This window comes from Aquarana catesbeiana, linkage group LG01 (assembly GCF_042186555.1).
Source record: "Aquarana catesbeiana isolate 2022-GZ linkage group LG01, ASM4218655v1, whole genome shotgun sequence".
Taxonomy (NCBI): Eukaryota; Metazoa; Chordata; class Amphibia; order Anura; family Ranidae; genus Aquarana; species Aquarana catesbeiana.
The window spans coordinates 336,747,698-336,891,876 of record NC_133324.1 but is presented as its reverse complement, the minus strand read 5'-3'; the positions used below and the strand labels follow the sequence as shown (position 1 = coordinate 336,891,876).

At 42.8% G+C, this 144,179-nt stretch overlaps 2 protein-coding genes across 3 annotated transcripts; both read right to left on the bottom strand.

Moving 5' to 3' along the window:
* Nucleotides 1-36,580: 36,580 nt before the first annotated feature.
* On the bottom strand, nucleotides 36,581-98,750 carry LOC141145249 (leukotriene B4 receptor 1-like). Of its 2 annotated transcripts, none has more exons than XM_073631786.1 (3): nucleotides 97,255-98,750; nucleotides 64,987-65,031; nucleotides 36,581-40,042 (listed from the first exon to the last, which is right to left on the bottom strand). In XM_073631786.1, the coding sequence occupies exons 2-3, from the start codon at nucleotides 64,993-64,995 to the stop codon at nucleotides 38,996-38,998; spliced, it is 1,056 nt and encodes a 351-aa protein (XP_073487887.1). In that variant the 5' UTR covers nucleotides 64,996-65,031; nucleotides 97,255-98,750; the 3' UTR covers nucleotides 36,581-38,995. The 2 variants fall into 2 exon arrangements, with proteins under 2 accessions (XP_073487887.1, XP_073487879.1); XM_073631778.1 differs by having other exon boundaries at nucleotides 64,987-65,028.
* Nucleotides 98,751-102,696: 3,946 nt separating this feature from the next.
* On the bottom strand, nucleotides 102,697-135,806 carry LOC141145243 (leukotriene B4 receptor 2-like). The gene is made up of 3 exons (XM_073631764.1): nucleotides 135,503-135,806; nucleotides 135,349-135,421; nucleotides 102,697-109,488 (listed from the first exon to the last, which is right to left on the bottom strand). Exon 3 carries the CDS (start codon nucleotides 109,469-109,471, stop codon nucleotides 108,386-108,388), a length of 1,086 nt encoding a protein of 361 aa, XP_073487865.1. The 5' UTR covers nucleotides 109,472-109,488; nucleotides 135,349-135,421; nucleotides 135,503-135,806; the 3' UTR covers nucleotides 102,697-108,385.
* Between the last annotated feature and the right edge of the window lie 8,373 nt (nucleotides 135,807-144,179).

Sequence of the window (144,179 nt, the reverse complement as noted above, 5' to 3'; positions counted from 1 at the left end):
CGCGCTACTGACTCCTTGTTAGTTCAGGAGTATGTTAATTAAGATGAGCGAGCAAGCATCTCAGTAGTGGAGGGAGTGTCACACATATCGTGTATCTTTGCATTTCTGTCTTCCCACATGTAGATCTCTCTGGCTGCTGTCTGAGCGTTTGTGGTGCATCTTTCAAAATTATCCAGACTGCTTGTATTATTCCTGTGGAATTCTGATTGGACATTTTTGCGCTGCACTTTTTACATTTTTTTATATTTTATTAAATCCCTAAGGAGATATTGGACTCTCTCCCTATGAGATTTGGTTTGGAAGTGTGTTGCTTACTTGCTTATATTGTTTTCTCAGCAGCTGAAGTCCTCCACTCGGATCTCACAAAGAATGTTGCTGATCTCTTAAAGAGGAACTGCAGTCTGCTCACATAATTTGTAATAAAAACATCTTTGCCATTTTGAGGCCTTCCTCCAACCACTTTGCATAGTATTTCATATATACTGTGGTTCTGTACTTGCAGCAGAAATCTCGCTCCACTGAGACTGGCTGCAACCATTTTAACTGTGGATAGCTGAAGCTGCTGCCTGTTCACTTCCTAGATTTACACAGACACACAGAGGCACAGCTCCAGCTCTTCGGCTGTCATTGGCCCTCTTATGACTCATCCCCCCTCCCTTCCTGGCAAACTCTCACGAGAGTGAGAGAGAGAGCTGTGCATGATGTCATAAGCCTAGGGTAATGACCAGACAAGAAACAGGGAGTGGGCTGTATAAGGTATTTACTGGGAGAAAAAAAATGGTTTACTATCCAAAGTTAAAACAACAAGGGCAGAAGATTTAATAGATGGAAAGGCTAAAAAATGACTTAACGTCCGCTTTAAGGTTTTCGACAAACTCATTTATATGTTTTCTCCCCAATTCCAGATCCTAATGCCCCGTACACATGATTGGACATTGATCGGACATTCCGACAACAAAATCAATGGATTTTTTCCAACGGATGTTGGCTCAAACTTGTTTTGCATACACACGGTCGCACAAAGTTGGCGGAATTTCCGATCGCCAAAAACGCGGTCACGTAAAACACGTGCGATGAGACTATAAAAGGGCAGTTCAGAACCAAGCGCAGCACCCTTTGCGCTCCTTTTGCTAATCTTGTGTTAGTAAAAGTTTGGTGTGAGACGATATGCGCTTTTTAAGACTCGTGGTTTTCAGATCATTTTCTGCTGTTCAATTTGTGCTTGTGGGTTTGTATCTGGTCTTCAGTGCGTGCAGCCAGTTACCCTTGACTCTGTCATTGTGTTCTTGTTCGTTCGTTACTGTTTTTCAGGTTGCTCTTCACAGGCCTTGCTGTTCTTCAGTGCGTTCTGTTACTTCTTTCTGAGCAGCCGACCATTTTCTAGCCATGTTACGTATACGTACTCCTCGTAGAGTTTATGCTGTGTGGGGGCTTGGTGTTGGGGTCCTTACCTTGACACAAACCCAGTCCATGAACAGGGTGGGGAGGAGTTCATGGACCAAGAATTGGTTGCTCCAGCGTGACCAGTTCTGTCACATGCCTTTGCTCCGTGAGACCTGTAAGAATAATCCTGATGATTTCAGGAACTTTCTCCGGATGACGGACCCCGTATTTTATCGTTTGTTGGCTTTGCTGACCCCTTATATTAGCAGGCAGGATACCTGCATGAAGCAAGCCCTCACTCCGGAGCAGAGGCTCGTCGCTACCCTGCGGTACTTGGCGACGGGGAGAAGCCTGCAGGACCTTAAGTTCTCGACAGGCATCTCCCCCCAGGCTCTGGGGATCATTATCCAGGAGACCTGTTCTGCCATCATCCAGGTCCTGCAGAAGGAGTATATTAAGGTAAGATTTTTATCCTTTAATATCAAATTTTATTGTATTTAATGTTTGATAATATATTGTATTTCTTTCCTCATTCCCTAATTACCATGATTGTAATATGCTGTGAATGTCCCCTTTGTCCTCATGCATGCTGGTTTTTTAGGTAATTTTTTTTGTCCTTCATACATATTTGCCTTCACTTACAGTACCTCCCCAGCATGCTCTCCTGGCCCTATATTCACCTCATGTAGTCACTTAACAATGTATTTTGTCAGCTCCATAGTAGTGCTTTACCCTAAATACCCCCTAAAATGTGGTAAATTGTGATTTGTGCTTTAAATTCAAGCAGAGTGCCAGAGGCTTTTTTTTGTGTCCCAAAATCATTTGGAACCCTCACTCCCCCCAACTGCTAACTCAGCTGATACCAATCCTCTATCTACTGACTTTGCCAAACCCATACACAGTTTACCCACCTGTTTTGTGGTCAGATTTTTGTATGAATTCCCCAAAGCATGTAGTGCAAGGTCCTGCCTGAATACTTTCAAACGGTACTGTTTAAAGTTTTGGTATCCTATTATTATCTTGATAGGTAATAGCAGAATGTCAAAATGTGCTTAAATGTGTACAGTGTGTATTTATCTCTTTGTATTATGACACTTCTTACCTGTCCAGTGGGCTGCCAATAGTGTATGTAAGGAGGGGCTGGCCAAATTAATACACATTATTTAGGCATTCATCTCTCAATGAAGTGGAGAGGGTTACCTGTCCAAAACATACCCCCCCCCCCTAAAATTTTAGAAATGGCCCATGAGAGGGGGGGGGTGGACCTTATACCTTTGTCTTTAAATACTCCCTAAAATAAATGTGATACTGATGTTGGCCAAGAATGTTTGTGTCTAATCTGCTTTCCATGTTTATGTGCAAAATTATTAATTTATTTTTCTTGTTTGACTCCACAGTTTCCTTCCATGCCACAGGAATGGCAGACTGTGGCCTCCCACTTTGCCCAGCGGTGGGACTTTCCTAACTGCGGAGGGGCAATTGATGGGAAACACGTCCACATCGTCCCACCACCCAACTCGGGGTCATACTATTACAACTATAAGTGGTTCTATAGTATTGTGATGTTGGCAGTGGTGTCGGCTACTTATGAGTTCCTGTATGTGGACGTGGGCAAGAATAGCCGGATGTCAGATGGTGGAGTCATCGCCCAGACGGAGTTCTACAGGCATCTCTAGAATGGCAGCTTGGACTTGCCACCTCCAGAAGACAATGTGGAAGGACTCCCATTTGTCTTCGTTGCGGATGAAGCCTTTGTGCTGGGGGACCATCTTATGCAGCTATTCCCGATGAGGACCCTCACTCTGGACTAGAGGGTTTTTAATTACTGGCTGGCCAGAGCCAGAAGAGTGGTGGAGAACATGTTTGGAATCATGGCCAGCCGCTTCCGCCTATTTCTTACACCCATACACATGGCGGAGTATAAACTGAATCATATCATCCTGGCGTGCTGTGTTCTCCACAACTTTTTAAGGCAAAATTCTGCCAACTATGCTGCCTCAGTGGGGCCTGAGGCCGGAATTCATGGAAATTAACCAAACCCGACGGCGCTTGAGGCTGGCCGTCCTGGCTTGCCCCCCCTGAGTGCCCGCGAGGTCCGCCTAAGATACCTTGAATACTTTGTGGGTAGGGGGGCCATCAATATGCCAGACAATGTCTGAGCCTTTTTTTAAATAAAAAAATGAGTTACCTACTAAAATATTTGCTGACATTTATTACTGCTTGTGTTTCTTTTAGCTGACCCTGACTAAAATGTGTGTAGTCCTGAAAATGGCTTGATTGTGTAACATTAGAAAGCACTGTTGTGTGTTATTTACTAAAGGCAAATACACTTTGCACTACAAGTGCACTTGAGACTGCACTGAAACTGCACTTGTAGTGCAAAGTGGATTTGCCCTTAGGAAATAACCCCCATTATCACAGAAAACACCAATTTTACCACAACCAAATGGATGGCTTCAATGACCACAATTTCCTCCCCCTGTTCATAGACAAATACAGGGAACTGCCCTGTCTGTGGCAGGTGAAACACCCCCAATACAACAATAAACAAAAGAGGCAGGCAGCGCTGGAGAAACTGCTGGAGTTGGTGAATCCGGTGGTCCCCACGGCAACCATCCCCTATTTAAAAGCCAAAATTGGTGGCCTGAGGAGCACTTATCTTAGGGAGCGCAACAAGGTCACGGATTCCCAGAGATCAGGAGCTGAAGCAGATGACATTTATATCCCCAGGCTGTGGTACTATGAGAGACTGCGATTTCTGTCAGACCAGACTGAAGTCAGGGAATCCCTCTCAACTCTTCCTTCCACTCTTCCTTCCACCCTATCTTCCACCCCAGCTGAGGCTTCCGATGTCCAACCTGGGACTTCCAGCCAGGAAGAAGTGGAGGAGCCCAGCTGGAGTCATGTATAGCATTCTTCTACAGATTTCGGGTCAATAAATAAATTATGTTTACTAGATATTATTATTGATCACTAATTGCTGATTTCATAAAGTGTTTTACATATCAATAGACAGTAGTGGGCACAAAAAATTTGGACAAGAATGAAAAATGCTGGGCTCAGAATGATAGTCTGTTATATTTGTTAACATTCAATTTTCAACAGTCGTGAGATGAAAATTATGTGTGATTGATGAAAAAAAAACTAAAACTATGTCCCTTTTTCATACACAGGAAGACCTCAGCCAGAAGGAGGCTGTGGAATGTGGCACACAGGAGAAGGCTGTGGAATGTGGCAGCCAGGAGGAGGCGGGGGTTAGTGGTAGCCAGGAGGAGGCGGGGGCTAGCTGCAGCCAGGAGGAGGCGGGGGTAAGTGGCAGCCAGGAGAAGGCCGGGCCCAGTAGGAGCCTGACAGAATCGCAGGTCCCTCCCCTCCGCCTTCCAAACAAAAGACCCAGGAAGGGGAGTAACGTGCAGGATTCAGCACTCAGGCTGATTCAGGAGGCTTCTGCGTCCCTCAGAGCCTTCCCCACTCCTGAAGAGGCCTTTGCCTGCATGGCTGCCACAAAACTGCAGGGCATGCAGGAGGGTCAGCGCCTCATGTGTGAGGACCTTCTTTACAAAACACTAAGGGGGTGAGGGGCGAAATCACACCCAGTACCCACCTGTGTGAGTTGGACCATCCTTCTCCTCCTCCTCCTCCTGCCACAACTCCACCACCACAGACACAGCGTGGAAGGAAGCGTGGAAGGAAGACCAGAGAGTGATGACCTGGGTTCAGTCTGGTCTGACAAAAGATGCAGGCTCTTGTATGACCACAGCCTGGGGACATACATGTCATCTGCAGCTGTTCATGGTCTCCTGGACTTCTGGACCAGACTGCACTCCCTTATATATGGACTCCTCAGGCCACCAATTTTGCCTAGAAATAATTGATGTCTGCCCTGGAGGCCAAAGGCTTCACCAATTTCTGCTGTTTCTCCAGCGTTGCCTCCCTTTTTTTTGGTTATGAGCCCTTAATAAAGGTTTTTTTGGTTTCAATTATACTCGCCTATGTGCTTTTTTTTCCTTCAAAAAGGACAGTTTGTTTGTGAGGAGACAGGTACATTTCAAAAATACAATGTGAAATTAACAAGAGACACCAACACCAAACAATCTCCTTGAGATTAAATAATACAAGATAATAATGGTGTTGTGGTAACTTAACGCACAAAACACACCCAAAACTATTCTGGAGTTTAAAAAAAAAAAAAAAAAAAGGCTTGAAAAAAATAATAACCAAAAAAATAAAAAAATAAATTACATTTTGAATCAGATGTGACAAATACAAATATTATTTTTAATGATTGATGAAATCACGATAAATAATAAAGAAAGAAGTTTGTGAGAAGTCTGTGTGAATATGAGCAGCAAAACAACTTCATTCTTCTAGCATTATAAAGAAGAAGAGAGTGCGCTGCATTAAACTATTTAAACTATTTAAAACATTGCAGCCTGACGAAAGTGCTATATCCATTCCCAAAGGCTAATTTTACCAGATCGAGCTGTTCCATTTCGAATTTATTCTGAGCATGCGTGGCACTTTGAGCGTCGGAATTGTCCATACACGGTCGGAATTGACGCGATTGGATTTTGTTGTCAGAAAATTTTATAGCCTGCTCTCAAACTTCGTGTGTCGTAAAATCCGATGGAAAAGTCCGATGGAGCCCACACACGGTCGGAATTTCCGACAACAAGCTCCGATCGCACATTTTCCGTCGGAAAGTCCGACCGTGTGTACAGGGCATAACAGTTTGGAAGGATCTCATAAATTAAAGCCAAGTGACTTGTTGTTTGTTAAGAGACAGTTATATATAAGGAAATGTTTAGAGACACAATACAGCATCTATTTCATGTACAGTTTACAAAACTTGAAGGAAAAAGTCACTTGGATCCACACCAGACACTGCAAAAAATGACTAAATGAAAGTATCTCTGTGTTTGATTTGTTTTCCTCTTGGAATCACAACCTGGGGTACTATTTGTTCACATGCCTAAATTGTAAGAGAAATAGATATAGATAGATAGATAGATAGATAGATAGATAGATAGATAGATAGATAGATAGATAGATAGATAGATAGATAGATAGATTTTTTTTATGTGATTTGAAAAGTAGCTCAGCCATGTTGAAATAATATTTGTCTTTTATATGTCTTCCATTTAATATAGAATTGTCTGTGTTTAACTATGCTGATAAGTCAGCTTGTCCACAATCAACCACTACAGCTCCGAAAGGTTTTACCCCCTTCATGACCAGGCCATTTGTTGAGATACAGCACTGCATTACTTTAACTAACAATTGACACAGGTACGTGATTTTGTGCAATAGAGCTGCCCTGCCACAGTAAATATGCGGTAGGCGGTCAGCAACTGGTTAAACAAGGCCATTCTGACCACAGGAGTGTACAGCCAATTACTCTGTAAATATTTTTTTTATCAATCATATCAATCATTTGTTTTTCACAATGAAAAATCATTTTGTAATGAAAAAGCTGCTCTCAGCTATTATATTCTCCACAATGGAGTTTGCCTTTTTAACCAGGACTACCTCCTCCTAAGCGTGTGGAGGTTCCAGGTTAAAGGTGATAGCAGGTATGGTTAATGATCAAAATATTGATCAAAATAGGGGATATTGTAAAGGAAATTTGTAAATTCTGTATATTGTATTCTATTTTGTAATATGTTTGTTTATGTTTTCAGTACGTTTGCATTCTTTCGAGTTCTGATTAGAATTTAGCCTGCCTATGTTACGCCCCTTTTTACCTTAAAAGTACAATTGTAATATTAATGTGATACCTACGTAATCATGTATATAAAAAACTTCAATTGCATTGAATAAACAGAACAGTTATTTGGAAAGATGCTGAGTGTATCTTTGTGTCTGTTCCCTACTGCAATAGTTATTATTAATTTGGAACCATTGATCAATATGAGGATAGGAGTTGCCTATCTATAAAATTTCCAGAACACAACCATACAGAGCGAACCTGGAAGGAAGACTAGAAGAAGATGAAAGTGTGTCATCATTTCTCAGGAGTATAGGCGAGGGAGGAAGTCAGGAGGAGCTCCGCAGAGCAGGGAGTGGCAGATTACGAGGACTACATAGCAACAGGGCCTTTCTGGTAAGTATAAAAAAAATGTCCTCCAAATGTTTTTTTCTAGGTTAAAAGGAATCTTTTCATGCAATTTTTTTTTTTTTTTTTAGGGTGGAACTCGGCTTTAATGTTTTTTTTAAATACATAACTCTATTTATTAGCGTTTTTTTGTTCAGCATCAAAAGAGATGTATGTTTTTTTTTTTTTTAAAGAATTATACTTACCTAGGTGGATGCAGCATCAGTCCAATGCTGCATCTGTATCAAGGCGCCTCTAACACTGAGAAACGAGTGATCGAACATCGCCGATCACTCGGTTCTCACAGCTCCCTGAACAGAGAGCTGCCAGTGCTGACTGTGAGTCAGCAGCTCTCTGTTCCCTCCTGCCCGCTCACTGGAGCGCTGGGCTATGGAAAGGGGCAGGAGCGGCTGGCTCAGGCTCTCAGCGGCTTGCTGAGAGGCTAGGCCAGGTGCCAGTCCAGGCATGTGGGCGGATCCAGACTTCATTGTTGCGATCTTGCCTGAGCCTGGACTTGTCACCAGTTCTGTGACTTTAGCCAACAGCAGACTTCAGCCAGCTGTCTGCTGAAAACAGGTCACAGGAGTTCAGAACGAACTGTGCTCCTGTGATCCACAAGCGAAGTACAGCAAAACGAGTTTTGGCTGTACGTCTCATTTAAATTATACAAAAATAATAACCTGCTATCAAAAACCTATTTAATTAAAAAAAAACTGTAAAAATGTTTATATAATAAATGGAAGATGTTTAATAAATATAGTTACAAATGTAAAGTTAAAATTTCAAGCACCGGTCCTTGACATGCCTCCCAATTTATTGCACAGATGTTGGAAATATTTGCAGAGCAGACATTGTTTTATTGGAGGTAGGCCCAGATTTGTAGAAAAGCATCATTACTTTTGAACCAAGGCTGTAAGATTTAACTGGAGGCAGCAAAATATCCATGATTTATTGGCTTGATTACATCTGTTCCCTATTTCCATTTTTAGAAGAACAAATATCTGTCTATTGATATTTTATCACACGCAGACTCACTCATTTACTAATTGTTAAATCAACCACCGAAAATGTCTTGTTATACATAGTTGGGGTACATCTGTGGAGTTTAGAACAAATGTGATGCTGCCGGGTATAATTTACCTTTTTAAGACCTCATGCACACTTTTGCCTCTGAACACAGCCCTGTTTTATCAAATAGGCCCATGCACATTGTGGTGCTTTGATTCGTATTTTAGAGCACTATTTAGGGGCATAAAAATGCTCCAAATCTGCTTTTGGAGAAGAACTTACTAATTTACACACATATGTGCGTAAACGCTTGTACACATACATAAGCACATGTAAACGTATGCACGTAAGTGCATTCTAGTGGCTTGAATAAATGAATATTCTTTTTATTCTAATCTTTTTTTTTTTTTTTGGCTAACAAAGTTTTTATAATATGCTTATTCCTAAGATAGCCATTGATGTTGACACCATAACATGGTAATCATAGGATTGAACCAAGCTCGTGCCTGCAGCAAATGCCAAATTTAAAAACATACCTCGGTTTGTTGGTTGGCCTCCACAATGCACCAGGCTAGATCACTGCTCCTTGCTGGCTTAAAACAATAAGGCTTCATGTACACGGACGTTTTAAAACCTCCCCTGAATGATTTAACTTGACAGATAGTAAATTACGTTTTAAAACGTCCGTTTTGCCACATGTACATGCTGCGTTTAGGCGCATTTGCATTTAGGAGTGTTTTGACAATAGTCTTTCAAATAGTCAAAAATGTATCTCCAAAACTGCCTGTAAACGAAACATGGCTAAATGCGAGTTACCGCATTTACACGCGTTTACAAGCTGTTACAGGCATTTGGCATTTCAAATGCCTCTAAACATCCATCCTGAACGCATTTTTTTGGGTTCCAAAAAATGCTTCTAAACGCAACTGTCTAGAAATGACTATAAATGACCCTGTGTACATGTACTGATAATATAACATAGAGGAGAGTTCAGGAGCAGCTGAAAAAAACTCCCAACTGATCCTAAACGTCCGTTTACCAGCAGCAGTGTACATGAGGCCTTAGAGGGTTTTTTTTTTAATATTTTAAAAGTCCATAGGTTCACTGAGTGCAGTCTAGAACAGAGGAAACATGATCTCCTTTTTTCAATAAATTAACCCAGAAGTTGTCAGTCCGCATTTAGGGATAGGTGATGTGTAAGGCCCCTTTCACACGATCAACCGTTCAGGTCCACCTGTCAGTTTTGACGGCGGACCTGAACGGGCGCTCCATGTTAGCCTATGGAGCGTCGGATGTCAGCAGAGACATGTCCGCTGACATCCGACCCAGTCCGATCCGCTAAAAGCAGACGGATGGCTCTACGTCCAGGTCCGTCGCTAGCGGATCGGATCGGGTGAGATCTGATGAAAACAGACATGCTGTCCGTTTTCATCCGATCCCTCCATAGGCGGCAGCGGCACCTGACAAGCCCCTCCCCACTCAGTGAGCAGAGAGGGACCTGTCATCCGCCGGTTCAGCGGAGATCAACGGACAGATCTCCCGCTGAGCCGGCAGACCGAGGCGGGCTCCGTAGAAACGGAGTCCGCCTCGTGTGAAAGGGGCCTACACCCAGAAAAATGTGGCTCACTGGACTTTAGCTGAACTCTTTAAAAATGTTGCAAAGCCAGAAAATAGTGTCACCAAGTTTGTGAGAGCTAAATCTTTAAATGTTTTTCTGGCTTTTTCAAGTTCAGTTTTTAAACTTTTGGTAAAAAAATAGCATGGGAAGTTGCATAGTGATATAAGGGGAATGTACCAATGCAAAAAAAGTTTTGTTTTTTTAATACCATTCTATGGGGACTGGGTCTTTTAACAAGGCTTAATGGTAGCAAAGAATACACAATCCCTTTAAAATACATGCTTGGGGGATCCCTTAAAGTGTATGTAAACCCTCATCTTCTAAAACAACCCATTCAAAAATAGAAATGAAAGCATTTGTGTATAGATATGAAAAAAACATTATATATACTTTTTTCACTTTTTATAAGCAATCATGTTCCCTTTTTTCTCATCTGCATATGAGCTGGGAGGAGGAGAAACAGCAGTACACTGAAGTTATAAGTGAAAGGGGGGGTGGTCCAATAGTCCGATGAGCAGGCCGTATGCCAACTGAAGAGGAGTTTGACTCTGTTTTGTATAACACAGATCTAGCTTGCTGTCATGGTTATGTAGTAATGTTTGTCTGTCAGCTTACCTCTCCATGTGTTCTGCTTAGAGGCCAGCCACTCTCACCTGGCTGCTTAAGTAATCTCTCCTCAAAGCATGGCTCCACCCTAGCCCCTATCAGGGAACACTATATTAACCTGTGCAGTGCAAGCCAGCTCTGCTGATCAATATTGTGTGTTTAGCTTTCGTGTGCAACTTGCTTTGTCTTCTACGTCTGATTCCAGTTACCGATCTTGGCTTGTTCTTGACTATCCTTACCTGCTTGTTACCCCGATCTTTGGCTTTCTCCTGACTAACCTTACCTGCTTGTTGCCCTGACCTTTTGGCTATCTCCTGACTATCCTTTGTTGTTGCTGTCTGCTGCTTCCACTCTACCTCCCTGTAGTCTACTGTGAGCATGAGCTGGGAGGCCCTAGGGGTCGCGACCTGGAGCCAGACTACAGCTATATCCATCCCCACCACTAGGGGCTTCTGGAGAACACCCACTGGCTCTTAGACTCCGCGCAATGGGAAATCTCATGCTCTAGCTCCCAGTGTCATCTGTGTAGGTACTACAGGGTACCTGCTCTCCTGTATATCCTAGAGCGCCATCCGCAGTAGTCAGACGTAGGGTCCACTACCTTGCGGTGCACTCCAGACCCCAACAGGGTGCATCTGTCACCTGGGCTCAGGTGACCTGACACTCGCTCTTTCAAACTACATGCCAATGCTAGCCAAGACAGACTAGGTGGGATGTTGTATCAAGAGTACAACAGGCATCTGAGACTTGTAGACTATGTAAGTCAGAGCCTTACCTCCACTGAAAAGAGATAACGCACACTTTTCCTTGCCTTAAAGTGGGCAGTGGTGGACAAGTTGAAGGATTGTCTGTTTGGTGCAGACTTTTAATCGAGATAGATAATAATCTGCTCACATAAATATTAATCATGGCCAAGCTAGACACCGCAGGACATAGGTGGTCCTATCTGGCTTCCATTACTGAAGTACCATCCAAGAGTTGGAAAAAGGGATGCTGATGCTCTATCAAGAAGACCCTATCGTCCTGAGACATCAGAAGAAGAATAGACCTGACTGATGTCAAAATGAGTCCAAGTCTTCTGTCAAGGGCATAATTTCTAATGAGTGCCAGGGGCTGAAGCCATTGGACTCACTGCTTGGCCATTGAACTCACTGATGCAAGTGTTCCTAAGCTCTACTGTGACTTCACAGACATTAAATGAAACTATGTGACAGGGACGAGGCCCTCACACAATCCTGAAGACAAGTGGCAATTGTTTCTCCTGGTAAAATATACAGAAACATTGTTAGCCACTTTGCATGATGACCATGGTTACTTTGGACATGGGAGGACTTTCAGGTTAGTGACATAATGCTCCTACTGGCCCCGTATGCAAGCAGAATTTGGGAGTTACTGCCATTGTTGCCTACACTGCTTCCAGAGGAAAACAGTGCCCTCTATAGCTGCCTCAATGGGCCACCTCCAAAGTCAAGTATCCATAGAGTTGGTATGCATTGAATAATTGTGTCTGGAACCCAATCTAAGTGGACAGGGAAATGCCCTCGTAGTGACAGGACATTTTATCCATTATACCCAGGCCTTTCCAATAAAAGACCAACAAGTATCAACAGTGGCCAAGGTGCTTCTGGTGAAGTTCATCATTCCTTAAGGGTTGGCCCAACAAATCCACTGTGATCAAGCAAAGATTTGGAGAGCTAACTCACCAGGCTACTGCTAGTGCTATTGGGTGTTCAAAAGTCCAGAACAACTTCCTACCATCCACAAGTAGACCCACATTGGAAAGATCCAACAGCACCTTTCTGGACATGTGTCAGGAAAGGGTCCATTAGCTGGTAAGATATATTGTTTGGCATGCAGTACTGTGGTCCACCAGCAGGTGTCTCCTGGCAGTGTTGAACTGTCAGGAGAATATTTCCCTGCTGGTGTCTTTTCATCTTTTGGCCGCAGTACTAACGTCCACCAGCGGATGGATCCTGGCAGTATGGAGCAGACAACACTCCCTGCGCTCAGGTGTTACTTGAAGTCAATTATAGTCAGTTCCATAAATACCCGGCAAGCCCTCACATGCTTGCCTTGGTATCTTTCTTCCTTGCGCCCTGACCTGTTACCCGGAACCTGTATCCTGTATGCTGTATCCTGTATCTTGTATCTGAACCTGAACCTGCTCCTGAGCCTGTATCCTATCCCATCCATTATCTCCCTCTCCTAACCTGCCCTTGTTCAGTTGCTTGTCTCCTGTGTATGACCTTGGCTTGGCTAAACGTTTATGTTTCTGGTATATCCCTTGTCCTGCTGACCTGCTGTGTATGACCCTGGCCTGGCTGACATCTGTGATTCTGGTACTGCCCCTTGCTGTATATATTGTTGTTTGTGGTGGGTTTGTTGTGTTGGTTTTGCACTGTTTGTATTTTCTGAATTATCACCTATTTTAATAAATATTATTATTATTCACTTACATGCGTTTTGGGTTATCTCTGTGCAGTCCACACAGTCTGGTCTACTAGTCTCCTGACAGTATACCAAGGCCATCCCTGACCAGACGTGGCTGCACTGGAAACCATCCTGGTACGGTGGGCGCTCAAAAGATGGACTTTGATGAAATTGTCTATTATTCTCTGCTGGCGGAGGAGGAAAATGAATATTGCCGCCAGACTCTTAAAAATTGGACCAGTGACCAACTGCTGGAAACGATCCAATCAGCCCATTTTCTAGTAGATCAGGGTCATGCGTTATTTGAGGATGTTCAGCCTTTGATCCAATTATGTACAAAGTCAGCCTTGTCATGCGTTCCTCCTTTCAGTTGTGACCAGGTTGAATCCCTGGTATGGTTGTTAGAGGATGATCTGGCTTTCTTTGATGAACATTATTCCGCTTGTTCCCAGCAGGTGTTATCCGATTGCATTTATTTAATACAATCTCTGATTAGACAGGCTGTATGTGAACCAACTTTTGTTCAACCTGTGTTGCAAGCATGGTCAGATCTCCTGCATTTAGCTAAGCCACAGCAACCCAGCATTAGTCACCTACCTTCCCAAGAATCTTTCGCCCAGTCGCCCATGGCAACCTCAGCTACAGTCCAGTATACACAGCTTCCCACTAAGTACTATTAACCAGTCTTTACTCACTGCACCTATCCTGCTTTCAATCCACCTGCCTCTTCTCTTCCACCTGTAACAATCCCACAAACCCCTCCTCCAGCCACTGTTCCCTGGTCTTCCTTTTGCCCAGTTACATCCCTTCCTTACAGCCCTGCAATTACCTACAAGGCTGCGCTGGCTAAACCAAAGAAGAAATGAAAGTTCTTTCCTACCCACACGATCCTGCCAGTAACCCAACCTGCTTCCACACCAACCAACCCACTCCAGTCTGCTTGAGGGCCAGCTAAACCTGATAACTCACCTGATTCTGCCAAACCTCTGCCTGCTATCCAGCCAGTGTCTCCGCCTAAAGTCCCTGTGCCCCAATCTGATGTTCTCGTTTTCCAGTCTGATGTGCCTACCTTCCACCCGGATGTCTCGGTGCCTGCCTTCCAGCTTGATGACCCAGTGCCTGCTACCCAGTCTGACGTCCCAGTGCCTGCTGCCCAGTCTGACGTCCCAGTGCCTGCTGCCCAGTCTGACATTCCAGTGCCTGCTGCCCAGTCTGACGTTCCAGTGCCTGCTGCCCAGTCTGACGTTCCAGTGCCTGCTGCCCAGTCTGACGTTCCAGTGCCTGCTGCCCAGTCTGACGATCCAGTGCCTGCTACCCAGTCTGACGATCCAGTGCCTGCTACCCAGTCTGACGATCCAGTGCCTGCTACCCAGTCTGACGATCCAGTGCCTGCTACAAAGTCTGATGTTCCAGTGCCTGCTACCCAGTCTGACGTCCCAGTGCCTGCTGACCGGTCTGATGACCTTGTGTGCATGTTCTAGCCTAAAGTTTTGCTACCAGTGTTCCAGTCTGATGTGCCCGCTTCCCAGTTTGACGATCTTCTGTCTGCTGCCCAGTCTGATGCGCCAGTGTCTTCTACTCAGCCTGTTGTGCCAATGCCTGTGCCCGCTGTCTAGTTTGAGGTCCCAGTGCCTGCTGCTCAGCCCGAAATCCCAGTGTCCATGTTCCAGTCTGACCCTCCAGTGACTACTGACCAGTCCGATGTACCTGTTGTTCTGCCTGATGTGCCAGCACCTGTCTCTGCTGTCCAGCCTGAAGTTCCAGCACCTGCTGCCCGGTCTGATGTCTCGGTACCCACTTTCCAGCCTGATGTGCCCACTTTCCAGCCCGATGTACCCACTTTCCAGCCTGATGTGCCCGCTGTTCAGCCTGATGAGCCTGCTTTCCGGTCTGATGTGCCCATCCTCCAGCCTGATATCCTGGTACCTGCCTTCCAGCCTGATGTCGTGATGTTGGTAACTCAGCCTGAGGTTTCGGTGCCCGTGTCTCAGCCTGAAGTTTCGGTGCCCGTGTCTCAGCCTGCTGAACCGGTGCCCGTTACCCAGTCTGTTGAATCGGTGCCCGTTACCCGGTCTGCGGAACCATTGCCCGTTACCCAGTCTGCTAAATCAAAGTCCGTCACTTTGCCTGTTAAGCCAGTACCCGTTATCCGGCTTGCCGAACCAGTGCCGGTGTCCAGCTCACTGAGTCGGGGCCTGTTACCCAGCCCACTGGGCTGGGGTCCGTTACCTAGCTTGCTGAGCCGTGCCTGTAATCCGGCCTGCCCTTACGGTGCTCGCTGTTCGGCCTAATGCTCCAGAGCCTGCTGTCCATCTCAATGACCCAGAGACTGCTGCCCAGCTCGATGACCCGGAGCCTGCTGCCCAGCTCGATGACCCGGAGCCTGCTGCCCAGCTCGGTTTGTTCCTGTTTGCTGCCCAGCTCGGTTTGTTCCTGTCTGCTGCCCAGCTCGGTTTGTTCCTGTCTGCTGCCCAGCTCGGTTTGTTCCTGTCTGCTGCCCAGCTCGGTTTGTTCCTGTCTGCTGCCCAGCTTGGTTTGTTCCTGTCTGCTGCCCAACTTGGTTTGTTCCTGTCTGCTGCCCAGCTCGGTTTGTTCCTGTCTGCTGCCTAGCTTGGTTTGTTCCTGTCTGCTGCCCAACTTGGTTTGTTCCTGTCTGCTGCCCAGCTTCTGCTGCTCCAGAGCCTGCTGTCCATCTCAATGACCCGGAGCCTGCTGACCAGCTCGATGACCCGGAGCCTGCTGCCCAGCTCGATGACCTGGAGCCTGCTGCCCAGCTCGGTTTGTTCCTGTCTGCTGCCCAGCTTGGTTTGTTCCTATCTGCTGCCCAGCTTGGTTTGTTCCTGTCTGCTGCCCAGCTTGGTTTGTTCCTGTCTGCTGCCCAGCTCAATGACCCTGATGTGCCAGCTGTCTGCCCGGATGTGCCTGACGACCAGCCTGAAATGCCTTCTTCCACCATTCTGCCTGATGCCATAGACTATGGACAATTAAGACTAGTTGGAGCGTCCGGAGGCCGCTCCTTTAGGGGGGTACTGTCAGGAAAGGGTCCATCCGCTGGTAAGATATATCGTTTGGCATGCAGTACTGGGGTCCACCAGCAGCTGTCTCCTGGCAGTGTTGAACTGTCAGGAGAATATTTCCCTGCTGGTGTCTTTTCATCTTTTGGCCACAGTACTGACGTCCACCAGCGGATGGATCCTGGCAGTATGGAGCAGACAACACTCCCTGCGCTCAGGTGTTACTTGAAGTCAATTATAGTCAGTTCCATAAATACCCGGCAAGCCCTCACATGCTTGCCTTGGTATCTTTCTTCCTTGCGCCCTGACCTGTTACCCGGAACCTGTATCCTATAACCTGTGTCTGAACCTGAACCTGAACCTGCTCCTGAGCCTGTATCCTATCCCATCCATTATCTCCCTCTCCTAACCTGCCCTTGTTCAGTTGCTTGTCTCCTGTGTATGACCTTGGCTTGGCTAAACGTTTATGTTTAACATTATGGGGCGTTCGCGGGAAATTAGAGCGCTGCGGAACTCCCCATAATGCACTGTGAGATTGCAGTGCATTGCTGTATGATGATTGGCCAAAGCATGCACCTGACCTGCATGCTTTGGCACAGCAGTCGCTGCTTGACCAGACATATGACGACCTGCCATGCAGTCCGTTGGCAACAGCACTTGAAAGACAAACATCATAGAAAAAGGCGGACTTCTCCTTGCTCCTCATCTGGGATCTCCAACCCTACTATACCTCCAGTCCTCTCAAAAACCTGCAATGAGAAGAATGAAGGTATAGCAATAGGTGTCCCAAGTACTTGCAGCCAATCTGCTAGCAGTACACCACCAATTGATTTTAGCAGGCACATTTCCCTACCACAGTTGTTGAACCGTAAAAAGAAGCCGAGCATCCACTGGGCTACTGGGTCTTGAGGATGGACCACTGGCCAGAACTTGCTCAATTTGCAATTGAGCTACTGGCCTGTCCTGCATCCAGCATGCTTTCTTAACGCACATTGAGTGCTGCTGGAGGGTTTGTAACAGATCAAGGAGTGCACCTGTCCACAGACTCCGTTGATAGGCTCACATTCATAAAAATGAATTAGTTTTGGATCAGCAGCTATCAAGAACCTGATGCTGATGTAACTGATTGAATTTGCTATGGATCTGGGATCCCTTGAAGACTGCCTATGCTGACTATCCTATTCCTCCTCAATCTTGATGATGCTAGCTTCCAACAATATTTTTGGTTTAGGGCACCACCACCACCACCTAAGGCCCAATTTTTCTGTCCCTGTTTAACAGGGGCATGTAATTACAATTTTTGATATAATATTTCACAACAGGGCCCATTCCTTGCCCCAAAAAGAGTATCTGTGAGGTGTTACAGTGTTGTGGCACCACCACCACCACCCAAGGCCCATTTTTTCTGCCCCTGTTTAACAGGGGCATGTAATTATGATTTGTGATATATTTCACAGAAGGGCCCGTTCCTGCACCCAACAAGAGTAACTGTGAGGGCTTACAGTGTTCTGGCACCACCAAAACCAAAGGCCCAATTTTTCTGCCCCTGTTTAACAGGGGCATGTAATTACTATTTTTGAAATAATATTTCACAGCAGGGCCTGTTCCTGCCCCCCCCCCCAACAAGAGTAACTGTGAGCGGTTACAGTGTTCTGGTACCACCAACACCTAAGGCCCAGTTATTCTGCAGAGTATATAGGGCAGCCTGTATAGTATACATACTGCTGTTCAGAGTATATAGTGCCTGGGGGCCTGGGGGACCCCCACACCATTTTTTAAAAAAGTTTTGGTGCGGGGTTCCCCTTAATATCCATACCAGACCTGAAGGGCCTGGTATGGATTTTGGGGGGGACATACACACAATTTTTTTGGTATTTTTATCTATATTTATCCGACAATGCATTACAGCCGCCAGCAGTTTTAAATGACATGTTTTCCTTTAGAAATGTCATTTTGCTGTGGTATTATTATAAACATAGGAAAATTGCGCCACTTTACAGGCATACTATAGACACCCCCCAGGCATGATATTTAAACGAATATTCATTTTTATTGTTTCAGTTTAAGCATTATTAATATCACTGCTCCCAAAAAAATGTCAGTTTTTAAAACTTTTTTTTTGCATTGATACATGTCCCCTGGGGCAAGACCCGGGTCCCCACACACTTTTTATGGCAATAACTTGCATATAAGCCTTTAAAATAGCACTTTGATTTTTCACGCCCGTGTCCCATAGACTTTAACGGTGTTTGCGTGATCGAACAAATTTTTTTGCCTGTTCGCATGTTCTGCTGCAAAAAGAACAGGGGGGGGGCTGGGGGGTTGACTCATCCCTACTCCCCATACATGCTCATGTTTGAGGGAGAGGCCTGACTGCCTGTGACTTAGCTTTTGGCACCTCTTTAGGTCAGACAGAAGGTATGTGGATTGTGTCAAAATTAACATAACATCAGCTTAAGAAAAGGCCAAGGCTGCATATAACAACCAAGAGCAAAGAAGAACTTTGACCTGAGAGTCTAAGATTTACAGCCGGGTGATTGGGTGCTTTTTGTAGCTATCCTTCACTAGCTGACCAGTGGAGATTTTAACCCCTTAAAATCTGCCTAGAAGGGAAGACAGGACCACTGAAAATCTGGTACCAGCATCACCTCCTACCCCTGAGCAAGACTGGATCTTCCAGCAGACTGAAACCATCCTCAATTATATTATCGTCTTTGAGCAAGGACTGGTAACCTGATCACAGACTTCTCCACCTGCCGTAGAAGAGGAGAAAGCTTTGCAACTGACTTCAGAGTGGTGAGAGGCCATCTTCACTTTACTCCTTCTTAAATAAACAGCACTATCCCTGTTTTGGGATCCCCAGGGATTTGTTCTAAGAATTATTCATCTTTTCCCCCTGGAAATACCAAAACTTTGCTTAACCAGTTCAGGTCTTTGAACAAACAGAGTACATCCAAAGAGTGAAGGGTTAAGCACAAGCTGATGGCTGCATAAGCTTGTTTTCCTCAGTTAGTTTTTGGCTGTAAAATAAAATTGATCCGGGCAGCTTTTACAGTGCGGGTGGCCCACGTTTCTTACCAAGGAACCTGCAACCACATCAATCGGCTTCAGGATGCTGAGTGGGAGGAGACCAAGAAACATCCATTCCTCGATCTCCCCTGCAATGAATTAAGATGGAAGCGTTGATGATTTTGTCACTTCTGTTTTCAAAGCTCTCATTCTCTGTGTGATACAGCATTTGAAGGGCAGGGTAGACATTGGGGGGTCTAATGATAGTGCTCCAGTATCTCCATAGAGAGTACCTATCACCTGCCCAATGCTATCACATGGGGGTTTGTTAACCTCTTGTGATAGCGATACTGTAAATATAAAATGTAAAATAATAAAACATAATCCTCTGCACATACAGTGGGGACGGAAAGTATTCAGACCCCCTTAAATTTTTCACTCTTTGTTATATTGCAGCCATTTTCTGAAATAATTTAAGTTCATTGTTTTTCCTCATTAATGTACACACAGCCCCCCTCATTTTGACAGAAAAACACAGAATTGTTGACATTTTTGCAGATTTATTAAAAAAGAAAAACTGAAATATCACATGGTCCTAAGTAATCAGACCCTTTGCTCAGTATTTAGTAGAAGCACCCTTTTGATCTAATACAGCCATGAGTCTTTTTGGGAAAGATGCAACAGGTTTTTCACACCTGGATTTGGGGATCCTCTGCCATTCCTCCTTGCAGATCCTCTCCAGTTCTGTCAGGTTGGATGGTAAACGTTGGTGGACAGCCATTTTTAGGTCTCTCCAGAGATGCTCAATTGGGTTTAAGTCAGGGCTCTGGCTGGGCCATTCAAGAACAGTCACAGAGTTGTTGTGAAGCCACTCCTTCGTTATTTTAGACGTGCCTAAACGCGTTTACACTCACTTACACATATCAAGCATCTTTACTGCCAAAACACTGCTGCCAGGGCAAAGACGACTATGAGAGATGACCAAATGCCTTGTGTGCATAAGGCCTAAAGCATTACCTTTGGAGATTTTTGGGTACCATTGTTGGATATCACAGGCATGCACAATTTTAATACTTGACATATATGATCTAGTAAAATTGAGAGCAAGATTAGTGCAGGTCGGTAATATTCTAAAGAATAGAATGTAGTCCTCAATATAATATTTAAATCTGTTGAATATGTTTGTAATCATACATTATTATGTGCAAATATTCAGATTAATATGTGTAATTATATACACTGTGCAAACATGCAGTGGAATTGATTTTATATGTGAATAAATCAATATTTGATGGATAAATACACACCATTTATATGATATTTATCTAACAAATATTGATTTTATTTACATATAAAATCAGTTCCACTGCATGTTTGCACAGTCTATATAATTACACATATTAATTTGCATATTTGCTCATAATAATTTATGATTACAAACATATTCAACAGATTTAAATTTAATTTATTATATTGAGGACTACATTCTATGCTTTAGAATATTGCGGACCTGCGCTAATCTTGCTCTCAAGAAAACTGCAGTCCATCGTTTGTTTATTTCTTGATTAATGTGACTTACCTGTGGCGCTGTTAAAACTGTATTATATTTGATATAGTTACTCAATACAAGCTCATCTTTTATATTTTACCAAAGAGATGGCAAAATATAAAATGTACACAGTATTATATAAAGTATATATTATATTGTATGTGTTTGTAATAAAATAAATGTTATTATATTTTTTCCTAAAAATATGCATTCAATGAACAGTTATGCAAATATTTAGCAACATAAAAAATTGCAACTACTATATTTTTATTCTACAGGGCCTCTGCTTTTAGAAAATATATAATGCTCTAGGGCAGGGATCCTCAAACTACGGCCCTCCAGCTGTTGCAGAACTACACATCCCATGAGGCATTGTAAAACTCTGACATTCACAGACATGACTAGGCATGATGGGAATTGTAGTTCCTGAACACCTGGAGGGCCGCAGTTTGAAGACCCCTATTCTAGGGTATGGGGGGTTAAGTAAGTTTATAGCCAAAAATGCTGATTTTAACATGTTTACAAAAAAATGTCTCTATTGCCGAAGTGTTTACTTACTGGCAAGTACACTTGCCAGTGGGAGGGTGCTAAGGAGGGACTGTGACTTATAGCCCCTGAGTATACTGTATATCTCCCATACTGAGGGCTCGCCTATAAGTCAAGGCCTAGAAGGTACAGATTTTGCCCCTTGAACCAGGTTTTGAGTACCTTGTGTAATCCGTTTTCATAATATATACAGTGGGGACCGAAAGTATTCAGACCCCCTTAAATTTTTCACTCTTTGTTATATTGCAGCCATTTGCTAAAATCATTTAAGTTCATTTTATTCCTCATTAATGTACACACAGCACCCCATATTGACAGAAAAACACAGAATTCTTGACATTTTTGCAGATTTATTAAAAAAGAAAAACTGAAATATCACATGGTCCTAAGTATTCAGACCCTTTGCTGTGACACTCATATATTTACCTCAGGTGCTGTCCATTTCTTCTGATCATCCTTGAGATGGTTCTACACCTTCATTTGAGTCTAGCTGTGTTTGATTATACTGATTGGACTTGATTAGGAAAGCCACACACCTGTCTATATAAGACCTCACAGCTCACAGTGCATGTCAGAGCAAATGAGAATCATGAGGTCAAAGGAACTGCCTGAAGAGCTCAGAGACAGAATTGTGGCAAGGCACAGATCTGGCCAAGGTTACAAAAAAAATTCTGCTGCACTTAAGGTTCCTAAGAGCACAGTGGCCTCCATAATCCTTGAATGGAAGACGTTTGGGATGACCAGAACCCTTCCTAGAGCTGGCCGTCCGGCCAAACTGAGCTATCGGGGGAGAAGAGCCTTGGTGAGAGAGGTAAAGAAGAACCCAAAAGATCACTGTGGCTGAGCTCCAGAGATGCAGTCGGGAGATGGGAGAAAGTTGTCGAAAGTCAACCATCACTGCAGCCCTCCACCAGTCGGCGGCTTTATGGCAGAGTGGCCTGACGGAAGCCTCTCCTCAGTGCAAGACACATGAAAGCCCGCATTGAGTTTGCTAAAAAACACCTGAAGGACTTCAAGATGGTGAGAAATAAGATTCTCTGGTCTGATGAGCCCAAGATAGAACTTTTTGGCCTTAATTCTAAGCGGTATGCGTGGAGAAAAACAGGCACTGCTCATCACCTGTCCAATACAGTCCCAACAGTGAAGCATTGTGGTGGCAGCATCATGCTGTGGGGGTGTTTTTCAGCTTCAGGGACAGGATGATCGGTTGCAATTGAGGGAAAGATGAATGCGGCCAAGTATGGGGATATCCTGGATGAAAATCTTCTCCAGAGTGCTCAGGACCTCAGACTGGGCCAAAGGTTTACCTTCCAACAAGACAATGACCCTAAGCACACAGCTAAAATAACGAAGGAGTGGCTTCACAACAACTCCGTGACTGTTCTTGAATGGCCCAGCCAGAGCCCTGACTTAAACCCAATTGAGAATCTCTGGAGAGACCTAAAAATGGCTGTCCACCAACGTTTACCATCCAACCTGACAGAACTGGAGAGGATCTGCAAGGAGGAATGGCAGAGAATCCCCAAATCCAGGTGTGAAAAACTTGTTGCATCTTTCCAAAAAAGACTCATGGCTGTATTAGATCAAAAGGGTGCTTCTACTAAATACCGAGCAACGGGTCTGAATACTTAGGACCATGTGATATTTCAGTTTTTCTTTTTTAATAAATCTGCAAAAATGTCAACAATTCTGTGTTTTTCTGTCAATATGGGGTGCTGTGTGTACATTAATGAGGAAAAAAATTAACTTAAATGATTTTAGCATATGGCTGCACTATAACAAAGAGTGAAAAATTTAAGGGGGTCTGAATACTTTCCGTCCCCACTGTAAACCGTGTCATTAGTGCACCTGTTTTTTTTCCCCAAAAATTCTTTCCTTAAGCCTTGGTGTGTCAGAGGGTGTGCGACTGCCTGAAGGGTCTTTATCACTAGGCCCCAGAGAACCCAAAAACAGCAGCTCCTCCAGGGGGGTAACATTACAGTAACATCACATATCCCAGGAGGCTTTACCTCTTTCATCAATAGAATTATATGTAAACAAAGGCAACACCAGATCTTGCACCTTGTCCTTATTGTTTTATGAATGGAGCAAAGTGGTGCCTCTTGGAATATGTAGTGTTGATATCCCAGAAGGCATGCTTTTTCTATTCATAGTACAATATGTCAAAAGACACTGTGCAAGATTTCTGTCTGTGCATGCACAAGATCTGGCCCTCTGCCATTGGGGGCCGGTTGCAGGAGCCAGGAAGAGACATCTAGCTCCCCATGACGTAAGAAGGAAGATGATGCAGGACATGTCCTGGAGTAGGAGAGCAGTGCCAGAGAAGAGGACAATACTGGATCTTCTAGCCTTGCATGTATATAATTGAACTTAACAAAAAAAATGTAATAATGGGAGAGGAGGAAGGGGAAAAGGGCAGGACAGTTTAAAGCATCCATTGTTCCACCATCATGAGGCGTGAGTCTGCATACCTAAATGCTACTTGTATGTCCAGATAAGAGGTATACATTTTATTGGACTTGTAAGTTAAATCGCATAACAATAATTATCAAAAACACTCCACCAAATACTGTTATAACAACATTGTTATATTAAAATAATTCTATACACAAGGGCCCAGACAGAGACAGACAACACAGTATGCAGTATGAGGCATAAACTAGTTTCTCAGTGAGCTCCTGGAATTTGTCCTCAAGAACAATTGCTTTCAGTTTCTTGTAACCTACTTTCAACAGATTAGGGGGACATCTATGGGTGTACCCTGGGAACTGGCATATGCCTGTTTACATCTGGGGCTCTGGGAGGAACAAATAGTGTATTCCTCATCAATGTACTGTGCCCCCGCGGCTGCTAGTGCCTGGGCAGGCTACATTAACGATGTGCTAATGGTCTGGATGGGGACAGTTGAGGGACTTTATGAGTTCATGATGGAGCTCAATGATAATGATAGGAATATCTGCCTGACATACAATTACCATCATTCGCAGATCTCATTTCTTGACCTGTCCATCTTAATTGATCAGTGACGACTAAGCACGTGTACCTTTAGAAAGGAAATGACAGCTAATAATCTTTACATGCCACAAGCCACCATCCCGAGCCCCTTGTTTGAGGGATAGCTACTGGTCAATTTCTCAAAATAAGGAGGAACTGTTCAGATGTTGACCAGTTTAGGAAGGAGTATGGCTCTGTCTACAAGCATTTTAGAGAGAGGATACCCCCATAAGGTGCTGAGGAAGGCCAAAAAAGAGCTTTAACAACAGAAAGGGAGGAGCTACTCACAACGGTTAACTCTGGAGGCATTAGGGAGGAGGGGAGTGGCCCCATTAGGTAAAATATTTGGAATTAATTGGGAGAGAGTTAGGACAGTCCTAATCGATTGGCATATTCTCACCTCTAATCCCCAGCTGGCGCAGATAGAAGAACCATATCCCCAGATGGTGGCCAGACAAGTTGATAATTTAAAGGACTATTGGTCCATTCAGAGTTTACCAGAGCCCTCCTTGCAGAATCAGCTACTATAAACAGTGTGGGCACTGCAACATATGCCCTTTCATGGAAAAAACAAAAGTGTTTACCAATGCGAAGAGAACTAAGATATATAAAATAAAAAACTTATTTAACTGTTCCACAGGGTCATATGCTGGAGTGCCCATGTCAAAGGTTTTACATCGGTAAAACTAAGAGACCCCTTTGAGTAAGGACTGGGGAACATTCATGGATGTTTAAAAAGAAAAAGCTCACATCAGAGAATGAGGAGGAGAAATTGAACCCTATGGTACAGCACTTTAGGAAAGCACACAGTGGTAGAGTGGAGGGGCTACTTGTAAAGGGTATATTAGCCCTCAAGTTACCACAAAGAAGGGGTGACTTTGACAAGGTGCTGCAACAGGTAGAGAGGAGGTGGATTTTTGACCTGAGTACACTTTTTCCAGCCAGCATAAATCATTAAATGAATTTGGGAGTCTTTCTGCAGAAATGATAAACAGTGCCCAGGCTGAACAACAATTTACCTCTTCTTACCTCTCCTCTCATCCCTCTTTGTTTTTTTGTTTTGTTTTTTGGGGTACCTCAATTCTTTCTTGTTGAACTTAACAAAGCACCAAAGGTAAGTGGTGGAAAGGACTGAAATTTGGAAGGATGAAGTTCCTCTTAAACCTTACTTTCTGTTCCAATGACAATAGACAATAAAGGAAATCACCCCTACAGGGACACAGAAAACAAAATAAAATCTGATAGTGTTTATAAATTGGAATCAGATTTTGGGCCAGTTCACACCAGTTATCAGACAGGAATGTGCAGTGCGATTCACAAGTGGTGCAGTGCGGTGCAATTTTGAGTCCATTCATTTTGAATGGGCTGAATCGCACTGGACAGCAGCAAAAAGTAGTGCATGCACTACTTTAAAAAGCGCACTGCAACCGGATCACATGGCACTTCTGTACCATGTGATCTGGTGCAGGCAAATGCATTGTGTTTGCGACCTGAGTTTGGGTTGTCATTAACTTAACATTGACACCTGTTACATATCGCAACTGCAGTGTGTTAGGTAAAAACCCAGAAAGCAGGTTTCCTGTACTGCGTTCTGGTGTGAACGGGCCCTTAATCTGTTACTCTCATCATAACATAAAAAAAACACGGTTGTGCTTTCATGGCTGCTTCAATAATGTGAGAACCATAGAGATTAATGAGATGTGGTTAATTTAGTAACACTCTTGCTGCATTCATGTTTACTCATTGCATTAATGGTGAGACACAGCTGAAGCCATCTGTGTAAACATCGAATACAAATTGTAAATTCAATTTAAAGTAGTATTAACCCCTTCCCGCCGAGCATACGCAGATGTGCGTACTCGGCTTTCGGGGGTTATACCGGGATGCAGGCATCATCCCGGTACTGTTTTTTAGAGCTGGTGATCGACTTTCCACATGTTGATTGAAGAACACATGGCAGAACTGTCTCTTGCGTTGCTGCCCATACCAACCACATATCATTTATCTTAAATGCAATAATTGAAATGAAAATAGAATTAAGAATACGATTGGTTGCTTAAAAACATAACTTTATTAAGTAAACACACAGTTACTTTCATGTTTTCTAACAAAATAATAACTAACTCACAGCATATTATACTTATTTACACTTTGTACCCCTGCCAGCTACTGGTGGCTTAATCTTGATCCACCAGCGTTCCTCCACTGGGACATCTGAAGATTACTTAGTGGCAATTTACCAACCACCTGGGCATAGGGAAACATTGGCGCTGTTTGGCTTCCCTTATATCGGAGTGAAGACAGTAGCTGTAACTTTCTATGATTAGGAAACCAGTAGTGGAACACAAATATTCCCAGAGTGATAAAAGAAACTTTATGAGTTTGTAATGAAAAAACTTTATCTTCATCAGAGCTAAAAATATATTTCCTTCCTTTCCGTTATAAAGATAAGATTCTGAAATCCTCAGTAATTTGCCTTGTTGAACAATGCATTGTACCCTGGAGGCAATTTAGGGCAGCAAGTTTTAGGATATGGCAGAATGAATACAATTTATTACAAAATACCTCTATTCTAGTATCTAAATATAAAAAAAAAAAAAAAAAAAAAAAAAAAAATGTACACAAATTTCAGTATTTCACCATTTGGGGACATGGACTTCAGGGGAATTAGTATTTACTTTCTTCTTTACAGGGACAGCTTTGATTGAGACTTTCACTTTGGATTTTTTCCCCTATATACAGTGCCTTGAAAAAGTATTCATACCCCTTGAAATTTTCCACATTTTGTCATGTTACAAACAAAAATGTAAATGTATTTTATTGGGATTTTATGTGATAGACCAACACATAGTGGCACATAATTGTGAAGTGGAAGGAAAATGATGAATGTTTTTCAAAATTTTTTACAAATAAATATCTGAAAAGTGTGGCGTGCATTTGTATTCAGCCCCCCTGAATCAATACTTTGTAGAACCATCGTTTGCTTCAATTATAGCTGCAAGTTTTTTTGGGGATGTCTCTACCAGCTTTGCACATCTAGAGAGTGAAATGTTTGCCCATTCTTTATTGCAAAATAGCTCAAGCTCTGTCAGATTGGATGGAGAGTGTCTGTGAACAGCAAGTCTTGCCATAGATCCTAATTTGATTTAGGTCTGGACTTTGACTGGGCCATTCTAACACATGAATATGCTTTGATAAAAAAACATTCCATTGTAGCTCTGGCTGTATGTATACGGTCGCTGTCCTATTGGAAGGTAAACCTCCGCCCCAGTCTCAAGTCTTTTGCAGACTCTAACAGGTTTTTGTCTAAGATTGCCCTGTATTTGACTCCATCCATCTTCCCACCAACTCTGACCAGCTTCCCTGTCCCTGATGAAGAAAAGCATGCCCACAACATGATGCTGCCACCACCATGTTTCACGGTAGGGATGGTGTGTTCAGGGTGATGTGCAGTGTTAGTTTTCTACCACACATAGCATTTTGCTTTTAGGCCAAAAAGTTAAATTTTGGTCTCATCTGACCAGAGCACCTTCCACATGTTTGCTGTGTCTCCCACATGGCTTCCCACAAACTGCAAATGGTACTTCTTATGGCTTTCTTTCAACAATGGCTGTCTTCTTGACACTCTTCCAAAAAAGCCATATTTGTGCAGTGCACAACTTATAGTTGTCCTGTGGACAGATTCTCCCATGTGAGCTGTGGATCTCTGCAGCTCCTCCAGAGTTACCATGGGCTTCTAGACTGATTCTCTGATTAATACTCTCCTTGCCTGTCCTGCCAGTTTAGGTGGACAGACATGTCTTGGTAGGTTTGCAGTTGTGCCATACTCTTTCCATTTTCGGATGATGGATTGAACAGTGCTCCGTGAGATGTTCAAAGCTTGGGATTTTTTTTTATAACCTAACCCTACTTTAAACTTCTCCACAACTTGATCCCTGACCTGTCTGGTGTGTTAATTGGCCTTCATGATGCTGTTTGTTCACTAAGGTTCTCTAACAAACCTCTGAGGGCTTCAAAGAACAGCTGTATTTATACTGAGATTAAATTACACACAGGTGGACTCTATTTACTAATCAGGTGACTTTTGAAGGCAATTGGTTCCATTAGATTTTAGTTAGGGGTATCAGAGTACAGGGGGCTGAATACAAATGCACACCACACTTTTCAAAAATGCTTTTATAAAACAATTTGGAAAACCATTTATCATTTTCCTTCCACTTCACAATTATGTGCTACATTGTGTTGGCCTATCACATAAAATCCCAATAAAACACATTTATGTTTTTGGTTGTAATATGACAATATGTGGAAAATTTCAAGGGGTATGAATACTTTTTCAAGGCACTGTAAATAAAAGTATAAATCTAAACCGAAGAACAAAAATTTTATATATTTCTCTTCATTATTCTTTAAAGGTATTTGTACATTTTCAAATGTTTTGCCTGTTTTAACCACTTCAGCCCCGGAAGGATTTACCCCCTTAATGACCCTTTAACTGACAATTGCGTGGGTGTGCGACACTGTACCCAAATAAAATTGATGTCCTTTTTTTCCCCACAAATAAAGCTTTCTTTTGGTGGTATTTGATGCAGTTTTTATTCTTTGGGCTATAAACAAAAAAAGAGTGACAATTTTGAAAAAAAAAAATATATTTTTTACTTTCTGCTATAATACATATTCAAAAAAAATATATATATAAAAAAAACAAATGTATTCATCAGTTTAGGCCAATATGTATTCTGCTACATATTTTTGGTAAACAAAATCGCAATAAGCTTATATTGATTGGTTTGTGCAAAAGTTATAGCGTTTACAATATGGGGGGGAAAGATTTAGGGACTTTTTTTTTTAATGATTGTTTTTACTAGTAATGGCAGCGATCTGCGATTTTTAGTGGGACTGCCACATTGTGGGGGACACATCTGACCCTAAGTGACACTTTTTGGTGACCAATGACACCAATACAGTGATCTATGCTATAAAAATGCACTGATCACTGCATAAATGACACTGACAGGGAAGGGGTTAGCACCAGGGGGCGATCAAGGGGCTAAGTGGTCCCTAGGGAGGTGTTTCTAACTGTATGGTGGACGGACTGACTGGGAGTACAGAGAGATTGCTGTTCCAGAGCACTAGGAACAGCTGATCTCTCTCTCCTCCCCTGTCAGAACGGGGATCCGCCTTGTTTACAAAGGCAGATCCCCGTTCTGCCTCTCTTTCCCGCGATCGCGGGTGGCCGGACCCGTGGGTGAGCTTCCACAGCACGTGGTGGGCTTGCACGCGCCCGCAAAAGCTAGTGCACAGACTGACATACCGGTACATTAATTCGTGCAGGGGAGCCAACCTGCAGCAGTATATCTGCGGTGGCTGGTCAGGAACTGGTTGATTAGGCGTTAGGGTAGTTCTATTCCCTGTATCTTTTGTTTGCCTTAATTTGTAATGATGGGCTCACATGTTGCGGTTTGTAGTGTAATGACTGATTGATTCCCTATGTCCATGTATTCATTCACCTAGCTTGTCCCTATTCACCAATAGGACAAGCAACTACTTGCTCCAGGTCACATGCATGCCTAGTAATTTCTCTGTATTACATCACAAATGTTTTATGAAATATCTTTTCCAGCATAGTAAGTTCTGTTATTGCTTTCTCCCGAACAAGTACTGGGCTGAAAGACCCAGGGATTGTGGAACATGTAATTTCTTCACAGAAAGTGTTGGCTTTTAGATTACAGACAAAGGCCATGCATTAACCATGCCTCATGTTTCAAACAAACGGAAATTTCTGACACAGGAATTTAAAGATTTACTCAACTATAGGCTCTGCATACTGGCCAAGAAAGGACACTATGAAATGACATGAGCAATACATATTTTATGCAGGTTAAAAAACACAAGGTGCAGGTAGAAAGATTTATAATGCCTTTAACTTTTGGTGTCTGCAAATTGTATGGCAAGGCAAAATCAAAATATGCTTCCCTGCATTATATGCACATTTCTATGTTTCATCAGTTAACCCCTTCACGCCGACAGTACGCATATATGTGGCCCCACTGGACTGGGCTTTTTTTCCCCTTGGGGCCGTATATATGCGTATCTGTCTTTGTGCTGGGAGCGTGGCGCACAGAGTCTCAGCGGGAGACCCGGGTCCTGTAGTAACAACTGGTACCCCTGGTTCCCGGTCAACTGATCGCTGTGATAGCTTCTGATTGGCTATTACAGTGATCAGTCACTGTGAAGCATGCCACTGTGTTTCTTTCTCTGTGAATGGAGGGGGGAGATACATTGTATCTCTCTCTCTCTCCTTGCAGAGAGAAAAAAAACAACTGTGCGTAAAAAAATATATAATAATATTAATAATAAATAATAGCTAGATCAAGGTCAGTGCCAGGGTTAGTGTTTGGGTCAAGGTCAGGGTCAAATGTCAAGGTCAGGGTCAAATGTCAAGGACAAAGGTCATGGTCAGTATATTTGGGGAAGGTTTTTATTTTAAAAAGCATTTTTAAATTAGTATCAGTGTCAGTGTGTTTTAGGCAGGATTAAAAAAAAGAAAAATGTGCACTATTGTTGTTGGGCTGTAAACTGGGTCCATACAAATATGTGGTATTGCTGCCATCATCCAGGACAGAAGAATTTATTTTGGATTGTTCTTTGGTGGTAACTTATGGTAGTAACAATAAATATACAGCTAAATTTAAAATATATATATATGTTTTACTATTTTGGGACAGCTTTCCTATGATAATGAAAAAAATATCAGGAGATATCCATTACCATTTACCACCAAATAAAAGCCCAATTTTTCCTGAAAAAAAACAAGGTATAATCCACCTGGATGCACAAAGTAGTTGTGACGATATGCATGGTTTTTACTAACACATGTCAAAGTTGCAAAATTGTGCTTAGGCATTAATGTTTGTTTTACACTTAGACGTGATAGGGTTAAAAGACCCTACAAGTATAGAAAACTATCTGTTGATAAACCAGAAATGCACTCAGAACCTGTCCGAGATGTGGCATGAGGAGCAGATGGACCAATGTGTCCTATGGAGAGTGGAAGGTGGGCGCGGGCTCGCAGCTGCAATCCCGCCAAAAGCAACAGATGTTTCAGTCCACAGTTGGAACAGTGAGAAGAAGGTCCCCAACACGCCCCTTTTTTTCTTCACTTGTTTTGTTTGCTTTGTTGTTCACTTGTGTATGTGCATTTGTATATGCTTTCTACTTGACTGTATGTTGTTTTGATGCTGTAGCAGTACCCCCGTAGGGGTTTCTGATTAATGTGGCCCACCCATCACCCTGCCCAGCCTGGTATTCACTTCCCAGTCACTTCTGAATCAATGAACAATCTGTGTGATTGTTTTGTATTTTTATTGAGGGTTTTGAACTTGGATAGGGATAGGAACATATGGGATGCCCAGTAGAACAAGCAATTGGTTGATTGTATATCAATCAGTTGGGACAACTATACACACTTGGCTACTCCAGTTTCCTCCAGCACTTATCTTGCTTGCAGACTGTTACTCTCTCTTTCTCTCTCTCCTGCACAACACTTGACTCTAGGCACAGCTAGCACATGGTTAGGCCCAAATCTGACTCAGTCAGGCCTCAGCAACTGCGTTTTTCAGGCAGGGACGGCGGATCCCTTTTAGTGTAGAAAAAATAGAATAGGAAATCTTTACTGCTAGGTGTCCTATGGTGGACTACTGCTCCTAGTAAGCCCTCTTCAGGCCCCGCCAGCCCTCCTGGCTTCAGCTTCCCAACTTCACTGCCTGTGACATTGTAATCCTCACTGGCTCCACACCCAGCTCTGATTGTTTCCTCTCAGTCCTCTCTGGCATGCCTCTTCAGTCCTCCCGACTGCCCATGTCACTCACCAGCCCTCCTGGCTGCAAACCGGTGGTTCCCTCCGGAAGGCTTGCCCGGCAGTACTAGCTCCTGCTGTCCTCTCTGAATCCTCTCTGTGCCTCTTGTTTGGGTTCTTCATGAGTTCTTGAAGGGATCCGTCCTGCACCCGAGTCCCAGGCCCAAGGTCACCCCCCCAAACTGGGGAGCTCCCTCAAAGGCCCGACAGCCTAGTACTCCATCCTCAGTTCTTCCACCTGACAACTCCTAGGTATTTCAAGGAGGCCTGCCCCCCCCCAGTTGGGGATTGGTCAGGGCTCCTTGAGATGCCCCAAACAGCTCCACCTCTCTTCTAGCATCCTCTAGAAGGAAAAGGGAGGTAACAGTGGAGTGATGCTGCCTGTGAGTCATCAGCTGCTGCTCCAGGCCACTTCCAGCCCACACACTTTAAAACAAACAGGCCTAGCTTTCAGCTTGTCCTGCCTAAATTTACCTGTACTCACCAAAAATCTTACCTCTAGCATCTACCTAAGTAGAGGGAGCTACAATGCAAAAAACAATCAAGCATTTTTTTTGGTTTGTAAAATCTCGGATCATCCAAAAAAGGGATTCTGTTTTGGTATATGTTGTAGACATCAATGTCTATAGTGTGCTATATTTTGTAGCTGTGGCCAATATATACATTTACATAAAATATATATCATTCCAACGTAAAACTGTGTAAGTGTCGTTTGTTATTGGGGTGTAAGGTCAATGGGGGAGTAAACATGAGCACTACACCAGTCTTGCTATGGACTGACAGTGCAATGCATTTTTGAGGACTGAGTGTTGTCAGCCCTGTCCAGGTTTCTTTTACTAAACTACTCAACCCAGCCAATATCCCATCTCCACATAAAGGCTAAACATTCAGTAGTTCCAAGACAAGAACTGCAAGCGCTAAATACTTTTCTTGGGATAACACATGAAATAAGCACAAAACACAGGACAGCCCTGAATTTCTGTCATAAGAAACAGATATTTTTTTTGCACAAACTTATCACTTGCACTTATCAAGCTTATCACTTGCACTTATCAAGCTTATCACTTGCACTTATCAAACGGATATAACAAAACACTTTCAATGGTATATATAATAAACCAAAAGGATCAAAATAAGAGAAATGCATTGTTAAAGATCTCAAGGCTTGAGTGACACATTGCAATATAATGTCCTCAGTCTGTCCCTATCTGTGCATTGCCCCCAATTCTAAGCAATAGAAACTGCCTATAGATTCATATGTATACACCTGTTCCAAAGAACTAGAAAGGTAAGACTTTTTTTAAAAAACATAAACTTAAAATTTTTTAAAGGTGCAAATACACTAGTACAGTCAGAAAATGCGTTAAAGCTGTATTAAACCCAAAAGCAAACATTTATTATTGTGCAGTCCACCAATTCATATGCCGCGTACACACAAGCGGACTTTTCGACCGGACTGGTCCGACGGACCGAGTCCGGCGGACAATTCGGCGGACTTTGATGTGATCGTGTGTAGGCAAGTCCGTTCATTGGGAAAGTCCTTTGGAAGTCCACTGAAAGTCCGTCTGTTTTGTTTTTCATCTGGTGATCCAGTCATCAAGTCTGTTGTTTTTCAAAACATCTTGACACAGAAAAAAATTTAAACTGGAGTTTGACTTCAATTTGTCAGTGTATGTAACTCTGCTAATACATTTAACACTGGTGCTGTCTTCTGTGCCTCCTGTGCTCATTCATCTAGAGTGTTGTCTCATTAATACAGGAGGTGTGTTACTGGCCAGATCACCAGATGAAAACAGAGAAAAAAAGCCAAAGAAAGAAAACTGATGTAGCCCTGTAACCACGTCAGCCCCGCAAGGATTTACTCCCCTAACGACCAGGCCTTTTTTTTGCGGTACGGCACTGCGTCGCTTTAACTAACAATTGTGCAGTTGCGACGCTGTACCCAAACAAAATTGATGTCCTTTTTCCCCCAAATAGAGCTTTCTTTTGGTGGTATTTGATCACCGCTGCAGTTTTTATTTTTTGTGCTATAAACAAAAAAAGAGCGTAAATTTTGAAGAAAAAAAAACATTTTTTTACTTTCTGCTATAAAAGATTTCCATAAAAAAAATGTAAAAATGTATTCATCAGTTTAGGTCGATTTGTATTCTGCTACATATTTTTGGTAAAAAAAAAAAAAAAAAAATTGCAATAAGCGTGTATTGATTGGTTTGCGCAAAAGTTATTGCGCCTACAAAATAGGGGATAGATTTATGGTATTTTATTTATTTATTTTTTTTACTAGCAATGGTGGCGATCAGTTATTTTTAGCGGGACTGCGACATTGCGGCGGACAGATTGGACACCTAACTGACATATTTGACACTTGTTTGGGAACCAGTGACATTATTACAGTAATCCATGCTAAAAAATATGCACTGTCATTGTACTAATGACACTGCCAGGGAAGGGATTAACATTAGGGGCGATCAAGGGGTTAAATGTGTTCCCTGCAGGTGTTTTCTAACTATATGGGGGACTGTGTGACTGGGGAAACACACAGATCCATCTTCCTGCATAGCAGAAAGACAGGATCTGTATGATCTCCCCTGTCAGAACGAAGATCTGCCTTGTTTACGCAGGCAGATCCCCGTTCTGTCACTGCGGGGAACAATCGTGGGTGGTCAGCGGACATCGAAACTGCCGGACCCGCTGATTTGCTCCCCCGCTGGCTATTGGGAGCGCGCACGCCCACAAAATTTAGTTCACGAGCCGATGTACACCTATGGCGATTCGCGGGAATGAGCCAACCTGCCACAGTATAATGATGACGGCTGGTTGGCAAGCATTTAAAGAAGTAGTTCACGCAAAACCTGTAAGCTATATATAAACCTTTTCTCTGGCAGCGAATGCTGTGTGCAGGAGAGGACCGACAATGCCTGGGAAATGCCTGGGGAGTGACGTCACCCATAGACTTACTATGGGGTTTCTGTTGTCGGCTGCTTCTCCTACACCCGCCTACATACTGTAGCCGCTGCTGACAGCTGAGCGCGGGACCGGAGCAGCTGCAGAACAGGTAAGTAGACCAAATTCTTCTTTACAGTGCTAGATAGAATAGGTGTAGAATGTGGCTGAGTAGGTTAAAATTAGTAAGGATTTGGGTGGACTTCTACTTTAAAGCCTTGTACACACGATCAGAAAATCCGACAACAGACATTTGTCCGTGGAAAATTTATAAGCCTGCCATCCCACATTTGTCTGCAGAAAATCCACCAACAATTGTCCGATGGAGCGTACAAACGGTCAGATTTTTCACCAACAGCCTGTCATCACACAATTCCCGTTGGAAAATTTAATCGTGTGTATGAGGCTAAGTCTAGTTTCCCAGTTCTAGTGGGAGGACATTTATTAAGGCTTGGTTCACACCTATGCACTTCTTTGGTGCTTTTTGCAGAAACGCACTACAGTTGGTTTCCTATGGGACATATTCACATCTATGCTTTTTTCAGCCTTTTTTAATCTGCCCAACAACAAATTAGCCTTAAAAAAAAAAAAAGCATAAAAAATGCATAACGCAAATCGTGGCAAAATCGCAGTAAAAGCGCATCTGCAAAAACGCAAAATGCACAGCAAAAAGCACTGTAAAACGATCAAAAGCAAAATGCATAAGGGTAAACTGAGCCTAAAGACTGCTGCCACCAGAACAGGTATTCCCATTTAATGATTTCCCTCAACTTCAGTTCCGTATTAGCGATATAAAATATTGGATTCGCCAACACTTAGGTTCCTTGCACACTGGCAAAAAAAACCCCCCTGATTCTACAGACGTTTGACATTTTTTTTTTCACCTGCCTGTAGAAGCACTTCTATTGTATTCTTTGCGCATTATGATGACTACAGGCATTTTCTGACAAGGACGTCCAGAGGCATGAAAAAAAAAAAACCCTTCTTGGTCGTGTTTTCTGGAGAAGTTTAGGAGCTGTAAAAATGCCAATCTCTCCTAAACTCCTGTTATCTCTTGTGAATGTCAAGTTTCATTTTTTTTATTTGCTTTTGGAGAGGGGAGTGTTGTTAAGTGGAAAAAACTCCTGTAAAATCAAATGCTCATAAACTCGCCCAAACTTTGTACAATATGCTCTCAATTCGCGTTTTTTATGCCACGTTTTTCCAGCTAAAACGCTGACATTTTTTTTTCTGCTCCTAGAGCACATGGAGCCTTAGAGGGGTGAAAATACCTGGCGGAGACACACAGACAGTAATAAAGACCTGACAGGGGTTCTAAACTTTCCCAAGGCTGTCCAAGGCTAAAATAAAAATATATTTGTGTTTTTTTTTTATATATAACATACAATAAATAAATAAATACAAAAGAACTCATGCAGTCCAGTGAAGTGATAGTGTGTCTTGGAATGTTTTGGAGCAGCTTACACTTTAGTTGAACTATAGACAAAGGTAAAAAAACACCAATTTTAAAGTAGTGGGTGTTTGTTAAAAAAAAAAAATAGTTTCATGCAACTTGTGTAAGTGGCAGTTCACACAGGGGCGACCTGTCAGGCGAGGCTCCATTCAGTACAATGGAACCGTTCTAATAGGAGTGACTCAAGTGGCTCCGACTTAGAAAAATGTTCCTGTACTACTTTGGGGCAACTTCGGAGCAGCTTGCATTGATTTTTATACAGAAGTTGTTTTGCAAGCCACCCTGAAGTCACGCTGTACGGGGCGGCTTCAGAGTCGGATGACTTTGAAGCCCCCCTGTGTGAACCGGCACTAAGGCTCAGTTGTTTTGAAGTGCGTGCAAATTGGTAAGGGTGCATTCTGACAGCACAAGAGAGCAGAGTGAAGGAGTGAAAGAGATACATCCCTGTCTTACTGCTGCTCCTTTACTGTCCAGTCACTTGCTGGAGGCAGGGAGGAGATCAAGCTATAGAGAAAGGACACCAGCCTGGCAGTTATGTAAATCTGGGTAGCCCGATATACCAATCGTATTGTAGGTATAACTGTTCCAATAAACATATTTAGATGGTTTTAGGTGTAAAAATAGGTTAAAGTGGTATTAAACCCAAAAACCAAAAATGTAATATATTACAGCTTACCAGTCATTAGATGTGGTGGCTAAATTCGTTTTCTTTTTTTTTTTTTTTTTTTTAAGGTCTTTTTTTCCCCTCTGTTTTCACCTGGTGATCTGTCCAGTAACACATTTCCTGTATTATGCCACGTACACACGACCGGACTTTACGGCAGACTTTGTCCTGCGGACTCTTCGACGGACTTTACGACGGACTTTCCGAATGAACGGACTTGCCTACACACGATCAACCAAAGTCCGACGGATTTGTACGTGATGACGTACGACTGGACTAAAACAAGGAAGTTCATAGCCAGTATCCAATAGCTGCCCTAGTGTTGGTTTTTGTCCGTCGGACTAGCATACAGAGGGAGCGGATTTTTCGACCGGACTGGAGTCCGTCGAAAAGATTTGAAACATGTTTCATTTCTAGGTCCGTCAAACTTTTGGGGAAAAAAAGTCCGCTGGAGCCCATACACAATCGAACGGTTCGCCAGACCAAGTATGCTGTAAAGTTCGGTCGTGTGTACGCGGCATTAGAGTTGCCCATAGGATAAAGGAGCAACAGTGACACCTTTGGACAACGGCATTGCTAATCTTGGGGAGAGAGTAGTGTTAGATGTACTAGCAAATTTGGATAGACTAAAAAATTTTAGTTTGAAGCCAAACTCCAGCTAACACTTTTTAAACAGTTACAGCAACAGTCTTTTTTTTGGGGGATTAAAGTTTTGCATAAATAAAAAAAAGCTACCATTGTTAGCACCCCTGTCAGTGTTAAATGGTTTGTCTCAACCCTTTAACGGCTACATCAGCAGCCAGCCATAGGCGGTTCGAATCTCGACCAGTTAAGCAGGAAATGGCTGAGATTTGAACCATGTATGGGCAGGCTGAATGTACCCAAGTTGATCGATCAATCAACTTGGGTACAACCAGCGTGACGGATTTTACATGCAATTATCGTTAGCTGCTGGTACAGCCCCTAGCAATAATTTCTGTCTTCTTCTGGCTCCCCCCTTCACCAAGAGAATACAATGGACCCATGAGAGGGATTCCCCTGTCAGCAATGTCTATGTTGATGGGGGAATTGACCCTTGGCTGCAGAAAAGAAATTTGCTCCGTGTATGGCTGACCTTACTGACTGGATAACCACGTGAAAATAAAGGACAGAAAGCCTAAAAAAAAGCAAATGCACACACCACATCTAAGAACTGGTAAGCTGCAATACAGTAAATGTTTGCTTTTGGGGTTTGATATCATTTTAAGTGAGGCCTAGACTGGCCTTTACATCTCAGTGGCAGTTTGATGTGTTGAAATAAAGCAATTAGAAGATCTGCCAGAGGTTTATGTAAAATGACAAGTTAATTACCCCATGATGAGTTAAAAGACTGACCTTACTTGATTAGACCAGTAGGTCTACTACAAAGCCAAACACATTTAAAATATGAGCACATTTTTTCCAGCTTCATTTTGTAAAATGAAATTGCATGTACAGTACAAATATTGGGAGGATGTGGGGAATGAGAGAAAATTCCAAGGTGGCAAACCCGTGCAATTTAATGCCAATTTTGATGTCTATTGTCCAAGCGTATACTGTATTTTTGTCCCATTCTGCTGGTATATTGGTTACATTTTCTTCTATAATTATGTCAGGATCATTGTGCTCTGCATTATCTGTACTACTTACAGATTCTTTTTTTCTATGGATCTAACAATTCATGCTGGCAGAGGACTGCTGAATGGCAGGACTGGAAAATGCTTGCAAAGAACTGGTTGATCAGCGGAGTTGCAGCATGGAGGTAAGTTATATTTACACAGCATAGCTTCTCTTTGTCAGTTGTGGAGTTATTCATCATTCTTTTTATTGGTTCTCCCCAAATCCATAGTTTCCTCATGACTCTTTTGCCTAAAAATATGGGAGATCTTCCAAATACTATTCATTTCTGGGCCAGTTCCTTCAAAGAGCTTGGCCATGAATTCCACCCCAGCTGTTCTAATTAGGCTTCCTCCTGCGAACACATACAAAATAGGGTTTACACTGCTACTGAGAAATGCAAGAGCTGTGACATTAGGTCTGGCAAGGTAAGCAACTTTTCTTAGCTTGTCTGATGAGAACACTTCCCCTGATACCTCTATCATATTCACCACATGGTAAGGAAGCCAGAAGATGGCAAACATCACTATGATCATCACCACCAGCCAACTTGTTTTATGTTTGGTTTGAAACTTAGCGTTACGCAGCCTCAATCCAATGTAGAGGTAGCAGGACATGATGATTGTAAATGGAATGATAAAGCCAGTCACTGTCTCAAACACATATTGAAAAATGATGTGTGCTGGAGAGCTGTGAATGTGCTTACACTGTTCTTTGTTGTTAATAGTCTTTACCGCACGGTAAATTGGCATAGGAATGGCTAACAAGCATGATGAAATCCATATAGCCAATATGACTTTGCCAAAAAACATCTTTGTTCTTACATTTACAGAGCTCATGGGTCTTGACACAGCAAAATATCTGTCTATGCTCATAGAGGTAATAAGGATGATGCTGGCATACATACTGAGACAGCTAATGTAATGACAAAGCTTACAAATTATAGTGCCAAATATCCAGCTGCCAGTGGATAGGAGATGTAGGAATACAGGGGCTGTTAGGATTACGATGATATCTGCAATGGCCAAATGTAAGATGAGGTGGCAGGTGACGGACCACTTCTTAATGCAGTTCACAATTGACCAAATGATGAATGCGTTCCCTGGGAAACCAATGATGAAGGCAACTGAGAGGATCGCAATGCCGAGCTTTTGGGAGTAGCCATGAGGTGTCACTGGATACACGGTTGAGTTTGTGAAAGAAGAATTGCTGGTAGCCAGTTGACCAGGAACCATGTACTGGATACAGAAAAAAAACAGATGTGTAAGATGTTATAGCATATTCAAAAACTTTATCACTAGCTTATCAAAAGAAATCATGCAAATACAATTCAAATTTCAGTTTTCAATTTTTTAAATATAACATTAATGATTGCTTATTCATCAGGTATATTTGTTGCCGAAACTTTCTTCATAGTATGGTAGTACTTATTCTGTCTATTATCATTTACATTACATTGTAAATCCAGATGTTATACCAGAGGGAATGCTTAGTTTATGAAAAATTAAGCATATGTATGTGCAGCGTCGCCCTTATAAGCAATTTAAATTTCCGTGTTTCAAGATAGAAAATGTAAAATGTGTTTACCATGAGTGCTGTTTTGCATCATTGTACATAAATTAGCTTTCACAATTTCTATCTGCATATTATTTGGGAGATGGTTTTCTTCTTTTATATTTTATTTTTTCTTCCTTTAAAAGGAGAAGTGCAGCCAAAGCTCGTTTCCAAAGCTCCTTCTCCTATGTATCACAGGAGTGCTGTTCCTTCTGCACTCCTGTGACCCCTTTTCATCTGACAGCGGGCCTCACCCCGCTGTCGGCTGAAGCCCGCTTTTGGCTGACATCACAGAGCCGACCAAGGCTTAGGCAAGATCGCGACAATAAAATCCGGATCCGCCCACATGCCTGGATTGGCACCTGGCTCAGCCTCTCAGCAAGTCACTGAGAGGCTGAGCCGGCCGCTCCTGCCCCTCCACAGCCCAGCGCTCCAGTGAGCGAGGGGGTAGAGCAAAGAGTGGTGACTGACAGTAACCAGCTCTCTGCTCATTGAGCTCTGAAAATGGAATGATCGGTGTTTGATCACTTAGTTCTCAGTGTTAGAGCCAGTGGAGGACAGATGCAGCACCAAACCGATGCTGCATCCACATAGGTAATTATGAGTCTGCAAAAAAAAAAAAAAAGTCCATACTTCTCTTTAAAGCATATGATATCCAACCCTGCCAAAAAATGTAATATATTCCAGATTACTAGCCCTCAGATGTAGTTGCTATGTTCGTTTTAATTTTTCAGACTAAGAACAATATCAGCAAATATAAAAAAAAAAGGCTAACTGTAGCAGAAACTTAGTCTCCTTGTCATTTTCTGTGAGCTGAACTGAAAGCACAAACATTATTGTGTTTCCCAAGCGAGCTTCAATAAATAATTAGTTCCCCCCACCCAAGTAATAGAGAGGAATAGCAGAAGACCTGTTTGAAGACCAAGTGAGGAGAGGAGCCTAGGTGACAACCATGGCTCCCTTTGTAAATACATTGGAGGATTGTGCCACCCAAAGACAGGAAGCATGTTATTGGCAGGATTACCGGATGAAAATAAGAATAAATGCACACTGCTGAATGCTACACCTGTGCCTCCTGGGTGTATAAAAACTCCAGGGCGGGATACACATAGGCTAAACACCAAATATGCATGAGGCCTTTAAGAAAAAAGTCTTAAAGGAAAAGTAGGACCAAAGCTCTTTTAGCCCTACTTCCCCTGCAGATCACAGGAGCGCACTTTGTTCTGCACTCCTGTGACGCGTATTCTGCCAACAGCAGGCTAAAGCTGTTGTCATCTGACATCACTTAGCCAGTCCAGACTCTGGAGGGATCCTCCTGACTGTAAAGTTGGGATCCACCCAGATGCCTGACCAGCCACTCCTATCGCCTCCACAGCCTGAGCACTGGAGAGGCAGCACAGAGAGCGGTGACTGTCAGTCACTGGCTCTTTGCTCACTGAAAATTGAGAACTGAGTTATCGGTGGTCTTTGAGCGCTCAGTTCTTGGCTTAGAGGCAACACGGGACAGTTGTAGCATTGGATCGATTCTGCATCCACCTAGGTGAGTGCAATTTTTTGTTTTTTTCAAAACCCACACTTCTATTTGAAAAACAAATGCATTTTTTGTGTGGACTGGATGCCGTTATCATTAGTATGCCAGAAAGCCGATGATGGAACCTAAAATTTGGAACAAGTAGCTGACTGATGTCACTGGTATGCACAAGAGCTCAGACAGGAACGTGTCCAGTCCACACAGTGCTCTTCATCCCCATGCCAGTTGCCAAGGCAGGGGTTCCTGGTTGCTTCCCTGGGTGTTCCTGGTCCAGAGGCTCCATAGTCTCTCACTTAGCACAAGTCCACAATTTTGTGAGTGCATATGTTATCTTTTAATAAATCACTTTTTTAATATATGCTATACTATGGAGTTTGTGCTTTTCTACTATATATATATATATCTATCTATCTATCTATCTATCTATCTATCTATCTATCTATCTATCTATCTATCTATCTATCTATCTATCTATCTATATATGTATATATATATAGATATATATATATATATATATATCTATATCGAGAGAGAGAGAGAGAGAGAAATGCTACACAACCCTTTGAAGTGTTATTACATTACCTGTTCAATTTACAGGTAGCTATTATTTTTGGGAGAAAATTCAAACATGGCATCATTGGATGGGGCAATCTGTACACCGTTATAGTTCTTGTAATGTCCTCAACTGACCAACTAAGGCTTTTCTTTTTCATTTTAAAGAATCCGCTTAATGATTTTTAAATATTGTTTTAATGAAAGAAGAGAAAAATAGAACAAGAAAAGATATTACAAACTACACAAGATAAACAACATAAATAAGATTAAGTATGAAAAAGTGCTAACAAAGTTCACTTGGACATTGGAGTCAGTAGAGCCCAAACCGCTGTCCAATCTGATGTATTAGGGTCATCGGCTCTTATGAATGAGCCTTGGCAAACTGGTATGGCTTTGATGCAAAACTGAGAGTTGTCAAGCTGCAGATGGAGACATTTTTTCTGGTCTCTGAGGTGGGCTTTTAGAGAAATTATATAACCAATCAAGAGGTCTAAGGAATGTGCCGAGGAATGTTGAAATTGCTCATATGATACCGTCTATAAAATGGAAGCCAACAAATTACGAGAAAGACTGTTGTTACGAGGCTATTCCCATGCCTCGTTAAATCGATCTTTCAAAAAAGCTCTCAAAAATCAAAAAATGACACAAATGCTATTAGAATTATCACCAGATATAGCAATCAGCATAAACAAATTAAAACTATCATAAACAAATACTGGCATATGCTTCAATGTGACCCAGCACTGGGACAATTTGTCCCATCTAGGCCACTATTTACCTTTAAACGGGCTACATCTCTTAGGGACAGGATTGTCACCAGTGAATACAAAGGAGAGATGAATAAATCTCATTGCAAGTATAAAGGAACTTTTAAATGTGGGGCATGTAATTATTGTAAATTCATGCTTACACAAAAAAATCCCACTCTCCCGAATGGCCAAATCTTCTACCCAAGGCACTTTTCTAATGGTAAAACCTCAGGAGTGATTCATTTGCTTCTATGCGACTGTGCGTGTTTCTATGTTGGCAAAACGAAATTAGAATTCTGGAGAAGGGCATATAGACATGTAACGGGTATGCAAACTTGCGACCCTGACCTTCCTCTTGGTCAACATACTACATGGAAAATTTACTACATGGAAAATTTCCGAAAATAAAGTTCCTAATTTTGGACCGTATACACCCAAGTCCCAGAGGAGGGGACTGGAACAAAATCCTATTGCAAATGGAATCACGGTGGATTCATAGATTAAAAGCTACCCAGCCCCCCGGTTTAAATGAAACAATCTGGTTTAAACCCTTCCTCGAAGGTTTCTCCTCGGGAGGAAGGGAACAACAAAAAATTTGCCAACATAGATACACGCACAGTATATTTCAACAAGAAATGCTTTGTATTGATCCTGCCAAAATACCACTTGATGTGATATATACCACTTAATCCTGCTAAAATATAAAAAATATATATTACTTGATGTGACCAAACTCTAATCGTGTCTTTAATAACTTATATCAACCACTATACTAAGCAGATTTCTACTCCTTTGCTTTATACCATGTCTAAATGTGTTTTGCTCATGTAGATCCTGCCAAAAATGTATGTCAGTAAACATAATGTGCAATATACCTATGTTGTTCAATAAGCATTATCATCTAAATTGTTGATGTATTTCTACATTTGATCCTGCCAAAATACTAAAATACCATTTGATACCATATACACTACTTGATCCTGCTAGAATATATATCACTTGATGCGACTACATTTTCTATTTAAATTTAACTGTGTCTCCAATAACCAGTATCAACCACTATACTAAGGAGATGTCTGTTCTTTTTGCCCTACACCATGTCCAAATGTGTTCCATTCATGTTGATCCTGCCAAAAATGTATGTCATTATGTATGACTGATTACAATGTGCAACATGTCTATGTCGTCCAATAAGTACTTCCATCTAACTATTGATGTATATTCATACTATACTTTTTAATATGCCTGGATCCATGAAACTAAAAAAACCTCTATGTAACCCTGTCATTTTAAATAACATCTGTCACCAATCCTTCTTGTTTCCAATAGGTTTTGCATTATAATCAAGTGCATCACATCTATACATGGAATATAATTTCCGTTTATATTATAAGAATGTATTCATTCTTAAAATGCAAAGTGCTCTTTCCCTCTGAAGGATGTTGGTGCTGAGCAGCCAACTTCCTGTGTTCAGAGTGCAGCAGGGCAACCGCTTGGCACAGGACTTAGAGATCACTAAAAGCCCTCTCAAACTGCCAGCACGGGGGCATCAGTGGTAAAGGGCCGCTAGTTTTAGCGGCCCATTACCTTTGTTTTTGCGGCGCTTTTTGTGCGCTTTTAACCCCGCTAGCGGCTGAATAAAGGGTTAGAAGTGCCCGCAAAGCACCGCTGCCTATTGATTTCAATGGGCTGGGCGCCTCAAAGAAGCTGCTTGCAGGACTTTTTTTGATGTCCTGCCAGCGCAGCACCCTAGTGTGAAAGCTCTCTGGCTTTCACACTGGGATTACAGATGAGGCTTATTTTTAGCGCTAAAGCACCTGAAAAATGCCTCCAGTGTGAAAGGGGTCTAAAGTAGACACAGCTACTTACAGGGGATCGGCCAGGTATGGCATATGCATAGTGTAAAGGGGTTAGCTCGGCAGCAGGTGTGTGTGACCCCCCCGGATGGGATCTCTACACAAAAATTAGGCACAGCAAACAGTGAAGGTGAAAAAACAAAGGTGCAGTTTATTTACACTATTTACAATGGTCCAGCAAAACAAAAAGAAAAATGAAAATATTTCTTGCCAACTTGGCCACTTACTACATACACATAGGTTCCCTGGCTATCAGCTAGGTGCAGCCTTGTGCTTTCCCCAGCACCTATCTCCCTGTTAAAGAGGCTTGCCATACAGGCGTTGTCTTACCACACAGACAGATATCACGCTCCCCATTCTAAACAGGCATGCATGCTGGGAGTTTTTGTAGAGGCCTCAATGAGCCAACTTAATTCAGCTGGGCTCATTACCTCTACCCCTGCAGGACTCTCAGCATTTCCTCCTAGTGGTACAAATTGGCATGGAGCCTGAATCTTGGATACACATATTTGCCATCCTGGATGCAACCAGGCGATTTTACCTGCCTGCAGTCACAATAGTTGCATTGGTCCAAGCTGATCCAATGTAACTATGTATAAAAAATATCCATACCTGAATTAATTTAAAGCATAGTCATGTTTGATGTTGAACTGATTGGTATTCTTTAATCCATTTTTATAAAAGGCTTGTTATTAACGTAGCTCAATCATAGCCCTAATAATGGAAATGGTATTAAACTTAACTACTGCAGCTCATCTGTATGTTAGTATAAAGTCAAAAAGTGATGTGTATGGTGGGATCACTTTGACAGGCAGGTAAACTCTGACTAAGAAGTATTTATGATACTGCCAACATTGTTATGATCTTCTCTGCTCTGCCTGGCCCTATGGATAAAAAGTTTGAATCTAATATTTTGCCACAAACTTGTATTCAGTATAATTCTCTATTCTCTAAATGTAGTTTGGGGCTCACAGGTCCTCAATGTTATCACAGTGGATAAGGGCAGTTGCCGGGTTAGGAAGAAAGTCTTCTCATCTATGATTCATACCAGGTGAAAAGCACTACAGTGGGTCCTTGGCCTGGGGGGAGCATGGTACACTCATGGGGTTGTAAGGGGACTTCTGGGCAAATGTTGGCACCAAACTGTTCAAGTCCCCACCCTGCTTCTCCCTGGATATGACAGCTACCCACCTTCTGTTGATGGAACCCTCTGCCACCTTGTGTCATACTCTTGGTCACAGGATTGCTCATGACATCCCTGGCCATAAGCCTTAAAGTGATTGTAAAATAAACACATTATACTTACCTGCTCCATGCAATCGTTTCACACAGAGCAGCCCCGAACCTCTTGTTCTTGGGTCCCCTGTAGGTGCTCCTGGCTCCCCTCCTCCCCTGTCCAATGCCCCCATAGCAGGCAGCTTGCTATGGGGGCACTCATGTACGCTCACTCCTGAGCCCTGTTCTGTGTGTCCTTAGTACACACAGAGCGGGGCTCCGTCCTGCCCCCTGATCCCTCCTCACTGGCTGTGATTGACAGCAGTGGGAGCCAATGACTCCTGCATCTATGTCTGAGCCAATGAGTGAGCTGGGACACATCGCTGGATTGAGATCGGGCTCAGCTGAGTATAAGCTGGAGGGGGAAGCTGCATGCAGAACTTTATTTACCCTAATGCATATAATGTTCTGCCTTTAGAACCCCTTTATTATTCATGAATGTATTTTCCGCACTTTACTGTATCTCCAGAAATGTTTCAGTGACATTGGACATCACATTGGACATACTAATGGAATTCTTTTATCGTGGAACGCCAGACACAGAAGTAGACATTCTGTAGTTGTCATTTGGGCACAGAATACCAGCACTTAATTTGTAAGCCATCTTCTCTTTGCACCTTCTCTCCTTGTGAGCACCACAGAGTTGGGACCACTTCTCTCATGTATACTAAGTGCACAGCAATTAGCTTTCTTCACTAAAGTAGGATCAATTTTTCCTTATTAGTATACAAGTCTCTCTCATTGTCCCTTTCATGGCTCTGCCCAGCTGGGTACGCTCCCAGATTGCACACTCTTTTCCAGGCTTTTACCACTACTAAAAGTCATTATGCATCCCACTGCAGGACCTGCAGAAGAAGGTCAGAGGAGACAGGGCGACTACAGCTGTTCCTAGCTGTGCCACCTCACCTGGGACTTCAGCCCTGCGAAGGTTTCGCTCTGCAGGAGATTACATCTTAGCAGTGCTAGGGTATCTTGCTCCCACAGTTAGCTTTTATATGGGCACTCACTACACCCCTGTCCTCACTAGAAGAGGAACGTCTACAAAATGGGAGCTAACATCTGCTTATAACTTTCCTCATTACCACCCTATGATACGAACAGAGCAATCTAGTGTCAAACTGAACCTGCTAACATGGTTCCACCAGGATCAGTTAAGGTATTCTTGACTGCAGAATAGGAAAATTGTACAATGAGGTATTATAAAGCATGTGCATCTGAATGCAATATCTATGGCATTTATGGTCCGTAAATATGTTTGACAACTTTTTTTCAAAGAAACAATCATCCCCATCTGTGTGGGTCTTTTACTCCAACTGCACAATAAACAATTATAGGCCTAAAAACAAAGCATTTGGTAAGAAATTAAATAAAGAGGCAGTGAGGTGGTAGTGGTAGAGGTGGGAAGGTGGGAATGACTACAACAGATATGAGTAGTACCCCCTTCCCTGCTAAGATAAAACTTAGTTTGGCAGAATGTTGGAGTAGAACTGTAAAGTGAAGGCTTCTTCCTGTAAATGCCCAGCTGTGGGGTGATCCCATGTTAGTAAATTAGGGACAGCATTGGGCTGTGTATGGAAACAGCAAAATGATCAGCCAGATGAGTGTAATTGTTAATGTCATAATATCTATGCACTTAAATATGGTTTAATAATGTTTTGTTAGTGGAATTACTATTGTGTGGGATTTATCTGGTATAATGGAAATAAAAGATGCGTTGTTGAACTGTATACAGTATCTCACAAAAGTGAGTACACCCCTCACATTTTTGTAAATATTTTCTTCTATCTTTTCATGTGACAACACTGAAGACATTACACTTTGCTACAATGTAAAGAAGTGAGTGTACAGCTTGTATAAAAGTGTAAATTTGCTGTCCCCTCAAAATAACTCGACACACAGCCATTAATGTCTAAACCACTGGCAACAAAAGTGAGTACACCCCCTAAGTGAAAATGTCCAAATTGGGCCCAATTAGCCATTTTCCCTCCTCAGTGTCATGTGACTCGTTAGTGTTACAAGGTCTCAGGTGTGAATGGGGAGCAGGTGTGTTAAATTTGGTGTGATCACTCTCACTCTCTCATAGTGGTCACTAGAAGTTCAACATGGCACCTCATGGCAAAGAACTCTCTGAGGATCTGAAAAAAAGTTTTGTTGCTCTACATAAAGATGGCCTAGGATATAGGAAGATAGGCAAGACCCTGAAACTGAGCTGCAGCATGGTGGCCAAGACCATACAGCGGTTTAACAGGACAGGTTCCACTCAGAACAGGCCTCGCCATGGTCGCCCAAAGAAGTTGAGTGCACGTGCTCAGCATCATATCCAGAGGTTGTCTTTGGGAAACAGACGTATGAGTGCTGCCAGCATTGCTGCAGAGGTTGAAGGGGTGGGGGGGTCAGGCTGTCAGCACTCAGACCATACGCCACACACTGCATCAAATTGGTTTACATGGATGTCGTTCCAGAAGGAAGCCTCTTCTAAAGATGATGTACAAGAAAGCCCGCAAATAGTTTGCCGAAGACAAGCAGACTAAGGACATGGATTACTGGAACCATGTCCTGTGGTCTGATGAGACCAAGATAAACTTATTTGGTTCAGATGGTGTCAAGCATGGGTGGAGGCAACCGAGTGAGGAGTACAAAGACAAGTGTGTCTTGCCAACAGTCAAGCATGGTGGTGGGAGTGTCATGGTCTGGGGCTGCATGAGTGCTGCCGCCACTGGGGAGCTAAAGTTCATTGAGGGAACCATAAATGCCAACATGTACTGTGACATACTGAAGCAGAGCATGATCCCCTGCCTTCAAAGACTGGGCTGCAGGGCAGTATTCCAACACGATAACGACCCCAAACACACCTCCAAGATGACCACTGCCTTGCTAAAGAAGCTGAAGATAAAGGTGATGGACTGGCCAAGCATGTCTCCAGACCTAAACCCTATTGAGCATCTGCGGGGCATCCTCAAACGGAAGGTGTTGGAGCGCAAGGTCTCTAAAACTTCCACCAGCTCCGTGATGTTGTTATGGAGGAGTGGAAGAGGACTCCAGTGGCAACCTGTGAAGCTCTGGTGAACTCCATGCCCAAGAGGATTAAAGAGGAAGTAAACCCTCAGCAAAAAAACAAAAAAACCCTGCAAGACAAAGGCATAATTAGCTAGTATGCATAGCATACTAGCTAATTATGTATTACTTACCTCAGATCGAAGCCCCCGCATCAGTCCACGTCTCCCCCTCCAAACACCGACATGTTGTCCCGGAGTGACTTCCGGGTATCGCGGCTCCGGCGCTGTGATTAGCCAGAGCCGCGATGACGTCACTCCGCGCATGCGCGAGGTAATGGCACAGTACAACTGAAGCAACGGCATATAGCGACATTGCTTCAGTTGTCTTAAGTGCGCATGTGCCGCATGACGTCGGCACATGCAAATACAGGGATTTCTCCTAAACCGTGCGGGTTTAGGAGATATCCTTGTTAGCTTCAGGTAAGCCTTAATATAGGCTTACCTGTAACATAAAGTTGTAAACAAGGGTTTACAACCACTTTAAGGCAGTGCTGGAAAATAATGGCAGCCAGACAAAATATTGACACTTTGGGCCCAATTTGGACATTTTTACTTAGGGGTGTACTCGCTTTTGTTGCCAGTGGTTTAGACATTAATGGCTGTGTGCTGAGTTATTTTGAGGGGACAGCAAATTTACACTGTTATACAAGCTGTACACTCACTACTTCACATTGTAGCAAAGTGTCATTTCTTCAGTGTTGTCGCATGAAAATATATAATAAAATATTTACAAAAATGTGAGGGGTGTACTCACTTTTGTGATACTGTATATGATACTTTAATTTTTATGCACGCTATGGTTGCTTAGCCCTCTATCTTAAAGTTGCGTTATGCATGGTATGCTAAATATGTTGTTGTTTACAATAAGTTGTTTTTTTTAATTTTTTTTATGGGTTGTTAACTTTGCATGCCACCAGTAACATAGTATTAATATATTTTTTGTTTGTTCTTTTGAGGCTAGAATGCATCATGTTTAAGCACCTGTGTAAATCAAGGCCACCTTCTAAATATTGTTAGTGGCTGCAAGGCACTGGGCCACCACAAAGGTGGTGAGTCTGGCAGGGATCATTAGCATTTCAAAACAAAGTCTTAGGCCCCTTTCACACTGGGACGGTGGGGACGTCGGCGGTAAAACAGCGCTATTTTTAGCGCTGTTTTACCTTCGTTTTTGCGGTGGTATTCAGCCGCTAGCGGTGCGGTTTTAACCCCTGCTGGTGCCCGAAAAAGGGTTAAAACCGCTCGCATAGTGTGGCTATAGTTGTGGTATTGCCATGGTATAGCCGCGCTGCCCCATTGATTTCAATGGGCAGGAGCGGTTTAGAAGCGGTGAATACACCGCTCCTTCACCGCTCCAAAGATGCGGCTTGCAGGAGGTTTTTTCTTCTCCTGCCAGCGCACAGTCGAGGCTGTTTTGGGTCGGTTTGCAGGCGGTATTTTTAGCGCAATAACGCCTGCAAACCGCCCCAGTGTGAAAGGGCTCTAATTGAGCACTGAAACAGATAGTAGATCCTTCTGTGTTTCTATTACTTTAGTGGATTGGGAAGGAGACAAACTTCTAGAATGGCACAGAAACCCAATTGGCTTGTGCATCTGAAGACGCCTGGAGAAGTAACATTGTATCACTTGAAGAAGGAATGAGATGTTTTATCCATAGATACAGTATATGCAATGTGCTTAGTCTGGTGGTTAGTTACTATACCCATAACATGTGTGTTTTTTTTTTTTTTTTTTTATTTTGCTTCACTTTTTACTATGGCAACCCAAAAACCTACTTGTAGATAAGCTCACTACCATCCATCATAGTTGGCCTTATTGAAGTACAGTGTGTACCAAAATTGATTAAATCATTCGCCTAGCAAGTCAGCTCCCTCTGCTTTCCCTTCGCAGAACACTTTCTTTGTCTATATTAGAGAATTAAAATTCAAACCCCACTCCGTGGTCCTATTAATGTTAACAAGTGTGACTATTAATTGAATGAATTGTGCAGCTGCTATGAAAAAAAAAAAACCCTTGTAAAAATGTGTGTATAATAGTAGAACCAAATGAACCAATTTTACCCAGCAGTGCTAAATAAATAGTGTACAACAATATGCTTCCTGTTCACAAACAAATAATATATTCAAATTCATTAACTAATACTGAAATTATGCAAAACTCTTATGCTCCGTACACACGGTCGGACATTGATCGGACATTCCGACAACAAAATCCTAGGATTTTTTCCGACGGATGTTGGCTCAAACTTGTCTTGCATACACACGGTCACACAAATTGGTCGGAAAATCCGATCATTCTGAACGCGGTGACGTAAAACGCGTACATCGGGACTATAAACGGGGCAGTAGCCAATAGCTTTCATCTCTTTATTTATTCTGAGCATGCGTGGCACTTTGTGCGTCGGATTTGTGTACACACGATCGGAAATTCCGACAACGGATTTTGTTGTCGGAAAATTTTATAGCCTGCTCTCAAACTTTGTGTGTCGGAAAATCCGATGGAAAATGTGTGATGGAGCCCACACACGGTCAGAATTTCCGACAACAAGGTCCTATCACACATACGGGGCATAACAATTAATAAAGTTCTTAAGTGCAAATGTGCACTGTGTAAAGTTCATACAATAAAGTTAATATTCCATTGTCTAGTGATGTGTCTTCAATAAACACAATGCAGGTGCTCAACATATAGCATATTGTTGTATACTTTTTATTTAGTGCTTCTGGATAGAATTGGTTAATTTGGTTCTATTATATTAGAGCAGTAGTCTCCAAACTGTGGTCCGGGGGCCCATTGCTTGCCTTTATTCGACTCTTAGGAAATTTTTGATCCAGCTGACACCAATGAAGGTGCACCATTCCTCCCACTGACACCATTCATGAAACACTATTCCTCCCACTGACACTAATGATGGGACACTATTCCTTGTACTGACACCATTGGTGAGGCACTATTCCTTCCACTGACACTATTAATGGGGCATCAGTTTTCCCACCCATACCAACAATGAGGCACTATTCCTCCCACTGGCATCAACAATGTGGCACTATTCCTTACACTGACAACATTGATGGGGCATTATTTCCCCCACTCTCCCTCCACACATTTCCACTGGCCACAGTCCAGCCCCCCCCCCACCCCACCCCCAAAGCCTGAAGGGCAGTAAACTGGCCCTTTGTTTTGAAAGTTTGGAGACACCTGTTTTAGAGATTAAAGTGCTGGAAGACTGCAGTCTAATTGCTTGGGGGATGAACAGTTGGAGCAAAGTTACTGAGAGAATAAATTTAACAAAATTGGCGTTTCTGCTGCGAACCTTGAGGATTTTTTTTCTCCAAATTCTTTATTTATACAAAAAAGGAAGGAGTAAGAACATTATTACATCACATTCCAACAGGTACAAACATAAATCGTTTCTTATAACCTTATTATTTTAGGGCGGGATTAATATTTCTCAGATTATACAACATATATATATATATTTATATTTACCCCTGCCCGTATATATAACCATATTCACCCCTAATCTTTTCCACCCAGGCATACTCCTATCTTTGTGATCTAAACGAAAAGAGAATGCCATCGTGGCCTCCGATTTTGTTCCGTAAACTTCATTTAGGACTTCCTTTGCTTCCCTTTTTTATTTTATTTTTTACCTATTACCCCAAAAACGAAACTCAACACCAACCCCCCCCCCCCCCATCTCCCTTTCCTATGGGGGCCGGGCGACTTCCACATTCTTGTATGATTCCCAGACGGACGGACCTCCCTCCTTTTTTTTTTTTTCCCTTTTTTATTTTTGAGTCGAGAGCACCAAGCCCCCCAGGCCCCCAAAATTTCTGACTCTGTTAAGCCACAATGCAATCAATGGTGGCTTTGGGTCTTTCCAACACAGAGTAGAACAAGCTTTAGCAGCATTAACTAAATGGCATAGAACAGAGTTTTTATATGTCTGTAAAGGGATTTGTGAGCAATGAAGCAGAAAAAAGGCAGGTTCGTCTGGTATTGGAAAGACTGTAAATTTTTGGGAAATTCTTTGTACCTCCCTCCAGTATTGTCTGATCTTTGAACAGGACCAAAATATATGGACTAGGGTCCCTTGTTCCTTGTTACATCGCCAACAGTGATCTGATGCCTCTGGAAAGAACTTACAAAGTCTTGACGGGGTGTAATACCATCTCGCCAGTAATTTATAATTGGACTCCTGGGTCTGCGTACAAATCGATGAGTTCAACGACAAATATATTATCTTCTGTCGTTGAGCCGGTGTAAAGATCTTATTAAGGTCTCTTTCCCACTTTCCAATTTCGGGCATCTCAAAGTCCTCTGAAGGGGTAATTAACAACGCGTATATCCTAGAGATCTTCTGGGGGAGAGGTTCTTTCTCCTCACAATATAATTCAAACGTGGCCAGTTGACGTCGATAATGTATTGCTGGTCCCAGCGACTCAAAGAAATGGCACAATTGTAGTGCCTGCTATAAATTTATTTCATATCAGCCCCCCGGTTGCGTCAGTGAGGCAACTGTAGGCCATGTCTCAGAATATAAGAAATGTGATGCCTGAATACAGCCCTTCTCTAAGAGCCCTTTAAACGCCCCTGGTTCCATACCTGGGCTGAAACTGGGGTTTCCCATAATAGGGAACAATGGTGATTGTCCCGACGAATATTTGGGGTTCTGACAGATCTTTGAGCCTATCCGCAAAGTAGGGCCTATAAGAGGATGTGTTTTAAGTGAGTCTGGTAATGTGCTCTATGCAAAGGTACTGGACTGACCTGTTGTTCCATATCTGTCCACAACTTAAATTCTGTATGTCTACACCAGTCAATCACCGCCTATATGGGCCGCTTGATGATATTTAGATACATGCGGGACTGCTACACCGCCAAAGCACTTGGGTATTATCATGAGGCTTCTACTAATCCTTGGTCATTTATTCGCCGATATAAATTTAGTGAAAAGGGTACTTATTTGCCGAAAAAAGACTGCTGGGATAGCTATGGGTAAAGCCTGAAATAAATACAAAAATTTTGGAAGGATACTCATTTTGATAATATTGCATCGACCAAACCACAAATGCAGTCCTTGGTGCCATTTATCTAGTAACATGCAGGCTGAGTTGTATAACGGTGGAAAATTTACTGTGAAAGTATTGCCTAAATTTGATGGAATATGCGTACCCAAGTATTTTAGCGCTGCAGCTACCCATTTAAAACTAAAATTAGGTTGTATAGTTCGCTGTACTGGTAAGGGCAGTGCAACTCCCATGGCCTCTGATTTCGTATAATTTATTTTTAAATTTGATAGGGCTCCATAACTTTCAAACTCCTTCATAACATTAGGCAGTGAGACATGTGGCCTAGACATAGAGAACAACAGATCGTCCACATAAGCTGAAATGTTGTGGTTATGATCCCCTATTTGAAGCCCCTGAATATCAGAGTTTTGCAAAATTTTGTTCAGTAGGGGTTCTAACGAGAGAGCGAACAACAAAGGAGAAAGAGGACACCCCTGGCGCATGCCATTTGAGATCTTGATAGGTTCTGAGAATACTCCGTTTACTTTGATCAGAGCCTGTGGGGAAGCATATGCTCCGGCAATCCATCGAAGCATGTGATCTCCTATTCCCATATGCCTCAAGACGTCAAACATAAACTGCCAATTAACTCTATCAAACGCTTTTTCTGCATCAGTGTTTAAAAAAACGCATGGAGTTTTTGTTTTTTTAGCATGATAGACCAAATTGAGTACTTTAATGATGTTATCCCTCGCTTCACGAGGGAATGAACCCTACTTGGTCTAAATGCACCAGCTGATAAAGTTGCGGTTGAAGACGGGAGGCAAGAGCTTTAGCTCTACATTAAGTAATGAGATTGGCGATAACTTACACATTCCAACGGATCCTTCCCTTCCTTCGGGATTACCGAAATATGTGCCAAAAGTGCAGGGGGGGGTGGGGGGGTGGTGAATGCGGCAGTCTGGCCCATGGCATTAAATGCCTTTATCATGTATGCACCTAGCAATGGAAATACATTTTTATAGTACTGTATTGTAAATCCATGAGGGCCTGATGCCTTCCCATGTTTAACCATTTTTATCACCGTGTTTAGTTCCTCAATCGTGATAGGGGTTTCCAGGCTAACACGGACCGAGGAGGGTAACTGTGAAAGCCGTGTTGAGGAAAGGTATTCCTTCACAGAGGGCATGGGTAAGGATAGTGGTGCCAGATTATATAAACAGGAATAGTATTCTCTGAACCTCTGTGCCATGTCCTTTCGCAGCGAGATTAATTGTCCGTTCTTTCCTTTTATATAGGGTATATATGCTGTCCTACCCTTTTCCTTAAGCTTCCCAGCCAGCACTTTACTACATTTATCTCCAAGTGCATACGTTACTTTCCTCCCTGACTGAATTGCGCTTTAGCCTCATAGCAGAGGAGATCTGTTATCTGTCGCCTCAAATGTGCCAGGTCTTTCCCTATAAATGGCGTCTGTGTCTTCTTATGTTGCAGCTCGAGGGCCTGAATTTCTTCTGACAATTTTATTATTTGCGCTTCTCGTGCTTTCTTCAGTCGGGAACCATGTTTGATCATGATCCCCCAGATTACTGCCTTATGTGCCTACCAAACCATGCCAGGGTCGCTCCCCGAGGTGTCGTTTGTCTGAAAGTATGCCATAATTTCTTTAGCTACGTCATCCCGAATTTCAGGATTCTGCATCAAAATTTCATTCAAGCTCCCGTGCCACTCTGGGGAGTAAGCCGAGCCCGAAAGGGAAACACAAAGCATAACCGGAGCATGGTCTGACCATGTTATGCTTCCTATAGACACATCTAGAACCGAGGTGAGTAGATAATGTGGCAACAAAAATAAATCTATACGTGAGTACAGTTGATGGGGATTAGAGAAGAACGTGTAATCTCTCTCCCCTGCGTGTAAAATCTGCCATATAGCTACCAACTGCATCTCGTACAGCTTCCGAATGATACGTTTCCTGGTGCCCCCCGGGGAAGTATCTACTCTGGGGTCCAAAGGTATATTAAAATCCCCTCCAAGAATCAATTTACCTTCTGCTAATTTCTCTAATTTTGACAAAGTTTTACTTGATGTACATTTGTTGCATATACCGTGGCCAATGTCACCTTCACGCCTCCAATGTGTCCTTTAAGAAATAAAAAGCGACCATCTATATCTAGTCGTTTATCCATAAGGGACCAGGATACCCGACTGGAAATCAGGATGGACACCCCTTTGCATTTTGCTTCTTGGTTGCATGCGTGGTACACACAGGGGAAAAAAATCTATTCTGAAGAAAGGGGAGTCCCCCCTGCCTTTAAATGTGTTTTCTGCACAAATGATACATCTGTACAGGATCGCTTCAGATCGCTCAGAAGCATCCTCCGTTTTTCCAGGACATTCAGTCTCTTCACATTTATGGAAGTCACCTACACCCCCTCCATCCCCTCTAGATAAGAACAGCAGAAAAAAAAAAAACCCTTTTACCAACCCCTAAGGGAGGCACCCACTCTTGAACCTCTAAACCTACGGTTCACGTGGGTGCAGGCCTAATTGGGGAGTTGGTCTGAATCGGCCGAAGGACTCCACTCCAGACCCCCTCTTCCCGGCCAATCAATAATCACGTGGAGCATAGCAGCCCCACTAACTCAGCCCAGCCTTTTCTCTTCTGCATTTTTTTCCTCCTCCCCTCCTCCTCTCTACAAAGAGAGAAGAAGAGAGAGAGAGGAAACCAAAAAAGAGAGGAAAAAAAAGGAAGAAAAGGAAAAGAGAAAGAAATATTACTCATCATGAATTGCAGGGACAGTATTTAACATTTATTTACTGACCGATATAAACATCGTCTTCTCTCTCCCTCCTCCCTCCCCCTCCCCCCCTCCATATCACCACACCCATCCTAACCACCCCCTCCCTGTCTAGTTTCTCCCCTTCCCTATAATGTATTAATTCCCTTTCTTTTCTTTTATTCCCTCTAAATATAAATATTATATATATATATATATATATATATATATATATATATATATATATATATAATAATCTCAAATTGTTATCTTGTAAAAAAAAAAAAAAGATCAGGTCTGCGCATGCTGTGGAATTTTATAATTATAAAAGGCCTATTCGGGGGGTCTCCAGGGATCCAATCTTCACCTGGGGCTCTGCTTACAGTTATCCATTGAGATATGTTTATGATATGTTTATTATTTATTGTCGCCCCCTTTTCTTCCCCCTTCCTCCCGAGCACCCCTTGTAGTCTCCTGGATGTGTGCCCGGCTCTGGCTCTCCCCCTCTCTGGATCATACTTCGGGTACCAGCCCCGCCCCCTATCTGTTATCACTCGGGGAGCCAGTTTGGGGGGGGGGATGCATTACCTACACACAACCTGGTTCCACCGGCTTCAGGGCCTCCTATTTAATCTCCATATCAGGACCCCCCCGATTCTGCTGGAGAGATTCGCCCACACACTCCCACATAACATGAACCCTCCTTTCCTCCTTCCTACCCCACCCCTCAAGGAGAAAGAAGAGGGGCGGGGAGAAGGGGGAGAGGGGCCTGCCATGCCTCTACCCACACCTTTTCTCCTAACCCTCGTGCTTAGGTGAAAAACCAGAAAGAGAAAGAAAAGAAAAAACAAAAAAGCAAGCAACGTATACATTACAGTGTCAAGACATTATAAGATTCATTGAGTACAAATCAAGAATGAAAATAATCCATATAGAAAAAAAAAAAAAAAGCAACCATAAACCAAAAACAATTCATAGACATTTACCTTACCGCACCCCGCCAAGCTTCCGGAGTTGTTTGTCTTTTTGGGGGTGGAGGCTATTGAGATTTCAAACTGGTTGCAACCAATACTGGGACCCTCAAGAAAAGAAAGGACACCACAGGGGGCAGAAGATCCCCGTGACAATCTAATAAAATATACATGGCTAACAGTGTTTAAGCCTAATTGTGCTTATATGAAGTACGTGTAAAAAGGCAAGAAAATTGTGACTTGTGCCCAGAAAAGCTTGCGCATTCACATATTCTGTATTGTTTTAAGGGTGCCTATCTATCATATGGCACCTATGGAGTGAAAAAATTGTGCAATAACATCTAAACCAAAAAAATAAAATAAAAGGAGAACAGTGTGGAAGAGGCACTCCAAGGTCCATAAAACAATCACCATTACTTCCATCGTCAGGTGATTCCGTCTGAAAAAAGGGCTGATAGGGGGGCCTACTCTCAAAAAAACAAAGGGGAGTTTGAATGAGTGGGGGAGGGGAGGTCACACAGCATCAAGTCTCAAGTCCTCTCAGTTGGATGGGGGATATCTTGTCCCTTGCATCCCTCCTCCCTCTGGGGCATCGGACCCCTGTGGTGTCCTTTCTTTTCTTGAGGGTCCCAGTATTGGTTGCAACCAGTTTGAAATCTCAATAGCCTCCACCCCCAAAAAGACAAACAACTCCGGATGCTTGGCGGGGTGCGGTAAGGTAAATGTCTATGAATTTTTTTTCATAATTGATGAAATAGGGTAACCTCACTGGTAAGTTCCCCCCATCATTTTAATTTTGTCTAGGAGTGGGCGCAACATTGCCCTTCGTTGTAAGGTAGCTCGTGATAAGTCTGGTAATATTTTCACTAATGCCCCTTCCTGCTCAATGTCTCCTGCCTCCCACACCTTGCGGCTTATTAGCTCTTTATGCGCATAGCGGTGAAAACGGCATATAACATCCCTAGGCCTGTTCACATTTACTGAGCGAGGACCCAAAGATCTATGTAATCTCTCAAATTCCATGGCCTGAGGGGGGCAGGAACGGCTAATTGTTGACATATTGCTAGGACTATAGACTGCAGTGTTTCATGTCCTATGGCTTCGGGAATCGCCCTAAATCGCAAATTATGACGGCGGCTACGGTCCTCAAACTCTTCCAACTGGAATTGCAAAGCAGAGACATAGGAGGTTTGGGAGTTCTGTATCTGTTCCAGACGGGAGACCCGATTTTCCAGGGAAGCCAGCGATGTCTCGCCTTTCTTGAGTCTGTCTGTTAGACGCTGTACCTCTGTCTGGACCAGCTTTAAATCTCTGTATGTCCTCCAAGCGTGCTACCATCGCCTCTATATCTGCTCGTGTCAGTAAGACTTGCAGGAGCGCTCTAAGGTTCAGGTCTCCGGCAGTCAAAGGGGTAACCTTTGGCGTGTCTGTTGCCCCTCTACTTCACACTGTGCTCCCAGATCCATACCTGGTGTGTCTGAGGGAGTAAGCAGGACGCTCTGTGCTGGCTGTCTGGTCTCCACGTGCTGCTCCACACCAGCTTCCGCCCCACGTGTCTCCGTTGCTTGTCCCTGAAGTACAGACGCTCGCCTGCATGGGAAATACTGCTGGATCTCGGGTTATTGTGCATTTATTTTTTGCAGTCTCCTCCCTCTCCTCATCCCAGATCCCAGATTTGGTAACTGCGTTAGTGGCTGGCTCTGCAGGGCAGTAAGGCTACATTAATAGCCAAGTAGCTGAGTGGCCGGGGGAACGGTCGGAGCTCAGTGAGCGTGTTTCTCTACTCTGCCATCTTCAGGCCCCTCCCCCTCGAACCTTGAGGATTTATGGCTCCATAATGGCTGCATCTATAGAGATCAATGAGGGTTTATTTTAAAGCTCATTATCTGCTTATTATGTATATGTAAATACTTGACCATTCATAGCCTGTCTACAAGTTCACTTTAAATTGGGACCTCCATGCAATCACTTGTGCCTGTTCTTCCCCCAAGTTGTGACTGGATTAGCGTATGTGTCCCATTTGAGTAGTATCACAAGTGTACAATATCCTTCTCCCTTACAAGATCCCTTACTGGCATTCAGGGTTTAGAATTAGAAGTAATATCTGTACCCCCTCTCTCTCTCTGTTGCTTTACTCTGTACCAGTAGACACCAGATCTCAACCAGTCCACCTGAAATGTCCATGGCTGCTTGCAGGACCTTCCTGGGCCTGGGAATTATTTACAAGAAAGATTAACTAAAGACCAAGTGTTTACATTCCTTCTGCAAATAAAGTTTAAAAATGCTGCGTTACAAAAATAACCAATGTAACCACTTCTACATGTAATTTACGAAACTGAATATGCTGGCTTGCAAAACAGAAGTTTTCTAAGGAACTAAAAGTTTTCTTTATTTAGCTGACACACTTTTTGTAATGACTATATATTGGCAAGATGCAATATCATATTAATTCTAGCCTTATCTATCTATGGTGCTCTGCAATTATTTTGTGAGATGTTCACTTTAAAATGTCTATAAGTGACATTTGTTCAAGTGTAACCTCAGTCAGGCTTGAGTTTGTTAACCCCCTCCTAGTATTTAAATCCATAACTCGGAATCAGTCCATGCAAGTTAGTTACCAGGGAGGTATTAGACACTGAAAGGAACAGTATTGAAGGGGACAGTGCTTGGATCAGCAGGTCCCAGAGGCATAATAGTAAAAGATTTCCTTTTGTGTCACATTACCATTCAGAACCACATCATATTTCAACATCATTTAAAAATATTGGAAATATTGGAAAATTCTGAAAGAAAAGGATGGAAGAACCTCAACAACCACCACTATTACAGATCTTTAGCAGAGGAAAAGTTATCGATGAGAGACAAGATTGTTAGGGCTGGCTTTAGAATGGTATAACAACATTTTTGGGTACCAGACAATACGAGTCGTTTGCCTGTTTATCAATGTTTGCTCATGATAAAAGGTTGAGATGAAAATCTAAATAAAGGATTATTTCACAAGTCAGAGCTTGTATATAGTATATACTGTATCCTTAAATATCCCTGTGGTTTCTATTATGTGGTAGAAACTCACATACCAATCATAGCACCGTCCCCCTACTCCTGCACTGGTCTTTAGCACCCGCCCCCTTCTCGGCATAAACAGCAATTCTGCTGCAGGTGCCTGTGACAAGCACAGCTGCAGGGGACACAGAAGGGTAAACAGAACAGAATTTGTTGTGCACTGTGTGAGGGCACAGTGGGCCCCCTATCCCTTGGGGCTTATGTGCACTGCACACATTGCATACATAGGTGATACGCCACTGATTCCATCTCCTGATTGTTACTGGTAGCTAAACCTTATAAACAATACAGGCTCTCTGTAGCACATCTTAGGTTCGAAAGCTTAGTTCACCATTTTCGTTTCTAAAATCCAACTCCCCTATTGGACATTTTGGCGTGTTGCAGTTTACAAATTTTTTTACTGTGCATTTTGCTGCGTTTGACGCTCGTTTGTGTGTGTTTGCTTCCATAGTTAGTCTGGCTAAAAAAAGACACATCTAGTTCAACCAATAAAAGGGAAAAACATTTTTGGAAGCACGTATTAATAAATACACAAGGTGCTGCAGATCTTCTAACAGAACTTTTTTTTATTTTCGAGTTGGGGTACATTATTTCATCAGCATGCACCATGTGAGTGATGCTGTAAGGAAATTTTTTATATATGTATAATATATACATATTTGCTTTTATAGTGTGTTTATTTTCAATGGATTTATAGGTTGTATTATTTGTTTTATTTGTGTTGTTTACTTTCTACTATTTCTCTGCTATTGAATGGGGAAGAATTTTTGTTTATGGCAGTGTTAACAACACTCATTTAGGTTTAGTAAAGTTCACACTACAGAAGAAGCCTAAAGCAATTAACTATGTTTAGCTTTTCAGACATCAGGAACTGAGTTCTGATTGATTGCTAGAGTTTTCTACACATCATTACTGCTTGCACTGCTTTAACCAAAGCATAACTTTTTTTAAGATTACAAAAAAATAATAATAAAAGAATAAAAATAATGTTAAGATATAGAGGGGTTGGTTTACTAAAACTGAGAGTGCAAAATCTGGCGCAACTGTGCATGGCAGCCAATCAGCTTCTAACTTCAGCTTGTTCAAGTAAGCTTTGACAGAAAAAACCTGGAAGCTGATTGGTTTCTATTCAGAGTTGCACCAGACTATGCACTCTCCAGATTTAGTAAATCAACCCCAGAGTTTTTTGCCTTTGACTTTGCATGTTTCTCAGCCCATTTGCAACATCTGCCAAGATTTGAGCCAGGTTCCTGGATGATGTAATGTGAAGTGGTATGGAAGATGGCAATGGATGGAATGACAATGAACAGAAGTCAACAGTCAATGCTAGAGGAGTACAAACAGAGAGGTGCATATGCCATAAAATGGATGTACCGTGTTTCCCTGAAAATAAGACCGGTGTTATATTAATTTTGGCTACAAAAAACACACTAGGGCTTATTTTCAGGGGGTGTCTTATTCATTTATTATGTACAATGACAATCTTAAAGTGGTTGTAATCCTAAAAAATAAAAAATAAAATATCCTGAGTCTTTAAAGCGTGATAGACAGCACAGTGCTTGTGCTGTGTCATATACCCCTCTCTATGTTCAAAAAAACCTGGTATAAAACAATAAAATTTTTTTTTTTTTTTTAAAGTTCCTGTGTCCCCTGTCTTCTCTCCCCCTGTCAGCTCAGGAGTCAGCATTATGATATTCTGTAAACCCAAACATGGTTAAAGTCATTGTAAAATTATGTAGTCAGTTTTGTAAAAAGATTATATAATGTGCAGTTTGTCTCCTTGTGCAACTTTATTGTGGAAAATACCGTATTTACAGTGCCGTTGGGTGCTCATATGACCCCCCGCACATTATATAATCTTTTTACAAAATGGATTACATGTTTTTACAAGGACATTAACTAGGGCTTATTTTTGGGGTAGGGCTTATATTGCAACCATCCCCGAAAATCGCACTAGGTCTTATTTTTGGGGTAGGGCTTATTTTCGGGGGAAAAAGGGCATGCTGTGCACATTTGTCACACTTGCTAAACAGCTTTGTATGTATATGTTAGGAAAAATATAAAGCATGTCAAAAAACCACACATTAAACAGCGTGTCAGCAGCGCTATCGCGCTATCAATGTCCTTTATATGGATGGTGAAGACAATTAATTAATGTCCATCTGCTAAACCGATCATCCAATTTGTCCTAAAAGTTTAATCAGACTGAAAAAACGTCATCCACACTCTCGGTTGTAATCTAGAAATGTGTCACCGGTGAGTTACTGGAACATATTCTTTTAAGATTCAAACCTTACCAGACATAGGTGGATCAAACAGCATGAAATCAGGATGAAACAATGGTTGTGATCTTGGACGGGACCTCATTGGTAATCAACAGCTGATGTAGCATGGACTTTCTCTCGGTGTCACTCATTCATGTTTAAAAAAACAACAAAGGAGAGCTCCATAGCGTAATACCATTGATACAAAATGTTTTATTACTTAAAAAACTTTCCCCCCCTGTAGCAAGTACACTTATATTGAATCAAAAGATAATACAGCATATATTACACAGCCGCTCTCACTGGGGGCACCACAAAGATCAAAGTTGCTTGGACCGTGCAGTGTTTGAACAGCACGCAGGCTTCACATTTACAAACTGCTTAGGAAGTCGTCTGACGATGTCCTTTGATGACGAAACGCGTCAGAGCGTGGCTATACGACTTCCTAAGCAGTTTGTAAATGTGAAACCTGCGTGCTGTTCGAACTCCGCGCGGTCCAAGCAACTTTGATCTCTGTGGTGCCCCCAGTGAGAGCGGCTGTGTAATATATGCTGTATTATCTTTTGATTCAATGTAAGTGTACTTGCTACAGGGGGGGAAAGTTTTTTAAGTAATAAAACATTTTGTATCAACGGTATTACGCTATGGAGCTCTCCTTTGTTGTTTTTTTTACACATGAATGAGTGACTACGAGAGAAAGTCCGTGCTACATCAGCTGTTGAATACCAATGAGGTCCTGTCCGAGATGACAACCATTGTCTCATCCTGATTTCATGCTGTTTGATCCACCTATGTCTGGTAAGGTTTGAATCTTAAAAAAATATGTTCCAGTAACTCACCGGTGACACATTTCTAGATTACAACCGAGAGTGTGGATGACGTTTTTTCAGTCTGATTAAACTTTTAGGACAAATTGGATGATCGGTTTAGCAGATGGACATTAATTAATTGTCTTCACCATCCATATAAAGGACATTGATAGCGCTGCTGACACGCTGTTTAATGTGTGTTTTTTTATCTTATTGTTTATCTTACTTACCTTAAGTAAGAGTTTCCCGGCAGCAGCTTACGATTGTTGGTCTATTTGATTGTAGAGCAGTAATCAGATACAGTCCGCTAACTATATACCTATGTTTTTTCTTTATGGACATGCAGGTGTAATATATATTTGCCTTTGCCTGTATTTGGATTACTGTATTTTAGTTTCATTCTTATATTATTTTTTAAATTTTTGAGGTATTTAGATCTGTATTTGAAAACAATTAATCATTTATTTAATCGTTTATGGTTTTATATATGTCCTGAGCGCTTAGAGGTTATAGTGAGATACGATTGAGGCGACATTTTTTCACTATTTCCAGTTATTTCATGTCATGGGTTATGTAAGTTATTGGAGTACAGTATTTTTCTCAAAATTGGGCTTTTAAGCTAGACGTAGAAGTATGAGTTGTCTATGCTTAACCATACAATAATAATTGCAGTAAAATTCAAGAGCCCTGTGAGCATTATTACTTACTTCAGACATGATGCTGTAGTCCCCCGAAGAATAAGCGATGTCCTGCTGAGTAAATGTAAGAGTTATTTATCTTATTAAAGTGAACTTATACATATAATCAGTCACTTTACAACATAAATCTGTTCATCTTAAATCTGACAAAAAAAGGTCATATTTATAAAGCAGTGAATCTGACATTCACCAAACATTCACAGGTGCATCTGCATTAAATGACAGTGATTGAGTCACCCCTAGTGAATGTTTGGTGACAGCTGCATTCACTGCTTTATAAATATAAACCTATGTATTAAAAGCAAAACTGAAAATCACAGGGCTTTGGTGGAAATATGAACATAGGTCAAATCCCATGACACACTTTCGAAGAACTCTTCAGACCTTGAATAAAAAAGATTTACAGTTATTTTTGATTTAGTAATAAAAAACATATTAATAAAGAAAACATGTTTATTCTACCCTGAGCAAAAACATAAAGGTAAACCTGAATTGCATGTTATGTCAGTTTTGAATAGACATGTGCATTCGTTTTCATCCGAATTTTAGGTATTTTTGTTATCGTTTTAACAAACGATAACGAAAGTGCAGAATCTGAAAAACGAAAGATCCGACATAAACAAATGCTTTATTTTCGTTTTCGTTGCTACAACAGTTCGATATAGATAGGAGATTCAACATGATGATGACAATAACAATCTTTGTCCATCAAACATGTGGTCGAATGTGCCTAACCTTAACTCTATTAGTCCAAGATTATTCTACATAGAGAGAAAAGATTTGACATAGAGAGAAAAGATTCAACGTAGGGGAGAAAAGATTCGGCGTAGGGGAGAAAAGATTCAACATAGGGGAGAAAAGATAAATAAAAATAATGATGATGATGAATGTTATTGGCTGATTGTAACCAAAGAGGAGGAGCAGTAAAATAGCTAGAACTAAGTACACAGTACTTTGGCTTATGGTGTCTGTTGAAAGTTCTAAGAAGATTCGACGGAGCAGGTAAACTATACGGTGTCGTACAGTTTAGCTGCTCCGTCGAATCTTCTTTGAACATTCGACAGACACCATAAGCCTTCAATGACAGATTCGACCTTAATTTGGATTTTCGGACGAATGCAATTTTTAACGAAAAACCAAATAAATAAAAACTAATTTCGGGAGTAACTAAATAAATGTATTTTTCGTACGAAAACGAAATTCCGAAACGAAATATTTCAGTGTGCACATGTCTAGTTTTGAATGGAAGCTCATTGCTAGTCTATAGACAGGCACATGTAAATGGACTTGTATCCTTTTACATCCAATCGCATCCAAGTCTGAAAGGGTTTGCATCCTTTACCATATTTTGGAGCTAAACATATCTGATCAGGGGTAAAAAGGTATAAACGGATGCACATCCATTTACATCTGCTTGCCCATAGACCTAGAATGGCTCTGTTTCCCCCTTCATTTCAAAATGGAGAAAAAAGCTAAACAGACATGGATGGAAAAGTAACGTCTGTTTGGTTCTATTCCAATTCTTTCGTGGAATATGTTCACAAGACCCTGCTGTCTGGAACGGAACCCCCCCCCATGACTTTTTGGTAGAACCTCTACTTCTCTTTGTTAGAGACAATGGTTAAGCAGCATAAGCAGCAATTTTTCTTTTTTTAATCAAAACTTTTTTTTATTTATTTCCGATGCAGAAAATAATCATACAGATATAATACAGATTGTAGTAAGGATTAAAGAAATCAAAGTCCATCCAAAAATTATACAGTGCAAGTCTTCATACATCTGAATAAAAGTTTATACTGCATCTATGTCCGCTATTGAATTAATAAATAACAGGTGTTTAATGTACCTAACATAAAACTGTAGGGTGTTGTCCCCTCCCCTCTCCCCTCCCCCTCCCTCTGCTGCACATTCTTCATACTAAATTTGTAACAGTCTATCCATCACAAGCTGTGGGGGGGCAAGAGCTGGGTCAGACAACCAGGGCTCCCATACCTTTTCAAATTTATTGCCAGCATTTCTATGACGGTATGCTAATTGTTCCCTGATCAGGAGTGAGTTTACATATGCAATCCATTGCTTCCCCGTTGGTACAGTGTGTGCCATCCAGTGTCGAGCAATACGTTTTCTAGCCAGGTACAATAGCCTGGTAAGCATAATGTACATTCCCCTCTGGTACATCTCCTCATCAATCGCGCCTAGTAAGCACACCAGAGGAGTGGAGGGCACTGGCACCTGCTCCAACCGGGATACAATCTGTGTGACCTCATTCCAGTATCTATTAAGCTTTGGGCACCGCCAGAGCATATGTATGAGGTCACCCTGATGTATTTTACATTTTGGGCACAGGGGTGAATCTCTCAGGCCCCAAGCAAACAGTTTAGTTGGCGTCCGATAGGTTCTATGCAGAATAAAGAGCTGCGACAACCTATGAGAAGCTGAAATGGATATATTAGGGATTGATTCCAGTGCCATATCCCATTGATCATCATCGATCTGTCCAATATCTATGACCCATTTAGCTCTGCATTTTAAGGAGGTATGGTCCTGATTGGAGGAAAGCAACACTGAGTACATTGTAAATATCAGTCCTTTTCTAACATTCGCATGCAACACTTCCCTCAGAAGTGGGGATGACGTTACTGACATGGGGGTTACACTACCCTGGGCATGTCGGAGTTGTAGATATTGAAAAAAGCATCTATTGGGGAGTGCAAATTCCGAGCATAATTGCGCAAAAGATTTTAATACATTTCCCACATATAGCTGTGAGAAAAACCAAATTCCCTTATGCTTCCACAGGGTAAATCCCTCTAATTTTATTAAGTTCTGGGTATCTTGGGTTATCCCATAAGGGGGTGCATTCCAAGGGGCCCACAACCTTCAGTGCCTCTCGAACTGCGCCCCTCACTTTTTTAAGAAGACCCGCCGTAGGTGAATTCGGGGGTAAGCCGGGGAGGTCCATTTCTAAATGGGAACTGGCCCTCAAGTCCGGGTTTGTACAGACCACTAAACGTACTATGGGATCATCTGAGATATTGGCACCCCCCACCCCATTAGCTGCTGCATTTGAGAGGCCAAAAAATATAGTTTGGGGTGTGGTACCGCTAGACCTCCTCTGTCTTTACAATATTGTAGGGTGTTTAAACTGATTCTAGCACCCTTCCTTTTCCAAATGAGATCCCGCATCTGTGTATCTATTTTCCTGAACCACTTGTTAGAAATCCACACAGGGGTGTTTTGAGTGACATACAATAATTGTGGGGCCCAGATCATTTTTATTAGATTTATCCTCCCTACGACCGATAAGGGAAGTTTACACCAGCTAAGGGATTTCTCTTTTTCTTTCTCCAACAGGGGTTCCAAATTTAATTTAAGGTACTTAGAGGTGTCCGGAGTCACCACCACTCCTAAATATCGAAATGATTCGGCCATGGTGATTTGTCTTGCCTCCTGGGGCACGGGTTTAGTTATGGGGTCTAGAGGCATCATAATAGATTTGGACCAGTTTATTGAAAAACCTGAGAATCCTCCAAATGTAAGTATAAGTGACATTAATAACCTCAAAGAATTATCCGTATCTCCCAGGTACAGCAGTGCGTCGTCAGCATACAGTGAGATCTTTTCCTCTAAGAGGCCTCTGCGGAATCCCACTAACTCAGAGGAACTACGGATCATGATAGCCAACGGTTCGACTGCCAAAGCAAACAGCAGGGGTGACAATCGGCACCCCTGTCGAGTGCCTCTGTGTAATGCAAAGGACTGGGAAAGGGAGTTATTAATGCGAAGCCTCGCTCTAGGGGCTGATTATAGAATCTTCACCCAGTTAACAAACCTGTCACCTAGGCCAAAACAAGCTAGGATCTCCCAGAGGTAGGGCCACTCCACACTATCAAAAGCCTTAGCGGCATCCAAGGATAATATGGCCCTACCTCCAGGATGGGGTTTACAGGTTTAAAGCAGCAATTTTTCAGCAGTGCAGCCCTCTGCCTTTTTATACTGCAGCAGCTAAAGAAGTTTTCATTCATTTTTATTGCTGCTGCAGCTCCCCTACTTTTCTTCATGTTCTTGTTTGCTGCAATGTTTTAGAGAGAAATAGATAAGGGTTTGCTTTCACATTGCTCACTTAATTGGTAAAAGTATTAGGTTATCTGGTTTATTATAATATTCCTATTGCCTATGATCATATAAACATTATTGGTTGTACAATGTTTGGATTACCCTTCAGACCCCTTTCACACTGAGGCGCTTTTCAGTCGTTTTAGCGCTAAAAATAGCGCCTGAAAAGTGGCTGTCATGCCTCCCCAGTGTGAAAGCCTGAGTGCTTGCGGGATGGGAAAAAAACTCCTGCATGCAGCAACTTTCAGGCGGTGTAGGAGCGCTGTATACAGCGCTGCCCATTGCAATGAATGGGCAGCGCTTCCGAAACGACTGAAAAGCGATTTGGAAGCGCCGCGCTTTCTTTGGCAGCTAGCGGGGGTTAAAAGCACCCCACTAGCGCCTAAAAAGTGCCACTAAAACTACGGTAAAGCACCGCTAAAACTAGCAGCGTTTTACTACCAATGGACCCATTGCCCCAGTGTGAAAGGGGCCTAAGAATGCTGTTTTAGCCAACTTTCAACTGTACCTCATGTGAAGGGACTTTTTTTTAAACCAAATCCCTCTGACCCTCTTTCCTCCCTATTTTTTTTATTTTTTTTGGTCTGATGCATAGACTTCTGTAAAAGGGGCAGTATTTACCTACCAAATGTAATATACAGTAGTACCTTGGATTACAAGCATAACTAGTTCCAGAAGCATGCTTGTAATCTAAAGCACTCATATATCAAAGTGAGTTACCCCACAGGTATCAATGGAAACTCAGATAATTCGTTCCAGTGTCGCTGCTAGTGTATGCAGTACCGCATGTGGCCAGAGGTGGGGGGGGGGGCGCCGGAGACACTCGGAAACACTCAGAGGCACACGGATACCACTCAGAACGCAGAGTGTCTCCAAGCATCTCCGAGTGTCTCCGATCGTCACCGGCGCCCCCGCACCTCTGGCCACATGCGATACTGCACACCTTAGAGGCTTGAATCCTGCTCATCTTGCGAGACAACACTCGCAAATCGAGTTAGGATTTAAAAAAAAAATAGGTTGTATTGTGAAACGTTTATAAACCACGTCACTCACAATCCGAGGTCTTACTGTACTACACTAAGGGTTCATTTTACTAAGAGATAAATATGGCATAAAATTTTGAGCGAAAATGCGTTGCTCATGCTGTATTTATCTCAAAAGTAGTCAATTCACAAAAAAAACATGCATTATTTACTGAATGCCTTAAATATTTATGTTTAGCATTATTTATCACTTAAAGTTAGAGTTATTTTCGGTGTTGTTCTTTCGCAATTTTTTTTTTACATGCCAACACTGCACCAAAGGAAGATAGTTCTGTAAATGAATGCACACAGAAATATTATGAAACTGAAAACATTCTTGCGTGCTTTCATTCACAGAATGATCTCATTTGAGTGAGATTTTACATTTTATTTTCATTCCTGGGCTCAGAGTAGAACATTTCCACACTGATACTTTGTATACTTTTAACTTACTGACCAGTGCAGAGTTCTCCTCGTCGTTATTTTATACCGGGAATAGGCAACCCATGGAACTGGTACAGCAAGCGGCACACGAAGCCTCTTTTGCCGGCACTCGACTACCTCCCCATCAGCAGAGCAGCGCAGGGAAGTGTCAGTGAGACACTAATGCATTCCAATTTCAGAATTCCCCATGCCCATCTGCACTGAGGGGGAGGCACTGTGCCCCCACACATTTAATTCTCTTTGCTGTAGCTGCGATCGTCAGCTTTTGTGATGGGGAAGAGATTGGGTGCAGTTCTGCTGGGCCTGGGGGGGGGTCCCTGTTTCCAGGAGGTGGAGGACTGTCATTGGCCACTGCTAAAGCCAATCTCAGTCCTGCTATCCCCGCCCACATTCTGAAGGAAGATGAGTCACTTGGTTGCCACTACCAATCACAGAAGGAAGGGATTTCACTGTGATTGAGAAAACCCCAATCAGGTGACAGTTTGTGGAATTACTGTTGAGCTTCTGGGAACTTTGTTGAAATTACTCCTGAACCTTTGTGTCACTTACTACTGAACCCCTGAACTCTGTGTCCCTTTAAGCCACAGCCAGTATTCAGCGCAATGAAAACCACACCCAACTTTTGCTGTGGCACAGAGCGCATCACTTTTTCTCAGCTGCGGGGGCTCAACTTATGATCCTGCACACAGGCCCACGGCTTTCAGAAAATGCCCCTGACCTGAGTTCATCATTGCGCATCCATTCCAGATGCTTGTATGTGACATCACATACATCACGTGACATCACATACAAGCATGTGGGCTGGATGCGAGAGTTGGATCAGCAGGATGAGTATGCCAGGACAGGTAGATGTGTCTCATCTCTGCTTCCTTTCACCACTCTGGATATTGCGCATATCATAGATGAGAAGAGGGTACAACAGTGGAGCAGATGAGAAGGTGGTTCAGCAGTGGGACAGAAGAGCACTGTGCTCAAAAGGTTGCCTACCCCTGTGTTATACATTACTAAAATACCAACTGCCTACTGTCAGGTGAGCGTTCTTATATTTCAATCCTTTTTATTTGAGGAAAACCAAATATGAATACAGAAAAGGACATTGCATCAACATATGACATTGAAACATGAGCATAATAAACCAATCTAGAGATTATTAATAGCAAAAATAGCTATCTAGGGTACTAACTTGGTTAGATAAAACTATCATATTGGCTATAGTAAATGCAAAACTGTTTTAATTATTAAAAGAGCCAGGTGAGTGGAACTCTGAGCAACTAGTTCCTTATCATGTCCACCTGCCTTTTGAATGACAGCAGAAGGCAGTTTATTTCTTTATTAATTACATGTACTTATATAGTGCTGTCAATTTACGCAGCGCTTTACATATAAATAAAATTACAGATCATAGATGCATAAATCACATAATAAATATATAAACAGTAGATAATTATATTATTGAAATTCATGATTAAAACTTGTCTGGGCACCCTTAGTTATATACCCAACGCATTTCATGGTTGACTGCCAATCATCAGGGATAAGATGCACATGTATACTGGAAAATCAAATAAATAAAATAACTATTAATATACAAAGCCCTCGAATAAGCGGAGGATGTCAAATACACCCCTTTCCTAAAAATACTTACAGAAAGATCTGCAAGTAAGACCCAGCACCAGTAGTGGAATGGCATGGTGGTCTGGAAGTGATTGTCCCAACCAGGGTTGAGGCAGGATAACACCAACCCCCCAAGAGGAATCGGAGAAAGGGCCAGGAGGAACAGCGCCATGGAACAAACCAATCACGCCACATGTCCAAAACATATCAAATCGCATGATGCCAAAATGGCCCGATGTGAACGTGGGCTTATTGTCAAAGCTTAATTGAAGAAGCTGATTGGTTACTTCTCTGTTTCCCCAAAAATAAGACCTAGCGTGATTGTCAGTGATGGCAATAAAAGCCCTACCCCCCAAATAAGCCCTAGTTAAAGTCCCTGTAGGTCTTATTTTCAGGGTAGGGATAATTTTTGGGGAAACAGGGTAGGGCCTATTTGGGGGGTAGGGCTTATATTGCAGCCATCACCGACAATCACGCTAGGTCTTATTTTCGGGGAAACAGGGTATGCACAGCTTCACCAGATTCTTTGTGCACCAGTTTTAGTAAATCTCTCTCAATGTGTACAGAACACTTGCACCATTGCCAAATATAGGAAACCTTATTTGACTGCATATTGAAATGGGATTGGAATTTACAATTTGCCCCTCTACCCTTGCACCAACTGCCCATATGTAACCAAACTCTTCCAAGAGCTTCACCTTGCAGCCTTCCTGATGACACACAACCACTCTTTCCTGAAATCTTCTAAATTCTGCACATCTTTGACTGCACAATCATTTGTCCCTACTGTCCCTTGTTTTCCTAATGTAAGGATCTCTATAAAAATGTAATATTTAACTATCAAAAGGGTTTCATCTAACCTTTCCATTCTATTTGGAATTTTGTAATGCCAAAAAGTGGTGATAAAAAATGGGTTAAATCAATAGTCTTTTGCGCATTAATTCTAATGGTTCGTGTTACCGGAGGCATGGCAGGGGCTTGTCATTTGGCTAAACACTGCCTGCTATAAGATTGGGAGGTATGCTTTAATTGAAAGCCTATCTGCAGCATGTACAGTAGATGGTCTTTCTATTGATGTGAATAGCATCCGTAGTGTGCATGCGTGGGTAGTACTATGCAGAAGATTTTGTGAGACCATTAGTGCGATGCAGCTGAACAGTTGGGAGAATATTTACAGGTTATTATGATCTAGTACAAAAATGCTGAGGGAGGGGAGGAGGGCCCCAAAGAGGATACAGTACTTGCACTAAAAGTTATTAGTCTCTGTTTATGTTGCAAGTTATTAAGTAAAGAACGTCTCTCTCTGCCCTTTTTGACCAGAATTCACATTCTCTAGATATCCTGCAAAGCTTTAAGCGATATTAATTCCAAAACAAAAATGTAATATATGGCAGCTAACCAATCATTCGATAAATAAATGTGTTGACTGCATTCATTTTCTTTTCTTTGACTTTTTCCCTCTGTTTTTACCTGCTGGTCCGGCCAGTAACACACCTTCTGTATTAGAGTGCTCCCGCTCTGGATGAAGGAGCAGAGGGGGCACAGTGTCATTGTAAGTCTGGGGGGGAGGGGGGTAGTGTTAAATATATTAGCAGATTTAGATACAATAACAAATTGAATTTAAACACCAGCTCACAGTTTATAATAGGTTACAGCAAACAGTTTTTTTCCTTTTTGGGATAAAGGTTTTGCATGAATAACTAAAAGCTGATAGATGTAATCACCCCTGCCAGTGTTAAATGGTTTGTCTCATCCCTGTAAATGGATACATTCTGCTGGAGAGCTCGTGCTTTTGAAAAACAACAAACAACAATCCATATTCCCATTGCACATGTTCCTGGAAAAGGTTTTAGAATGCTGGGTGTTGCAGCAACCACCAGCTGGAGACTGGATCATAAGTTTCCCAATGGAGATATTTGCCAGCACACCATCTGATTTTAAGTTGAATCCAAACTGTTGTTTATTGAAGCATGATCACATCACAAACAAGAGAGTGCAATGTTTTGGAGTCACACAGAACCCCTTTGTCAGACATGTGATAAGTGTAAAGCAATAGTGCAAAATATTTAAATAAGCATCCACCAATCAGATGGTGGATGCTTATTTAAATATTTTGCACTACTGCTTTACACTTGTCGCATAAAAAAATGTTTGGACTCAACTTGAAGATCCGTGGTGTGCTGGCAAATATTTTAATTTTGAAAAACAACAGTCAAATGCTCCCACTGTGCCAATCAAATGCTCCCACTGTGCCCATCAAATGCTCCCACTGTGCCATCAAATGCTCCCACTGTGCCGTCAAATGTTCCCACTGTGCCCATCAAATGTTCCCACTGTGCCCATCAAATGTTCCCACTGTGCCATCAAATGCTCCCACTGTGCCCATCAAATGTTCCCACTGTGCCATCAAATGCTCCCACTGTGCCCATCAAATGCTCCCACTGTGCCCATCAAATGTTCCCACTGTGCCATCAAATGCTCCTACTGTGCCATCAAATGCTCCTACTGTGCCCATCAAATGCTCCCACTGTGCCCATCAAATGTTCCCACTGTGCCGTCAAATGTTCCCACTGTGCCCATCAAATGTTCCCACTGTGCCCATCAAATGTTCCCACTGTGCCATCAAATGCTCCCACTGTGCCCATCAAATGTTCCCACTGTGCCATCAAATGCTCCCACTGTGCCCATCAAATGCTCCCACTGTGCCCATCAAATGTTCCCACTGTGCCATCAAATGCTCCCACTGTGCCCATCAAATGTTCCCACTGTGCCATCAAATGCTCCCACTGTGCCCATCAAATGTTCCCACTGTGCCCATCAAATGTTCCCACTGTGCCCATCAAATGTTCCCACTGTGCCATCAAATGCTCCCACTGTGCCCATCAAATGCTCCCACTGTGCCCATCAAAGGCTCCCACTGTGCCCATCAAAGGCTCCCACTGTACCCATCAAATGCTCCCACTGTGCCATCGAATGCTGCCACTGTGCCCCCCCGCCTGCCCGGCAATTACCCTGTTTCAGTGGGGCAGCGGGTGATGGCGGCAAGCGGTTTCCTCCATGTCCTCGATGTCTTCTCCTGTCCGCTCCTCCCGTCCTCTCCTATGATTGGACGCCTGATAGGCTTCAAATCACAGCGCCTGTCGTATCAGCCAATCAGGTGACGGGTAACAGACCCGAGCACCTGATTGGCGGAGAGGCAGTTCAGTGTTAGGAAAGCGAATATTCATTCGCTTTTCTAACACAGCTGAGTGAACTGCGAGCGCCAAGCAAAATACCCTGAAAAGGGTCCGGACGCTTGAATAGGGGGTGGCAGCGGTGGCCATAGATAAATTCATGCAATGCATGAATCTATCTATTGGTGCTAGAGGGGTGACTGGAGAGAGGGGGAGGCGCCCGTGCGCCCTTATGGACACACAACCACTGCTTTTGAGTTTAATACTGCTTCAAAATGAGATGCTGAAAACAATGTTAAAGTGGGTAGATATGTTACATTTTAAAGTCACATTGGTCCAGATTGGAGCAATGTAAGTATGTAAGCTGGAAGCTGGAAATCACTGCAGTACGCATCGCTACTACAGTGATTGCCCTAGGTTCTGCATCCCATGCTGAAGGGCTACACTGCAGCTTACTGAACAAAGGAAGTCGCTTGCTTGGCACGGGAACTATTCATAGAGTAGGTATAGTAGATAGATATTGTAATGTTGTCATCCCACTTGCCACCTCTGCCAATCTGAGAATGCTTTGCATTCATTGAGAAATTGAAGTGTTCTCTGTATGCCGCCCGTGCCAAGTTAGTAACCACCTTCACAAAGCCGTAGGGCAGATGCTCGGGACACGATTTAGAAGCTAGTGGAGATCACTATAGTAGCCGTGTCTCTTAAAGTGATTTTCAGGTTCATTGGGGATCTAACAGGTATGGCACATACATATTTACATTGGTCCATGCTGGACCAATGAATGTAACTAGGGTTGTCCCGATACCACTTTTTTAAGACCGAGTACAAGTACCGATACTTTTTTTCAAGTACTCGCCGATACCGATTACCGATATTTTTTTTAATGTTATGTGACAGTTTTCAAAGCACAATACAGATTAGGTGGCACTGATATGCAGCGCTGATGAACACTGATAGGATTAGGTGGCACTGATATGCAGCACTGACAGATGGCACTGATGGCGGGCACTGACAGATGACGCTGATGGCGGGAACTGACAGATGGCACTGACGGCGGGCACTGACAGATGGCACTGATGGCGAGCACTGACAGATGGCACTGATGGCGGGCACTGACAAGTGGCACTGATGGCTGGCACTGACAGGTGGCTGGCACTGATAGGTGGCACTGACAGGTGGATGGCACTGATAGGTGGCACTGACAGGTGGTGATGGCACTGATAGATGGCACTGACAGGTGGCGATGGCACTGATAGGTGGCACTGATAGATGGCATTGACAGGTGACGCTAGCACTGATAGGTGGCTGGCACTGATAGGTGGCTGGCACTGATAGATGGCACTGACAGGTGGCTGGCACTGATAGATGGCACTGACAGGTGGCTGGCACTGATAGGCGGCACTTATGGGCATTGGGCACCGATAGGTGGCATTTATGGGCACTGATGGGCAGGTGTAGTGACACTGTCATGCCATGAGGAAAGGCTGCTGCAACACCCATCTTTGTACTCCTTGCACTCGGCCACATTAAAAGCAGCAGCGGCCATTTTGTTACACCCTGCCTGAACTATATGGGCTGGGTGTAATAAGATGTCTGCTGCTAATAAGATCGTCTATTCCTAGTGATTAGGAACAGTGATCTGTCTTACTCCCCCCAAGTTAAAAACACCTCCCTAGGGAACATTTAACCCCTTGATCGCCCCCTAGTGTTAACCCCTTACTTGCCAGTGACATTTATACAGTAATCAGTGGCTATTTTTACCACTGATCGCTGTATAAATGTCAGTGGTCCCAAAAAAAGTGTCAAAAGTGTCCGATCTGTTTGACGCAATGTCGCAGTCCCCAAAAAAAAATCGCTGATCACCTCCATTACTAGTAAAAAAAAAATACAATAATAAAAATGCCATAAATCTATCCCCTATTTTGTAGATGCTATAACTTTAGCGCAAACCAATCAATATGCGATTTGTTTACCAAAAATATGTAGAAGAATACATCAGCCTAAACTGATGAAGAAATTTGTTTTTTTACATTTTTTGGGGGGTATTTATTATAGCAAAAAGTAAAAAAATATTGTTTTTTTTTTTTGCACAATTGTCGGTCTTTTTTTGTTTATAGCGCACAAAAACGCCAAAAGAAAGCTCTATTTGTGGGAAAAAAAAGGACATCAATTTTGTTTGAGTACAGCATCGCATGACCGCGCAGTCAGTTAGTCAGTTGCAGTCAGTTAAAGCAATGCAGTGCCGTATCGCAAAAAATGGCCTGGTCATTAAGGGTGGCAAATCCTTCTGGTTCTTAAGTGGTTAAAGAATGATGTGACAGCATAGCAATGTACTCCATATTTTTGTGGACCATGTTGTTTTCTATTGGGCACATTAAGGATATTAATCTCATGTTGGAAGACGGTCTGAGATTTTGAAATCTGCAGATTACCATTATCATTATGTGCTATTGTGCATGTTTCTTAATTGAACTCAGGCAGATATAAAAGAAAAAACACCAAATAATACAAGTTTGTGTTAATTCAAAAAAATTAAGTGTATTTTTAAAAACATCTTGTGTCTGTACTTGAATTTGTCTTTATATCAGGATTTTATAATCTCTTGTACAGTAGAATTCAGACTCGGAGAGCGAGAGCAAGGAGTTAAAAAAATTGAACTGCCGATAGGAGGGAGAGCAGAGTGACAAAGAGATGAGTCCATCAGTGTGCTGCATCTACTGTATTTCATTGTCCAGTCACCTACTAGGGAAGGGTCAAGACCTAGGTATACCTTTCACTGCAGTTGAGAAAAATCAGGCCTCCAGAATTGCTGTGTTGACTGGCAGGGCTGTGTAAATCTTAGGAATGAATTGACAGAAACACTACTGGTAATCATTTGGCAGGTAAAGAAGGTCTCGTATACGTATTTCATCTGTCTGGAGTTCATTTTTAAAGTGATTGTAAATGTCTTTTTTTTTTTTTTTTATAACCTTCTTTTTTATAGAAGATATTTAAAAAAAAAAAAAGAAGAAGAAACAGTTTCAATGTAAGTGCCGATTGTAAAAAACAGCAGACAGATAAAGCATCGAATAAACTGACAGAACAGCTACCCTGAGGCAGTAAGGATAAAGATTGAACAAATGTACATACAGTTGATTCGCAATGTCCGTAGAACAGCAAGATAAATTTGGTAAAAAGCGTATTAGGGGAAGATGGATGAGTCAGAGAATATTCAGTGTGCACATTTCATTGTGTGACATAACAAGCATAATGTTTGAATGAGGAAGGTAGAAACGCTTAGACTAGGTATGGACGTTAAGTAGAAAAATAGATGAATAGTAGTAAAGATAAGAAAGCTAGGGGAAGTAACAATAGATGAATAGTAGTCAAGGGAATAAAGCTAAGGAAAGTAACAATAGACAGAAGAGAAGTAGGAGAATGTTGCCAGTAAGGTTTGATACAAGGGCAATACCAGGATATGTGTTGGATAGTCCCCAGGGCTTTTCAATATCTCCACTATCTGTCATCAGCAGGAGAATTTAGAATGCATAGCTTGTCCGGAGGGTAGTGCCAGAGGAAAAGTATCTTGTATTGGTTCTCTTTGTACAGCGTACAAATCAAACTCTTGGCAGCTTGAGATCATATTTGTTGCCACGTTTTCGGAGGCAATTCCTCTCCCAGTATTTATTCCAATTTTTTCATATATGGGTGTTTGAGAAAATATTGTTGTCGTTGAAATTTGTAGCTTTTAAATTTGTGAAATTAACCTTTTGCTGAATGGACCTCCCAAGCACGTTTTCTCAAACAGCGTTAATTTAGGTAATTCATGTGAGCCAGTCAAGGATTGGGCATAATGATGTAAGCCTGTAAGTATTCATAGAAGGCATGCATAGGGAGATCTAAAACATTTTGAAAATCTTGGAAAGGCCTTAAAACCCTGGTTCTGGCATCCACAAGATGGTCAAAGTAGAATAGACCCCTTTTATTCCAAACATGAGACATATGTGAAGATAGGCTGGAAAATCAGGGGTGACTAGAAAGGATGTCACAAGAGACGCATTAGTCGTTAAGGGATGGTGGCTATGAATTTGGCACCAGAAGGTATACTAAGCCATGGGTTGTAGGAGGCCAGATAAAAGTACTGAGACATTGGAGCTCCACAACAAAGAGAGTAAGTGGACGAGGGCCATCCACAACATTTCAATTTTGTTCCACTGATTAAAAAGTTTGCAGAGGTAGTCCGTCCCCTGCTGGACCTGATCCGTCAAGCCGGAGCAACCTACACCTGGGGCCATCCTTTCTGCATTAAGGTGACCAGCGGCCACAGTAAATTTGTCCTATCAGATCCGGACTAACTTCCTGACTTCTTTCTCTTTCTGGAGCAAGACCCAGTAGTAGTTCCGAATTGGCTAGACCCACCAGACGACCGTTCAAGCCTACCAGTCCGTGAACCTCTCCCACAACGTCATAGGGATCCAAGGTCCAGAGTAGGGATGAGCCGAACACCCCCCGGTTCGGTGCGCAGCAGAACATGTTGAAGAAACAAAATTTGTTCGAACATGCGAACACCATTAAAGTCTATGGGAGTCTATGCAAGTTATTGTTATAAAAAGTTCAGGAGGGGGGGGCGCTCTCTCATCCCCCCTCTTTTCCTGCGGCCTGCCAGGTTGCATGCTCGGATAAGGGTCTGGTATGGATTTTTGGGGGGACACCCACGCAATTTTTTTTTTTTAAATTTTGGTTCGGGGTTCCCCTTAATATTCATGCCAGACCCAAAGGGACTGGTAATGGACTGGGGCGATCCCATGGCATTTTTTCAATGACTTCTTTTATCTGTATTGCCGGGACCGACAATTCATTATAGCCGGGAGTAGTTTTAAATGACTTTTTTTCCTTTTAGAAATGTCATTTTGTGCAGGGACTGTTCTAAACATGGGAAACATGCACCACTTTAAAGGCATACTATAGACACCCCCCAGGTACGAAATTTAAAGAAATATTACACTTTTATTGTTTCACTTTAAGCATTATTAAAATCACTGCTTCCAAAAAAATGGCCGTTTTTAAAACTTTTTTTTGCATTGGTACATGTCCCCTGGTGCAGGACCCAGGACCCCAAACACTTTTTATGACAATACCATGCATATAAGCCTTTAAAATGATCACTTTTGATTTTTCCCATAGACTTTTAAAGGGTGTTCCGTGGCTTTCGAATTTGCCGCGAGCACCCCAAATTGTTCGCTATTCGGCGAACAGGCGAACACCCAATGTTCGAGCCAAATTTACGTTTGACTCGAACATTGGGCTCATCCCTAGTCCAGAGCGATGTCTGCAGACCCTAAAACGCGTCGGCCTCCTTCACCAGAAGATTGATACGGTTTTCTGTTACTGCTCACTGACATGATCCTTATGCGCCTACATTCAGCACTACTCAGGGATTGCATACATTGCCTACATCTTCTACCAGGTCTGCACTGGGAACATTTTTTTTTTTTGTTTTGTTTTTTATTAACTGAGCTATCCCCTTATAGATACAAATCCATCAATGTACTGGATCTGACACCTCATGGTCGTGCGGTTAATAGAACTTTGGGCCCTTTCCCTGCTCTTTGCTGGTGTGCTCGGCCCAGCTGGGGTTTGGGAGGGACTATTGAATCTTCTTATCTCTGCTAAATGTATTAGCTTTATATGGTATATTATCTCACTAACCCTCCTCATATTTTCATTTCCATATGCCATACTGCTAATGATTTCATTGATGAGTACAATAGCTGCCCCCCACTTTAGTTGAATGAAGAGAATTATTGTCTCTTTCTAGTGTAAGGGGGCAAGATATTGCTATAGGTGGGAACATACCCCCTTTATATGAAGCCACCCCGGCTGGAGAGGCGATTCATTTAACTACGAGTAGATAGTCCTGCAAATAGACTTATTCTCTTTAGGACATCTCTTCATTACCCACATGGGTCGTTACAGTTTTTCAGGCTCAGGTTAGTGTACCCCGTGCATTGACGACCTACTGAACCCTCTAGATTGACCCTTGGGTACTTCAATAGTAACACTTGTGATATATCTCCTCAGAGGACCTTAAAGTTACTGTTCATGTTAACCTGTTATTGTCAGATTACATCTTTTATGCTGCGTACACACGAGCGGACTTCTCGTCGGACTGAACTTCGAAGGACTGTTCGACAGACTTCCGACGAAACGGACTTGGCTACACACGATCACACCAAAGTCCGATCCTTTCGAACGTGATGACGTATGACCAGACTAGAAAAGGAAGTTCAATAGCCAGTAGCCAATAGCTGCCCTTGCGTCGTTTTCGGTCCGTCAGACTAGCATACAGGCGAACATTTTTTTCGATAGGAATCGAGTCCGTTGGAAAGATTTGAAACATGTTCTATTTCTAGGTCCGTCTGAATTTTCGACAGAAAAGGTTCGATGAAGGTCCGATGGAGCCCACACACGATCGGAATGTCCACCGGAATCCTTCCGTCAGACCTTTGCTTCCGGAAAGTCCGCTCGTGTGTACGCGGCATTAGAGTATACAGATTTCTGCCATTTCATATTTAAACTGCAACCAACAGATGTGTTCTAATTAAGTTACTAATGCCTGTCATGCTCTTGGGATCACAGCTCAGCTTTCTGCATCTTGACCTCCTTCCCTCAATAGGTTTGGCACGGATTGTGCCTACAACTTGATATTTCACGTAGTGTCTCGCTTGTTTGGGCACCCTAGTGTTTTTCAGTTACCCATATCCAGGTGTCTTTCTGCTCAATTCTTATCCTTTACTATATTCCTTTACTCTAACTCTACTAGTTCCCCTCTTGTTTCTTTTCCTTTCCCTTTTACCTCCCCTGCTCCTCATAATTCATCCCTTCATCACACTCCACCATGGCTCATACGATGATATCTCATCCTCGGCTGAAACTTTGCTCCTACAAACGGCCTTAACGTCGCATCTAAGCAGGGGCAAATCCTCTATCAGATAAACAAACACCAGATCTATGAGCTCCTCTTGCAAGAGACACTTCCACTCTGATTTCACCCCTTCCTGTGCCAACAGATATTTTAACAGGTGGTTCCACTGTACAAATCCTTCTCAGAAAGCCAAAGGAGTCTCTATTGCCTTCCATAAATGCTTCCTATCAAACTGATTGATCATCTATCTGACCTCCAGGGACGGTACGTGTTTGTGAAATTTTCATTGTGAGGGACAAATGTGGTAGATCACTAGCTCGTACCCTACATACTAAACAACCTAACACCTTTATACCCCACATATAGGACAAATTTGGGGAAACTGTTTCCTCCCCTTCTAAAATTGGTCAGGTATTCAGGGATTTTTAACAATCTCTGTACAACATACCTGCTGCAAACCCTACCAAGTCTCCCTCTACTACGGTGGAAACACAGGCCTCGTATATTTCACAAACTGCATTACCTACTTTAGATGACGAAACGATAGAGGACCTTGAAACCCCGATCTCGGAAGACGAAGTTGCCCGCGCCATCGCTTCTACTCCATCTGGTAGAAGTCTGAGCCCTGATGGCTTCACTCCAAAATTTTACAAACAATTTGCTCCTCTTCTTACCCCCTTTTTAACAAAAGTGTTTAACTCCCTCTCTGAGGGATCAGCGTTCCCTCCGCAAACACTAGAAACACATATCACCCTTATCCCAAAGCCGGACAAAGACCTGACTTTGTGTGCAAACTACCGGCCCATATCGCTGATAGGAGCAGATCTGAAGGTGTTCGCGAAGGTGCTGGTAAATAGAATGCAGCCATTGTTGCCCCGCCTAATACTTTTGGATCAGGTTGGCTTTGTGAGTGGACGAGAGGCACGAGATAACACCCTGAAAACACTTCTCATCGCGGATTATGCCCGGACCCACAATATCCCATTGTGCCTCCTCACGGTCGACACGGAGTAGGCCTTCGACCACGTCGACTGGCAATTTCTTCACCTATCCTTGCAACAAATAGGTCTGGGACATAATATGATCTCCAGAATAATGTCCCTCTATACTTCTCCCTCCGCTAGGATCAGACTAAATGGACCCCTATCCCCAAAATTTACTATTCACAATGAAACGTGACAGGGGTGCCCCTTATCCCCCATTCTCTATGTCCTTGTCATGGAACAGCTAGCCATTGCCCTTAGGAACAACCCAGCTATTCATGGTATTAACATAGGTCCTGTTCATACTAAAATTGCTCTCTTTGCAGATGACTTGCTCATGTTCGTGACCCAACCACAGGTTTCCCTGCCCTCAATCATACAGGAGTTCCGGAAATATGGAGATGTAAGTAACTTCAAAGTTAACCATAGTAAGTCGTAAATCCTCAATATCTTACTCTCAAAAGAGGCTCTTCAACAGCTCTCGTCTTCCTTCCCTTTCAAGACGAGCTCCACATCTATTCGCGATCTAGGAATTCATATCCCAAAAGACGCATCCCAACTATTCACCAGTAACTTTACCCCTCTGCTTCTTAGAACACTAGCTGATCTGACTAACTCCGCATCTAAACAGCTTTCTTGGTTGGGTAGGGTGAACGTTTTGAAAATGGATGTTTTCCCTCGATTCTTATATCTCTTTCAAACCATCCATATCCACATTCCCACCTCGTTCTTTAAGAGAAGGTGGACCGTCCCAGGATAAAATATGATACAATGATCCTTTCGAAGGCCCGGGGTGGAGCGGGGGTCCCAGACGCCTCCACATATCACAAGGCAGCGGTTCTCACACGAATCATAGATTGGTTTCAGCACCCTTCATCCCAACTCTGGGTTCAACTGGAGTCTTCTAAATGAGATTGATCTTTGCGCTTTGCCGTGGACCCCTGCGGCTCAGCGTAAGGATACTGCACTCTCTACTGCTCTTACTCGCCAGACACTTCAGGTTTGGGACCGTCTGATCTTAACTGGTAAATTATCTAAACCACAGGGCCCTATGACTCCTCTCTTTGGGACCTCGGACTTCCCTCCAGCTGTAAGTGAAGATTTGGACCCTGGAATAGGGAAAGTCATTGACGCTTAGCTCAGGTTCTTCGCGCGGACCCATCCTTGAGAACGAACATACCCTCCCAGACAGCTTTGAGGCCGACAACTATGTGGTTACAGAGAAGCCAAATAGTATCCTACATCCGTACTTTCTCTTCCCTATCGTATATACTAGATGACCCATCAAAATTCGACAAGCTGCTTTTACAGCCTGACCCGCCGATAAACGTAGTATCACTACTATACTCTATACTACTGAACATATCTGCCCCTGACCTTCTAACATACACACAGAAATGGGAAATAGACTTACAACACTCCATCTCCCCTGCTGATTGGCAAAAGTGCTTCATCCTGGCACATAGGATTTCCCTAGCAACTAAGACTCAAGAAAAAGGGTTTAAGCTGTTGACAAGATGGTACAGATGCCCAGCGACTATTCAACGGTTTAACCCTTCTTTGCCAGCTACTTGTTGGCGATGCCTGTCCTCTAGAGGGACAATGCTCCACATTTGGTGGGCTTGCCCCCCTATTGGGAGATTCTGGCAAAAGGTCTTTGACCTATACTGCAGGCTGATAGCGACCTCAATTAAGCCCACACCAGAGATAGCCCTCCTATCTATGATCCCAGGACCCCTCAAGTCGATTAAAAAAGATACATTGCACCACTTTCTGGCCGCAGCTAGGACGGTGATTCCCCGTCATTGGAGAACAGCGGATGTACCTTCCCTGGGGGATTGGGCTGTCGAAGTTGATCAGATAAGAGATCTGGAGCATCTGTTGGCGCAGGAATCTGGGAGGAGGAACAGTTCTCCACCACCTGGACCTCATGGTCAATGTTTCGCTACTCTGAAGACTTTACTGTATGGGCTGCTGATGCCTCAACCTCATCTACCAGATAGCCATGCTGGAGTGATCCTTAACCTCTTTAACATGCCTTATTCCTTTCCTTGATATAATTCTCTTCTTTGCTTGCTTTTCTTCCCGCTTTGAACCAAACACTCAAGCATATGAATGGAGGCCTTATACCCAGAATAGTTTAATGAACTAGATATCTACTATAAGACAATAAGAGATCCCTACAGCATATCATCTGGAATAGGTTGGTCCTTATGACATCATAGATATGCAATACATTAAGGACGAAGTATATGTTGGAACCTACCCGCATAATATTATTCACTCATTTATGTGGCATATGTTTACACTGTGATACATCATTATTTCATCAGAGATTATACACTAAAGATGCCTCGGACTGTGCATATTTAGAAAAGGTTCACCTCATTACTATTTGTAAACTACCTGTAATAATATACTGTAAAGTGTTTACTTCATTTGTTCTCCCTTTACCTTGAAATAAAATAAGATTGAAGAGAAAACCAGGCACTTCTCATCACCTGTCCAATACAGTCCCAACAGTGAAACATGGTGGTGGCAGCATCATGCTGTGGGGGTGTTTTTCGGCTGCAGGGACAGGACGACTGGTTGCAATTGAGGGAAAGATGAATGCGGCCAAGTACAGGGATATCCTGGACGAAAACCTTCTCCAGAGTGCTTAGGACCTCAGACTGGGCTGAAGGTTTACCTTCCAACAAGACAATGACCCTAAGCACACAGCTAAAATAATGAATGAATTGCTTCACAACAACTCCGTGACTGTTCTTGAATGGCCCAGCCAGAGCCCTGACTTAAACCCAATTGAGCATCTCTGGAGAGATCTAAAAATGGCTGTCCACCAACGTTTACCATCCAACCTGACAGAACTGGAGAGGATCTGCAAGGAGGAATGGCAGAGGATCCCCAAATCCAGGTGTGAAAAACTTGTTACATCTTTCCCAAAAAGACTCATGGCTGTATTAGATCAAAAGGGTGCTTCTACTAAATACTGAGCAAAGGGTCTGAATACTTAGGACCATGTGATATTTCAGTTTTTCTTTTTTAATAAATCTGCAAAAATGTCAACAATTCTGTGTTTTTCTGTCAATATGGGGTGCTCTGTGTACATTAATGAGGAAAAAAAATGAACTTAAATGATTTTAGCAAATGGCTGCAATATAACAAAGAGTGAAAAATGTAAGGGGGTCTGAATACTTTCCGTCCCCACTGTAGATACTAGCCTGTCTGCAATCTATGAAAAGCTGGTAGACAAAATACAGCTGGAATTGCACAATTCTACTAATGCTCTCTCTCAGGAGATTGCAGCTATAGGAGGCCGCACTGACATTCTTGAGACCAAGCATGAAATTGAACTTTTTGGCCATCAAAGAAAACACTATGTCTGGCACAAATCCAACACATCACATCACATCACCCAAAGAACACCATCCCCACAGTGAAACATGATGGTGGCAGCATCATTCTGTGGGGAGGTTTTTAGCAGTCGGGACTGGGAAACTGGTCAGTTTGCTTCACAATAAAAAAAACAAAAAAAAAAAAAACATCTTCAAAGTTGTGGGCATGTTCTGTAAATTAAATGATGCAAATCCTCAAACAATCCATGTTCATTCCAGGTTGTGAGGCAACAAAACACAAAAAATGCCAAGGGGGTGAATACTTTTGCAAGGCACTGTATTAAACCCAAAAGCAAACATCTATTATTCCGCAGTTTACCATTTCCTACATGTGGTGGCTGCATTCGTTTTTTTTTGGGGGGGGGGGGGATTTTTTCCTTTATTTTCATCTGGCAATCCAGCCAGAAAGTGTGTTTATTTTTCAACAGGACAAGCTCTCCTGCAGATGTATCAGTTAGAGGGATGAGGCAAACCATTTACCAATGACAGGGGTACCTACAGTGATCAGATTTTTTTTCATTTATGTTAAAACTTTATCCCAAAATGAAAAAAACTGTTGCTTTCACTGCTTATAAAGTGTTAGCTGGAGTTTGGCTTTCAATTTATTAGTGTATCTAAATCTTCTGGTACATCTAACATTCCACTCCCCACAAATGGACAATAGTGCTGTCCAAAGGTACCGCCTGTGCTCATTCATCCAGAGTGGGGGCACTCTAATACAGGACGCGTGTTACTGGCCAGATCAGAATGTGAGAACAGAGGGAAAGGGAAAAAAAGCTAAAAAAGAAGAGTAATGCAACTACCACATCTAATGATTGGTAAGCTGCAATATAATACATTTTAGGTTTCAGTTACTGCTTTAACTGAATATTTACTATTCTAAGGTACTGTGAACAATAAACAATTGCCTTTTTATCATAAAATTTGATTGCAATATAGGAGCATTTTTGGGAAAAACCTGTCACCTTTTAATAGGGCATTTCTGAACAAGCACATTAATGGCAGTATTATCATGTCAGAAAAAATAACAATTCAAAACCAGAATGACTGATTTGGAAAAAGGATCACCCCCCCCCCTAAAATGATTTGTAAACTCAATCAGGTGTAGCTAATCACATTCTCAATGGCACACAAAGCCATTTGACTTTCAACTGTGATCAGCTGTGGTAATTTTGATTAGCTCAGCATGAAAAGAGCTTTCCTGGAGCATGACCAGTATAGTTAAGACATCCCCAACTTCTAACCCCATTTTTACCCTTAAATTCCCCATACCACATTCCCCTACCCCACCAATGATAAGACCACACATGAGTTTTGGTGTTTAAATGACCATAGCAGCCTTTTATTAATAAAAACTTAAATAATTTCCAAATAACATTTGTAACAACAACTTTTTAAACACACAGCTTGTTGGTCTTTGACAGCACCCCCAACTTAACAATTTTCCACCAATACACTGCGGGACCTTTATACCATACCAGGCCTCCAGCCGCATCACAGCTCGGAGACAACCCCTTTTCCCGCAGTGCAACCATAACCGAATTCCAGCATACTTTTCCACTGGAATACCCCAGAGGGGCCCAGACCGCCGATGAGCCCCCCACCACTTCCATCACATATGTTATCTGCCACCATCAAAGACCAAGGACACTGCCACAGCCCGCAAGGATAACACCTTACCCTTAAGGGCCCCTCCACACCCGCAGGGCCTGCTGAATCCCATCCTGAAGGCCCAGCACCCAAAGATCAATTCCCACAGCTGAAAGATGAACTCCATCACCCTGCAGGTATAAGCCCACATTAAGCTCCAACTCCATGTGTCTGATAACCAAACCCCCATTACATGCAACAAATCTACCCACCACTTTTGTTCAGTTTAATCTGAGTTTTGTTAATCCTAATAACCGATCTCGCCATGCGCCAAGTAGTCCGCGCAACTATGTTAGACCACACAGGCAACATGTCGGGGAAGGCTGAACGGAGCGTCAGGAAATCCGACTTAATAGCCAAAATCAGTTCCCTGCTCGACCTGACCCCAAAATCGTTCCCTCCCACATGGAGAACCAATACGTCTGGCGGCCGATGGAGCCAAGCGTATAGCTGCACCTCCGGCACAACCCTACTCCGCGCCATCCCCGGAATTCCCAACCACCGAATACATGCCTCCCTCCTCGATATGCCCAGCTGTCTGCCATCCGGTCTAATATCTGCTCTCCTCGCCCCCCAAAAGACATAAGAATGCCCCAAGATCCAGACGAAGCGTATGTAACCTCCATCTGAAATGACAGAATGACAAACAAGGGGTAACACCAGCACCAAACATATCACATAAATCATGAAGGCAGTAAAACTAACAAGTCTACCACGCCCTCACCCCCCCTATATTTCATCTGTTAAAAGTTGCGGACGCACATAAGAACCAAATCTCCTGGATTCCCAACGCCCGATCTTCTTAACTGCTGCCTCATCCAACCCACACCGGGCAGCTTTTGTGGCCGCCCCGATGCGGAAGGAGTGTGAGGCAAATTGAAGGCAATCAAACCCGCCGCTCAAAGGCACTTCCAAAAAACTGCCACGAATTGGAACCTGGATAAGTAGGACCCATCCCCATGCAACAAGAACGGCCCACCCCTAATCGGACGAACTCCCAGGAAAGCCCTCACCCCACTTACCGTGCAAACTCTCGAACCAGGCAGGGGAAACAGCTCAACCCTCACCCCTTTTCCTCTCTGATCCGTTTTAGACTTGTGCAACCGTAATATCACCCTGTCTTCCGCTGCTCCCACATCCTGGACCATAAAACCCCTGGCTACCTGTCTAGATGGGCTCACCAGCTCCCCCACCCGAATCGCTCCGAAAAACGCTAGCAAAAAGGCCGCTTTAAACAAATTTACCTCAAACTGATGAACACACATACTCTAACTGTTCACAAATGTCCTGCAGGCCTGCAGGATCGAAAAAAGAGACTGGCCTCCGAGCATCTTTTTGTGAGTGGCACTTGCTATACCCTTTTATCGCTTGTTTCACCCAAAAATCTTTTGTGAAATCTGGCCGGCCCTGCAGCTTGAACAAAAAAGCTAAACCTGCCAGCTTTCCTGCAATGGCTGACACTGAACCCCCACCCTCCATGTGCCTAGAAACAAAATACATCACCAACAACCTTGTCTCGGACTCACCCAGCTCAGATCCCACCAACCGTAATAATTCAAACCACTCACTCAATACCTTGGAGTAATCAGCCCAAGTCGACTCGCTCACCGACCTCCTGATCCATCCCGCGGCGACTCCAAGGCAATCTCCCAAAGCCAGCCCGGGCAAGAAACCCCTTCCTTCTCTGCGGACGGAGCCAGCTCCCTGAACCTGTCCCACTGAAACTGAGACAGTGAGTCAGCTAGCGTGTTATCAATGCCCGGGATATGTACAGCATACAGAAAAATGTTCAACTTTAACAACGCAGCACTAAGTGATACAACAACCGTATCACTGGCTGTGACGACGTGGAAATCCGGTTGGTGACTTGAACCACCCCCATGTTGTCACAGTTCAACCTAATCTTCAAATTCCTACACGCTTCTCCCCACAGCTCCATTGCCAGGATCACTGGAAATAATTCCAACAGTACCAGGTTCTTAAGGAAACCCGCCTCCACCCAGGATCAAGGCCAAGATTTTGCACTCCATTGCCCTTAAAAGAAAGCCCCATAGCCCGTCGACCCAGCCGCATCCGTGACCAAATCTAAATCAAAGTTACTCACCGGTCCCTTCATCCAAAGCAATCGTCCATTATATGTCTCCAAAAACGTCTGCCAAACTCTCAGATCCTCCTTTAGCTCCCTGGTAAGTCTGATGAAATGCGTTGGGGCACGCACCCCAGCGGTAGCTACGGACAGCCATCGGCAGAACACCCTACCCATTGGAATAATGCAACAGGCAAAATTAAACTTGTCTAATAACGACTGTAACATCCGGAGTTCGACCTTACTCTGCCCCATCATCCCCCTGAGATTCTCTACCTTGTCAGTCGGCAGCCGACTCTCCATGGCTCTACAATTACAATGCCCAGAAAACTAACTTTTGTAGTTAGGCCCTCAGTCTTGTCCGCCACCAACGGAACGCCGCACCTACCTGTAATGTGCTGCAACATGGACAAGAGAATCGCACATACATTAGAGGAAGGAGGTCCCACATACAAAAAATCATCCAGGTAGTGGATGACGGAATCCAGACCCGACATATCCCTTACTACCCAGAAACTAACTAAACATCTCAAACACGGTGCAGGAAATGGAGCAACCCATGGGCAGACATTGATTCACATAAAATTCCCCCTGCCAACAGTATCCCAACTATCTAAAACTGTTCAGGTGTACTGGAAGCAAACGAAACGCCGACTCAATGTCCGATTTTGCCATGAGAGCACCCTGTCCATAGCGCCTCACCCACCCCACAGCAGCGTCAAAGGAAGTGTAAGACACTGTACACGTTTCTGGGTCTATGGAATCATTAACAGACCCCCCTTTCGGAAACGACGATAGTTGGTGAATGAGCCGAAACGTATTCGGTTCCTTCTTAGGCACTCTTAGGCACTTAGGCTCTAACGGCAAAACTACCAAATCCTTCAACGGCTGAACCTTATATGGCCCCCCCGTGTGCCCCAGCGCCACTTCCTTTGCCAATTTCTCTGAAATCACCCCCTGATTCTGTAGGTAAGGTCGCAAATTCCGTGCAATAGGCGGCACTTCAGTCAAAGAACATGGTATCTTAAAACCCTCTGAAGACCCCCAGGCCAACATTCTAGCAGCTTCTCTATCCGGGTACCTATTTAGGAAAGGCTGCATTCTTTCCACCATCACTGGAGTCATCCCTCTTGTTCGCAGACTCCCCGGACCACTTCCTTTTCTTGAAGCAGCGGGACAGGGGATGATTGCCCCCGCATCCGGAGCACTCGTGTTTAAAGTGGCATGACCGCCCAAACTTACAGGAGCCCCTGTTAAATGGCCAGCATACCCCCCCACTTTTTTCTGGCCAGCATTTCAGAAGCGGGTGTCCCTCCGCCCCCCCCCAAAAAAACTGATTTGGGGCCTGCAGCGAAGACATAAAGCACATCCAAAGGCTTATGTCTTTATGATCCCACCGGATCGACGATTGGACCGCCCTACATTGCCTAAACTGCTCCTCATACCACAGCCACGCGGTCCCCCCATACACCCTATGAGCCTCATCTATAGCATCCATATAACAGAACAGTGCCAAGCAGTTTTCTGGGTTTTTCTCCCCTATGACGCTGGCCATGATAGCGAACGCCTGCAGCCAATTTACGAATGTCCGCGGGATTAAACAGTACCTCCTCTTCTCCTCATCCTCCTTCTTTGAGTCATCGGGCTTAACCCTATCCAAATTAAATTTTTTCCAAGGGGAACAACGAGAAGATTTCCACATAATCACCCTTAACGAGCTTGTCCCATACCTCCTGTTTCAAATGATCCCCCAATGGCCCCTCAAAACAAACGTACACTTCTCCTCCTCCGGTGGACAACCCCTCCGCCTGGTCCTGGATTAAAGTGGCCACTTGGCTCTGTAGCCATTCCGACCCCCGCGTTGCTGCCACCTGCAAGCGTGCCAGGATGAGGTCAACGTTCGCCATGACAGAGGAGCAGCGTGGAGAAAAACTGCCTCCTTCTGTCTCACACCGACTGAACTGCTCCTGGAAGTCCCCGCCTCCCCTTTTATATAGCTCCTCCCCCTCACAACATTTCTACATCCTGCAACCTCCCATTCACTACTCATCTACCTTAAACCCTTGTTGCCTCACTTTCTACCTTGTCATGCCTGGTCCTCCACTACTTGTTTCTTTTCAGTCCCTGGTAGTGCAACTGGAGCAAACAATCAAATATGGGTGGCAAGGCACTGTCAAACAATCTCTGGGATAAAATTGTGGACAGGCACCAGTCAGGAGATGGATACAAAAAAATCTCAAAGGCTTTATTAATGCCTAGAAGCACAGCGAAGTCTATTATTAACAAGTGTTATGATATTTGGTACAACACAGACCCTCCCTGGATCAGGACGTCACTCCAAACTGGATGGAAGAGCCAGGAGGAAACTGGTCAGAGAGGCTACCAAGAGTCTTACAGCAACTCTGAAGCAGTTTCAGGAATCTATGACAAAGAGTTGTCATTGTGTGCATGTGACAACAATATCACAAATTCTCCACAAATGTGGCTTGTGTGGGAGGGTTGCAAGAAAAAAAGCCACTCTTCAAGCATGGTGTCTACAGAACTTTTTTCAGGGGGGGGGGGTCATCATTTTAAGGTCGCCCATGCTCTGCCCTTTTTGACAATGTCAAGAAGGGGAGGGGCTTAGTCATTATCACATAAAGCATGTTAACCGTCCCCCCTTCCACTGACAGATTTGTTACTTTTTGGGGGGAGAGTGTACCTGGTTTTGCCATGGCGATTTGAGCCACATGCAAAACCATGCAAAATATGCTGCGACTACAGCAAGTGAAGTTATAAATAAATATACAATTAGGCAACCAATCAATTACAAAAAAAAACTACATATGGTGCAGCATTGGCTTAAGCCAGTTGAGATTTTAAATTCTATATGGGCACAATAGCATCTTTATGCTGTTGTGCCCATATAGCTGCTATTGTGCATCTATATTAGCACATCAGCAGCTATATGGGCACAATAGCAACTATATGGGCACAATGGCATAAAGATGCTATTGTGTCCATATAACTCCTATTGTGTCCATATAATTCCTATTGTGGCCATACAAATGCCACTGTATTCTATTGGTCCCAGTGACACTGACCTTGCAGCGCTGCTGTGAATACTGTGGGCCATGGCTACCAGGACTCGGAGTGACCAGGAGGCGGAGTGATAACAGCATGCCTGAAATTCCAGCCGGAACTATAGAAGAGACATCGGCCTATGCGGCCAACAGCTGCCTCCAAGGAACTGCTGGGTCTGGAGCTCTGCTCAATCCGCGGCTGGCGCCAGCTGCAGGCTAAGTGCCTAGAAGTAGTTCCTCCACAGCATGTTCATCCAGACAGAATAAGTGTCAACAGGTTGGCAAGCCCAGGAGATCTACCAGTCACCTTGCCACGATTGACTGGTAGATCGCAGTCCACGGGTTGCCGACCTGGGGTCTACACAGTAGGGACTGGAACCAAGCAGCCAAGCCGGGGCCCGAGCCATCGCATCGGATGATTGGGGGTGAGGGGGGGACAGTCTCTCAGACAGTGAGTTAGATGTCAGAGAGCTGCAGCAGTCAGCAGAGCAGACACAGAAAAAAGTCTGCAGTGGCCGCGGTGGACCCTGCAAGGACTGTTTACGGACACCAATGTCTGTGTGCGGACACCTTGCCGATTACAGGCGCAGGGGGTGGGCACTTGCCCTCCCTTGCGCACGCCCATGTCCTCAAGAAAGGCCACATGCAGTCACAACTGAGGTTTGCCAAAACACACCTTGTTAATTCTGAGGCCACATCGAAAAAGGTTATGGTCAGATGAGACTAAAATTAAATTATTTGGCCTCAACACCAAACGATATGTCTGGCGGAAATCCAATACAGCTCACCATGCAAATAACACCATTCCTACTGGAAAGCATAGAGGTGGTAATATCCTGTTATGAGGGGTGTTTCTCTGCAGCAGGGACTGGAGCACTTGTCAGGATAGAAGAAAAAAAGAATGGGGCAAAATACCATCAAAGTCTTGAGGAAAATCTGCTGCTCACTGTCAGTAGGTTGTCAATGGGGAGAAAGTTTACCTTCCAACATGACAATGACCCAAATCACACAGCAAAAATCACCACACAGTGGTTGAAGGAGAGAAAGGTGAATGTCCTGCATGGCCTAGTCAGAGCCCAGACTTAAACCCCATTGAAAATCTGTGGAATTACTTGAAGACTGCAGTCCACAGATGGTCACTATCCAATTTTTTTTTTTTTAAGTTCTTTTTATTTATTTCCGAAAAAAGTAATTGTTACATAACAGAGCCTCTGGGCATTCCCCAGCTCAAGGTGTATAAAACATAAGGTAAGGCATACAATACCTTAACTACTGGCCTAAACGAATTAAACAAACAAGAAAAACAACCCCGTAGCTTGCTGCCAAAATGTGACAGGATAAGTGTAATGCTCAGCAATTTACATAAGTATATGATATACGACAGGCATCACCCAAGTAAATGTCAATAACGAGTGGGCGGTTATAGGCGTCACTATCATATTTAACTGAACTTGAGCAGTTCTGCAAAGAAGAGTGGGCAAATATTGCAAAGTCTAGAAGTTGGTAGAGACATATCCTAACAGACTAAGGCTTAATGTACATGGGACGTTTTGAAACCTCTCCTGAACGACCTACCTGTAAAAACGTCCGTTTTACCGCGTTTACATGCCGCGTTTAGCCGTGTTTGCGTTTAGGAGCGTTTTTTTTTTTTTTTTCAGTCAAAAATGTATCTCCATTAAAAACACCTGTAAATGAAACGCAGCTAAACGTGAAAAAGAAGCACAAAATAGGTCCTTAAGCGCTAAAACTGACATATATTGAAGACTGTTATCGTGCCATAATGTTGTATAAAAATATGTAAAATGGAGGGAACCCAGTGCAGCTACTAACTCCTGGAGGAAGTAGGCAACAAAAATAACACAATTGCAGCGCTCGATGGGACCGGCAATGAAAAAGTGATAGATGAAGTGAACAGCAAGTTCATTTATTACACTGTTTAAAAACAACCCATTGCCAAAATTGAAGTACTCCGAATACTTGTAAAAACGATACCGCTAAACTCCAGAAAATAATAATATTAATATTATAATATTAACCCCTTATTCTCTGGAGTTTAGCGGTATAGTTTTTACAAGTATTCGGAGTACTTCAATTTTGGCAATGGGTTGTTTTTAATAAGTGTGTTTTTAGTTTTCCATTGCCAGCTGTTGTTCCTAATTTTTATGTGTATCCTAATAATTGAACTTGCTGTTCACTTCATCTATCACTTTTTCATTGCCGGTCTCATCAGGCGCTGCAATTGTGTTATTTTTGCGGCTAAACGTGAGTTACTGCATTTACACGCGTTTACAAGCTGTTACAGGCATTTGGCGTTTCAAATGCCTCTGAACATCCGTCCTGAATGCATTTTTTTGCTTTCCAAAAAATGCTCCTAAACTCAACTGCCTAGAAACAACTAGAAACGACCCTGTGTACATGTACTGATAAGATAACACAGAGGAGAGTTCAGGGGCAGCTGAAAAGAAACGCCCAACTGCTCCTAAACTTCTGTTTACCAGCAGCAGTGTAATGAAGGCTAAAGCTGGTACAACAAAATACTAACACAAGGGGGTGATCCTTTTTCCAACTCAGTGATTCTGTTTGTGAATTTATTTTTTATTTTTCCTGACATGTTGGTGTTATATCTTGCACTTGGGTGTTAAAAAAATACAGCTGAATAATACAAAAAATTTGTCTGTCTTCATATCAGGCTGAAAGGCAACAAAATGTGATTATTTTAAAGAGGGTGATTCTTTTCTATGCCCACTGTATGTATATGTTTTTTTTTGTTTTTTTTTTAATAGGGCAGATTAGATAAATGGGCCACTTGGTCTTTTTTTCTGCCATCACTCTTCTATGTTTTTTGACAATATGTTCAAATGTGATAAAGAAATCTTGTTATGTAGTGTGCTTCTTAATCACACTTTTGAAACCATACGCAGCGCGCTTTGTGTCATTACATAGCTACATACTTACATACATAGTTAGTCTGACTGAAAAAAAGTCCATCCATTCGTTATTATTAATATTATACAGGATTTATATAAACCACCCATTTGCACGGAGCTTTACGGAATAGGAAGGGAGACAGTACTGCTACAATACAATGCAAAAAAAAGGGATGGGATGACTCTGCTCCAAGAGAGCTTACAATCTAAATGAATTTTGTCCATTTCATTTATAAGTGATCCACCATGTACCTTTCAGCTATAAGGACTAAGCTACATGGGCAATTTGAATCTTTCACTGTTGTACAATGAAACCACCTCTTGGCAATCTCTCATTAATTTTAATATACAGATACTCCTCGTTTAGCAACTTACCTGTTTAACGACCGCTCAGCCTTACAACCAGCTCTCCCCACCCGAATGACGCACAATACATCATTGTATTGTACAGTACAGAATGTTTTCTGTACCTATGCAAATTAAAACAAAGTTATTGAGCTGGAGTTTTGTGTTTAGACCTTTCTTTTCACATTACAGTACAATACAGTAGCTAAGAATGCTTAAAATATTGATTACTTGTGGTGCCTCGTTTAATGACCAATTCGTTTAATGGTCGTTGGAACGGAACCTGGTCGTAAAGTGAGGAGTACCTGTATTTTAAAGGTAACTGGCATGAGAAGTTATATCGTTCAGTAGAATGACATATCTGTCAAATATTTTTTCATACACATTGTACAGGATATCGCAACAACTGCAATGTTACAAAGTTGTGAAAGATAAAGGAAGGAAAAAGAATATATAATTACTCAATCTGCCTTTACCTAATACACCCTAACTGAAATAGCTGTTAGTAATCAAATCACAGGAAGTGAAAGTATTGTTCACCAGAGATACTCACTTTTATGGTATATATCCTTCAGAAGGTATCCCAGAATAGTGAAGCCAAGCAGCACAGCTAATCCATGCGATGCTGATAGCTTGCAATCAGTGACTAACACATTGCTCTCTACTCCACCCACATAGCTTTCTCAGAAGGCACAAGTACTCAGTGACACCAGTGTAACCATGCTTTTACACAGTCATTGCCATCAGTACTGCGTCTATGCCAGCTAGATTAACTGTCCCATAGGGTATTTGACAGCAGCCATGCCATATCCTGCTGAATATTTAAACACGCATTACCTGTTGTTTTCATGTTCCTTAAAAAAACATAACTTTACATGTGTGCAAATTCAGACCTGTAGCACCCTCTGCTGAGCAATAAATAATTTGCAATAAGTAAAAAAAGAGTATGTCGAAAGTAAGGAGTGAGCAAGTTGTATTGTGCCAATTCCTGTTAAACACCCACTAGTAGCTCAGCTTAAGTAGAAAGTGCTGATTCCTAACAACTCTGCAAGCCTGGCATGATTTACTGGAAACCGGGCCTTTTCTTTGGTGTTGTGCAAAAAAGGAATGCAAAGCAGACAGGTAGAAACAGATATAAAGGCAAAGGGAATGATTTCATAGCCAACCAATAAAAAAAGAAATGAATCATAAACACAAACACAAAGATTCAATTCCTGTCACGGATGTGTGAGTACGCATGTTTTTAGTGCTTCGATAATATGTAAAAAAAATAAACTCTAATGCCCTGTACACACGGTCGAACTTTCCGATGGAATATGTGCGATCGGAGCTTGTTGTCGGAAATTCCGACCGTGTGTGGGCTCCATCTGACTTTTTCCATCAGAATTCCTGACACACAAAGTTTGAGAGCAGGCTATAACATTTTCCGACAACAAAATCTGTTCGCGTAAATTCCGACCGTGTGTGGACAATTCCGACGCACAAAGTGCCACGCATGCTCAGAATAAATGAAGAGAGGAAAGCTATTGGCTACTGCCCCGCTTATACGATCGGATTTTCCGACAACTTTGTGCGACCGTGTGTATGCAAGACAAGTTTGAGCCAACATCCGTCGGAAAAAATCCATGGATTTTGCTGTCGGAATGTCCGATCAATGTCCGATCGTGTGTACAGGGCATAACAGCTAGATTGAGGACTTTAATGGTACCACTCAAAAAAATGGGTTCAAATATCAAGTATTTATTGTACAAGTGGTAAAAAACAAGAAACCACTATTAGGACTCATACAAATTATGTACACATAAATGACACAATATATAATATAAATAATGTTTCCTCAACAACCCTGTAGTGGTTGGGTGATGGGTTGCTTGCTGTGATTTCGATCATGTCTTAACAGTGGCGGCCCGTCCATTAGGGGCGCCCGGGCGCCACCCCCTCTATCCAGGACCGCCACATCCTAATTATTGCTCTGTGATCCCCGGCTGCTACCCCCTATTCATGCGACCAGCCCCTTTCAGGGCATCAGAGGTTTTTTTTTGTTTGAAGCACCCGATTAGAGCCAGAGGCTCTAATAGGCTTCAAAATAGGGTGGGCTTGTGGCGTAGAGCCTTTAAGGTCAACTCTAAATTGGCGTAAAGAGACAGAAAGACTGCCTGTCTCTGTACGCTGTGTAGCAGCAGCATATTTGCTCCAATTATCCCTTCCACTTTCCATACGTCCCTGATTGTTAAAATGAAGCTAAATGCAAAATTTTAACATTTGCAAGCAGACAGGCTATTTATCACTGAAAAGACACGCAATAAAAAAAGTCTACCTGGCTGCCCACAGTCTTTCTTAACCACTTCAGCCCCGGAAGGATTTGCCCCCTTCCTGACCAGGTCATTTTTTGCGATACGGCACTGCGTCGATTTAACTGACAATTGCGTGGTCGTGCGACGTTGTACCCAAACAAAATCGATGTCCCTTTTTCCACACAAATAGAGCTTTCTTTTGGTGGTATTTGATCACCTCTGCAGTTTTTATTTTTTGCGCTATAAACAAAAAAAGAGCATCAATTTTGAAAAAAAAAAACACAATATTTTGTAGTTTTTGCTATAATAAATATTCCAACATTTAAAAAAAAAAATATTTTTCCTCAGTTTAGGCTAATATGTATTCTTCTACATTTTTGGTAAAAAAAAAAAAAAAAATCGCAATAAGCATATCTTAATTAGTTTGCACAAAAGCTATAGCGTCTACAAAATAGGGGATAGATTTATGTCATTTTTATTATTATTTATTTTTTTTACTAGTAATGGTGGCAATATTCGATTTTTATCAGGACTGCGACATTGCGGCGGACAGATCGGATACTTTTGACACTATTTTGGGACTAGTGACAGTTATACAGTGATCAGAGCTAAAAATAGACATTGATTACTGTATAAATGTCACTGGCAGGGAAGGGGTTAACACTAGGGGGCGATCAAGGGGTTAACCGTGTTCCCTCAGCATGTTCTAACTGTAGGGGGGATAGTACTGACTAGGGGAGGAGATTGATCGGTGTTCATACTTAGTATGAACACCGATCTCTCTTCTCTCCCATGAGAGAACTGGATTTGTGTGTTTACATACACAGATCCAGGTTATCGCTCGGCTAATGGTTAAGATGTTCACTGAGCTGTGCATGTACGGCCCCTGTATACCGGGATGAATGACATCTGCACATGCACAGGAGTGAAGTCATCCTGTGCTAGCCAATCAAGATGGCCTAAAACCGACACTGCAAAGAGGCAAGGGAGAAGATGCCGGTTAAAGACCCCTCATGGATGTCAGACTGTTACAGGTAAGTAATTCCAAGAAAAATGTAGCCAGCAGCTCCAGAATCCCATGAAAATCTTTATTTGCTACATAAGGTCAAGTTAAAAAACACCTGACGCGTTTTGGCTTACAATCTTGTTCACAGCATGTTACAGGTAAGTACTGACACTTTATTTATGCTTTAAGGGCAGCGTTGGCTTTGCAGTCGACAGCCTCCCAACAACCAATGATGCTGCAGTGGGTGGAGCCTGATGGGATAGCTGAGAAAATAGTTCCCCATCCAGTCCTCTTAGTCTGTGTAATTGACAGTAGGCAGTGGACTGATTCTATATCCAATAGCAGGCTGTCTATTGGCTGTGGGTCTGCCCACTGCCTGCTATTAATCACAGGGGGAGTGGACCTGATCAGGAACCAGTGTCTCTGAATCCCTATCAGTCTTCGCCCACTCAGCTTCGATACTCCTCGGCTGCTGCAATGTCTGTGTGACTAAGGAGGCAGCTCAGCTGCACTGAGGATAGAGTGCTTGTAGACACTCTGGTCTTAGTGTGCCTCCACACATGGTGCTTTCCCCAATTGTGTTTCCAACAGGTAAAAACAATCAGTTGCCCACACATACGTTTGTAGTGCATAGGTGCGATGGAATTCTACAGATTGGCTACAACACTCTTTATGAATACCTTAAGTATCTGTCTTGCTCTAATTATGCAATTTATTCCCCAAAAACAATGAGCCTCTTAATTCCCTTTTCCAAAATTTTGTTCAATTATTATTAGCAGGTAATTCAGACATGAATTTTAGGAAGTTGATGCAGTTTTTTGTATTAGGAACATACCATATATTCATGTATTTATTTAATGCATGAATTTGGCATTTTCCCTTAGCTTAGTGAATGGGGTAAAAATTACCGTATTTATCGGCGTATAACACGCACAGGCGTATAACACGCACATTCGTTTTAAGAGGGAAGTTTCAGGAAAAAACTTACATTTTAAATAAGGAACTTTGAAGCACAATAAGGATCAGTGCCCATCTACAGCCTCACCATTGCCATCAATGCCCATCTGCAGCCTCACCATTGCCATCAATGCAGTAGCCTCGCCATTGCCATCAATGCAGCAGCCTCGCCATTGCCATCAATGCAGCAGCCTCACCACTGCCTTCAATGCAGCCTGACTGATGTCCATCTGCAGCCTAGAGGGGACAGAGAGAGGGGCGGGACAAGCATCGACAGATTACATACAGTGAGAATCTCCTATGATAGACACAACAGTGGTCCAATGGAGGCCCAGGAGACGAGACTTCCTATTACAGAGGCCGCCAAGCAAACAGGAGATTCTCACTGTATATAATCTGACGTATTGGCGTGTAACACGCACACGCTATTTGCACCTGATTTTCATGGTGAAAAAGTGAGTGTTATACGCCAATAAATACAGTAACTTTGCAAACATATGCACTCACATGCAAAGCAAAAAAACAAAACATACATTTTTATTTGCAAATGATTTTATAGTGGAAGTCAGCAAGTCAGCAGAGCATTAACCAGAGGCGTAAGTAGAACCTTCAGGACCCTGGTGCAAGGAACCATGAAGGGCCCCCCCTTTCCCACTGATTCCGGGGGAACTTTACTCCCATGGTGGGACCCTTTTATTATGGTCCACTTTCCTACCATCTTGGGTTCCCTCCCAAGGTGTTGGAACGCCAGAGCCCAGTCACAAGTGCAAGCACACAGAGGCCCAGGGCAGCAGGACAAGGATAGGGAAGTGGTGGGAGTGGCATTTGGAGGAACCGATGCCCTCTTTTTCCCTCCTGCAGCCGATGAATATCTGCGGGAGGGAGAAGCGGGCATTCACCAGCTACATGGCGGGATTGGTTCCTCTACATGCCGCCACTCTTCTATCCAGGCATACAGCCCTGCAGCATGGGGTCGGGTCGCAATGGTGACCCTTGTATGTACAACCCTGGCTTTATCTCATTCACTAGAACCTTCAGGACCCTGGTGAAAATTCCAGTACAAAGTGATAATTCCCTCGCACAGTGAACAGTCTATTTGCCTTTTGTAAATCAGAACCATTGCATTGCTTCTTGATAGCTTTAAAGTGTTTCTACCACAAGCTACAAGACTAGCCAAAGGCTACTAGCATTTAGCATTTTAAGGCTTTTTGTTGGTTACTGTAATCACTTTTACAAGATACCATGGAAATTTTGGTCAAAGTAATTGTTGTAATGGATCTTTCAATATATGTATTTTTTTTTTTATTGCAGGTATTTATACAGCACAGACAATTAATGCAGTGCTTTACATACTGTACATTCATGTCAGTCCTTGCCCTCAAGGAGCTTACAATCTAAGGTCTCTATGTCACATGCATACATACACATACTAGGGCCAATTTTAATGGATCCGGAGGAAACCCACGCAATCAAAGGAAAAACATGCAAACTTCATGCAGAGTGTCTTGAACAGGATCCAAACCAGGAGTCTTAGTGCTGCATGACAGAAGTGCTAAAACATTTGTGGTAAAACCTTGTAGCACTGTAGCCTTGTAGCACTGTAGTCTTCTGATAAATTCCCACAATTCACAAAGTAAATTGGAGCATTAAATACAATTACAGAGACTTCAGGCAATGTTCCCTGGGAAGTAAATGCAAATGGGGTCTTTTAGATAAAATGGATTTTTACATGTAAGTGTATTTCTCATTCACTGGATTCTTAATGCATCCCTCAGAACATGCGGAGTATGGCACTTATTTACTGGGCAGTCTTTTTTTTTTTTTTTTGCAAGCTGACCACAACTACTAGGACTAGGAGTCTGAAACAGGAGTCAGCAAATTGAGTGGTCTCTTATTCCCAAAGGTTATGATATTTCCGCTTACATCCACTCAGTCGTATAAGAATTATTCCTAGAGTTTTCTCTCCTTATTTACTCATGTAATCAAAAATGTACAGGTAGGTTTAAGTATATCTAAGACTACAACTTATTTCTACTTTTGGAATAAGTAAGCAATGATTAGATTCCCTCTCCGATTTTTGCTGTGTCCTGTTGGTGAGATTATCCTTATCCCAGAGACACAATAGGAAGCAAAAGGAAATCTCTCCAGAGTGGGGGTCCCCTCTTACATAGTTATCACTGGGACAGGTATCCTAGATTTCCCTTCATCTTCTGTTCTGGTGACAGCCTTAAAATTGTAGATTCCCATTGATTTTTGTCCCAGTAACAAAAGATTAAAAGAGATTATGATAGGCCCCAGTGGGGACACAGACAGCAATAAAAAACTAACATGGGTTCTAGCCCTTCCCCACTGTGTCCCAAACTAAAAAGAAAAAGCTTTTGATTTAGATCACTTTACACTTTAATAAGCTTCTTTCAAATGTTAAATTATTATTGCAGGTACTTATATAGCATCATCAATTTACACAGCGCTTTACATTTTTTATATTATATATATATATATATATATATATATATATATATATAGATATAGATATATACACACACATATATATATATATACACACACACACACACACACACACACATATATATATATATATATATATATATATATACACACCCTGTTTCCCCGAAAATGAAAATAAGACCTTGCGTGATTGTCGGTGATGGCTGCAATATAGGCCCTACCCCACCCAAATAAGCCCTAGTTAAAGTTGTTGTAGGTCTTATTTTCAGGGTAGGGCTTATTTTCAGGGAAACAGGGTAGGGCTTATTTGGGGGGTAGGGCTTATATTGCAGCCATCGCCGACAATCACGCTAGGTCTTATTTTCGGGGAAACAGGGTATACAGTGGTAATGGAAAGTATTCTGACCCCCTTAAATTTTTCACTCTTTGTTATATTGCAGCCATTTGCTAAAATCATTTACGTTCATTTTTTTCCTCATTAATGTACACACAGCACCCCATATTGACAGAAAAACACAGAATTGTTGACATTTTTGCAGATTTATTAAAAAAGAAAAACTGAAATATCACATGGTCCTAAGTATTCAGACCCTTTGCTCAGTATTTAGTAGAAGCACCCTTTTGATCTAATACAGCTATGAGTCTTTTTGGGAAAGATGCAACAAGTTTTCCACACCTGGATTTGGGGATCCTCTGCCATTCCTCCTTGCAGATCCTCTCCAGTTCTGTCAGGTTGCATGGTAAACGTTGGTGGACAGCCATTTTTAGGTCTCTCCAGAAATGCTCAATTGGGTTTAAGTCAGGGCTCTGGCTGGGCCATTCAAGAACAGTCACGGAGTTGTTGTGAAGCCACTCCTTCGTTATTTTAGCTGTGTGCTTAGGGTCATTGTCTTGTTGGAAGGTAAACCTTCAGCCCAGTCTGAGGTCCTAAGCACTATGGAGAAGGTTTTCTTCCAGGATATCCCTGTACTTGGCCACATTCATCTTTCCCTTGATTGCAACCAGTCAGCCTGTCCCTGCAGCTGAAAAACACCCCACCGCATGATGCTGCCACCACCATGCTTCACTGTTGGGACTGTATTGGACAGGTGATGAGCAGTGCCTGGTCTTCTCCACACATACCGCTTAGAATTAAGGCCAAAAAGTTCTATCTTGGTCTCATCAGACCAGAGAATCTTATTTCTCACCATCTTGGAGTCCTTCAGGTGTTTTTTTTAGCAAACTCCATGCGGGCTTTCATGTGTCTTGCACTGAGGAGAGGCTTCCGTCAGACCACTCTGCCATAAAGCCCTGACTGGTGGAGGGCTGCAGTGATGGTTGACTTTCTACAACTTTCTCCCATCTCCTGACTGCATCTCTGGAGCTCAGCCACAGTGATCTTTGGGTTCTTCTTTACCTCTCTCACCAAGGCTCTTCTCCCCAATAGCTCAGTTTGGCCAGACGGCCAGCTCTAGGAAGGGTTCTGGTCGTCCCAAACGTCTTCCATTTAAAGGATTATGGAGGCCACTGTGCTCTTAGGAATCTTAAGTGCAGCAGAATTTTTTTGTAACCTTGGCCAGATCTGTGCCTTGCCACAATTCTGTCTCTGAGCTCTTCAGGCAGTTCCTTTGACCTCATGATTCTCATTTGCTCTGACATGCACTATGAGCTGTAAGGTCTTATATAGACTGGTGTGTGGCTTTCCTAATCAAGTCCAATCAGTATAATCAAACACAGCTGGACTCAAATGAAGGTATAGAACCATCTCAAGGATGATCAGAAGAAATGGACAGCACCTGAGTTAAATATATGAGTGTCACAGCAAAGGGTCTGAATACTTAGGACCATGTGATATTTCAGTTTTTCTTTTTTAATAAATCTGCAAAAATGTCAACAATTCTGTGTTTTTCTGTTAATATGGGGTGCTGTGTGTACATTAATGAGGAAAAAAATTAACTTAAATGATTTTAGCAAATGGCTGCAATATAACAAAGAGTGAAAAATTTAAGGGGGTCTGAATACTTTCCGTCCCCACTGTATATATCTATATATCTATAGATATAGATATATAGATATATAGATATAGATATATATATATATTGTACATTGTACCATTGTACCATTCACATCAGTCCCTGTCATCAAGGAGCTTACAATCTAAGATCCCAACCTCACATTCATGCATACAAATACTAGGGCCAGTTTAGACAGGAGCCGATTAACCTAGTAGCATGTCTTTGGGTGGGAGGAAATCGTAGTACCTGGGAAGAAACCCACACAGGCACAGGGAGAACATGCAAACTCCTGGCAGGTGGTATTATAGTTGGGATTAGAAACTGATGACCATAGGTGTGCGCAGCCTATTGCATTGGGGTGTGCACCCCAAGGCTCAAACACATATGCGTGTGTGTGTGTGTGTGTGCGCATGTGTTTATATACGGAAGGTGTCAGTAGAGCAGTGAATGGTGTCATAAGAGCAGATATTGGTGGTGTCAGTAGAGCAATGAATGGTGTCATAAGAGCAGATATTGGTAGTGTCAGTAGGGCAGTGAATGGTGTCAAAAGAGCAGATATTGGTAGTGTCAGTAGGGCAGTGAATGGTGTCATAAGAGCAGATATTGGTGGTGTCAGTAGGGCAGTTACAATATTATTTTAATTATTTTTTTACAATTTTTTTAGGAGAAAAAAAAGAGATTTTTTTTTTAATTTGGTGAAATATCAGGGGTCTAAACATTGGAAATATACACCACACGGGGAGATTAGGGTGTGCCCAGGCATACCTGGCATACCTGGCACACCCTGTGTGCACGCCTATGCTGATGACCCTTGTGCTGTTATGTGGAAGTGCTAATCACTTGTGCTTAGATTTAGCATATGTGTTTTTTAAAAGACTGTGAAATTTTCTAGGTCAAGCACTGTTAATGGAACATACACCATACTTATGGGCCCTGAATAATATATTACTCTATATAAATATAGTGTTTATTGACTATTAATTAGTTCCAATTTCTGTCCTAAAATAAACACTGCTTTGTATATAGTGTACAAAAGTCTGCTGGTACTTTGAAAATTTACAGCTTGGTCAAGCATACCACACAAGTATATATGCACATTTATTAGATATAAATCCCCTAAATAATAATGGAATTGCTTTTACTGTATTAACCACTTGCTCTCCGGAAGATTTACCCCCCTTCATGACCCGGACGTTTATTGCTTTTTGGCATTGCGTTATTTTAACTGACAATTGTGCAGTCATGCAACTCTGTACTCAAACAACATTTATACAATTTTTTCCCCTACAAATAGAGCTTTCTTTTAGTAGTATTTGATCACCGCTGGGTTTTTTATTTTTTGTGCTGTAAACAAAATAATACTGCAAATTTTGAAAAAAAAAAAAAAATTTTTTTTACTTTCTGCTATAAAACATATCCAATAAAAAAATATAAAAGATGAAATTTCTTCATAAATTTAGGCCAATATGTATTCTTCTACATATTTTTGGTTAAAAAATCCCAATAAGCGTATATTGATTGGTTTACGCAAACTTTATACAGTCTGCAAACTATTAAATATAATATATATATATATATATATATATATATACACACACACACACACACACACACACACACACACACACACACACACACACACACACATATATATTGCAATTTTATTTTATTTTTTTTGTACTAGTAGTGGCAGCAATCAGCGACTTTAGAGGGACTGTGATAGTATGGCGGGCAGTCTCACACTAACTGACACCTTGTGGGAACCAGTTATACACGTATACAGTGATCAGTGATAAAAATTTGCACTGTCACTGTACAAATGACACTCGCTGGGAAGAAGCTAACATCTAGGGCAATCAATGGATGTGCCTAACCAGTGTTTAATGTGTACTGTGAGGTGCTTTTACTAAGGGATGTGCCGGTTTTACTTTGCAGCGAAACAAAAACCGGCACATCCCCGCTGACAGAACAGAGCTTTATATTGTTTACACTGACAGAGCTCTGACCTGTCTTTCTCCTCCCCGATCAGCGGGTGTCGGCCAGTGCATAAACACCGGCACCCGCCAATCAGCGTGTGCTTTGACTAATCACAGCTGGCATGGACGGCGCACGCACCCCCTAAAAGCAGAATCAATATATATATATACACACACACATGATTCTACGCAGCTGCCCACACTGAAGCAGTAAATCTACAGTGCGCTGTCAGATAGTGGTTAACACTGCAAACTTTATATTGTATTTGTTCCCGCAACAGGAAGTAACATGCTTACTGCCAAGGTGCCCCAAGTTTCACAAGCAATCAGTAATGAAATGGTTAAGTCATGGGCAAAATGATTGGGGTTGATTTGCTAAAACTGGAGAGTGTAAGATCTCCAGTTTTAGTAAGCTCTGCATACTGCATGTAAGCTCTGCATAGAAATCAATCAACTTCCAGTTTTTTTTTGTCAAAGCTTAATTGAACAAGCTGAAGTTAGAAGCTGATTGGCTACTATACAGAGCTGCACCAGTTTTAATAAAACAGCCCCAGTGTGTGTGTGTGTACGGTAATATATAATGAAATGTAATCCTTGAAAAAAGGAAAACCTTTGCGTTGTACAATGTAACTGCTGAAATGGTATGTTATTAAGTAATTTGTACAGAAAATGCACTCTGACAGGTTTTCCATGCTGTGAATTATTTATCGGTGGGTTTACCAGTTGTTCCTTGGATATATGACCAGTGTTCCTTCGTTTGATGGAATGTTCTGGAGACTGTCAATAACATTCCAGGATTCATATGTGTTAACTTTACCATCCCTCAAAAGCATTTCTTCTCTCCAAACAATATAGTTATCTTAGAGCTGCTTAGGAGAACGTTTAATGCTTACATAGCACTATTCCTGACTGACTGAGGAAATTTATAAAGTTTAAATAAATTTAATACTGCACTATTTTTTAAGGCTCATCTTTCTAGCTTATATTGCTAACTATTACATGCACAGTCACCATTCAATGGTTCTAATTTTATCCCGTTTTTCTCTTCAAGCTCCACAGACTCAGCCCGACTTCCAACTCTCACAAGACCTTTTACAAGCTCACGTTGAGATTTAACCCGTTTTTGTATTTCTGCCACAGTTCCCTCCAGCAGCTTGGCTACAAAACCCACTCCAAATACCCTAAATAAATCAGAAGCAGCAAAGGCATACAGCAAAGGATTGACACACGCGCTGAAAAATGCTAAAGCGGTGGCTCCAGCTCTGCTTTTTTTAGCTGCTTTTGCCAGGGTCTCGGATATATTTCCAGTGGTGAGATTGGCAGTCACCTGTATAGCATTGACTATATGATATGGAAGCCATAGGATGGCAAAAGTCAACAAGATAACAGCAATTAGTTTCTCTATCCTTGACCGTTGTCCAAAGTGGCTTGCTTTTAGTTTAATTAACACAAGCATATAACTAAAGCATACCACAGGAAAAGGAAGCAGGAAAGCCACCAATGTCTCAAAGGAGTAATGAAAGATGGCCTGTGCTCGGTTGGCATGGCAAGGTTCACATATCGTAGAGTTCATGTCTTTGTTGTCTATCACCTCCCTGAAAGCGAATGCCGGAAGTGCCAAAGCCCCTGCTAGAAGCCATATGACTATGAGGACCTTTACCACCACATCTCGTTTACGAAACGACTGAGCCATGTATGGTCGGAAAACAGCTAAGAATCGGTCCATGCTCATGAGAGCAATAATGAAAATGCTAGCATACATGTTAAGGCAACAAAGGTAGTATGCAATTTTACAGGCAGGTCTACCAAATATCCAGCTCTTCTTGGCCAAAAATATGATAAAAAATGGAGTGAGGAGAAGGACTGTCCCATCGGCCACCGCCAAGTTAAGGATTAGGATGCAGGTCACTGACTTTTCCCGGCCTTTCATTTTCCACAAAATGCTCCAGATAATAAAAGTATTCCCAGGTAAACCCAAGATGGCCGCCAATCCCAGAAATATTGCACCAGGGATGCGGGAAGCCGGAGAACTGAGGATGGTATCATTGTTATAAATATTGATGCAGCTGACCATGTTTGAAACAGATCCACCTAAATGGAATAGAAAATAGAGATAAACAACTAAATAGAAGTGAATGAGGATTAAACAGCTGAAGAAACACATAGCATATATACTGATACTATTTAAAAACATTAACGTGTATTCAAACCCAAACTATTAAACCAATTATGTTGTTGTACATGTTCCTATGATATCAAACATTTTAATATTTTTTTGTCCTTTGTGCCTTGCTTTCAGATAAATCCTACTAGCAAAGCGTATGCAGAGACACTTCCTCTTTTAAGGTGACAATGCTTATTTATTCAGCTGCAGTGAGCAATGTCATAGCGCTAATTTAGAAATCTGGATTTACAGTCGTCAATGCAATTTCATAACTGTGGCAATGCAGCGTCATTTTGAAAATAAGGAAAAATATACTGTAAGTGAGGGTGGAGTTATATTTCAGGCACCAGGATCCTTTATTGCATGCAAGATTTAGTAACAGTGGTTTCAATAAGGAATAGCAAAATCTGCTTTTTTTTGGACATGGGGAAGGCAATGAACTAAAATTTGGCAGAAGGGGCCATAAAACCCAAGGCTGACACTGATCTGAATGGTAAATGAAATATTGTATTAAGTCATTTTAATGAAATTATCATAAATTCCTTTCCTATACAGACTATAGGGATGATCGTAAAGAAATAAATGCTCAGTGGTGTATTTTATATATCTATATCCATATCTATCTATCTATCTATCTATCTATCTATCTATCTATCTATCTATCTATCTATCTATCTATCTATCTATCTATCTATCTATCTATCTCTCTATTTCATGTGGGCTAAAACACTTGGAAAATAAACAGGTATGCTTAAAGTGCTGCTTTCCAGCTAGATAAGAATTTTCAATTAGAATTTGCTTTTATAATTATAGTGTTAAATGGCAGTACTCTACCAGTGCTAAAGTCCACCAAACCACAGGATGAATGAATGAATTAATGCAATTAGCATGGGCCATTCATGAAGCAAACAGTAAGAGTAAAACATAGTGGCTTCCGCTGTTTCCATGGATATCAGAAAAATATGCAGCTTGACTGGAATTTGCTTACATGCTGTATTTGCTTAAAGTGATAGGCTTAAAATAATGGCAGACATAAATGACTTTTCAGTATCAGGTAACCTATAATTTAACATGTGTATGTCTACTTTATCTGTATATGAGTGTTTACAGTGCCTCTACTACAGCAGCGCTATACAAATGGCAACACAAACCATACAAAAAAAATTCCTACAAAATATGAATAATAGACCCATTTGTTACAAATTTCACAATGTTTCCACTGAAGCAGTGCTACAGAATACCACATAAATCATATATACAGAATATAAAATGTGTATAACAGTGTATAAAAATTTAAGCTGTAAACTGTACTTACTGTGCCTTCTAATCAGATGTCCACTGATGTCGCATTTTACAAGTATTTTTTGTGTTGAAATTAACCACTTGACCTCTGGAAGGTCTACCTCCCCCTTTCATGACCAGGCCATTTTTTTGCGATATGGCACTGCGTTACTTTAACTGACAATTGAACGGTCGTGCAACGCTGTACTCAAATAAAATTTATGTCCTTTTTCCCCCACCAATAGAGCTTTCTTTTGGTGGTATTTAATCAGCTCTGTGGTTTTTATTTTTTGCACTATAAACAAAAAAATACTGACAATTTTGAAAAAAAAAAAAAAAACAATATTTTTTACTTTCTGCTATAAAACATATCAAATAAAAGAATGGAAAAAAAAAAATCGAATTTCTTCATCAATGTAGGCCAATATGTATTCTGCTACATATTTTTGATAAAAAAATCCCAATAAGCGTATATTGATTGGTTTGCGCAAAATTTATAGCGTCTACAAACTATGCGATAGATTTATTGAATTTTTATTTATTTTCTTTTACTAGTAATGGTGACAATCAGGGACTTATAGCAGGACTGCAACATTGCGGCGGAACAAACTGGACACTTTTTGGGGACCATTGACACTAATACAGTGTTCATTGCTAAAAATATGCACTGTCAGTGTACTAATGACACTGGCAGGGAAGGGGTTAACATCAGGGGCGATCAAAGGGTTAACTGTGTGTCTAACCTGTGCTTGTGTACACTGTGTGAGGTGCTTGTACTATGCGAAGGCAGAGATCCATGTTCCTGCTTTGCAAGAATACAGGATCTCAACCTTCCCTTCTCACAGAATGGCGATCTGCCTTGTTTACATAGGCAGACCGCCGTTCTGCCTGTGTCCCGAATGATCAGCGGGTCCCGGTGGACATCGCGTCCAGCGGACCCACTGATTGGCTCTTGCTGTGTCCAATCACAGTAGGAGTGAGTCGCAGGTGGCGTGCGTGTACGCCCCAGACCCAGAAGTGCAGGATCACGTAGAGAGCTGCCTTGCCGCCGTATATATACACAGTATACGGTCGGAAAAAAGTAGTTAATGTCTCTTCACATGTAAGTGTTCCACAGCAAGAAAAACATGCTCCACATGATTCACCACCACCTAATGGCACACTCACCAACTATGATGAACCTTAAAGCCTAAGTGTAGCTAAGATTAAAAAAAAAAATGAAAAATCAGCACAAGAGACACAACTTACAGTCAGTAGAATGTGTCCCTTGTGCTGATATTAGTAGACATCCTCCTCTGCCGATGCGCCCCCCACCTCCCCTGCTGCTGCAATCTTCTGGTGCGATGATGTCTTGGTGACAATAGTGACCAGGAGTTAGGGGGGAAAAAAAACCTACTGAGGGCAGAAATAAAAATTAGGCAGTAAGTCTAACCCTTCTACTCTCTAGCCAAAAAGGAAAAAAAAGTTTTGCATTTGCATCAGGTCTGTACTTACTGTACCTCCTCTGATGGCTTCAACCTTCTACAATGTCTGCAACCCAGCTGGTAAAAATCTAGTGACAAGATGCCCAAGCCTGTCCACTAACATTACATAGACTTAAATAGAATTCTGTTCCTGATATGAAAAGGTACATCCCATTCAAGCCTATGGGACTTGTTAGGGGAAAGGGAAACCCAAATCTATGTAGGGAGAGGTGCTGGGAGAATTGTACTGTAAGGCGTACACATACTTTTCCATTTGTGCTTTTGTTGTGTAAGGATTCAGATGGGTTCCCACTTATAATACAGCAATTTACAGTTGTCTAGGCAGAACTTCTCAAAGGAAGTCCTGTCCTTAGCTTGGGCAACACTAATTAGTGGATAGGGCACAGATGCTGTATGGAAGTCATTATGGATTTCAGGAAGATCTCTCTTCAATGAAGAATGCAAGTGCAGCAAAGTGCTGGACTACTGAAGTTGCAGTGTTCTGACAATATCCAGCTGTGAATGGTTGCATTCCACAAGAAATATAGCACTGTCACATATGACAGAGAAATCTAAAGCAGCCTTACTCAACTTTAATGCTTCTCTTCTATAATTAATTCTTTGGGGGTCAGTGGGAAGGAGGAGCTTTACATCGGTGGTCAGTGGGAAAAATGCTTCCTTTACAGTGGTATGTCAATCAGTCACAGCTCAAAGTACCCCTAGCAACCTCAGGAGGAATCCTAGTTAAGAGCATAGAGAGTGGTCCTTAGACTGTCATCCAACAATTATTTTATGGCATGAGACTCTCATCCCTAAAGCTGGCCATATATGAATCAGTTTTTTTTTTCAACCAGCAGATTTAACAAAAAAACTGACCCGATTCCCCCATCCACACATTTGTTGTGGATGCAAGAATCCTCCCCACCATGTTATTATATTCTAACAACAGGAAGACTTCCCTGCCATCAGCCTTTTGCCTGCGGCACTGATCAGGCAAAAATATACCAACAGGGCGGTTGGACAGAAGTCGATCAGTAGATAGAGTTCTGTTAAACCACAGTAGCCACACACGTATCTAAATTTGTCCGGTCCCTGCTGAACCAGCTGAATTTCAATCCATGTATGGCCAGCTTAAGTTATGTGTAGAGTCTCTGGCACTGGGCATCATGGTTGGACTGAGTTGCACCAGATAAGTACCAAAAGAGTGTCTTCTGTTACTACATACATGTTTGTTGTTCCTGATACAAAGCTTTGTATGGTAAAGAAGTCTACTGTCAAGTCTGTGAGTCATTCCTGGGATCAAGGTGTCAAGAATAAGTATCCTACAAGACTGAGGTTGTGTTTTGAATGCCAGCTGCATAAGGGAACCTGGTAGTTATATGCATATACAATCATTCCTTATTACATATAAGCAATACTGTATATTGTTCTAGGAAAATCTGTGATTTTCGTGTTTAGAAACTTTGGAGTTGAAGTTATATTGGCTAACTTTTGGCATTGATTTTCTTTTTATAAAACATCTGGATGTTTGCTTTGAATAAAAAGCTGTTCTGTATTAAAAAATAAAGATGAAAACAATATTTTTTCCTGGCATAAGAAATATTGTTATTTTTAACAACTTGACAGAATTCCTTGTTTTTACACTCTTCTTTCAAGACTCCCTTATCATGGGGCTTTTACAATATTAAAAAGTGTATATATAAAACGCCAAAACCTTATGCTTCATTTGGACATAGTAGGAAATAACAGTTGTTTATCCCCTGAGTCACAATGAGGAGATTTCTCTTCACTTCCTGTTCTGCAGACACAACAGAAAGTAAGATAAAGATGTTGATTTAATAAAAGTGGAGAGTGCCAAATCTGGTGCAGCTCTGCAAAGAAACTATTCAGCTTCCAAGTATTTTCATCAAAGCTTCATTGAGCAATCTGAAGTTAGAAGCTGACTGGCTATCACGCACAGATGCACCAGATTTTGCACTCTCCAGTTTAGTAAATCAACTCCAAAATCTCTCCAAGGTTAGGAAAATGCTTTATGACTAGGAATGGGCCGAACACCCCACTATTTGGTTTGCATCCAGAACATGCGAACAGGCAAAAAAATTTGTTCGAACACGCGACCACCATTAAAGTCTATGGGACACGAACATGAAAAATCAAAAGTGCTAATTTTAAAGGTTAATATGCAAGTTATTGTCATAAAAAGTGTTTGGGGACCTGGGTCCTGCCCCAGGGGATATGTATCAATGCAAAAAAGTTTTAAAAACAACCATTTTTTTGGCAGTAGTGATTTTAATAATGCTTAAAGTGAAACAATAAAAGTGAAATATTCCTTTAAATTTCATACCTGGGGGGTGTCTATAGTATGCCTGTAAAGTAGCGCATGTTTCCCATGTCTATAACAGTCCGAGAGCAAAATTACATTTCTAAAGTAAAAAAAAAAGTCATTTAAAAGTGCTATTAATGAATTGTCGGTCCCGACAATACACATAAAAGTAATTGAAGGTCATTGAAAAATAGAAAAAAAAAATGCGTGGGGGTCCCCCAAAATTCCATTACCAGGCCCTTCAGGTCTGGTATGGATATTAAGGGGAACTCCGCACCAAAATAATAAAAAAAAAAAAAATGGCATGGAGTTCCCCCAAAAAATCCACACCAGACCCTTATTCGAGCATGCAACCTGGCAGGCCGCAGGAAAAGAGGGGGGGATGAGAGAGCTTCCTCCTTCTGAACTGTACCAGGCCACATGCAATCAACATGGGGAGGATGTCCCCATGTTGATGGGGACAAGGGCCTCATCCACCGGGCAAGGGTTGTGGGGGTCTGTGGGCGGGGGGCTTATCGGAATCTTGAAGCCCCCTTTAACAAAGGGGACACCCAGATCCCGGCCCCCCCATGTGAATTGGTAAGGGGTACATTGTACCCCTACCATTTCACAAAAAGTTAAAAAAAACCCAGAGGAGACAGCTTGGGACAAGTCTCCCAGCCAATGACGCGGCGCTAGCTTGACAGCTCTTATGTAGCTGAGGGCGGGGCCACCCATCACCCCGCCCCCCTCTGATAAGGAGAAACGTCAGGGTTTCCCAGTGATGTGTACGGGTGACCCCGCCCCTCTCTGATGCAACGCAGGATTCCCGTGCCAATGACTCCTGCTGCTGTGACTCAACCAATGAGGAGGAAGAGACCTGGGAGATTTCTGGTCTTGTGCACATTGCTGGATCGGTATCAGGTTTAGGCGAGTATAAAACGGGAGGCTGTGGTGGGAGCTGCACATCTGAAGGTTTTTTACCTTTATGAATAGAATGCATGAAGGTAAAAAAAACTTCAGCCTTTACAACCATTTTAAAACAACATTATATATGGGTGACAACTAGGGATGGTTATTCCAGATGGCATAAATATCCTTTTCAGCAAGGAAACCTGCTTATTCTTGACCTGCAAAGGTTACCCTTTTCAGTTGGGTCTTCCATTTGTTGAGAGGTTGTTTTTTATCTTTACTGTACAGGTACTCAAGCTCACTACGCTGCACTGCATATACCAAGTTACTTCAGTTTCAGTGTTGGATCTACAAGCCTCTGTCTCAATGTAAAGACTCTACTATGTTTAAATAAGAATTTGAAGTAATAATTAGCTAACAAAGGGTTGAGGGGGGCTCACCCTAAACCTGAATATCTAAAGTTGCTGCTATAGAGACTTATATATAAGTAGAACCACAGAGAATAGCGTACACATACAAAAATACAAGAGGAGTAACTTTTAAATCTTACAGGTTTGCTTAACTGCTTGCCGACCGGCTCACACCGATATACGTCGGCAGAAGGGCACGTACAGGCAGGTTAACGTACCTGTACTTTGTCCCCCTCTAAAAAGCGGTTTGCGGGCACACGTGCACCCACCGCGACCTCCGTGAGTGTGATCGCAGGTCCCGCGGACCCGATGTCTGTGGGGATACCCGCAATCGTCTCACTGAGAGGAAGAACAGGGAAATGCTGATGTAAACAAGCATTTCCCCATTCTGCCTAGTGACAGGACACTGATCACAGCTCCCTGTAATCGGGAGCGCTGATCAGTGTCGTGTCACACATAGCCACGCCCCCCCCCACTGTTAGAATCACTCTCTAGGACACACTTAACCCCTTCACTGCCAGTCACATTTACAGAGTAATCAATGCATTATTAATTGTACTGATCACTGTATAAATGTGATCGGTCCCAAAATCGCACCAAAAGTGTCCGATCTGTCCGCCATAATGTTGCAGTCATGATAAAAATTGGTGATTGCTGCCATTACCAGTAAAAAAAATTATTAATAAAAATGCCATAAAACTATCCCCTATTTTGTAGACGCTATAATTTTTGCGCAAACCAATCAATACCAAAAATATGTAGAAGAATACGTATTGGCCTAAACTGAGGAAAAAAATGTTTTTTTTATTTATTTTTTGGGGATATTTATTATAGCAAAAAGTAAAAAATAATGTTTTTTTTTTTTTAAATTGTTGCTATTTTTTTGTTTATAGCGCAAAAAATAAAAACTGCAGAGGTGATCAAATACTACCAAAAGAAAGCTCTATTTGTGGGGAAAAAAAGGACGTCAATTTTTTTTGGGAGCCACGTCGCACGACCGCGCAATTGTCAGTTAAAGCGATGCAGTGCCGAATCGAAAAAGTGCTCTGGTCTTTGGGCAGCCAAATGGTCCGGGGCTTAAGTGGTTAAAAGCACCTACTCTTAAAGAGTAAATATGGGGATTTAGTCACATCATATGGCCATATCATGCTTAAGCCCACCACTGCGCAAAAGTACCCAATTTTCAGTGGGTCCTACACTATTTATATGTAGCCCCCTGTTTCTAAAAATGGGGCTATAATGTAAATTTAGTTTTTGGCTGAGCTGTAACCAGTTCAGATTGATTGTATATAGTTTATTTGGTTCTGTCCTAAATTTGACTGTGTTGTGCATTTCCCACTGTTGCCAGTAGGTGTCACTGGTACCACAGGACAGTGTGAGAATGACAACTAGGTTGAGCTATAATGAACATTCTTTTTCCAGAACAGCCCAGTAGGAGGTTCCTGCCGCTGTGCATTCTGGGAAGGGGTATTTATTGCACAGATGCCATGTGCTTTAGTCAGTTCTCACCTCGTGGCCCCCCAGGCCTGAGGCTACGTTGCTGTAAGCAGGCCCAGAAGCCTGTCTGGGGCCTGCTATTCCTGAGGTGGTCCTTAGGCTGTTTTGCCTGAATGGAAGAAGCCGAGCCAAGCTGAGGAGATCCAGGGGAGGACCCTTGCTGGAGAGAGCCAGGATGAAGGCTTATCTCTCAGAAGGGCCTGGTAACTTACTTGGAGGATGCACCTACATCTAACCTACCCTCACAGTATCGCCAGATGGCTTAAAGGTTCTGCTAAGTTTGCTAAGTTTTTGAGAGAGACTTATCCAGGCATCTACTGGCTGCTAAGTCTGTGAGAGAGGCTTATCCAGACATCTTACTGGTTGCTAGGTCTGTGTGAGAGACCTACCCAGGTATTCAAGATCTGCTGAAAGAAAGCTGTGTTTTGTCCTTTGATTCAAGGAGTCTGTAAGTGATCCGCTAAAAAGGTATCTGAAACCTCCCCTCAACCTCTTTTCTACAACCTTTCTCAAGTTTTAATTAAAGCATTGAAAAATACCTAAAGTGACTGGCGCCCACATTTGTTCTAACTTTCCATTATAGCCATGGGCCCTGGGGTGAATGTAAGTCTGCTCCCTGTATCTGGAGGTACCCTCTTTGCTCCCAGTATACCCCGGGGGGGGGGGGTGCTACATATAAAATAGTGAATAATGTAGGACCCACTGAAAATGGGGGTACTTTGGAAAATGAGGGTACTTTTCATCTTTTTTTTTTTTTTTTTAATAACAAACATATCATACTTACCTCCACTGTGCAGCTCGTTTTGCACAGGGTGGCCCCGATCCTCAATTCCTGGGGTGCCCTGGCGGCGCTCGTGGCTCCTCCTTGCATCGGTAAAACCCCTGAGGGAAGCGCTCTCCAGGGGGGTTACCTTGCAGGCACGCTCCCGAGTCCAGCATTTGCATCCATAGACACGAATGCCGGACACGGCCCCGCCCCCCCCCGACGCCTGCGTCATTGGATCTGATTGACAGCAGCGGGAGCCAATGGCTGCGCTGCTATCAAGCTATCCAATCAAGAGCTGGGACCTTGTGGAGAGAGGGAGAGTGCGTCTCCGCCAAGTGAATGAAGGGGCTCAGGTAAGTAAAATGGGGGGCTGGTCACTGCCAGAAGTTTTTTTCATCTTAATGCTTATGATTCATTGAGGTGAAAAAACAGGAAGGTTTACAACCCCTTTAAGCATGGTATGGCCATATGATGTGACTAAATCCCCATATTTACTCATTAAGAGTAGATGCTTTTAAGAAGACTTGTAAGATTTAAAAGTTACTCCTCTTGTATGATTTATGTGTGCGCTATTCTCTGTGGTTTTATTTATTTATATATATATATATATATATATATATATATATATATATATATATATATATATATATACACACACACACACACACACACACACACACACACACACACACACACACATACACAGTGGGGACGGAAAGTATTCAGACCCCCTTAAATTTTTCACTCTTTGTTATATTGCAGCCATTTGCTAAAATCATTTAAGTTCATTTTTTTCCTCATTAATGTACACACAGCACCTCATATTGACAGAAAAACACAGAATTGTTGACATTTTTGCAGATTTAAAAAAAAAAGAAAAACTGAAATATCACATGGTCCTAAGTATTCAGACCCTTTGCTGTGACACTCATATATTTAACTCAGGTGCTGTCCATTTCTTCTGATCATCCTTGAGATGGTTCTACACCTTCATTTGAGTCCAGCTGTGTTTGATTATACTGATTGGACTTGATTAGGAAAGCCACACACATGTCTATACAAGACCTTACAGCTCACAGTGCATGTCAGAGCAAATGAGAATCATGAGGTCAAAGGAACTGCCTAAAGAGCTCAGAGACAGAATTGTGGCAAGGCACAGATCTGGCCAAGGTTACTAAAAAATTTCTGCTGCACTTAAGGTTCCTAAGAGCACAGTGGCCGCCATAATCTTTAAATGGAAGACGTTTGGGACGACCAGAACCCTTCCTAGAGCTGGCCGTCCGGCCAAACTGAGCTATCGGGGGGAGAAGAGCCTTGGTGAGAGAGGTAAAGAAGAACGCAAAGATCACTGTGGCTGAGCTCCAGAGATGCAGTCGGGAGATGGGAGTAAGTTGTAGAAAGCCAACCATCACTGCAGCCCTCCACCAGTCGGGGCTTTATGGCAGAGTGGCCCAACGGAAGCCTCTCCTCAGTGCAAGACACATGAAAGCCCGCATGGAGTTTGCTAAAAAAAACACCTGAAGGACTCCAAGATGGTGAGAAATAAGATTCTTTGGTCTGATGAGACCAAGATAACTTTTTGGCCTTAATTCTAAGTGGTATGTGTGGAGAAAACCAGGGACTGCTCATCACCTGTCCAATACAGTCCCAACAGTGAAGCATGGTGGTGGCAGCATCATGCTGTGGAGTGTTTTTCAGCTGAAGGGACAGGACGACTGGTTGCATCAAGGCAAAGATGAATGCGGCCAAGTACAAGGATATCCTGGATGAAAACCTTTCCAGATTGCTCAGGACCTCAGACTGGGCCGAAGGTTTACCTTCCAACAAGACAATGACCCTAAGCACACAGCTAAAATAATGAAGGAGTGGCTTCACAAAAATTCCGTGACTGTTCTTGAATGGCCCAGCCAGAGCCCTGACTTAAACCCAATTGAGCATCTCTGGAGAGACCTAAAAATGGCTGTCCACCAACGTTTACCATCCAACCTGACAGAACTGAAGAGGATCTGCAAGGAGGAATGGCAGAGGATCCCCAAATCCAGGTGTGAAAAACTTGTTGCATCTTTCCCAAAAAGACTCATGGCTGTATTAGATCAAAAGGGTGCTTCTACTAAATACTGAGCAAAGGGTCTGAATACTTAGCCTCGGTTCACACCAGAGGCGGCACGACTTGCAGGTCGCCTCACCGAGGCGACCTGCACACGACTGCCGGGGCGACTTGCAAGACGACTTTTGTATAGAAGTCTATGCAAGTCGCCCCCAAAGTAGTACAGGAACCTTTCTTCTAAGTCGGAGCGACTTGCGTCGCTCCGATTAGAACGGTTCCATTGTACAGAACGGGAGGCGACTTGTCAGGCGGCTAGGTCGCCTGACAAGTCGCCCCCGTGTGAACCGAGCCTTAGGACCATGTGATATTTCAGTTTTTCTTTTTTAATAAATCTGCAAAAATTTCAACAATTCTGTGTTTTTCTGTCAATATGGAGTGCTGTGTGTACATTAATGAGGAAAAAAATGAACTTAAATGATTTTAGCAAATGGCTGCAATATAACAAAGAGTGAAAAATTTAAGGGGGTCTGAATACTTTCCGTCCCCACTGTATTATATATATATATATATATATATATATATACACACACACACACACACAGCAAAATATTTTTTAGTTTTGTATAGACTGTAGAGAGATTAGAACACCTGTCGGTATTTATTACTGTTTATTTATTTTATATTACTGTTTATTACTTTCCTATTAGGGAAATACACCCTATTTGTCCTGTTTACTGTTATCATCGAAAGTGAAAGTAAAAGACACCAGACACCAGAACAGGGGACATCTTCGAATGGGGACAGTAGTTCTGGTGACACCCTGGCATTCCCTCACTTTGGAGGGATTTCCTCTCACTTCCTGTTTTGGCTATGGGACAGGAAGTGAAGGAAAGTCTCCCCTATGGGACACAAAAGACAAGGAAAAAAAAAACTGACAGGGGTTATAACCCTTCTTTACCCTATCTAAAATAATAATAAAAATGTTTTTCTTTAATAACACTTTAAATAGTAAAGCTAATGCCGTGTACACACGAGCGGACTGTTTGGCAGAAAAGGTCAGACGAAACGATTCCATCGGACATTCCGATCGTGTGTGGGCTTCATCGGACCTTCATCGGACCTTTTCTGTCGAAAATTCCGACGGACCTAGGATTAGAACATGTTTCAAATCTTTCCGACAGACTCGAGTCTGATTGAAAAATCCGTTCATCTTTATGCTAGTCCGGCGGACAAAAAAGGACGCAAGGGCAGCTATTGGCTACTGGCTATGAACTTCCTTATTCTAGTCCGGTCATATGTCATCACGTTCAAAACAATTGGACTTTGGTGTGATCGTGTGTAGGCAAGTCCATTTCGTTGGAACTCCGTCGCAACTCCGTCGGAGCTCCGTCGAAAAGTCCTTCGGATGTCAGGCTGACGAGAAGTCTGGTCATGTGTACGCGGCATAAGCCTCACTGGGAGTTTGTTCTCTGCTTGTTAGCACACATTATACAAGAGACTTGAATATGAACCGACTGGCCTCATGGAGAAGAATGACAAAAAAAAAGGCATCATGTATGCAAGCATCTCTTTTCCACCACCAAAAAAAAAAAAAAAGAAAAGAAAAAAGACAAAAAAAGGTGATCTCAAATAACTCTTATACTCTTAAAAAATAGTTGTCATGCACACATTTGAAAATTCATTCCTTGCACGGTTCTATTTATTAGGGGAGGTTGGGTTTACTTTTATTATTAGCAAACACGTCTGAACTAGGAAATCACAATCCTTTCAAGAATATAATAAATTAACATTTTAGTACAGCAAGTTAAAACATTTCCCAAGTTGCACGGTTAACTTTAATGCTGTATATGTGGCTGATTGCATTGTTTACATATTATATTTCATACCTACCACCACATAATCTAATGCTCAGAACATACTTTGCCCCATGTATTAGCCAAACAGAACCTTCCAAACAGCTTTTGCCATCTACCAGCAACACAATCTAGTATATAGCTGAGCTCTATCCATTAGAGCAGTAATGTATATACTCTAGCTTCATGACTGCTGGAAAAGTACTGCATTTGACAGGCATGGTATGCAAGGAAAAGCTTGCCTGTCAACATCTATTGCCTCTAGGCATAACTATACTTATGCTAAACATATCTCTGCACAAGCCATATGGAATGATTTTGCTTTTCTAAACAATATAATTAAAAAAAAAAAAAAAATGTCTGTATGGCGCAATATTCTACAGTTTATATTATACTGGATTACGCACAATTCCACCCATACTTTGTAACTAGAATAAAACCAACAAAAACATATAAAATATTGTTAGATATTGTAATGATCATCATTAATGCTTAATGAACATACCTATGTGGTCTAAAAAAAAATAGAACAATATGAATCTTAGCTTATTAAAAGTCAAATCTGTTTCTTAAAGCCTATCTAAACCCAAAATAATATAATACAGCTGCCAGTCCTTACATGTGGGGGATGCATTTGTTTTCTTTTTCTCAGGATTTTCTCCCCTTTATTTTCAGCTGATAATCCTGTGTATAACACACTTCCTGTCCTAGGGTGACAACACTCATGGCACCGTATCTGTAAAGTATCATAGCTCCCAACTGTCCCTGATTTGGAGCAAAGTCCCTCTTTCCCCCTCATTTGTCCCTCATTTTGGTCTGATCTATATACGTAGTTGTATATAAAATGCACTTTTTATCTTTCAAAAAGTGTTTCCCAGTGCTAAACCTTTCATCCAATTTCTAAATTGTTGCATTTGTACATTTTAAAAGCCAATATAAAGGAATAGTAGTGGTAAAAAAAAGCACTTGTGGATTTAATTAACCTTTTTTTGGGTTAATTCTCCTTTAAGGGGGTGTGGCAGGGGGCGTGTCCTATCCCTACATACATTTGCTGGTAGGTGTCTGTCATTCCCATCTCAAAAGGTTGGGAGGTATGAAAGTATGGTTGTCACTTAGGCTGCTTTCCTGAGGTCTTCATCTCCATGACATGGGGGAAGGGGGAATAGGATTGTATATGCTTTCAGTTCAGTTGACGGGAAAGGATACTACATTTCTGGCAGGATCAACAACAGGTATTTTCTGTCAAATGCTCAACTGCATATTCTGTACCTGTGCACACCTAACTACAGGTACTGGCTCCCCAAGCAGTCAATCCACTGCTCAATTTGAAAACATTGTAGAGAAAAGAGTAGACATGATTCAAGATAGAATCAGAATTTTTGTTTTATGAATCTGTCTGATGCAAATTGCAAAATCATCTAAACCTCCTCGTTAAGGCATTTTACTCAACAATGAGCTTAATCGGAGTACAATTAGGTTCATTACTGAAAGAAATGCATTAGAGGAAGTAGGTGAAAAAATAGAAAAAATGAATGCAGCCACAACATCTAACAACTGGGTTTAACCACTTGCTTACGGGGCACTTAAACCCCCCTCCTGTCCAGACCAATTTTCAGCTTTCAGCGCTGTCGCACTTTGAATGACAATTGTGCGGTCATACAACACTGTACTCAAATGAAATTTTTTATCATTTTTCCACCACAAATAGAGCTTTCTTTTGATGGTATTTGATCACCTCTGCGGTTTTTAGTTTTTGTTAAAAGAATTGAAAGACAATTAAAAAAAAAAAAAAATTATATGTTTTTTAAATTTTGTTATAAAATTTTGCAAACAGGTAATTTTTCTCCTTCGTTGATGTACGCTAATGAGGCGGCACTGATGGGCACCGATAGGTGGCAGTGATGGGCACTGATGGGTGGCAGTGATGGGTACTGATTGGGCAATGATTGATGGCAGCACTGCTAGGTGGCACTGATTGGCACCACTGGTGGGCATTGATAGGTGGCACTTGTGGGCATTGATAGGTGGCACTGCTGGGCACTGGCAGATGGCAATGACAGATGGCACTTGCTGGCACAGATGAGGCATATGTGCCTCCTTTCTCTTCGGGACCGATGTCCCTTTGACATAAGCCAGTGAATGGCTTATTTGTGAGGAGAAAACGAAACCGATCACCGAGCTTTTGTTTACATCATGTGATCAGCTGTCATTGGCTGACAGCTGATCACATGGTAAGGGGCCGGGACCGGCCCCTTACTCGGATCTGTGATCATCCGAGTCTCCGTGACTCGGTGATCACAGCGCGCACACCGCGCGCACCCTACAGGGAGCGCGGTGTGCGTGCACAGGGGAGGACGTCCCATGGCAGCCTCCCGGAAATTGAGGTCCGCGCTGTAGCTGTCATTCGGCTATGGCACGGACCTCAAGTGGTTAAAGTGGTTCTAGAGGCTGAAATTTTTTTTATCCTAAAGCGGACCTTCAGTTATTTTTTTCAACATTCCATCTATTAAATCTTCTGCCCTTGTTGTTTTAACTTTGGATAGTAAAATTATTTTTTTTTTTTGTCAGCAAATACCTTATACAGCCCACTTCCTGTTTCTTGTCTGGTAAAAAGCCTAGGCTTATGACATCATGCACAGCTCTCTCTCTCTCATTCTCATGAGAGTTTGCCAGGAAGGGAGGGGGGATGAGTCATAAGAGGGCCAATGAGAGCTGCAGGGATGGAGTGCAGCCTCTGTGTGTCTGTGTAAATCCAGGAAGTGAACAGACAACAGCTTCAGCTGCCCACAGTTAAAATGGTTGCAGCCAGACTTAGTGGAGGGAGATTTCTGCAGCATATTTGGCAAGTACAGAATCACAGTATATATAAAATAATATGCAAAGTGGTTGGAGGGAAGCTTTAGAATGGCAAAGATGGTTTTATTACAAAATATGTGAGCAGACTGCAGTTTCTTTTTAATACATTCTCTGCCTTAAAGTATAACTAAAGGCGATTTTTTTTTCTTAGTTTTGAATAGAGTGCAGAAGGATTAGAACCCCTGTCAGTTTTTATTGCTGTCTGTGCCCCCATTAGGGAGATTCCCCCTCTCAATTTGTCCTGCTTACCATTTTCATTAAAAGTGAGGGTAAATGAAAATCCCAGATTTTGGTCTGTCCCCAGAGAAGTAATATAGGGGACATCTTCCAATGGGGGGCACTAGTTCTGGTGACCTGGGGGTCCCCAAAGAATTCTCTTCATTTGTAGGGATTTCCTCCCACTTCCTGTTTGTCCATGGGACAGGAAGTGCAGGGAAATCTCCGCAATGGGACACAGATGGCGAAAAAAATGCTGGCAGGAGTTATAGCTCTCCTATTCTCTATCCAAAATGAAAAAAAAAAACGTTTTGCCCATAGTTCCACTTTAAGGTAAAAAACCTTCGGTGTGCAGCTACAATCCTAAGTTGTTTCTGTTGATGGTTGGCCCGGTACAACATTCTACCACTTTTTTTCTCATTGATCATGACCATCCTGCCACTAGCTTGCCATGGGGAAGAAAAGGGTTCCCTAAGCCTTTGTGTGACAATCTGCAAGACTCAAAGGTCAGAGCCAGGGTAAGAGGTTGCAGATGAGGACTAAAGGCCACAGGTGTGCGCAGTCTATTGCATTAGGGTGTGCACTCCAAAGCTCAAACGTACATGCTTGTGTGTATGTATGTACGTACAATATATTATATTTTATATATATATATATATATATATATATATTGTACATACACACACACAAATTTATTAATACATGGACGGTGTTAATAGGGCAGTGGATGATGTCAGTAGAGCAGTGGACGGTGTCAGTAGGGTAGTGGATGATGTCAGTAGAGCAGTGGACGGTGTCAGTAGGGCAGTGGATAATGTCAGTAGAGCAGTGGACGGTGTCAGTAGAGCAGTGGATGATGTCAGTAGAGCAGTGGATGGTGTCAGTAGAGCAGTGGACGGTGTCAGTAGAGCAGTGGATGATGTCAGTAGAGCAGTGGATGATGTCAGTAGAGCAGTGGACGGTGTCAGTAGAGCAGTGGATGATGTCAGTAGAGCAGTGGATGATGTCAGTAGAGCAGTGGATGGTGTCAGTAGAGCAGTGGACGGTGTCAGTAGAGCAGTGAGTGATGTCAGTAGGGCAGTGGATGATGTCAGTAGAGCAGTGGACGGTGTCAGTAGGGCAGTGGATGATGTCAGTAGGGCAGTGGATGATGTCAGTAGAGCAGTGGATGGTGTCAGTAGGGCAGTGGATGATGTCAGTAGAGTAGTGGACGGTGTCAGTAGAGCAGTGGATGGTGTCAGTAGAGCAGTGGATGGTGTCAGTAGAGCAGTGGATGATGTCAGTAGAGCAGTGGATGATGTCAGTAGGGCAGTGGATGATGTCAGTAGAGCAGTGGATGATGTCAGTAGAGCAGTGGATGGTGTCAGTAGAGCAGTGGATTGTGTCACTAGAGCAGTGGATTGTGTCAGTAGAGCAGTGGATGATGTCAGTAGAGCAGTGGATGGTGTCAGTAGAGCAGTGGATGATGTCAGTAGAGCAGTGGATGATGTCAGTAGGGCAGTGGATGATGTCAGTAGGGCAGTGGATGATGTCAGTAGAGCAGTGGATGATGTCAGTAGAGCAGTGGATGATTTCAGTAGAGCAGTGGACGATGTCAGCAGAGTAGTAGAGTAGTGGACGGTGTTAGTAGAGTAGTGGAAGGTGTCAGTAGAGCAGTGGATGATGTCAGTAGAGCAGTGGATGATGTCAGTAGAGCAGTGGATGATGTCAGTAGAGCAGTGGACGGTGTTAGTAGAGTAGTGGAAGGTGTCAGTAGAGCAGTGGATGATGTCAGTAGAGCAGTGGATTGTGTCAGTAGGGCAGTGGATGATGTCAGTAGGGCAGTGGATGAGGTCAGTAGAGCAGTGGATGGTGTCAGTAGAGCAGTGGACGATGTAAGTAGAGCAAAGGACGGTGTCAGTAGAGCAGTGGACGGTGTCAGTAGAGCAGTGGATTGTGTCAGTAGAGCAGTGGATGATGTCAGTAGGGCAGTGGATGATGTCAGTAGAGTAGTGGGAAGTGTCAGTAGAGCAATGGATGATGTCAGTAGAGCAGTGGATTGTGTCAGTAGAGCAGTGGATTGTGTCAGTAGAGCAGTGTATGATGTCAGTAGGGCAGTGGATGATGTCAGTAGAGCAGTGGACGATGTCAGTAGAGCAGTGGACGATGTCGGTAGAGCAGTGGACGGTGTCAGTAGGGCAGTGGATGATGTCAGTAGAGCAGTGGACGGTGTCAGTAGGGCAGTGGATAATGTCAGTAGAGCAGTGGACGGTGTCAGTAGAGCAGTGGATGATGTCAGTAGAGCAGTGGATGATGTCAGTAGAGCAGTGGATGATGTCAGTAGAGCAGTGGATGGTGTCAGTAGAGCAGTGGACGGTGTCAGTAGAGCAGTGGATGATGTCAGTAGAGCAGTGGACGGTGTCAGTAGAGCAGTGGACGATGTCAGTAGAGCAGTGGATGATGTCAGTAGAGCAGTGGATGATGTCAGTAGAGCAGTGGATGGTGTCAGTAGAGCAGTGGACGGTGTCAGTAGAGCAGTGAGTGATGTCAGTAGGGCAGTGGATGATGTCAGTAGAGCAGTGGACGGTGTCAGTAGGGCAGTGGATGATGTCAGTAGGGCAGTGGATGATGTCAGTAGAGCAGTGGATGGTGTCAGTAGGGCAGTGGATGATGTCAGTAGAGTAGTGGACGGTGTCAGTAGAGCAGTGGATGGTGTCAGTAGAGCAGTGGATGGTGTCAGTAGAGCAGTGGATGATGTCAGTGGAGCAGTGGATGATGTCAGTAGGGCAGTGGATGATGTCAGTAGAGCAGTGGATGGTGTCAGTAGAGCAGTGGATTGTGTCACTAGAGCAGTGGATTGTGTCAGTAGAGCAGTGGATGATGTCAGTAGAGCAGTGGATGGTGTCAGTAGAGCAGTGGATGATGTCAGTAGAGCAGTGGATGATGTCAGTAGGGCAGTGGATGATGTCAGTAGGGCAGTGGATGATGTCAGTAGAGCAGTGGATGATGTCAGTAGAGCAGTGGATGATTTCAGTAGAGCAGTGGACGATGTCAGCAGAGTAGTAGAGTAGTGGACGGTGTTAGTAGAGTAGTGGAAGGTGTCAGTAGAGCAGTGGATGATGTCAGTAGAGCAGTGGATGATGTCAGTAGAGCAGTGGACGGTGTTAGTAGAGTAGTGGAAGGTGTCAGTAGAGCAGTGGATGATGTCAGTAGAGCAGTGGATTGTGTCAGTAGGGCAGTGGATGATGTCAGTAGGGCAGTGGATGAGGTCAGTAGAGCAGTGGATGGTGTCAGTAGAGCAGTGGACGGTGTCAGTAGGGCAGTGGATGATGTCAGTAGAGCAGTGGACGGTGTCAGTAGGGCAGTGGATAATGTCAGTAGAGCAGTGGACGGTGTCAGTAGAGCAGTGGATGATGTCAGTAGAGCAGTGGATGATGTCAGTAGAGCAGTGGATGATGTCAGTAGAGCAGTGGATGGTGTCAGTAGAGCAGTGGACGGTGTCAGTAGAGCAGTGGATGATGTCAGTAGAGCAGTGGACGGTGTCAGTAGAGCAGTGGATGATGTCAGTAGAGCAGTGGATGATGTCAGTAGAGCAGTGGATGGTGTCAGTAGAGCAGTGGACGGTGTCAGTAGAGCAGTGAGTGATGTCAGTAGGGCAGTGGATGATGTCAGTAGAGCAGTGGACGGTGTCAGTAGGGCAGTGGATGATGTCAGTAGGGCAGTGGATGATGTCAGTAGAGCAGTGGATGGTGTCAGTAGGGCAGTGGATGATGTCAGTAAAGTAGTGGACGGTGTCAGTAGAGCAGTGGATGGTGTCAGTAGAGCAGTGGATGGTGTCAGTAGAGCAGTGGATGATGTCAGTAGAGCAGTGGATGATGTCAGTAGGGCAGTGGATGATGTCAGTAGAGCAGTGGATGATGTCAGTAGAGCAGTGGATGGTGTCAGTAGAGCAGTGGATTGTGTCACTAGAGCAGTGGATTGTGTCAGTAGAGCAGTGGATGATGTCAGTAGAGCAGTGGATGGTGTCAGTAGAGCAGTGGATGATGTCAGTAGAGCAGTGGATGGTGTCAGTAGAGCAGTGGATGATGTCAGTGGAGCAGTGGATGATGTCAGTAGGGCAGTGGATGATGTCAGTAGAGCAGTGGATGGTGTCAGTAGAGCAGTGGATTGTGTCACTAGAGCAGTGGATTGTGTCAGTAGAGCAGTGGATGATGTCAGTAGAGCAGTGGATGGTGTCAGTAGAGCAGTGGATGATGTCAGTAGAGCAGTGGATGATGTCAGTAGGGCAGTGGATGATGTCAGTAGGGCAGTGGATGATGTCAGTAGAGCAGTGGATGATGTCAGTAGAGCAGTGGATGATTTCAGTAGAGCAGTGGACGATGTCAGCAGAGTAGTAGAGTAGTGGACGGTGTTAGTAGAGTAGTGGAAGGTGTCAGTAGAGCAGTGGATGATGTCAGTAGAGCAGTGGATGATGTCAGTAGAGCAGTGGACGGTGTTAGTAGAGTAGTGGAAGGTGTCAGTAGAGCAGTGGATGATGTCAGTAGAGCAGTGGATTGTGTCAGTAGGGCAGTGGATGATGTCAGTAGGGCAGTGGATGAGGTCAGTAGAGCAGTGGATGGTGTCAGTAGAGCAGTGGACGGTGTCAGTAGGGCAGTGGATGATGTCAGTAGAGCAGTGGACGGTGTCAGTAGGGCAGTGGATAATGTCAGTAGAGCAGTGGACGGTGTCAGTAGAGCAGTGGATGATGTCAGTAGAGCAGTGGATGATGTCAGTAGAGCAGTGGATGATGTCAGTAGAGCAGTGGATGGTGTCAGTAGAGCAGTGGACGGTGTCAGTAGAGCAGTGGATGATGTCAGTAGAGCAGTGGACGGTGTCAGTAGAGCAGTGGATGATGTCAGTAGAGCAGTGGATGATGTCAGTAGAGCAGTGGATGGTGTCAGTAGAGCAGTGGACGGTGTCAGTAGAGCAGTGAGTGATGTCAGTAGGGCAGTGGATGATGTCAGTAGAGCAGTGGACGGTGTCAGTAGGGCAGTGGATGATGTCAGTAGGGCAGTGGATGATGTCAGTAGAGCAGTGGATGGTGTCAGTAGGGCAGTGGATGATGTCAGTAAAGTAGTGGACGGTGTCAGTAGAGCAGTGGATGGTGTCAGTAGAGCAGTGGATGGTGTCAGTAGAGCAGTGGATGATGTCAGTAGAGCAGTGGATGATGTCAGTAGGGCAGTGGATGATGTCAGTAGAGCAGTGGATGATGTCAGTAGAGCAGTGGATGGTGTCAGTAGAGCAGTGGATTGTGTCACTAGAGCAGTGGATTGTGTCAGTAGAGCAGTGGATGATGTCAGTAGAGCAGTGGATGGTGTCAGTAGAGCAGTGGATGATGTCAGTAGAGCAGTGGATGATGTCAGTAGGGCAGTGGATGATGTCAGTAGGGCAGTGGATGATGTCAGTAGAGCAGTGGATGATGTCAGTAGAGCAGTGGATGATTTCAGTAGAGCAGTGGACGATGTCAGCAGAGTAGTAGAGTAGTGGACGGTGTTAGTAGAGTAGTGGAAGGTGTCAGTAGAGCAGTGGATGATGTCAGTAGAGCAGTGGATGATGTCAGTAGAGCAGTGGACGGTGTTAGTAGAGTAGTGGAAGGTGTCAGTAGAGCAGTGGATGATGTCAGTAGAGCAGTGGATTGTGTCAGTAGGGCAGTGGATGATGTCAGTAGGGCAGTGGATGAGGTCAGTAGAGCAGTGGATGGTGTCAGTAGAGCAGTGGACGATGTAAGTAGAGCAAAGGACGGTGTCAGTAGAGCAGTGGACGGTGTCAGTAGAGCAGTGGATTGTGTCAGTAGAGCAGTGGATGATGTCAGTAGGGCAGTGGATGATGTCAGTAGAGTAGTGGGAAGTGTCAGTAGAGCAATGGATGATGTCAGTAGAGCAGTGGATTGTGTCAGTAGAGCAGTGGATTGTGTCAGTAGAGCAGTGTATGATGTCAGTAGGGCAGTGGATGATGTCAGTAGAGCAGTGGACGATGTCAGTAGAGCAGTGGATGATGTCGGTAGAGCAGTGGACGGTGTCAGTAGAGCAGTGGACGGTGTCAGTAGAGCGGTGGATTGTGTCAGTAGAGCGGTGGATTGTGTCAGTAGAGCAGTGGATGATGTCAGTAGGGCAGTGGATGATGTCAGTAGAGTAGTGGACGGTGTCAGTAGAGCAGTGGATGATGTCAGTAGAGCAGTGGATGATGCCAGTAGAGTAGTGAACGGTGTCAGTAGAGCAGTGGATGATGTCAGTAGGGCAGTGGATGATGTCAGTAGAGTAGTGGACGGTGTGAGTAGAGTAGTGGATGATGTCAGTAGAGCAGTGGATGATGCCAGTAGAGTAGTGGACGGTGTCAGTACAGCAGTGGATGGTGTCAGTACAGCAGTGGATGGTGTCAATATTATTTAATTTATTTATTTATTTTTTTTAGGAGCCCCATTGAGGGGCTTTGGTGAAATATAAACAGACCTCTGATGTCTCACTTTTGAAACAGAGTAATGGACTGAGGACAGAAAGCTGAGGCTGCAGATAAAGGGACTGGGATCACTCACTGTGTTCATCCAGAAAAATAAGAGGACGGTAATTTGGTAAATGACATATTTACCCCCCCTTCCCTCGCTCTCCATCCTGAAACAAGCAGCCAGTGGGAGATGGGAGGAGGGAATCTAGCAATGCTGCGGGAGGGGCCAGTGCTGCTGTGAGGGGGGGGACATTGAGAGGTCCAGGCAGCAAGGGGGTTCTCTGCTTTGCACGGGGTGATTAGAGTGTGCCCAGGGACACCCAGCACACCCTGTGCTTTGTCTATGAGGTACACATGTATCAGACTTTGCTCTGCAGTTCAACAGAAGCTGGTCTTCTATCCATCGGTCCTGCTGAAAAACGAGCATTCAATCAGCGGATGCAGCCAAGCGTTGCAGCGCTGATCAGTGTATGCTGATGGGGGGGTGGGGGGGGGAGCCCTGCATCTACGTCACTTGTGTGGGTGCAGGGATCTGTGAAGGTTTTTTTTTGTTCAACCCACTGAAAAAAACTATAAGTGTGTACCCAGCATAAGTTGTTAACTTTTCACAAAAATCTATATATCAGTAGCTACCCCCCTTTAAGGCTCGGATCACACTAGAAAACACAGCGGCTCACAGCAGGAGTCCGGTGTGTCTCCATTCACCGTTTTAAGTCCGATTTCCACCCAAATTTTTGGATGAATTTGGACCAAAAGACACCCAGGGCTCCTGTGCAATTCACACCGAAGCCGCTGCAGAGATAGAGAGACGTCACAATCTCCTGCTATGCGAACTGGATGCGGCTGCGAATTGGATGCGGAGGAAAACCACATCCAATTTGCAATAGTGTGAACCCATGCCTAAAAGTGGAAAAAAAAACAAACACCTTACAAGTAAGACCAAATGTGTTTGTAAGGGCCCTTTCACGTGTCCATGTACAGGCTCTGCTTTGCTCATCTGGGGATTGCCCTGTCGATCTCCGCTGAGCAGGCAGATGACACGTCTGTCTCTGCACACTGTGCAGGGACTGACCTGTCTGAACGCCGCTCTCCTCTATGGGGGAATCGGATGAAGAGGGACCGTTTTCATCCGATCCGATGACGGATGGAAAAGTAAGGTTTTTCTCCGTCACACTTTAGCGGATCAGAGCGGGTCGGATGTCAGCAGACATGTCACTGCTGACATCAGTTGCTCCATAGACCTGTATGGAGCATCCGTTCAGGTCTGCCTAAAAAACTGACAGACAGACCTAAACAGTCCGCCCGTGTGAAAGGGCCCTTTGGTGTTTTTTTCCCCCCATTTTTAAAGGGGTAAACTGCACTCATTTTCACTTTTTTGCACATTTTTTATATTGGCTCCACTATTTCACTATCACTTGTTTTGAAATTTATTGTCACTAAATATCAGTATGCATATCAGTAACAGCGAGTGCAATTGAAAGACATGGTGATGTCGATTTTAAAGGTAACATTTTATACATATGTTTGGAGAATGGAAAGGTTAAAGTAGATTCAAACCAATTACTAAAATCTAATATAAACCTTTACTTGTTAATGTCATTTCAAAAGTAACTTTCAGTATTTTTAAAGATACTACTTTCGTTAAAATAATACTGGCAATCCTGTCATGAGGTCCTATTTCAGGCACTCACTGTTATTACTGGGTGACAACACTCCCTGTCCTTGTATCTCAGCTGCTGTCCCATATTGTATATATACGCTTTTAGGAAAGACTTTAAGCCACTATGCTGACACAGATTGCTGGAGCACGCCAAGAACATACAGTACTCACGGAGTGTATGCATGTAGATAGAAAGTAGGTGCAAGACGCTATAGCAGATCAGCAGAGCTGACATGTCGGAAGGGGTTAAAAAAAAGAAGAAGAATATAATATTTTCTAAAAGAATAAAACATGAAAATTATTTTAATGCAAAGTATTATAGCAAACTATATGTCCTTCAATTAGGTTTTAGATCTACTTATGCATGATTTTTATTTATTTTTTTTTTAGTGTATCAAATCATCACTGTTCTATAAATTCTGAAGTCTGATATACATACATCCTATATCATTACTTCAAAAACTACTGTAAGCATCTATTTAACGCCATAATTTAAGTGTGAAGAACATGTCAAGGTATGAGGGTACCTATATTACGTTAGAAGTAGCAATCTTTGACCTATAATTAAGGGCCCTCGTATGCACTACCTTGTGCTGTGTTGCAAAAAAATACTGCAGATCCATTGTTGCACTGCCAAATCAATGAAGAAAAATTAAGGGAAATGTAATATTTTACTGGGTTTTACGGACTTCAGAAATGTTACTTACTTCGTAGAAAAATTATATTTAGTTTTATCTTTTATAAACCTATTGTTCTCTAAATTACCAGGGATCTAAAACAATCCATAAATAGATTTAGATGTGATTAACATATTACATTTTTATAATCATTTTAAATATTTTTTACTTTATTTTTTATTTCTAGTTTTAATGAAATCAGTTTGAATTATTTCTTACTTTGCTTACGTAAGCGTTTCAATGTTTGTTATACTTAGGACTATACAAACCAAAAATGCACAACCACTTGTTTGGGGGTCTCAAATAGGACCTAAAAGAATTTGATTCCAAGGTCCTCAGTGTTCGTGGGATACTTTGATCTGGGATCTTACAATGCTAGAACACCAAGTAAAGTGAGTCCCATGTAGAAGTCACCATTGAACCAGATGAAACAAGCAGACAATTAAGCTCTATTATTTTGATATTGCTGTTCAACTTTGTTATAAATGATATTTTGAGCTTGAAATGTACATTTAATACATATAAATATATTACACTATTAGGATACACAAATAATATGAACAGATTTAGAAATTTGTAAAAAGGCCTTTTGAATGGCTAAATATAAAATTGAACATCCATAGGCTGCTGTTAAACGTTGTTATAAATGTTATTTTGAGCTTGAAATATACATTTTAATACAAATAAGTATAGTCAGGGCTTTTTTTCTCAGGGGAAAGGTATAGGTACTGCCCTTGTCATTGACCCCTACCCACCTCCGAGCACGGTCCCTTGGTTCCACCCCCTACCTACTGCCCGATACTGCCCCTTTAGAGAATACAGAAGTATCATTTTGTGGTGTTAAGTAATTTGTATGGAATTTGTTAATGATAACTAGAAAGGCAGTAAAATAGATCCCCTGCAGCCAGCAACAATAGATCCCCCACAACAATATACTCCCACATAACAGTAGATCCACCCAAGCAGCAATAGTTCTCCTAGCAGCCAGCATCAATAGACCTTCCGACACACTTCAGCACCTCTTGCCATTACATACATTCAGTGCTGGAGGTATCAGTCTGTGTTCCCCCACGTTCCCACTGAAAAGAAGCCCTGAATATATTACACTATTAGGATACTCAAATAATATGAACAGATATAGAAATTTAAAAAAAAATCCCCTTTGAATGGCTAAATAAAAGGTGAACATCCATAGGTAATGCACATTGATTTCCACTGTACATTTAGATTCAACACATGAGTAATATAATACATTATTGAGTAACAGATATGCATTTGTCATCATCATTCCACTCCCTATTTCCTAACTGTTTCCCAATCCTGAGCAGACCACACATTTAATCTGTTGATCATAATGTATTGCCTACAATCTACTCTTCAGTACCCACCTCGTGCAGTAGTAGCCTTTGGCTCAGCAATTTGATGTAGTTGAGGTTATCCTCTTAGTATTCTTCACTGTCACTGTAATGAAGTCAAATATTGGGTAGATGAGATCAATGGGAGATGAAAGAAATCTTACGACTAGAAGAAGAGTAGACTTACTTTTACTGTCCTAGTGGATTGCGGACTGTATTTATTTCTGTGTATGTCTCATTCCAGTATTTGTCTGTCTTCCCAGTCTTTCTTGGTCTGCTTCCCATGAATTCCAAACTGTTGGTCCATCCTTCATCTCCAGTTGAAACATGCTTCTTGAAGTGTCACGCCCAGCTCATGCTTAGACAGCCCAGAGAAGAATGTTTCCAATTGCCTCTCCCTGCTACACAGCAATCGACTGACCAAATTCACCCCAGGGTCATTGTAAAAACTAAAAAAATGCATTGTTTGCTTTACAACATATGTTTGCTTTTAATTATTCATATACAAACTGAAATGCATGTTCACTATTTTTGTCTTTCCCATTTTTTTTTCCCGCTGCCTCAGCTCACAGCTCTTATCTATGTCACAGACTGACGCTCGGATGACTGAATGACGTTGATAAAATGAAATACTTTTAATAGCACACCCTGCAGAGGATACTGGCTATGAAACATCATTGCTGTCAGCTGATTGACAGAATACTGCTTTTCACAGAAACAGACAAAGCCAATTACTGCTAAATAGCCATCATCATTAGATCAGTTCCAAGCAAAGCACCAGAGCTCATTTAATGCACATTTTACAGACAAAAATTGTTCATTGGGCTGAGAGTACCAATATAGTATTTCTAAGAAAAGATATATAAAAAGTACATTAATTCAGCATCTGGTCTTAAAGATCTGTGTTTACTTGTTTAAAATCTGTCATTAGTGTATCATGTTGGCATTGTAATTAGATTTCTTTATTTGGTTACACTAATAAAAGTGATCGAGAAAAATAGAAAGGGAAGAACAACACTTAGTGAATTGTTTATTTATAGTATTAATTATATTTACTGACAACAAATTCCACAGCACCAATGATTACATAGACCAGGGGTCTTCAAACTACGGCCCTCCAGTTGTTCAGGAACTATAATTCCCATCATACCTAGTCATGTCTATGAATGTCAGAGTTTTACAATGCCTCATCGGATGTGTAGTTCCGCAACAGCTGGAGGGCCGTATTTTGAAGATCCCTGACATAGACAATCAACCTTAACACTTTCTATTCCTTATTATGTAAAGTTTCTGTACTCATAAATCTGAACATTTTAACCACCTCAATACCGGGGGAATTCTGACACTACTCACATACATGTAAAAATCAACTTTTTTTTGCTATAAAATGACTTAGAACCCTCAAACATTATATATATATATATATATATATATATATATATATTTAAGAAAAGGCCCTAGAGAATAAAATGGTGGGTGTTGCGTTTTTGCAGTATTTGCGCAGCAGTTTTTCAAACACAATTATTTGGGCAAAAATACACATTAATGAATTTTAGTGAATGCAAACACAATAAAATACCACTTTTTTTGGTATAATATAAAAGATCATGTTACACCGAGTAAATAGATACCAAACATGTCATATTTTAAAATTGCACACGCTTATGGAATGGCAACAAACTACGGTACTTTAAATTATCCATAGGTGACATTTTAAAAGCCTTTACAGGTTACCAGTTTAGATTTACACAGGAGTTATGGTACTAGAATTATTGCTCTTGCTCTGACATTCGCGGTGATATCTGACATGTGTGGTGCGATCACTGTTTAGATATGCATGCGGGCAGTGGTGTATTTAGGATTTGTGCTGACCTAGGCCTGACTAAATTCATGCACCCCCTAATTTAAATACGACCCACCCTTACTGTCAAGGCCACACACATTCCTATTTAAGACCCGCTCTATCATCTCTAAACCACACCCCTTTCAGACCCCCGCTCCCTCCATCTCCCCCTAGCAGCAAAAATACCCCCTTTCAGCACAAATCCTCACCCTCATATAACGCCTTTTAGTACAAATCCCCCTTCTCAGCACAAACCCTTGCCTCACCCTCCCCTTTCCCAGCACAAATTCCCCCTTTTAGCACAAATATTCCCCTATCTCTCCCTCTACCATCTCACCTTGCTGCATAAATTCTCCCTCTTAGCAAAAATCCTCACCCATCTCCCCCTCCCAGCATAAAAACCCCCTCTTAGCAAGAATCCTCCCCCTCCCAGCATAAATCCCCCCTCTCATCACAAATCCCCTCCCATCTCCCCCTCCCAGTATAAATCCTCACTTTCAGAAAAAATCCTCCCTCCCATCTCAAACCTGTGCCTCCTTCTCTCCCCTCGAAGTACAACCCCCCCAGCTCCTTCTCCTGTTCTGTAAGAGCAGCCTGCTCTGCTGGGACTTCTAGTGCCCTAGACTACAGGGGACCGAAAAATGGCAGCCCACTCTGCTGGGACTTGTAGTGCCCTCTGTGGGTGACTGAGGATTCCTCAGTCCCCCCACAGTCTAAGGCACTACAAGTCCCAGCATAGGAGGCTGCCATATCTCAACCCCCCAAAGAGGGCACTACAAGTCCCAGCATAGGAAACTGTCATATCTCAACCCCCTAAAGAGTGCACTACAAGTCCCTGCATTAGAGGCTGCCATTACTCAAGTACCCCACAGAAGGCACTACAAGTCCCAGCATAGGAGGCTGCCATATCTCAGCCCCCCACACAGTGCAATACAAGTCCTAGCATAGGAGGCTGCCAATTCTCAGTACCCCACAGAGTCACTACAAGTCCCAGCATGGGAGGCTGTCATATATCAGTCCCCCACAGAGGGCACTACAAGTCCCAACATAGGAGGCTGCCATATCTCAGTCCCCCACAGCGTGCACTACAAGTCCCAGCATAGGAGGCGGCCATATATCAGTCCCCCACAGAGGGCACTACAAGCCCCAGCATAGGAGGCTGCCATATCTCAGTCCCCCACAGAGTACACTACAAGTCCCAGCATAGGAGGCTGCCATATCTCAGTCCCCCACAGAGTGCACTACAAGTCTCAGCATAGGAGGCTGCCATATCTCAGTCCCCCACCGAGGGCACTACAAGTCCCAGCAGAGCGGGCTGCCACCTGTCCTCCAAACACAGCATCAGGAGACTGCACAGCCTTCCACCCCTGACACTCACTTCTTGGCTGCCATACACTCCTCCCCACTCTCCCCTTACAATGGTGTCCTACCTGAGTCTGGGCGGCATGTCGCGCTGCATGGTGAAGCAGTGGGCGGAATTTCTTGATGCCTGAAGACAAGTCCCGACTCCCAGACCCTGGTGCAGCACACAAGGCTGCAGATCCCTCTGTCACTGATCAGGCACCTCAGTGGCTGTGGGCAGCGGATGTGGCCGCCAATGCCACATGTGTGCACACGGGAGGCTCTATCTGAGCGGGAGGAGGCTGCAGGAGGCAGGACTCATGAGGATGGGTCGGGGGGATGTTTTTGTGCGGGGGGCGGATTTTTTGCTGCCCCCCGCAACGTGCCACCCTGAGCCTGGGCCTTGTCGGCCTAGGCCAAGACACAGCACTGCATGCGGGACCGACGTGTTCGTTCAACACTGCGTGTGAGCATGAGGTGACGGGGGCGCTTTAAAAAATGTTTTTATTATTTTATTATTATTATTATTATTTTTTTTCAGTAGTTTTTTTTTAATCACTTTTATTGCAGTCAAAAGGAATGTAAACATCCCGTCTCTCCTGTAAACATCAAATCTCTCCTTTGAGCTCCAATGCAGCAGATCAGACACCGATCGGTCTGATCGGTTGCTATGCATCCAGCAAACAAAGAGCTGGAACCAGAAGTGACAAAATAGTCCTCGCTTCCAGGTTTTGATGTCACACAGTGGGAGGAACAGCTTCAGTTGGCTGCTGGATGCAACGTTACTGGGCTTCCTGATTGTTCTGGAGAGTCCGGTAAAAGCGGTGGTGGCAGGACCCCCTTCCGCCACCTGTAAAAGTATTCCAGTGGCTGCTCAGCCACTCTGAGTACTTTTACATTGAAAGAAAATGGCCAGGGCTACAAAATGACACCGGGATCTTGGTTGCAGCCTCAACCATGATGCAGATAAAACCACTTCTCTACCACAACGTATATATACTGGTTTCTGAATCACACGACTGGCTGCAGATAATTGCAAGTCCGTACATGTATTTATCTGCTTGCCAGGAGCTTTGTTTATCTTTAGAAATACCCATGGCATATGCACCCAAATACACATGCAATTCAAACACAATACCAGTGTTAACATGCCTCATAACACTAAAAAGTATACCATGCATTAGCTTGTACAAAGCTATTCTTACAAAACAATATATATATATATATATTATAATTACTTACAGAATATTAACACAGAGTAAATATTACTTTAGATTACTAAAACATTTAATGATGACAATTAAATCATTTGTAGTTTATATTGGTTGTGTTAATGGTTTTTGTATCAGCGTAATTTACAATATACCTGGAAATGGCAAGGGTCATAGAAACAGAAAGGTTTTGAGCATATATGATTCTTTGTGAATGAATTAGCACAGAACAGAATATTTTTCAGATAATAAATATTATTATGCTGGACAAGATTGCTATGCAACCATGGCATCCAAACTTCAATAAAAGCATAGCATTGGTGTACAGAAGTCTCAACAATAACTTCATGGCACAGAAAGATACTAATATGTAGTGGGTGTAGTCAATGACAGATGGGAACACTGATAGGGTATGTCTATTTATATTTGCAAAACAAAAGGAAAGCACTGAACCCTTTGGGAAGCATTGTAAATGTGACTGCTGCCTATCGGTTATTTGAACTCTTACCAAAAGAAACAACCCGTGTAACTATTTAGTCAGAGACTACCATCTCCTGTAGCATTTAGAAAGTTTGCCATCATTGTCTTATTTAGATGTTTGCCTGGATTTCAGTTTTAAACTGGTTGCACTTTTCTTTTTCGTACATCACTAGATACAGAGCCACAGTATTTACTGAATGGATTATATAGGCACCATTAGGTGATGGACACTGGCACACCCTAGACAAAAAGTTTAGCCCCCTATATAACCCCTCCCCTTACTGGGAGTACCTCAGTTTTTTCGCCAGTATCTTAGGTGTTGGTCACGAGTAAAGATGTGCTGGGCTGAGCTCCGCTGGAGAAATCTTTGCTGGGGCAGGCATCCATTCAAAGTGCCTTTTCCAGGACGAATTGAATGGTACCCGGGCCTTGTGTCAGAAGAAACAAGGTTTTGCCTGTAACGCTTCTCTTTTTAGAGAGCTGGACCCCGGGATCCAGTATTTGTTTTTTTCAGCCATATTCCTGGCGGGGTGCTTTTTACAGGTCCAGGGCTGTGGATCCCCCGATAAAAAAAAAAAAGGGGGCCCCAGTCCCTGAAGGTTTTCTAAAACGGAGCCTACCATGAGCGGTGAAGATTGGGTCTGTTACCACAGAACCCTGCAGCCGAATAAGGTAAGGGAGGTTCCTAAAGAATTTTTCGAATTCTTGTGGGTTTTCTCCTTTAAGTTAAATGTTGCTATGCCTAAAGTCGTCACCAGGGGCTGTCAAGAGCACATACCTGATTCCATGCTTGTCAGTCTCGTCTCTGTGTCACAAGCCGCACGCTTCCTCCGAGCCCATGCTCCAGGTAGGATGTGGGAAGGGGTTTTTTTTTCTTTTCAGGAATGTCCCCCCACAATTTCTTTCAGGCTAGAGGCCATGTGTTAGTCGGCGGTATGCCACACTGCCTCCCGCCGCCGCTGCCATTACGGCGGCTCTCCATCCACCGGCCCTCCTCTGTTCTCCGCCCCAGGCTCCCCTCCATGTGTGATTCGATCGGGGAGCCCCCGGCTCATGCGGGAAAAGTGGTATTTTTTAGAAAAAGACGAGGAGGGGCAGAAGGGGTGGTCGGAGGAGGGGGGGCAGAGCATTAGCGCGATGTCGGCGTGGTTTAACGCCCACCACGCGGGCTATACAAGGCTATAAAGGTGCACTTTTTGCAGGTGCACACAGCTCAAGGAGGGACACAGAGCAGATGGATGGCATGTGAGTGTGGGTGACACAGGCATTCCCAGGCAACATTTAATTAGCATCAGACTGAGCCTTGATAGCAGCGGCAGTTGCTGGACTATTTTGCTCAGCAGTGGGCGCATTTGTGGTAGTACCTCTGCATTTGTGCTTAGCACCAGGCAACATTTAATTAGCATCAGACTGAGCCTTGATAGCAGCGGCAGTTGCTGGACTATTTTGCTCAGCAGTGGGCGCATTTGTGGTAGTACCTCTGCATTTGTGCTTAGCACTATGGGCAGAAGGGGTGGTACAAATACCCCAAAAAATAGGGGCTCAAAGGGATCTCCCTCAGGCTCCCCTCTGCAACGCCATCTCCCCCTGAAAGACCTAGGGAGGCTGGTCAGAGTGAGCCGTCGGGGTCAGGGGCTGCAACTGCTTCTGGCATTTCACCCCCTGTATATATTACTCAGGAGTTTTTTTCCTCAACCATAAGTGGATTCAAAGAAAGATTAATGGCCTTAATCGCATGTTCACAAAGTGGAAGAAAACGCATTAGGTCCCCTTCTACCACCCAGGACCCTTAAACAGAGGAACTCTGGGAAAGGGGAGACAAATCCCTCTTAGAGGACCGGGATGAGACTGATGACTCCTCTTCTGAGGAAACAAGTGGGGAAGGACCCTCTTCAGCTTCACAGGCTGAAAAATTGCTGGTGCAGTCTCGTAATATAATGGTCCACTCCATATTTAAGTTACCCGTAACTGAGTCAGCTGAAAAGCCCATGTCTTGTTTGGGTTCACTGAAGCCTCCTCAAGCCGTGCATGCTTTTCCTGTTCGTTCCTTGCTGGAAAAGCTTATTTATTCTGAGTGGGATCACCCAGATAAACATTTTTCCCTCCTAAAAAGTTTTCAACACTTTATCCTATGGAGGAAAAATTCACAAAGATGTGGGGTATACCGGCAATTGACGCCGCTATATCCTCTGTGAATAAAAGTTTGACTTATCCTGTTGACAACGCTCAAATGCTTAGGGATCCAATGGATGAAAAATTGGAATTCCTGTTAAAAAAAATTTTTTCCTTGGCAGGTTCAGTAGCTCAACCTGCAGTGGCGGCAATTGGGGTATGTCAATCTTTGAGAGATCACTTGAAGAAAGACACAAAGAAAAAGAAGTCTCTCTTTCAAGCGTTGGAGCGACTTTTGTTGGAAAAAGTAATCATGGTGGTTCCCATGGAAGAGCAGGGGTTGGGGTTTTATTCAAATCTTTTCACGGTGCCAAAGCCAAATGGAGATGTCAGACCCATCCTAGATCTCAAAGATCTAAACCGGTTCCTAAAAATGAGATCTTTTCGCATGGAATCAATCCGATCAGTAGTCTCCATCCTACAAGGAGGAGAACTTCTGGCATCAATAGACATCAAGAATGCATACCTGCATGTACCCATTTTCCCCGCTCATCAGAAATACCTGTGTTTCAAAGTGGAAAAACGACATTTTCAGTTTGTAACGCTACCTTTCAGTCTAGCTACTGCACCTCGGGGGTTTACAAAGTTCCTGGCTCCTCTTTTGGCCAAATTAAGAGCTCAGGGTATAACGATTATAGTGTACCTAGATGACCTGCTCTTAATAGACTGGTCAGTAGCCCGCTTAGACCAAAGCTTAGTCACCACAGTCAACTACCTGGAATACCTAGGTTGGGTCCTCAACCTAGAGAAGTCTTCTTTAAAGTCAGTAAGAAGACTAGAGTACTTGGGTCTGGTTATAGATACAACCCAGAAGAGGGTGTTTTTACCCCAGGCAAAAATCAGCGCCATAAAGGAGCTGGTTCAGGTAGTCAGGGCAAAGAAGGGTCCCTCTATTTGCCTTTGTATGAGGTTGTTGGGAAAGATGGTGGCTTCATTTGAAGCGGTTCCCTATGCTCAGTTTCATTCAAGACTGCTGCAAAACAGTGTCCTGTCTGCCTGGAACAAGAAAGTCCAGGCATTAGATTTTCCGATGCGCTTGTCGCCAATAGTGCATCAGAGTTGGTGGTTGGTACCCGAGAATCTGTGAAAAGGGAAATCCTTTTTACCAGTTACCTGGAAGGTGGTAACAACAGATGCCAGCCTTTCGGGTTGGGGAGCAGTATTGGAAGAGACGACTGTCCAAGGGAAATGGTCCAAAACCGAGAGGACCTTACTCATCAACATTCTATAGATTCAGGTGGCGTACCTAGCCCTAATAGCCTGAACATTCAGGTTGCAGGGTTGTCCTGTCAGGATCCAATCCGACAATGCCACAGCAATGGCTTATATCAATCACCAAGGGGGCACCAGGAGTCGTGCTGCCCAGGGAGAGGTAAACCAGATCCTAATCTGGGCAGAAAAGCATGTGTCGTGCATATCGGCAATCTTCATTCCAGGGGTAGGGAACTGGCAGGCGGACTACTTAAGTCGCCAGCAGTTGTTCCCAGGGGAATAGTCTCTTCACCCTGACATCTTCCTGGCTATATACGAAAGATGGGGGATCCCGGACGTAGATCTGTTTGCGCCCAGGTTCAACAACAGGATCAAGAACAAGGGATCCACTTGCATGCGGGACAGATGCATTGGTGACTCCGTGGGATCAGTTCTCACTGATTTATGCATTCCCTTCTATTCTGTTGCTACCACGACTTCTTCGCAGGATCAAGAAGGAAAAGAAGTCGGTGCTTCTGGTGGCCCCAGCCTGGCCCAGAAGATCTTAATATGCAGAAATAGTAAAGTTGATGGTAGGGCTCCAATGGACCCTACCACCACGTCCA

What these genes read in the sequence shown, in the direction of transcription:
- LOC141145243 (XM_073631764.1), bottom strand. Translation starts at nt 109,471, where the DNA reads ATGGTCAGCTGCATCAATATTTATAACAATGATACCATCCTCAGTTCT.